The sequence below is a fragment of the Ranitomeya variabilis genome, chromosome 3 (assembly GCF_051348905.1).
Source record: "Ranitomeya variabilis isolate aRanVar5 chromosome 3, aRanVar5.hap1, whole genome shotgun sequence".
In the NCBI taxonomy this organism is placed as follows: Eukaryota; Metazoa; Chordata; class Amphibia; order Anura; family Dendrobatidae; genus Ranitomeya; species Ranitomeya variabilis.
Window position 1 is genome coordinate 115,544,954 of NC_135234.1, and position 144,179 is coordinate 115,689,132.

At 45.0% G+C, this 144,179-nt stretch overlaps 4 protein-coding genes and 1 long non-coding RNA gene across 8 annotated transcripts; 4 read left to right on the plus strand and 1 right to left on the minus strand.

Moving 5' to 3' along the window:
* Nucleotides 1–7,204: 7,204 nt before the first annotated feature.
* Nucleotides 7,205–27,311, plus strand: ABHD11 (abhydrolase domain containing 11). The gene is made up of 6 exons (XM_077294556.1): nt 7,205–7,448; nt 11,103–11,238; nt 16,930–17,103; nt 19,238–19,408; nt 25,637–25,818; nt 26,611–27,311. The coding sequence occupies exons 1-6, from the start codon at nt 7,333–7,335 to the stop codon at nt 26,747–26,749; spliced, it is 918 nt and encodes a 305-aa protein (XP_077150671.1). The 5' UTR covers nt 7,205–7,332; the 3' UTR covers nt 26,750–27,311.
* On the plus strand, nt 13,307–16,651 carry LOC143815407 (uncharacterized). 2 transcript variants are annotated; one of them, XM_077294559.1, is made up of 4 exons: nt 13,342–13,415; nt 13,619–13,844; nt 14,088–14,247; nt 14,326–16,651. In XM_077294559.1, the coding sequence occupies exons 2-4, from the start codon at nt 13,811–13,813 to the stop codon at nt 14,915–14,917; spliced, it is 786 nt and encodes a 261-aa protein (XP_077150674.1). In that variant the 5' UTR covers nt 13,342–13,415; nt 13,619–13,810; the 3' UTR covers nt 14,918–16,651. The 2 variants fall into 2 exon arrangements, with proteins under 2 accessions (XP_077150673.1, XP_077150674.1); XM_077294558.1 differs by having other exon boundaries at nt 13,307–13,844.
* Nucleotides 27,312–38,121: 10,810 nt separating the features above from the next.
* On the plus strand, nt 38,122–65,610 carry LOC143815410 (caspase-1-A-like). Of its 2 annotated transcripts, none has more exons than XM_077294563.1 (4): nt 38,122–38,236; nt 47,898–48,158; nt 59,637–59,690; nt 64,430–65,610. In XM_077294563.1, exons 1-3 carry the CDS (start codon nt 38,230–38,232, stop codon nt 59,657–59,659), a joined length of 291 nt encoding a protein of 96 aa, XP_077150678.1. In that variant the 5' UTR covers nt 38,122–38,229; the 3' UTR covers nt 59,660–59,690; nt 64,430–65,610. The 2 variants fall into 2 exon arrangements, with proteins under 2 accessions (XP_077150678.1, XP_077150677.1); XM_077294562.1 differs by lacking the exon at nt 64,430–65,610 and adding an exon at nt 60,153–60,861.
* A 4,833-nt stretch (nt 65,611–70,443) lies between these two features.
* LOC143815412 (uncharacterized) lies at nt 70,444–112,715 on the minus strand. 2 transcript variants are annotated; one of them, XR_013223744.1, is made up of 7 exons: nt 111,038–112,715; nt 110,364–110,382; nt 75,594–75,722; nt 74,735–74,767; nt 72,908–72,956; nt 71,546–72,242; nt 70,444–70,505 (listed from the first exon to the last, which is right to left on the minus strand). It is a non-coding gene; the product is annotated as an uncharacterized LOC143815412 (long non-coding RNA). The 2 variants fall into 2 exon arrangements; XR_013223745.1 differs by lacking the exon at nt 110,364–110,382.
* Nucleotides 105,274–114,428, plus strand: LOC143815409 (histone H2A-like). The gene is made up of 2 exons (XM_077294561.1): nt 105,274–105,404; nt 113,856–114,428. Exons 1-2 carry the CDS (start codon nt 105,389–105,391, stop codon nt 114,260–114,262), a joined length of 423 nt encoding a protein of 140 aa, XP_077150676.1. The 5' UTR covers nt 105,274–105,388; the 3' UTR covers nt 114,263–114,428.
* Nucleotides 114,429–144,179: the final 29,751 nt, after the last annotated feature.

The following is a 144,179-nucleotide window of genomic DNA, read 5'->3' on the forward strand; positions in this document are numbered from 1 at the left end:
GCCGATTTGGTTCGTGCCTTTCATTCGGCTCGTCCTGATCGGCCGGGGGGCTCTGGTGTGGGTTCGGTGACCCCTCCTCAAGGGGGGGGTACTGTTGTGAATTCCGTCTGGGCTCCCTCTGGTGGCCTTTAGCGATACTGCAGGTCTGTAGCAGGGCTCAGCTGCCTCATTTCCTGCTATGCTGGTCCCTATTTAATTCCACCTGGACCTTCACTTGTTGCCTGCTGTCGTTGTACTCAGTACTGGTTCTGACCTCTCCTGGATTTTCCTTGTGACCTGTCTACTGCTGGTGAAGCTAAGTCTTGCTAGTTCTTTTGCTCATTGTTTCCTTGAAAATGTTTCTCAGTATATGATGAGTTCAGTCCAGCTTGCTTATATGTGATTTTTCGCTTGCTGGTAGCTTTGGGGTGCAGAGTGCGCCCCTCACATCGTGAGTCGGTGTGGGGGTTCTTGCACTTTCTGCGTGGATTGTTTTGATAGTTTTTGTACCGACCGCACAGACTCCTTGCTATTTTCTGTCTATTTAGTGTTAGCGGGCCTCATTTGCTTAAACCTGTTTTTCATTCCTACGTTTGTATTTTCCCCTTAACTCACCATTATTATTTGTGGGGGGCTGTCTAAACTTTGGGGTCATTTCTCTGAGGCAAGTGAGGCTTTGCTTTCTCTCTAGGGGTAGTTAGTTTCTCAGGCTGTGAAGAGGCGTCTAGGTTTTTAGGTAACGCTCCACGGCTGCCTTTAGTGTGTGTGGATAGGATCAGGATTGCGGTCGGTATAGTTCCCACATCCCCGGAGCTTGTCCTAATATTCAGGTTTACCTATCAGGTCAGTTTGGTGATCCTACCACCGGATCATAACAGAGGCCTATGGATAGTGCATTAAACTGTATAGAGGCCTATGGGGAGTGCATTATACTATATGGAGGCCTATGGGGAGTGCATTATACTGTATAGAGGCCAATGGAGAGTGCATTTTACTATATGGAGACCTATGGGGAGTGCAATATACCATATTGAGGCCTATGAGGTTTGCATTATACTATATGGAGGCCTATATATGGAGTGCATTATATAATATTGAGGCCTATAGGAAGTGCATTATACTATATGGAGGCCTATGGGTAGTACATTATACTATATAGAGGCCTATGGATAGTGCATTAAACTATATAGAGGTCTATAGGGAGTGCATTACACTATATGGAGGCCTATTGGGAGTGCATTATACTATATGGAGGGCCTATGGGGAATGAATTATACTATATGGAGGACTACAGGATGCATACTATATGGAGGGGTATGGGGAGTGCATTATACTACATGTAAGCCTATGGGGAATGCATTATACTATATGGAGGACTATGATATGCATTATACTATATGGAGGCCTATGGGGAGTGCATTATACTATACAGAGGCCTATGATGAATAGCATGGAGATCTATGGGGTGCATCATACTATTTGGAGGTTATTTAGGGGGCCACCATACAGTGTGGGCATTACAGTGAGGGAGCAATCACACATAGTGGGAGCTAATGTGGGGTCTTTGTATAGTGTGGGGACTATCATACAGTGTTGGAGCCATCAAACAGTTTGGGGCTTACTAAGAGGTCAGTATACAGTGTGGAGGCATTACACTGTGTATAAGAGAGCATCATAATATTGTAGGGTTTCACTCACTGAGCTGTGGTTGAGGTAGGCACAGGAAGTGGTTTCATTAAAACATCCAGGCAGTTATTAAACCCGTATGTTGGCTAATAGACTTAATCAGTAGCTACCCCGGCTTATTAGTAGGGATCAGGTAGGCTTTGTCCATTTTCGCCAGGGAGGGGACAACACCAGAAGGGCAATAGATTTGATTGATGTGTCCAACAAAAATACAAGACAAAAGCTTATTTTAAGTTTAGACGCAGAGAAGGCATTTGATTGACTTAACTGGGTTTTTTTTTGTTTGAAACAGTGAAAACATTTGGTATGTAGGGAGCATTTTTACAGCATTACAGGCATTGTACAGTCACATTATCAAACACCCCTTTTAGGGTTAAGCCCCTGAGTTGAGCAGTCCTAAAGTTTCTCCCAGACACCTCGAACTCAGGGATGTTGCACTCCGGGGATGCTGCCTCATCCTCATTACCAAGAAGCACACAAAAGGGAAACCCATCAGCTGCAGCCTGCGACGAGGTTTGTTTAGGAGCGACCTGGCTGTTGTCTGGGCAAGCAAGCATCCTGTCTTTCCCTCACAAGTCCCAAAACAATGCAAAGTCCCACCCTATTATAACAGGATGCAAAAGGTCTTTGACTAAGCCCATCTCATGGGACTTGTTGCCACAGTTTGTGTCTATGACCACTCGGGCCACAGGGTAGTGCTTAGCGTCCCCATGGATACAGCAGATGCCCACCATCTTCCCAGGAATCAGCCGATGAGGAATTGTGGACCTTACTAATGTTACCAAACTACCCGAGTCCAACAGACCTGTCAATTGCACTCCGTTCACTGATACGGCACATGTCTGTGGTCCTGCTCCTAGTTGAGGGACAGCACTGCAGGCAGGATATGCAAAATACGAGCAGCACTGTCCTATGCTGCAGTCCATTGGCTCGGCAGACATGGGGCAACAGCAGTAAAATTTACGTTCCCAAAGTCAAATGGCCCCTTCTGAGCTCTACAGAGTGCCCAAACCACAGTTAATGACAACATGTGTGGCATTGCTGCTGAGGGAAAAATCCACTAAAAGGGTTTCTGGGTCGAATCATTGATGGAAGTGCTGGATATCACCTTTAACAATTTTTGGGTGCGCTTCTCCAAAAGTACTAGCTGGACACAATGCATCGGGCACTAAAATGACATATTTCCTAATTTTCATTTTTCAATATTCACTGCTCAATAGTATATGGAAAATGCCAGCGGGGTCAAAATAGTCACAACTATATATGACTTCCCTGAGTGTAATTTGCAACATGGGGGTCACTTTTTGGGGATTTCTGCTGTTTCGGCATCTCTTCTGAACCCTGCCGTGTACTCATACAAAAGTATATCAGCATTTATAGGGTATTGCCGCACTTGGGAGACGTAGAGTAGTAAATGACAGGGTACTTTTTGTCTTACCGCGGGAGCCCACATCAAAGCGGATTATACTGCCATCGGACGTACTATTCTGTCCAATGGCAGAAAGGGGTTAATACTTCATACAAAATGCCTTGTTGGTTATATGATGACAGCTTCTAGATGCCACTTGTATGGAGAAACTAGTAGCGTGCATTGCTCAGGTGTGATTTTGGCCCATTCTTCAACTCAAAACACTCTTCAAATCCTGAAGGTTCCGTGGGCTCCTATTATGAACTCTTGAGCTTAAGCTCCATCCATAAATTTCAGCTTCCCAAAAATATGATAAACCAGTTAATTTATGTTTTAAGTGGGGGGCAATCACTTTTTCACAGGATTTCTTTTTCCCCTAAATAATAAAAAAAATCTTCATTTATAAACTGCATTTTGTGTTTACTAGTGTTATCTTTGTATAATATTTTAAATTGTTTGGTGATCTGAAACATTTACATTTGAAAAACATGCAAAAGAACAGGAAATCAGGAAGGTGGTAAAAAATAATTTCACACAACTGCAGTTTTCTTTGAAGCAATTGTTCCTGCTGATTCCAGGTCTTTCTGTATGCCTCCACAGGTGGTTCTTGGCTCTTGGACAACTCTTCTAACAATTATTTTTATTCCTCTGCAAGAAATCTTGCGTGGAACACCTGACCGTGTCTGTTTTATGGATAAATTATGTTTTTTCCACTTCTGGATAATGACTCCAACAGCGCTAACTGAAACCTTCAGTAGTTTAGACATTCTTCTGTCAATGCCATCAGTATGTTTTGCAACATTAAGGCTGTGAAGGTGTTGAAACAGCTCACTGATTTTACCCATCATGAGATGTTTCTTGTGTAGAACCTTGGTAATGAGACAGCCTTTTATAGGCCATCAACTGATATTTTTTCCTAATCGGCAGGACTGCTTTATAATATGTGATAGATTTCAGCTGGTGTCATGACTTCTCATGGCTTTTTGCACCTCTCTTGCTCCATGTGTTAAATATTTTTTTCCCTGTGTTTTCTCATTGTTATACAACTTAATTTATGGACATCTATGGATTGATTTATTTCCTGTGTGGATTTGATGGGTTGTTGCTAACATCTGGTGAGTTCATGTCAAGAGCACCTTTAGAAATAAATTAACTTAGAAAATTGGTGATGTGCTCAAAACTTATTCCACCCGCTGTATGAGGTATGTGATTTTTAATTTCCACAATCAATGCCAGCCAAAAATTGCACTCCATAAGTCAAGAGGTGCTCCTTCCTTTTGAGCCTTTCCATGCGCCCAAACAGTAATTTTTGACCACATGTGAGCGATCGGTCTACGCAGGAAACTGCTTTACAAATTGTGCAATTTATTGTCTCTTGTTATCCTTGTGCAAAGGAAAAATGTAGCGCTTAAACAACTTTTTTGGAGAGAAACACAAGTTTTCATTTTCACATTCAAATGTTATAAACTTATGTGAAGCACCAGGAGGTCCAAAAAGGCCACTACACCCCTGGTTGAATTCCTTGAGGGGTGTAATTTCAAAAATGGGGTCAATGGTATATTGGCTATTTTGGAAAATGGAGCTGTCAGAAAGATGAAACTAGGCTTTGGTGGTAAGGGGTTAGAGCTAAAAGCCGTCTTTTAATTTTTTTTAAAGCTTTTTCTCCAGACAGCTCTGACTCCCTCATAATCATGCACGCTCATCTGAACATGTATGTCTGTGTTGATGACAAAAAGAGAAACAATCCTCTGCCAGACACCAATGAATGCCAGTCGTGTCTCATGGGGAAACCAAGGATTCAAAACGTCTGATCCTTCCTTCTCGCTATGTCCATTATCAGGGTTTCTGCTGGGCTGCCCACATACAGAGTTGGCCAGTCCCACCTATATGCATGTGCTCAACTTTCCTCATTTGATACATTTCTCACCCAGGGTTCTTGGGGTTTTTAAAGGGAACCTGTCACCAACTAAAAGAGCCACCTTGTGCAGCACTAATGCTGCATTCTGTCAAGGTGGCTCTTTTAGTTCGGGTCCCTGCAAACGCTGAAATAATCGCTTTTATAATGTGCCCCTCATACCTGAATTTGTCAGGGGGGCATGCCTTTTCTCCCCTGTCACAAACGCCTCCCAGCCGTCACTCAGGGCCTCCGGGTGCCACCTCCATTTCCTTCATGAACGTCCCCATCGCCTGCACTGTAAGTTCGAAGGGCAGTGCAAACTGCGCATGCCCAAAAAAAAACCTTACAGCGCAGGTGTCGGGGACGTTCAGGAAGGAAATGGAGGCGGCACCCGGAGGCCCTGAGTGACGGCTGGGAGGCGTTTGTGTCAGGGGAGAAAAGACATGCCCCCCTGACAAATTCAGGTATGAGGGGCACATTATAAAAGAGATTATTTCAGCGTTTGAGGAGACCTGAACTAAAAGAGCCACCTTGACAGAATGCAGCGTTAGTGCTGCACAAGGTGACTCTTTTAGTTAAAAACGCCTGGGGGGGGGTGACAGGTTCCCTTTAAGTGCTGGTCAAGACCTCTCACTTACGCAATAAGGAAGACACATTGATTTAAGTCTTCTCCAACAAAAAGCACATCTGAGCCAACTTACAAGAAGCCACAACAAGAATTAAGGACTTCTTTACCGAATCCCCCCTATACCAGGCGTCCTGGAGGCAGGATTGGTTTTAGGATTGGGAATCGCTGATCTCATGGTTTTGGCTATTATTGTGTTTCTAGTAAAACCCTATAAGGCGCTTCAGACGGCACATAAGGATAATGTTCGCTGGACGAGGTCAGATAGCTGCTAAAAAAGGTGATTGTGGTTCTTCTCCATGGCGGTTTTCTCCTCACTATTGAGAACGTTTGCGAATGCAGAGACAGTAGGACCAGCTGTATTGCAGGACAGGCAGAACCACCATAAAAGGCATCTATACAGCTATCTAGGACAGGTCCCGAACCTTGCCCGCTCCTCTCCTGGCATTCCCTTGGGCCCCTGCCAGTATCCAAGCTTCTTGAGCAGACAAGGAAGGGTATGTGAGGTCACAGGTCCATAAGACAAGAACAGGGCTTCCAAAGTCCGGCTCTGTCCATGCTATTCCTGCAGTAAGGACACGACCACTGCGGCCAATCAATGGTCGCAGCGGTGACACATCGGTCACAAACCTATCCTTCCCTAAAGAGCACGTTATGAAGCACAGTGAACCCTCAGTGCCAGGAGTGGTGGGCGTCAGCAGGAAGGTGTGCATGTGGTTACATGTTATGGGATGCCACGTCTTAGGGTATGTTTCCACGTTCAGGAAACGCTGCGTTTTTGATGCTGCGTTTTTCCGCAGCATCAAAAACGCAGCGTCCAGATGTTACAGCATAGTGGATGGGATTTCATGAAATCCCGACTCCACTATGTGTTTAAAAACGCATGCGTTTTTGCCGCGAAAACGCATGCGCGGTGCGTTTTTTCAAAACGCAGCATGTTGCTACAATGAGCAAAACACGCAGGCACACCGCAGGTGACCTGCCAGTGACCTCAGGTGCAGTTTTGGTCAGGATTTTACTTGCATTAAATCCTGACCAAAGCCTGAAGCAAACCTGACCGTGGACACATACCCTAAGGGTATGTGTCCACGTTCAGGATTGCGTCAGGATTTTTCATCAGTATATGTAAGCCAAAACCAGGAGTGGAACAATTAGAGGAAAAGTATAATAGAAACATATGCTCCACTTCTGCATTTATCACCCACTTCTGGTTTTGGCTTACAAATACTGATGTAAAATACTGACCAAATCCTGATGCAATCCTGAACGTGGACACATACCCTAAGAAAGAAAAAAAAGCACAAGACAATCCCTTTAAGATGGGCCCTCACTTTATCACGAATTGCCAGGACACTCCGTCATCCTGAGACCTAGGGAGCTGCTTCAGTGTCGGTTTAGCTACCGCCTGTCAGTAATAGTAGAATATGGTGTGTCATGTACTGTAGTCATGGAGAGAGCTGTGCTTAGCTCCTTTCTTTCCATGACACCATTGCGCTGCTGAGCTATGGATGGCTACTGCCCGGCTGCCGTGCCTTACATCCCTGCGCATGCGCTCAGTCCTACATCCCCTCGCACATGCGCTAAGTTGCCTCTGGTTTCGCCAGTAGTAAACATGGTTCGGTACTGGCAAGATCATGTGACACGGGCGAAGCCCCGCCTACTCCGTCTGTTACCGCTGTAGAGATTCCGTCTACCCTTTGGCGCCTGAGCTGTCACCGGCCGCAATAGACGCCCAGAATGCCGCCGCTGGTGTGTCACGTGTCCTTCAGGAGCTGCCGGACCTGGGGACTGCTAACAAGAATCGCACTGGGCGCCAGACCTTCTATCCCAACACACCGTAAAAGCCATGGCGGGTGAGTGCGTGATGACGTCATTACGTGGCGCCGGCGTACTGTAATCCCATGTCACTTGCATTTATGACAGAAAATGTTTTCACAGATGAGAATGTGGTTCCCATAGATGTGCGGACGTGTGGCGCCCCCTGGTGGCCTCAGGCGTGTGTCCGTGGCGTGTTCTGTAGTCTGGGCTGAGCAGTTATTAGTACAGGGACAGAGCTGAGAACACGTGTACAGTAGTGACCCCGGCAAGGGCGCAGACCCTGGCGGCCACCGCTGTGGTTGTGGGGCGTAGTGACCCCGGCAAGGGCGCAGACCCTGGCGGCCACCGCTGTGGTTGTGGGGCGTAGTGACCCCGGCAAGGGCGCAGACCCTGGCGGCCACCGCTGTGGTTGTGGGGCGTAGTGACCCCGGCAAGGGCGCAGACCCTGGCGGCCACCGCTGTGGTTATGAGGCGTAGTGACACCGGCAAGGGCGCAGACCCTGGCGGCCACCGCTGTGGTTATGAGGCGTAGTGACGCCGGCAAGGGCGCAGGCCCTGGCGGCCACCGCTGTGGTTGTGGGGCGTAGTGACCCCGGCAAGGGGCGCAGACCCTGGCGGCCACCGCTGTGGTTATGGGGCGTACTGACCCCGGCAAGGGCGCAGACCCTGGCGCCCACCGTTGTGGGGCGTAGTGACCCTGGCAAGGGCGCAGACCCTGGTGGCCACCGCTGTGGTTGTGGGGCGTAGTGACCCCGGCAAGGGCGCAGACCCTGGCGGCCACCGCTGTGGTTATGGGGCGTACTGACCCCGGCAAGGGCGCAGACCCTGGCGCCCACCGTTGTGGGGCGTAGTGACCCCGGCAAGGGCGCAGACCCTGGTGGCCACCGCTGTGGTTGTGGGGCGTAGTGACCCCGGCAAGGGCGCAGACCCTGGTGGCCACCGCTGTGGTTGTGGGGCGTAGTGACCCCGGCAAGGGCGCAGACCCTGGCGGCCACCGCTGTGGTTGTGGGGCGTAGTGACCCCGCCAAGGGCGCAGACCCTGGCATCCACCGCTGTGGTTGTGGGGCGTAGTGACCCCGGCAAGGGCGCAGACCCTGGCTGCCACCGCTGTGGTTATGGGGCGTAGTGACCCCGGCAAGGGTGCAGACCCTGGTGGCCACCTCTGTGGTTATGGGGCGCTGCGCCACCTTCATGTTTCTGAGCCTATGCTATATTACCATAGGAAACTGGGAGCAAACACAAGTGCAGTAGGGTCTTAACTGGTAAAACCAGTCAGAAACCAATGGGGTTTCACATAAGAAAGGAAGGGGTTTCAGTCCTGAAGAAGGGGTCCTGTGTGACCTTGAATGGCGTTGAATGTTAAACCTGTGCAGAATAAAGGATTTTAAAGAATGAAGCCGACGTCCTGGATCCTTCAGCAGCGCAGATTTGACACTTATTTTCCTCCACTTGTTGAATCTGATCTCATGATGGGAGAAAAGACCTGCACTATGAGCTGAAGAGAGCCCTGTGCACACTGCGCCGCTACCGTCAGTTATACACATATTAGCGCCCACGGATACGGATGTCACAGTATTGCAGAGCGCAGCAAGCAGTGCTATCACACAGCCAAAATGTCAGCAGCCCCATGTACATGCACAGCGCCCCCTTGTGTCACCTACAGTAGCGTCAGCGGCCCCATGTACATGCACAGTGCCCCCTTGTGTCACCTACAGGAGCATCAGCAGCCCCATGTACATGCACAGCGCCCCATGTACATGCACAGCGCCCCCTTGTGTCACCTACAGGAGCATCAGCAGCCCCATGTACATGCACAGCGCTCCATGTACATGCACAGCGCCCCCTTGTGTCACCTACAGGAGCGTCAGCAGCCCCATGTACATGCACAGCGCCCCCTTGTGTCACCTACAGGAGCGTCAGCAGCCCCATGTACATGCACAGCGCCCCCTTGTGTCACCTACAGGAGCGTCAGCAGCCCCATGTACATGCACAGCGCCCCCTTGTGTCACCTACAGGAGCGTCAGCAGCCCCATGTACATGCACAGCGCCCCCTTGTGTCATCTACAGGAGCGTCAGCAGCCCCATGTAGGAGCATCATCAGCCCCATGTACATGCTCAGCGCCCCCTTGTGTCATCTACAGGAGCGTCAGCAGCCCCATGTACATGCACAGCGCCCCCCTCATGTCACCTACAGCAGCTTTTCTCCCATCCCAGGCGTAAATACAGAAGTATCAAGACTCCGCAGATATCAAAGCTTCCACTCTTCTGGGAAGGATTTCTATAAAATTTTGGGGGTGTCTGTGGGAATTGCTTCACATATATCCATAGTATTTGTGAGATCAGACACTGATGTTGGAGGAGAGGGCTGGGTTCATAGTCTCCATTCTAGTTCATCCCAGAAGTGGTGGATGTGGTTGAGGTCAGGTTCTCCCACACCAAACTCCCAGAGAGTAGAGCTGGAGTGACAGAGGCTTCAGCTCTACCGACTCATTTACATATTCATTGAAATTCTGATTTCTCGGTAATGGAGGATCAGACTGGTCATGTAAAGGTATTACTAGACTTGTATTTAAAAGAGTTACATGCTTATAAATAGTTTGGGGGTGAAATCCTCCTTGCAGATTATGTGTAAACTGAGCCAAGGGAACTTGGCTGTGAATGGCTGGGGGTCAGGGCTGCCCCCTAGGGATCACATACTTCTATCATGTGGATAGCTGATATACTGTATGTTTATGGGACAACCCATTTAACATGTTATGTTAAATACTGTATGTAAAACAAAGTTGGAATTTCATTTTTTTTTATGCCCCAAAATTGTGCCAATAAAAACTACAACTCTGCTGCTCAAAAATAAGCCCTCCCAAAAAGGGAAAATACTTACTCAATCTTGTAGGGTCTGAAGGCCCAAGGTGAGTTGATCGTTTGGCTGGAAAAACCTCTCCTCGCAGCTCCATGACAGGAACCCTCTGCCGAGTTCTCATTTGTTCTTTACGGTTGTGCCTTATCTCAGGGGAGAGCAGAAGTATCAGCCATTGCAAATCCAACGTTTTGAGTTCTTCTTTCCCCTGACATAATCTATCGGAGGTGAGTCTGGAGGCCTCTGTGCATTAGAGTGTTGGCCAATGTAGGTTTGGCCAAGTATAGTCTAATGTGTTTGGGGCCTTATGAGGTAACATTATGTCTGATCAGCCTTTAACCTTTTTGATGTTTAACAGGGACTGTTTAATCTACAGATGAGCTAGTTCTGCTCCCATTGTGCCTCCAAGTGCCTAAACTGTAAATTGATAAGGTTTCTGACAATGTTCATGCTGCATGAACCTTGATGGAGGACATCTATCTAGAGCAGTGTTTCTCAACTCCAGTCCTCAAGACCCACCAACAGGTCATGTTTTCAGGATTTCCTTAATACTGCATAGGTGATGGAATTAATGCTTGAGCAGTTGATGACATTATCACCTGTTTAATACTAAGAAAATCCTGAAAACATGACCTGTTGGTGGGTCTTGAGGACTGGAGTTGAGAAACACTGATCTATTGGATCACAGTGCAGGTTGTCGTATACATTTGTGGTTTTGTGAGTTAACATTCAACCTTCTTTTCCAAAAGTTGAGTGCATTTTAGTGGCTTATACTTTGAAATATCTTCTCATGGAGCCACATTTAACAGTTTATTTTTTTTGTGCCTCACAGCATTGTCACTTTGTCCTATGACGTGTATGAGGGAACGGCACCTGGACCACCCCTTGTCTTGCTTCATGGATTGTTTGGTAGCAAATCAAACTTTCAGTCTATTGCTCGAGCTTTGGTGAGCCGGACAGGTAGAAAGGTAAGTGCTTGTCACGTTACCATCAAAGTCTCTAGAAAGCCGTTCTCATGTTTCAGGTCTGAAATATGAAATAGATCTCAAACCAGCAGCCCTTGTCAGATTACGCTCGCTAACAAGTTGACCATCATACTACTATGTTCAGAAACATAGGCAACACTGATAAAAAGGTCAAGCATCCAAAGTTATATGTTTTGGACTCTGTATAATTGAAGTCTATGGGAGCATGTATGAAATATGTTTTTCTTTGCTTCAGACGCAAGCCACCAACAGCCCAACATGGTCTGAACTGAGACGTAAAGAAAGCTTTGGTTGGGTTTGGGTCGTTTTTTTTGAGTCAAGGTTAATTGGCATAAATCAATTCTGTCCCATCTGTCACCTTCTAATAGTCAAAGCCAGACTCAAGATGTTTGTGTACCAATAGCTGACAATTTTAAGTATTTTGGTATTATTGTTTCTCAAAATGTAGAACAATTTTATTGCTTTAAACATTGATCCTCTAATAGCAGAGACAGGGAGGCAACACAAGTCCAAACAACATGTCTCTGACTCTTACTGGGCACATATATCTCTTTAAAATTATATATTTGCCCCATTTGGACATGATTTCACACAAAAACCCCAAAATGGGCCAGACAAAATTGTCACCTTTCCAAAATTGTGGGTAAACAACTTTGTTTCAAGCATATGATGCTTGTTCAAACTCACCTGTGGAAAGTAACAGGTGTAGGCAATATGAAATATGACTCAGTCTTTGCATTTTGTGTCTGTGTGTGCCACACTAAGGCTAGGTTCACATTGCGCTAGGTGAGTCCGTCTAACGGACACGTTTTTAAGTAGTGAAAACGCAATATAACGCACATACTAACGCGCCCATAGACTTGCATTGTCTGACGCCTCGTGACGCATGCCAAATTTGGCATGCGTTAGTCACATAACGTTTTTTTCTGACGGACCTTGGAACGCGGCTTGCAGCGTTTTTGGGTCCGGCCAAGCTAACGCAATACTAACGGAAGCGTTAATTCTGCCATTGATGTCTATTGCAAACGCAGCCAGACGCAAATCTTGATAAATTTCAAAAAAGAACCATACGTTTTAATAGCGTTTGAGGGATGTCCATGTGGTCATGTGACAGGAAACAGGATTTCGGCCATTACTGTCCCCAGCGCACATCCTGAGGCCTGCTGCACACCAGAGAAAAAGTGTCTTGCAAAAGATCACAGGAAATGTAAGTACATTTGTATATATATATATATATATATATATATATATATATATATATATATATATATATATACTAGATGGTGGCCCGATAATGCATTGGGTATTCTAGAATATGCATGTCCACGTAGTATATTGCCCAGCCATGTAGCATGTAGTATATTGCCCAGCTACGTAGTATATTGCCCAGTGACGTAGTATACATCACAGAGCCACGTAGTGTATTGCACAGTGAAGTAGTATACAGCACCCAGCGACGTAGTATACAGAACCCAGTCACGTAGTATATTGCACAGCGACGTTTGTCACAGTACCCTGTGTGAGCGGTGAGCAGAGGGGTGTATGCGGGCGCCGGGCAGTGAGTGCGGGGCGGCCCTTTTTTTTCTGACTGTGTGCGTCGCTGATTGGCCGCGGCAGCCATGACAGGCAGCTGCCGAGGCCAATCAGCGAATTAATACCGTGACAGAAGGACAGAAAGACGGAAGTTCCCTAGACAATTATATAGTAGATATCTCTGTATACATCATGGGAGTCTGTATTGTACGACGGATGTGTGTGTACTAAAAATGTATTGCTTTGTTGCAGATGTCGGATAGCGAGGGAAGCAGCAGCAGCAGCAGCGTGTCTGCGGTTTTTTCTTCTCAGTCGGTAGGCTTGCACTTTAAAAAACCACTAAAATTTGTGTGAAAATTCAGTGTATTAAGCTATATATATATGTATAATCATGTTTCTATTGCAAATAGGAGTCTTCGGAGCCCGAGGCTGCTAGGCCCCCCCAAAAAAAACAGGCAAAACCAACAAAGGTACATAGCAGACATTTTTAAGTTTTGCAAACATAAATTTATTGATCAAAGAAATGTAATTTTTTTTTCCATTTACATACTCAATAGGTTGTGGCACACGGAGGACACAAGAGGAAGAAGGTTCCTCGCCGTCTGTCGTCTCCACAACTGCCAGTGGTAAATATAAAACTAGAAATGTATCTACAATCTATCTATTCACTTTCTATCTGCTATATCTATAAACTATCTATCCACTATCTCTCTCTCTCTCTATCTTTCGCTGTATCTATCTATGTATCTATCTATCTATCTCTGTATCTATCTATCTCTGTATCTATCTATAATTGAACCTTTCAACATTACGCTTTGTGTTTACATAGTCCAAGTCAGCAAGCCAAAAAAAAAAAAGGATTGTGGTTGATGAAGAGCCGTTGACCATTCACAATGAGACACTGATCAACCTTGTGGAAGCCAACCCCTCAATATGGGACCAAAGCGACAGCTCCCACCATGACATAGTAAAGAACCGGAAGTTGTGGGATCAAATTATCTCTCACTTCGATCCCCGATACATGGAGAAGTCGTCAACCTCAAAGAAAAAAATTGGTAAATATTGGTGATGTTAAATTGTCTACTATCTATCTCTGAACTATCAACTACCTATACACTAAACTATATCTCTATCATCTATAATTACTATCTATCAACTATCTATCTACTAGCTATATATCAACTATCTTAACTAACTATACACAATTTTTAAACTATCAAAATAAGAACTGTCTACTAATATATATATATATATATATATATATATATATTTTTTTTACCTTTTTTTAAAAATTACAGCGGATGCGGTCCATACCCGTTGGAAATCAATAAGGGACCGCTTTGTCCGTGACTACCGGAATAGTCAAAATCCACCAAGTGGATCAGGTGCCAAACGGGTGACCCCGTATGTGCATTACGAGCAATTGCTCTTTCTTCAAAAAACAGTGTCTCAGCGCTCGTAAGTACAAATTAGTCTGCGTGCGAGACAAAATTGTTTAAAAATTAAAGCTAAATATATATTTTTTTTTGGTTCCAGCACGATATGCAGTACCGCCGCGCCTAGACAGGCAGAAGAACTGGAGCCATCTCCACTGGAACCAAGTCAGCAGACGGGCACTGAAGACGTCTCTGTCATCAGCGAGCCACGATCTGGGGAGAGAAGCACTGTGGCTTCAGGTGTGAGTGCCCGGTTGCAATCAGTGCGTGGACGCAAGCGAGCTTCACAAAAAGATGAAGCTGATGCCATTATTGTCGATGGACTTCAGCGGGTTGAGGACATGTGTCGGAGTGAACTGAAAGACCTGAGGCGGGAAATTACCGACTTACAATCTCGCGAGTCTGTATATTCTGCAAATGAGTGGAAGCTACTTTTTTTGTCCTATGTTCCCGTAGCACAAAATATCCCGGCACACAGAAACCTTTTGTTTCGGCAAAGACTGAATGACCTTCTTGAGGAATTTGTGGGACCCCAGGAGCCAGCTCCATCGAGAACCAGAAGCATAGACATGCCGGCCTACAACCCTCAATATAGAGCCCGGTGTGAAACGAGCATGGAACATCAGAGACAAAGTAGCAGTCCATCATACACCTGGGCAGACAATACGCCCGCACAATACCAGAGTCTATAGTACAGCTCAGTGTCCCCAGCCAGGTGCAAACTGTGTTTCACGTTCTTTGGTTTATTGTTTTTTTACCACCCAATTTCGTGTGTGTTTTTTTACATCCCTATGGGATATCATATGTAACAAGTTCACAACTGTTCTTTCATAAAAATTCAGAAACTTAAGTAAACTGTTTAAAATCTGATTCTTGTATGACTGTGAATACAACATAACAGTAATGTAACATTTTACAAGACATATTTTACAAGACATATGGGAAATAAAAAAAACCCAAAAAACAAAAAACACATCAGGACACAGCTTCAGACTTGAAATAAATTTTACACGTGTCTGTCTTGCCATGGAACATGCCCCTCATGTATGAAGTACTGTGCAAATTGGTCACGGATCCTCATTATTTGTGCTGCAGACCGAACAGCAGTAGATTCAATGCTCATGAGGTTCGACTCACATTCATCGGGGTCAACCACCTGGGGTTCATGTCTGGCCACAAAATTATGCAGACAGATGCATGCCTTCACAACACGGTCCACATTTTCTGGTTGCAGTTGCATGCACGTTAGTAGAATTCGCCATTTTAATGTCAAAATCCCAAAGGCGCACTCCACATAACGTCTTGCCCGGCTCAAGCGATAATTAAAAATGCGCTTGGTGGAGTTCAGACTGCGGCTTGAGTACGGTTTGAGGAGATTTTGCCCAAGTTGGAATGCCTCATCACCAACTAAAACAAAGGGCAAACTTGGGTCTTCGGTCCCCGGTAGAGGTCGTGATGAGGGCAAGTTAAAATTGTTGCTATACAAACATCTCCCCATGTTGGAGTCTCTGAAGACTCTTGAATCGTTAGTACGGCCATACGCACCAATATCCACAGCTACAAACCGGTATCTTGCATCCGCAATAGCCATCAAGATTATCGAGAAGTATTTTTTATAATTATAGTACAGGGACCCACTATGCGCTGGTTTCTGAATCCGTATGTGCTTGCCGTCCACGGCACCAATACAATTGGGGAAATTAGCCACATCCTCGAACTGTTGGGAAATCGCTAGCCACATTTCTGATGTTGGGGTTGGTAGCACAAGTGGTTGCAAGTTGTTCCAAATGGCATCACAAGTTTCCCGAACCAGTTGGCAAATTGTTGACTTCCCCAGTCTAAATTGGTAATGCAGTGACGCAAAAGATTCTCCGGTAGACAGATATCTGTCGGCATTGAAAAAGAAAAAAAAAAAAAATGTTTAGGATTTTTAAGGACAACTAAAAGGCTACATAAATAGAATATACAATTGCTAAATGACCATTATGCCCCACGATACCTAGATCTAGTCTTTGTCAATAGAATGAGAAAAAATTTCATAATTACCTCACAGTCACTACTAATCGTTCCTCCGCACAGATGCTTTCACGGAAAGTGCTGCGCTGATGATGTATCTCATCCTTCACATGTGAAAGCAGAACATCAAAGGTCTCAATGGACATCCGTAGATAGCGTTGGAATTTTGAAGGGTGATCCCGAAGCTGAAGATACAGGGTGTGAAAGGCACCATAAGTACTCCGCAAGAAATTCACTTCGTGGATCCAATATCTCCTTTGCGAACTACGCTTTCTCTGGCGAAGTCGCAACCGCATCAAGCGAAATCGAACCAGCTCAGACACAAACATCTTGCTAGCAGAAGTTCACTCAATGCTTTCAAAATGGAGAATGAGTCTGCACCTACACCCCGACGAGGACAAAAGGAGAAAAAAAAAAAAAAACTTTATTGACAGTGACAAACACAGACAAACTGATACATCGCGAACGGACATCAAAATGAGAAAAACGCTGTCAAAAGCGTTAACGCAAGCGTTAACGTGAAGCCGATTTTTCAACAAATTTGATCCTTTTCTGTACATGCGTTTAACGGATCCGTTTAACGCCATGTACTTGACGCAATGTGAACCTAGCCTTAGTGTGTATGTGTTTCTTGCAGAGGTACTTTTACAAAATAATACAAGTGTATCATTTGTTGTATTTTCTGCAGGTGCTGACGTTAGATGCCCGCAACCATGGCAGCAGTCCACATTGTGATCTCATCACGTACCCTGCGATGAGTGGCGATGTGCGTCACCTCTTGCAGCAGTTAGACATTTCCAGTTGTGTCTTAATTGGTCACAGCATGGGAGGCAAGACGGCCATGACCTTGGCACTGCAAGAAGTAAGGAGTAGAAATGCAAAGTTTGTCAATATATTTTAACATAGTTATATGCTGAGGTTGTAAACAGATGTGCATAAAAACGTCCCACTGCTGGATGATGAGAACTAGCTTTGATTAATCCCCAGGAGACTATTGTGATCCTAAATCAGTGCTGTGCCTAGTATTGCCTCTCATCCACATTGACATGAATATGGCTCAGCTGTGCTCCATCATGTCTCCTTCAGGGTGATGTCCATTTTGTTCTTGTGGTGCTGTATAATTAGCATTTTTACTAGACAAGGGAACACTCTGAGACGCTGTGTCAATATGGGACCAATCTTCCGGACAAGCTGTGCCTGATATATTCTCATTTCTGTCTACACATTATTTGTATTTAAACAAATGGAAAGGGAACCTATCCGGTCCAACAACGCTATTACCCAGCCTATATAGGGTTAATTTGCAAGTTAATCATGTTATGAGGGTGCCCGAACTCCGGCACGTGGGAGAAAATAAACTTTATTTCTCCCGGGAGCCGCCAACTTTGTTATGCAGGCATGCCCGGAGCAATTTTAGTGACTACTCGCAGCACTGTAAGTGGCTTTTCCTAGGAGACATAAAGTTAATTTTCTCCCACGTCACATGATCGGGGATCATCGATGCGTTGGCATAACAACCAGAGGACTCCTGAAGACATCTATGGTTGTTGATGCCAGATTGCTGTGAGTGCCACCCTGTGGTCGGCGCTCATAGCAATGCTGTAATTCTGCTACATAGGGGCGATCTGAGCATCGCTTCTATGTAGCAGAGCCGATCAGGCTATGCTGGCTTCTAGCCTTCCCTGGAGGCTATTGAAGCATGGCAAAAGTAAAAAAAAAAAAATGTTTTTAAAAATATGACAAAAATAGAAAAAATATAAAAGTTCAAATCACCCCACTTTCGCCCCATTCAAAATAAAACATATATATATATATATATACCTACACATATTTGGTATCGCTGCTTTCAAAAGCACCCGATCTATAAAAAAAAAAAAGCATTAACCTGATCGCTAAAGGGCATAGCGAGAAAAAATTTCAAACCGCCAGGACTACGTTTTTTTGGTCACCGCGATATTGCGTTAAAATGCAATAACAGGCAATCAAAAGAACGTATCTGCACCCAAATGGTATCATTAAAAACATCAGCTCGGCAGGCAAAAAATAAGCCCTCCCCAACCCAAGATCACGAAAAATGGAGACGATACAGGTCTTGAAAAATTGCGCAATTTTTTTTTTTTTTAAAAATTTTATGGCAAAGTTTGGAATTTTTTTTCACCACTTAGGCTACGTTCACATTAGCGTCTTTGGGCGCAGCGTCGTCGACGGATACCGACGCATGCGTCATGCGCCCCTATCTTTAACATGGGGGGCGGATGGACATGCGCCGGTATGCGTTGTCAAGCGTTGTACGACGCATGCGTCATTTGGGCGCAACAGACAGGGCGCGGCCGACGCTACATGTTGCATTTTTCCTGCGTCGAATTTCCGGGAAAAAACGCATGCAACACACTTGCGTTGTAAATGCGCCAAAAAAACACATACTGTCTATGTAAAACGCATAGGGCGCAGGTGCCTGCGTTGACCCGCGTTGTTCGACGCATGCGCCTTTTCAGTAAAAAGTAATGGGTTGGCCGCATGCGTCAAACAGAGCTGCGTTGTGTATGCGTTTTGCGTTGCGTCAACGACGCTGCGCCCAAAGACGATAATGTGAACGTAGCCTTAGATAAAAAAGAACCTAGACATGTTTGATGTCTATGAACTTGTAATGACCTGGAAGAATCATAATGGCAGGTCAGTTTTAGCATTTAGTGAACTTAGCAAAAAGGCCAAACAAAAAACAAGTGTGGGATTGCACTTTTTTTTTTCAATTTCACCACACTTGGAATTTTTTTTCCTGTTTTCTAGTACATGACATGGTAAAACCAATGGTGTTGTTAAAAAGTACAACTCGTCCCACAAACAATAAGCACTCACATGGCCATATTGACAGAAAAATAAAAAAGTTATGGCTCCGGGAAGGAGGGGGGCAAAAAATGTAAACGGAAATCCGAAAAAAGCTCCGGGGGTTAAAGGGGTTAATGTATTGAAGCAAAGTTGACTCTTCTTTTTCTCAGCCCCAAATGGTAGAGCAATTGGTTTCCGTAGACACGAGTCCTTCTCCAACAGCGCAGCAGACTGGTTTCCCTCAGTATATTAAAGTTATGCAGAATATACGTTTAGAAGGAAAGATGCCAAGATCTACAGCCAGAAGACTGGCAGAGGAGCAGCTGAGTACAGTTGTTAAGGTATGGACGGTGTAACTTTAATTTTCAATTACACCCTTTGAGATGACACAGAAGGTGGTAATAAAACATCCAGATAGAAGAGAGCATTTTCTCTTCATTCCATTAAATATATTTCCCCACCAAATAATCTGCCGCAAGTGCAGCCATACATCAGATACCGTTGCACCCACACAATACAAAGTAAATGGCATCTGTGTTATACAGCCAGCGCCTTCCTGTAACATATGCTAACAAACCTTCGATCTGCCAACCTAGGCAGCCGAAAAACTTGAAGAGATCCAGAGTACAATTAAAACAAGGCTTTATTAGTGGAAAACATATCCAGTGCCACAGTGCACAAGCACCTAAACAAGAGGTGGGGGACCACCACATATATCATGCTAAAAAGCATATCCTGCGATATGGAGCAGAATAATGCTGTATACACTTCAGGTACATAACACCAACTATTGCCTAAGCATATATATAGTGAAACTATTACAGTATAAGTACCAAATATAAAACAGCAATCACCATATCTACCTGTGGCTGGTCCAGCGTCCCACCTCACCCCAACGCGCGTTTCGCAATTAGCTTCTATACTGTAATAGTTTCACTATAGATATATGCTTAGGCAATAGTTGGTGTTATGTACCTGAAGTGTATACAGCATTATTCTGCTCCATATTGCAGGATATGCTTTTTAGCATGATATATGTGGTGGTCCCCCACCTCTTGTTTAGGTGCTTGTGCACTGTGGCACTGGATATGTTTTCCACTAATAAAGCCTTGTTTTAATTGTACTCTGGATCTCTTCAAGTTTTTCGGCTGCCTAGGTTGGCAGATCGAAGGTTTGTTAGCATATGTTTTGGAAGTGCCAGTTATATAGTGGGGACAGTTGTTTAAAGCCTTCCTGTAACAGCCTAACTCTGATCGCTGCTCTTCAAAGGGGTTCTCTGAGAATGTGTTAAAAATGTCTGCCATCACATATTTCAAGCTGCCACCCATCCTAGTTACGTGTCAGGAAGGATTGCAACCTGGAACAACACTACTCAAGACATATTATTATTATTATTATTTATTATTATAGCGCCATTTTTTCCATGGCGCTTTACATGTGAGGAGGGGTGTACATAATAAAAACAAGTACAATAATCTTAAACAATACAAGTCACAACTGGAACAGGAGGAGAGAGGACCCTGCCCGCGAGGGCTCACAATCTACAAGGGATGGGTGAGGATAGAATAGGTGAGGATACAATAGGTAAGGATAGAGCTGGTCGTGCAGCAGTTTGGTCGATTGGTGGTTATTGTAGGTTGTAGGCTTGTCGGAAGAGGTGGGTCTTCAGGTTCTTTTTGAAGGTTTCGATGGTAGGCGAGAGTCTGATATGTTGTGGTAGAGAGTTCCAGAGTAGGGGGGATGCACGAGAGAAATCTTGTATGCGATTGTGTGAAGAGGAGATAAGAGGGGAGTAGAGAAGGAGATCTTGTGAGGATCGGAGGTTGCGTGCAGGAAAGTACCGGGAGACGAGGTCACAGATGTATGGAGGAGACAGGTTGTGGATGGCTTTGTATGTCATGGTTAGGCTTTTGTACTGGAGTCGCTGGGTAATGGGGAGCCAGTGAAGGGATTGACAGAGGGGAGAGGCCGGGGAATACCGGGGGGACAGGTGGATTAGTCGGGCAGCAGAGTTTAGAATAGATTGGAGGGGTGCGAGAGTGTTAGAGGGGAGGCCACAGAGCAGGAGGTTACAGTAGTCAAGGCGGGAGATGATGAGGGCATGGACTAGGGTTTTTGCAGATTCTTGGTTTAGGAATGTACGGATCCGTGAAATATTTTTGAGTTGGAGGCGGCAGGAAGTGGAAAGGGTTTGGATATGTGGTTTGAAGGAGAGATCAGTGTCAAGGATTACCCCAAGACAGCGGGCTTGTGGGACTGGGGAGAGTGGGCAGCCGTTTACTGTAATGGATAGGTTTGTTGGGGAGGTCGTGTGAGATGGGGGAAAGACGATGAATTCTGTTTTGTCCATGTTAAGTTTTAGAAATCTAGCGGAGAAGAAGGATGAAATAGCGGATAGACATTGAGGGATTCTGGCTAGAAGGGTGGTGATATCTGGTCCAGAGATGTAGATCTGTGTGTCATCAGCATAGAGGTGATACTGAAAGCCGTGAGATTCTATGAGCTGTCCCAGGCCAAAGGTGTAAATGGAGAAGAGCAGGGGCCCTAGAACTGAACCTTGCGGGACTCCGACAGATAGGGGGCGAGGTGAGGAGGTGGTGTGTGAGTGGGAGACGGTGAATGTCCGGTCTGTTAGGTATGATGAGATCCAGGATAGGGCCAAGTCTGTGATGCCAAGGGATGAGAGGGTCTGCAGCAACAGGGAATGGTCCACTGTGTCAAAGGCAGAGGACAGGTCCAGGAGGAGGAGGATAGAGTAGTGCCGCTTGCTCTTGGCGGTTAATAGGTCATTGGTGACCTTAGTTAGGGCAGTTTCAGTGGAGTGGTGTGACCGGAAGCCAGATTGAAAGCGGTCGAAGAGGGAGCAGGAAGATAGATGGGAGGACAGTTCAAGATGGACGTGTTGTTCCAGTAGTTTTGAGGCATAGGGGAGAAGTGATATAGGGCGATAGCTAGATACAGAGGATGGGTCAAGAGAGGGCTTTTTGAGGATAGGTGTGATTGAGGCATGTTTAAAGCTTGAGGGGAAAACACCAGTTGTTAGTGATAGGTTGAAGAGATGGGTTAGGGTTGGGATGAAGACTGTGGCGAGGTTTGGGATGAAGTGGGATGGGATCGGATCAAGTGCACAGGTGGTGAGATGCGATCTTGAGAGTAGAGTGGAGAGTCTGTCTTCTGTAATGGTGGAGAAGTTGGTTTTGGGGGTGGAGGGCTGGGTAGTTGGGAGGAAGGGTTCTGGGGGTTGTCGACTGAAACTGTCTCTGATGTTCTCAATCTTCTGCTTGAAAAATGAGGCAAAGTCTTCAGCAGAGATGAGTGGGGAGGGAGGAGGCGCTGGGGGGCGGAGGAGAGAGTTGAAGGTGTTGAATAATTGTTTGGGGTTGTGGGACAGGGAGGAAATAAGAGATGAGAAGTAGGTTTGTTTAGCTGTGGCGAGTGTGGTCTTGAAGGTAGTGAGGGACTGTTTGAATGCAATGAAGTGCTCATTGGAGTGGGATCTTTTCCATCTCCGCTCTGCAGCCCTGGAAGCTCGCCTCAGTTCTTTGGTCAGGTGGGTGTGCCAAGGCTGTCTGTTGATTTTGTGAGCTTTGGTATGTGTGAGAGGGGCAACCGATTCCAAGGCTACAGCTATTGTGGTGTTGTAATGAGTGGCGGCGTCATCCGCATTGTGTAGGGAGCTTATGTCTGTGAGAGGGAGGAGGGATTCAGAAAGTGAGTGTAGATCGAGGTGTTTAAGATTTCTGCGAGGGTGTGCAAGTTTGTGGGGTGGGGATTGTAGACAGGGAGTGGAGAGGGAAGAGAATGTGAGCAGGTTGTGGTCAGAAAGAGGAAGAGGTGAGTTAGAGAGCTTAGATAGGGAGCAGAGGCGGGTGAAGATAAGATCCAGTGTGTGACCATCTTTGTGAGTGGCTGTAGAAGACCATTGAGCAAGGCCAAAGGAGGAAGTGAGAGATAGAAGTTTAGTGGCAGCAGAGAGGGAAGTGTCAATGGGGATGTGTCTCAACTGCCGGATGAGTAGCATCGTAAACAAACAATCCATACTCCGCTCCACAGCTGTAACAGGAGAAAAGAAAAAAATATATATCTTCGACTGACTAAGCACAAAGGTTTTTTTTTTTTCTAACTTCAGTACTGTTAGGCTCTGATTTGTAAACCTGTTCTGCTGTCAGTCTGACTGGTTTTCAGCAGGACATGGAGACTGACCATACAACAGAACTGAAGCTGAAGACAGAAAGTCTATTGCGCTCAGTTTTCCTTTAGTCTTGCTTCACAGCTGAGCGAGCAGATCAGTTATGTTCATTCCGAAACTCTACTCCCCTGACAGTTGACACACACATGTCCCAAGCAGAGTTTCTTCAGACTGCAAACCATCATGATGACCAAGATGGTTTGCAGCTTGAAATATGTGCCGGAGGCAATATTTATCACAAAGTCACAGACCACATTTTTTTTTTCTTTTTTCATTTCTGTACTTATTTCCATCGCTTACTTAAAAGAAAAGACTTTGCCAGTTTAATATCACCATAGTTGTACTAACCTGGAAAATCGTTTGTAAACATAAAAACCAAGTAATGGCAGAATTGTGGATTTTTTCACACTTGTTTTTTTTTCCCTTTTTCCAATTCGTTGTATCAAAAATTAATGTGTCAATCAAAGCTACCACTTGTCCTCCAAAAAAATAGAAATGTAAAAAAAGCTATAACTCTTTGGAGAAAGGGAAAAAACAAAGAAACTGAAATGAAAAATTGGCTGTGGCACTGAGGGGTTAATAAGTATGCACAGTGCTTCTTCTTTTAAACTTTTTGAAGTGACAGAAACAGCCCATGAATAGGTGACAAATGTACTTTTGTGATGAGTCTCTTACTGCTCCATAATACACAAGAATCCATCTTACATTGTTAATATAACTAGGCAATCAGCAAGAAGTAAACAAAGCAGTGAGAACGCAGCATACATCCCCAATTTGTTTCCTTGCTGCACATTCTTAGTTCCCCCCACACAGTAATACATCTATCACAGGTGTATCAAAGGCTGCAGACCGTCGCTCTGCATCTGACTTCAGAAGGTCTCAGCAGTTTGCTTTGCAGACTTCTTCCTGGTCCTTCTGACTCTAGGACCCAGTGGCAACCTTCCCCTGGCTCTAGTTGACACGCCTGAACTGGGGTGTTTATAAGTCCCAGCTTGCTGCTGGGAGTGGCTGGTGATATTTCCATTTCCCTGTTGAGGCTTGGAGCTATAGCAGTGGGGATTAACTAGTTTTTATCGCAGGGGTTAGGTATCCTGCTCAGCGATAGGTGCAGAACCCATATAGGGGCGCTTAGGGCAGAAAGGGTGATAGATCTGCCTAGGGGTCTCCACTCCCCCCTTCCCTAGTGTTGGATTCCCTTTTCCTTATCCCTTCGTGTGGCACTTAGTAGTTCCTACACTGTGCGTGACAACATCCCAGCTCAGAAGCAGGAAGTTTCACAATGCTATTAAAATAGTGAGACAGACGTGAACCCAATTTCTGCCAACTTCTAAAAGGTCAGTACTATAAATACTAAAGTAGACAGGATTTGTCTAGTTTTCCTATTGTATATATTAGAGGAGGTTATGTGATAAAACCTCTTTAGGGTATATGCACATGACGTCATTTTAACCCAGGCAAACCTGCTGTATCTTTCACGCAGGAGACATTTCAGAGCAATCGTTTTTTTTTTCCTGAAGCTTCTTTTGTGTCATTTTTTCAGTCATTTACGAAGCGATTTTTCGATGGTTATAGATGCTGCTGTTTTTTGGATTGTTTTTCCATAGTTTTTATTATGTCTTTTTTTATATCATTTTCTGGTTGTTTTTCTTTTTTCCCTAGCCAGTATCAAGGAAGGGGACCAAACAGATGATTAATCTCAAATTATAATGTATCCCCATGTGTAGCTAGGTTTATACAATGTTTGTCATGGAGACATCAAAAGTTCTACCATATGTAAACTGTAGCTGATGAAGAAGACCTTAGAGGAGATGCACACTGCAGACCAAGTGGGGAAATGTGCAGCAGTATATGCCGCAACGGACTCCACCATACCATCGTTATCCACAGCTAAAATACACGTGATCATATCCTCAGACTACATTTTCTGCTTTTCTGTGAGTCGTAGAATGTGCAGGATTGAAGCACAATTTCTGATAGAAGATCTCTAAAATGTAAAGTAGTTAAATGGGGTTTTCTGTCGCATACAGACCTTGTAAAAATAATAAACAGCACCTACTCACCATGTGATCCCACCTGTGCATCCTGAACCACTGCTTCTTCCCACTTCCTTCTCCTCTTGATGTGGCTGCAGTACTTATGCACCAACAATAAGTGACTACAGGGGTGACCAACACCGGAAGAAAAGAGACACACGGGGGGACCCGGCCAGCTGGATGGTGGAGCAGTGGAGGATCCACAAGTAAGATCGGCAGGTATGTGCTGTTTATTATTTTCACAGCACACTCAACCACTAAATGATATAAAAGAATGAGTTAGAAAACCCCTTTAATGCAGAATAATTACAACTGTTCTAATCTGTCTTTTGATGTTTTTTTTACAGAAAGCATCTGTTCGCCAGTTTTTGCTCTCTAACCTTGTGCAAGAAAATGGCCATTTTAAATGGAGAGTAAATCTTGATGCCATCTCAAACCATCTCCAAGATTTACTAGACTTTCCAGAGTTCCATTGCTCTTACCCCGGACCTACGCTCTTCTTGGGAGGAGCTAATTCTCCATACATCAGGTGAACTATCAGGCATTGTGTTAAATGACAGACATTCATTTTAAAGGCATATTCCAGGATAACAATATTGAAGGCCTATTTTTAGGCTATGCCATCAATATTAGGGCCTGCCAATCAGCAGTTAATTTCCTCGTTCCATCGACCTGTTTGCCAGTTAGAAGCAACTGGGCTTGGTAATGCTGTATGGTTCTAATAAAGTACAATTTCCAGAAAATCCATTGCTAAGTAGCTATCATACAGGTGTACAAAGCTGTGTAAGCTATCGTGAAGCTTCAGCGCTCACACTTTCAAGCACTGAAGCCCCCTTAAAGAGAACCTGTCAGCAAGATTGTGTACATTAACCTACACACAGTGTCAAGTCGGCGCCGTTATACTGATTACAATGATACCTTGGTTGATGAAATCTGTCTTGTGGTTGTTGTTTAATCTTTATTTTCAGTTTTGAGTTAATGATATGCTCATACTCTAATGAATATTATGTATACATACTGTAAAAAAAAAATAATCGCATGTGTAATGTGCATATAATTATTATGGTTGAGGTTATCCTCATATTTAAAAAAAAAAATCCATTTGAAAATGGCCATCTTGCTACAGAAGAAAAAACTTCCTCCTCCAAGATGGCCCCGCCGAGCCTGTGCAGTAGCCTCTATCAGCGATCGCCAATAGCTGTTATTGCGCAGGTGCCAACGACAACATCTTGCTAGAGAAGAAAAAAAAATTCAGTTTAATGGTTTAACATATTTTCTGTATAATATTTTTTTACATAATTTTATTTATTTTATTTTTCAGTTCCGAGAATTACCCTGACATAGAACGCCTCTTCCCATGTGCAAATGTGGAATACATTCAGGGTGCAGGACACTGGGTACACGCAGATCAGACACAGCTTTTCCTCGATGCCATCTGCCACTTTGTAGAGCCTACGTAACACAAGACAGACCTTTCTGTAGATCCAAACTGTGGAAAATGGTTCTACTTGTTAAGTGATTTGTCATAAAGACTGTGGAAAAACTGTATTGCAGCATTATTAGGTTTACAAATGAATGAAAAAAACATAAAACGTGGATACATCTGTAAATCAGAAAGTAGAGCAGTAGTCAGTCAATGTATGACTTTTCTAATTTCAAAGATATTGTCATGTTTCTGTTTTGGTTGGAAAGTAAGAACTGCAGCCATATTGGCTGACAATATTAAAGGGAACCTGTCACCCCCAAAATCGATGATGAGGTAAGCTCACAGTCATCAGGAGCTTATCTACAGCATTCTGTAATGCTGTAGATAAGCCGCCGATGTTACCTGAAAGAGGAGAAAAAGACGTTAGATTATACTCACCCAGGGGCGTCTCAGGTCCTGTACAGCGCCTCCCATCTTCAATCCATGACGTCCTCTTCTGGTCTTCACTCCGCGGCTCCGGCGTACTTTGCCTGCCCTGTTGAGGGCAGAGCAAAGTACTGCAGTGCGCAGGCGCCGTAAAGGTCAGAGAGGCCCAGCGCCTGCGCACTGCAGTACTTTGCTCTGCCCTCAACAGGGCAGACAAAGTACGCCGGAGCCGCAGCGTGAAGAGAAGAAGAGGATGTCATGGAATGAAGATAGGAGGCGCCGGAGCGGACCTGAGACGCCCATTTGACCGGACCGCAGCGGGACCGCCCCTGGGTGAGTATAATCTAACCTCTTTTTCTCCTCTTTCAGGTAACATCAGGGGCTTATCTACAGCATTACAGAATGCTGTAGATAAGCCCCTGATGACGGTGGGCTTACCTCACCATCAATTTTGGGGGCGACAGGTTCCCTTTAATATAAATTCCCATCACCATACTTAAAGGGAGTATGGCAGCCCTAAAATACATATTAAACTATCCACAGAGCTATGTAGGAGACTTGGCGCTTTTACAACTCAAACCTTTAATTTAGAAACCTGCCCCTCTGTTATGTGGAAAATGTGACTTTAATCCAATATGCTGATTTGGTGTGAATAAGTTGTTATGGCTGGCCTATAGAATAGCTGACAGCCCACTAGTCGTTCCCAACTCTTCCATACAGATGAAAATTTGGCTCAGCCGAACGTTCTTGTGTTCTCAAATGAGAGAGTGAGGTTTCTCATCTCTTGAAAAATAAGTGTCAAGATTCAAAGTACCCGACCCTTATTTCCCTTGACATCATCTGTCAGGGAAGAGTCAGGAGGTCCCATTCAGATTTGACTGTTGGCTGATCCTGCCATATTGGCCTGTTTGGCCGACGTTAGTCTAGTGTGTATAGTTTAATCAAAGATCTTGGAATAATAAATTCCACAATTGGCATGTGTTCAAAAATCGTTCCTGTGCTGAGATAATCTTATAAATGTGTCCCTGCTGTGTACTGTATAATTGTTTTGTCTGATCAAGCAGTAACATGGTCTGAACATGCTGCATCTCTTGGCTAGAAAAGGAAGCAAAAGAGTATACAAATAGGACAGCATGGGATCGTAGCTGTTTTTTTTTCTGTGGGCTACATTTCCCTACTTACTTTATTACAAGAGTGAGCATTTCTACCACATCGTCAGCACTCTAAGCTCATTATAAATCAAGTGTGAGACATATAAGCTCAGTGGCAGAGGGGCTCCTACCCCAATGAATTGATTTATGATGGGCTCAGAGTGCTGGAGACTTGTCAGAAACACTCACTCCTGTTATACCTCAGCCGGGCAATTGTTTTACCTCACAGAAAGCAGCAGCTGCAAGCCCTGATAGATCTTCTGTATAATCACTTATTTTATCTCCCCTAGCCAGGAGTTGTGATATCTACAGATCATGTTTTTGCACAGTCAGACACAGCCATTACACAGTATATAGAGCGTTTTCCAACCTACGAAGAATGGAGAGAATTTATCGTACACGTAAGGTACACTTCAACTGTGAGAGACAGAATCTAAAAATAACAAAGAAACAGAAAATCACATTGTGGGATTTTTGCATAATTACATTCAATGTTATTGCATGAAATAAGTATTTAATCACCTACCAACCAGCAAGAATTCTGATTCTTACAGACCTGCTATTTTTTCTGTAAGAAGCCCTGCTACTCTGCATTCATTACCTGTATTAATTGCAACTATTCACACAATCAATCATTCACATTTCAACCTCTCCACCACGGCCTAGATCAGAGAGCTGTCCAAGGATGCCAGAGACAAAATTGTAGCCCCGGATGGGCTACTGGACAATAGGCAAGCAGCTTGGTGAAAAGGCAGCAACTGTTGGCACAATTATTAGAAGATGGAAGAAACACAAAATGTCTGTCAATCTTCCTTGGTCTGGGTCTCCATGCAAGATATCACCTCGCGGGGTAAGGATGATTCTGAGAAAGATCAGGAAGTAGCCCAGAACTACATGGGAGGACCTGGTCAGTGACCTGAAGAACGCTCGGACCACAGTCTCAAAAATTACCGTTAGTAACACATTACGCCATCATGGTTAAAATCCTGCAGGGCACACAAGGTCCCCCTTCTCATGCCGGCTCATGTCCAGGCCCATTTGAAGTTTGCCAATGACCATCTGAATGATCCAGAGGAGACATGAGAGAAGGTCATGTAGTCAGATGAGACCAAAATAAAACCTTTGGTATCAACTCCACTCACCGTATTTGTAAGAAGAAGAAGGATGAGTTCCACACCATCTCAACCGTGAAGCATGGTGAGGGAAACAACAACATGGGGTGGTTTTCTGCAAAGGTGACAGGAACACTGCACTGTATTGAAGAAAGGATGGATGGGGGTCATGTATTGCAAGATTTTGGCCAACAACTTCCTTTCCTCTGTAAGAGCATTGAAGGTGGGTCTTGGATGGGTCTTCCAGCATGACAACACACAGCAAGGACATCTAGGCAACTAGGGAGTGGCTCCATAAGAAGCATTTCAAGGTCCTGGAATAGCCTAGCCAGTTTCCAGACCTGAACCCAATAGAAAATCTTTGGAGGGAGATGAAACTCGATATTGCCCAGCGACAGTCCCGAAACCTGAAAGATCTGGAGAAGATGGATTAGTGAGCCAAAATCCCTGCTGCAGTGTGTGCAAACTTGGTCAAGGACTACAGGAAACCTCTGACCTCTGTAAATTTAAAAAAGGTTTCTGTACCAAATATTAAGTTCTGTTTTTCTATTGTATCAAATACTTTCATGCAATAAAATTCAAATTAATTATGTAAAAGTTATACAATGTGATTTTCTGGATTTTTTTTCTTAAGATTCTGTCTCAGTTGAAATGTACCTACGATAAAAATTACAGACCTCTCCATTCTTTGTAAGTGGGAAAACTTGCAAAATCGGCAGTGTATCAAATACTTATTTTCCCCACTGTATCAGGTTATCTCAGTACGGGAACATTTTTTCTTAACACATCCGCTTGTGGACCTAATTTTTATTCGAAGTTTTATTAATTAAAATGTTAATTTGTTCATGAGACAACCCCTTTAATTGCACTGCTCCTCCCACCACCTTTGCAAGCTTTGCCCTCTCCCTCTACCCTGCTTTCAGATGAGATTTCACTGCACACATTGTTAGCTCCTTTTTGAAGTGAGCAATATCAATCAAGGAGTAGGAAGGCAGCAAGGCCTGTAAATGCGATGGGAGGAATGGTGCCGTTATAATGCCAAACGTGCACTGAGAAATTAGCCCATTGGATTACAGAGAATTTTCAGCACAATGGAGGAACAGATTACTAAACTAATGGCCTAATTTTTTAGCGGCCAAGTGCCTTACGTAGTTGTTTGGTTGTCACGGCGCCGCTCCCGCCGTCCCCCGCTCGCCGACATACTTACCCTCTCTGGCGTGCTCCTGCTCCAGCTTCCTGGTCTCCGTCGGGTGCGCATGCTCACTCCATCTCCCTCTGCGCGCGCGCATTTCCTCTTTGATATACTGGCGCACTGCTTCTTCTCTCTGTGGCCTGGAGGACCCTGACCCGGAAGTCCTCCTGCACACCATGTATTTAAGGTACACCCTTCCTCTGCTCCTTGCCTGATTGTCATGTGTGCTTCTTATGACCCAGGTCCTCTCTTGTGTCTGCTCTGTCTGTCCTGTGTCCTTGCTCAGTGCAGACTGTCCAATTTATTCGCCGTATTTAGTCTTCCCCGTCGCATCATCCAGTCCAGCCGGCCCTGTGTCCACCTCCGTACCTGTTCCACCACCTCTGTGCCTCCATCATTCCCAGCTTTTTTTGTGTCTCGCTTGTGTCCAGTCCGTACCTGTCCGTTCTGCGTCTTCTTCCATTCAGTCTAGTCCTACCCTCTCCCACTCCTATTCCCTGTCCCCAGGTGCCAGCTTCTGCGGCAATAGTCTCCCTCTGGCCTGCCCCTAACGTTCCCTGTATAGGGGGTGGTCTATCTGGCTAGCTCACCCTTGGGAGGTTCGTTGTCGTGGATCTGCGGGTTCACTCTAGGAGTTCCAAAAACTTCACGTTGGTTAATTAAACATGTGCTTTGGAGCTGACCGATTCCCTATAGATGTATCTCTCCCTGATCTGCATTGGTTATAATGTACATTGTGTACGCTTCTCTCATCTCATATTTATGTTACTTTTCTAAAATTCACATACAATAAAAATGCAACAGTGATTTCATGTACCTTCTCCATCAATATGACTGAAAATGACCAGATGCTTTGATCTAATGTATATGGGTAATGTTTGTGTCCTGAAGAACTATCTGGCATTGTATTGTTATTTTTATCAAACTTCAAAGAGTACTTCTTTTTCAGCAAATAAGTTTAATCGTTGTATGATGAAAACTTTTACAATTTTCTAATATACGCCGTATATTAATTTTTCTGACCGGTCAAGTGATGGACGTGGCTCTGATGACAGAATTGTACCTTTGAGTCCATCTCATGGATAACATAGATTTTCAGTCTCTAGAACTAGATATTGACAGCTCCCATTGAATTATAGCAAGATGCAAAATGTTAAAACTATGAGAAATTGTTACAGAATGTATACTAGAAAATTATGTAACAATGTAAAAGATTTTTTTTCTTGCAGAAATCATAACATCCTTACATCCCTTATAGAGTTGTCCCAAAATGGACTTTTCATCATTTTTATCCAAAAGACTAGATGATCAGTGTCTGATTGCGGGATCCCAAATAACTAGCCCCCCTACCAAATACTAAGATAAGGGTTCTAAGCCTTTTTACTGCAAAACCAAAGAAAGGAGGATTTTGCTGTAGTCAATGAGCATGCACGATGCCGCTCTATCCAAACTCTGACACTGACAGAGACAGCATTGTCAAAGGTCAAACACTAGGCAAATTTTGTAATGGAAGCAATTGACCTACTTGGGTTGTGAAACATATAAGGACCAATAAAGGGTTATTTGCATCCTGTCCAGATGTGATGAATGACAGATTACGCAGAATCCCACTGCTGCCACCACTTGTGAAGGATAACATCGGAGAGATAACGCAGATTCCCACCACTGTCACCACTTGTGATGAACCCGCACCTCGCCACCCCACCTGATGTCACTATTACATCCAAGAGATAACGTGGTACACTCACCTCACTTGCACAAATGTGACGCTCTGCACCCCCTGGGGACACATAAGATCAGCTTGGTACAATTTTCACAGACATCCCCTGTCCACACGGGCACAGGAAGGCACGGGGATTGAGAGGATGTGGCCCATGCAGTCACTGACGTGGCACCACACTCGCTCACAACCCTGAGAGGCCCCTTTCACTAGCACCAGTGAAACAAAGCCCGGTAGGACTGCCATCAGTTCCTTGTTAGATATAAAGTGAAGGGCAAAAGGGTAACAATGTTTGGAATTTTTGACTTTCAGGCTCCATAACTCGCCATCCACTTCAGCTTTGAACTTGAGACTGCCATCATTTTATAGACAATCATCTTGCATATCTCATTCTTAAATTTGACTTGAAATTATTTAGCATATGATTAGTTATGCAGATTCTTTTTGTGTCACTGCATTGTTACTGTTTTGCTCCTAAAGATCTAAATTTACATTTTTATTGTCAGTATTTTGTAAATCCACCTTTGGCTTTCAACACTGCCTGAATCCTTCTGGGCATGATCTCAATCAGATTCAAACATGTGTCGACCAAAATTTTATCTCAGGTCTCTTCTACACGTTCCCAAAGTTTGTGCATGCTGGTCGACTCACTTGGGTATGTATCCAGTTTTTTCTGCAATTCTAGCCACAAGTGTTTGACCGGATTGAGGTCTGGGGACTGTGGGAGCCATTCCAGCACCTCTACTTCATTGTCATTAAACCATTTATTCACCAATCTCGATGTATGCTTCATGTTGTCCTGTTGGAACAGTATGTCGTTCTTTTCATATCCATAGTACTTGAGTGTCCGAAGTAAATCATCTTGTAGGATACTCACATATTGCTCAGCATTGAGACCACCATCGATCCTAGTCAAGTATCCCATGCCTTTGGCTGTGAAGCAACCCCATATCATCAGGCTTCCACTGAACTTAGCATGTCCTTCAATTTCTCAGTTAGCCCTTTTTCCCTTGTTTCAGACCCATTTGGACCTATCAGAGCCCAGTCTATTGAGTTTCGTGTCATCGCTCGCTCTATATCACCTGATTCAAATTTTTAAATGTCCACGTTTCGTACTTGTTTGCAAACTCGAACCGACGCTTCTTATGACAATATTGAAATTGACGAATCGTCACCTTTTTTTGGGCCACCATTCCAGACTTGTGTAATGTGCGTTGCACGGTGCTTGCATCTCACTATTATGAAGCATGTAAGCCACCTCAACTGCCGTGTTTGTCGCGCCAGAACTCAAAGACCTTGTGATGAGCCGACTTGTTGACTCCATTATTTTTCCTGGATGTCCACCTTTTGGCTTCTGAATAGATGGATGGACTTCATTTCATATTCTTTTAACTGTCATGGTGATCACATGATGCAGTTTGGCAATTTTCTTGGCCAAGAGTCCTCTATTGATGAGCTGGCTGATGATGTTTCTCTTTTCTTGGGATATCGTCTGAAGACGATATTCCAAGAAAAGAGAAACATCATCAGCCAGCTCATGGCTGCTCCTCGATTCGAACCAGTAACCTTTCACTTGGGAATCAACCTAATAATACACTGAGCTATTAGGGAATGTGAGAACAGGTTGTATTTTGTAGTACTCAGGTAGAAAAATATTTTTCCACCACCAGGAGCAAAACAGTAAAAATGCAGTGACATGACAAGAATTTGCATAACTAATCATATGCTAAATATTTGCAAGTCAAATTTATGCATGAGATAGATGATTGTCTATAAAATGATGGTAGTCTCACAATCAAAGCACTATTGGATGGTGAGATATGGAGACTGAAAGTCAAAAGTTCAAAACTTTGTTACCCTTTGTTACCCTCTTCACTCTAAGCCCAGTCTGTTAACTGGATTATATCGAGCCAGGAACCAGCCCCGGTAGCATGGAAAGTTAAACCGAGAAATGGATGAGAAGATAAAGATAAAAGAACAGCCCAAAGTTAAATTATATATTTAATCACCTTTTGGGCATACTAGACATTACACTGTATACACAGTGGTCAGATATGCAAATACAGATAGTGGTAGGAGAAAAGATATAAGCATATGGATCATGTCAATTATCAGGTTGATGTTTGGCCATGTGTGTGCCGGGCCGCCGGAGCCATGTACTTGGTCCCTTCACAGCACGTTACTCGGCACGTCCCCCACTGTCGAAGTGAACCACATGCATAATAGAGAGACCACATGGCCTTACACTAGCCTTCATCCAAATTGGGTCACTCTTCTCCTCCCCTCTGGGTTAAACCTAAATCCCTTCCCCTTGCCTCTAGCAGTTAAAAACTCCAAAACCTAAGATGGGTCATAACTCCTTAATAGACGGTCCGAGGGAGGTGGTTTTGATGCCATCAGATTTGACCGGGCCCCTGCTACGTGTTAAGACTAAACACATCTTTGCCATCTGGTTCCTACTAGCCATTCTACGTATCTCCCCACCCTGAGGTGCTAGAACAGATCAAGACCCTGGAAGGCGTTCGGCCTGTTCCTGAAACACCCCCGGAAGAAGCAATCAGCGAAATGACACCTGTCAGGTGTGAGGGGAACGCAGCACTCTGCCTTGTCACTCTCTGGGTAGGTAAAAAAATTGATACTTTCCATTGTTTGAAAGCAGAAGGGAAGGTACCAGAAGTAAGTGATAGGTTGAAGATATGGGTTTGGGATAATGTGGTGAGGTTGGGGAGGAGATGGGATGGGGTCAAGAGTTCTATTTTAACCTCATCAGTCCACACAAATTGTTTCCAACATGCATAAGGCTTGTTTAGATGTTCTTCAGATGCTGAATTTTATGGTGAGGACACAGGAGAGGTTTTCTTCTGATGACTCTTCCATGAACGCCATATTTGTGCAGGTGTCTCTGTGGAGTAGAACAGTGTACCACAATTCCAAAGTCTGATAAATCTTTTTGAAGGTCTTTTACAGGGGTTCTGATTTGCCTTTGTAGCAATTCTATGAGCAGCTGTAACTGAAATTTTGCTTGGTGTACCAGATCTTATCTTCACCTCCACTGTTCTTGTTAACTGCATTTTCTTAATTATGTTTCAAACTGAGGAAAGGGCAACTTGAAAATGCTTTGCTATCTTCTTATGACCTTCTGCTTTGTGGGCCACGACCATTTTCATTTTCAGAGTGCTAGGCAGTTGTTTAGAAAAACCCACGGCTGCAGTTTTTCGCCACAAGGTTAAAGGAGACTGTATTTTATAAAGGTGGGAAATTTGCATCGCCTAGCCTTTCCTAAGGATGATAGTGAACAAGCCATAACCCTGATAGGCTAATTAAGGTCTGAAACCTTGGTCAACTTTATCTGAGCACACAAATCTCCAAGGGTGCCGAAACTTTTGCATCGGCCCATTTTCCTTTTTGTAATTTTTAAAATTCCAAAAGACATATATTCCAAAGACATACTGATAGGGAATTTAGATTGTGAGCCCCATTTGGGACAGTGATGATGATGTTTGCAAACTGTAAAGAGCTGCAGAATATGTTAGCGCTATATAAAAATAAAGATTATTATTATTATATATTTGTTTTGCGTAAAATACAAAGGAAATGTGTCATCTTTAACTTTAGCCCTTTTAGAGATCATTTCATCTTCAATTTGCTTAACTGTTCACAATAAAAGTAATTTTGACCAGGGTTGCCCAAACTTTTACATGCCACTGTACTTGAAAAATATGAATGATACTGGTTGTTGAAAAACTAATGTGTGATTGAGGCCTTACTCTTCTACCTAAAAGCTGTTTCTTCAGTTTGTCCTCCACCCTCCTACTGGAGTTATAATTGCAACTTCTTAAAAGGCACTATTAATGAATCTGGCTTACACCTGTTTGCAAGCTAACCACACTAAAAATTTCCCCACTAAAAATTTGTCGAGAGCAAAGTAAAATCACAAAAGGTTGCTCATTGTTGTATTCACAATTTTTTGTAGTGATTTGCTTTTGTGGTTTTTGCAAAACCATTCTCCTAAAATCGTAGCATCACCCTGGTAAAGGGGTTGTCTATTCAAAACCGATAAGTCTACAGTCACTCTGAGTGACTGCAGACTTATGAATCTCCCCAGAACACTCACTTTTTCAGACCAGGAAACTTAGGGTACGTATGATACTTCCAGCCAGTGGCCGCGGCCTCTCTCCATACACTTGTATTGAGCTGAGGCCGCGCCCCAAACAAAGACGTGGACGGCCAGTGGGTGTGGCCCACTAGAGGTCGCGGCCTCTCCATAAAAGTGTATATACATACATATAAGTGTATATAAATACATATGTGTATGGAGAGCGAGGTGGCGCCCACTGGCCGGGGGTATGTATAACTCATTCATACCCTCTGTTTCCTCGTCTGAAACTGGCAAATCCCCACAGTGCGTGTGCTGGGGAGATTCATAAGTCTGCAGTCACTCAAAGTGACTGCAGACTTATCGGTTTTGACTAGACAACCCCATTAACACAGGGAGATGCTACAATTTTAGGACAAAAAAATGGTTTAGCAAAACCCATACACCCGAATCACTACAAAAAAAGAAACGTGAATACAATATTGAGCAACCTTTTTTGTGATTTTACATTCCTCTCAACAAATTTTTAGTGGGGAAATGGGTGTGGTTAGCTGTGCAAACAGGTGTAAACTACTTTCATTAATAGTGCCTTTTAAGAAATTGCAAAAAAGTTGCAATTAACACTCCAATAGGAGGGTGGAGTAAAAACTGAATAGACAGCTTTAGGTAGAACAGTGAGAGTATGTGCCCACGATCAGGAACTGCTGTGGGTTTGATGCTGCATATTTATGCAGTTTAACCCGCAGCACACAGAAATCCCATGTCCACTATGTGTCCCTCAGACGCCCCTGGATCACCCGTGGAGACGGACATGTGGTGCATCTTTCTAGACTGCAGCATGTCAATTTCTCTCACGGAAACGCTAGTCTCAGCAAGAGAAATTACATCAATAGAATGTATTGAATGTGGTAATTCTGCACGGTTCAGTGAATAAATGCGGATTTACCTGCTTTCAATAGAAGGCAGCGCTTTGGATGCAGCAAACATACACTGTGTCAAAAGCGCTGCTAGTTCCGGATCATGGGCACCCGGCCTTAGGACTCATTCACACATCAGTTTTTCAACTACGAGTGTAATTCATGTTTTTCAAGTACAATGGCATGTAAAAGTTTGTGCACCCCTGGTCAAAATTACCGTTATTGTGAAAAGTTATATAGCAAATAGATCAATGGCTACACTCACGCACATTTCCTTGCTTTAGCACAGTAAATTTTGAGTGCAGCCATTGATCTATTTGCTATATGACTTTTTTTGGTTATGCACCAGTTCAGACTAGATTGCTGTTCAGTCAGTTTTCCTATATTTATTGTGAAAAGTTAAACAAGTTGACGATAAGCTGATCTCTAAAGGGGCTAAAGCTATGGAGGATGCATATAATTTGTATTTTAGGCAAAAAAAATGTATATTGTCATTTTTTACATTTTAAAAATTACAAAAACATCTCCCTGTTGTCCAGTCAAATTAAGATCACATGAGACCTGAGGAGTGAAAAGTTTTGAACTGAATTTACTTTCTTTTCTAATTCCTCTATGTTTGAGTCACACTGAGATGACATAGCGGAGCCTGCACCGCAGATCTGAGCAGAGCTGTGTATGGAGGCGATGACTAGTCTCCAGTAGTTCCATCTTACAGTGATAGAATTCTGCTCCTTCATTTTTCAGTCCATGTAAGGAAATCCTGTAAAAGTGAAACCTTTGTGTATGGTGACACCCTGTTCCACGTTCTTTATGTACAATGTATTTTCTGCTTCCTGGTCATTATACACACACGGCTCGGCTGTGCCCTGCAGATTGGACATTGCTGCTGCTCCTTTCTAAATGGAGGGTAACGTATCCTGTTTAGAAGTCCAAAGACTAACATAACATCAATAACTGTCAGCCAACAGATGTTCCTCCTGACCTCCCCATACACCTGGATACTAGGCTCAGGAGAGAAAGCATGTGTTCTATAAAGGGAATGGGGAGCTGCTGCCGCTTTCACATGGCAACATTTTGGTTAGTAGTGAGTCTAAAATACAGTGCTGTGCAAATTAATTGGGACAAAGCATTTTTTAAGTACAATCGTAAGTTGGTTACCAGTCAGTGATTCAAACCAGTTTTATTATATAATAAATAAATCTTGGTCAACTAGCGGGACGAAAAAGGTAATTTTCAGAATTAGTATGTAATAGTGCATTATAACATTCTATTTTCCAGGACGTCATCCTGACAGCACTATGGAGGACGTCCTCCTCCCCCTTGCTGGGACAGGAAACACACGAGAGTTCAAAAGGTCCGGTCCCACCCCCATTCCTCAGTGTTTTTCCTGTCCCTGCAAGGGACACATGAGAGAAAGCTGCGCTGCTTACCGGAGCTCAGGGGGATCGTGCGGCTCGGCCAGATCCTTCCCCCTGTCAAGAGGCTCAGGGCCGAAACCCTCCAGAGGGGGGTCCCTCGGTCCCAAAGACCAGCGGCCGCTCCTCCCGGTGGGGGGGCTCTCGGCTGCGGACGCGGTCCCCGAGGTCAGCAGCCTCCATGCGGCGTGAACGCCGGGCTCTGACTCTTCCAACGGAAGTTCCGGGGACCGCGTCACTTCCGGTTTGCGCCATTCGTTGCCGGCACTTCCGGTAACGCCGGAGATTACAGGGGAGGCGTGCGCTCCAGCCAACAGCTCAGGAACTACAGCGCCCAGACGCCGACAAGCCACAGGGAGCACCAGTACTCCGGAGCTATGGAAAGCATGCCACCTGAGGATGGGGTAAGTGCGCAGAGCGCAAACTCCCCCTGCACCCTGGTAGTGAGAGCCTCCCTGTTATCTTCCCTATCTTATATTGTTTAAGGATAAGGGAACTTCAGCGGTCCCCCCTGGTCAAGCTAAGAAATCTGGGAAGGCTTCAGCAAAGTCCAGTAGATGTCCGATATGCAGTACAAAGCTTCCGGACACTCATGGCAAAACCTTATGTGCAGACTGCACTTCTAAGGTTATGAGAGACGAGCAGCCCTCCCTATTGTCCGAGATGAGGTCCTTAATAAGAGAAGAGGTCCAAGCATCTCTGGCCACCTTGACGGAAAAGTCCAGCCCTATGCCCAGCAGGAAAAGGGCCAGACGGGTGGTGGATTATAGTTCGGATGACAGGTCCGATTCTGAAGAGCCTATCTCTGAGGAAGAGGGCGAGCTTCCATCTGGAAGCCAGGACCATCAGAGGAAGTACCTTTTCCAGGCGGAGGACACAAACGAGCTGGTGCAGGCTGTAAGGTGCACCATGCAAGTGGAGGAGGCATCTAAGCCGCAGTCCAGGCAGGACCTGATGTTTGGGGGACTTATGTCGCGTCGGCAGACCGTCTTCCCAGTTAGTGAACATATCAAGGCTATGGTGCTTGAAGAATGGAAGGAGGCAGAACGTCGGCTGACTCTGTCTAAAGAATTCAAAGCACGCCTACCCTTTGAGCCGGATGACGTGAAACTTTGGGACGAGATACCCAAGGTGGATGTCCCGGTGGCGAAGGTCGCAAAAAAGACCGCTATCCCTTTCGAGGACTCATCAAGCTTGCGCGATCCGATGGACAGAAAGGCGGATATATTGCTAAAAAGAGCCTGGGAGTCTTCTGCGGCTCTAATTAAGACCAACATCGCAGCTACCTCGGTTGCCAGGTCTATGCATCTCTGGATGGGTCAATTAGAGGAGCACCTCTCTAATAAGACCCCAAGATCAGAGATCCTAAACTCTCTCCCAATAATGAGATCGGCTACTGCCTTTCTATCTGACATGACTGCCGAGTCAGTAAGATTTTCAGCCAGAAATGGTTCATTGTCTAATGCGGCTAGAAGGGCAGTCTGGCTAAGGTCTTGGTCGGGTGATAATGCGTCCAAGACAAAATTGTGTTCAATCCCCTTCTCAGGCGCAAGGGTGTTTGGTCCTTCCCTCGACACTATATTAGAGTCGGCTTCGGACAAGAAAAAAGGGTTCCCAGAGGACAAACCTAAAAGGCCTCAGTCCTTTCGGAGGGGGTTTCCCTTTAGGAGACAGTCTGACTACAGGTCCGACTTCCGAGGGGGAAGGTCCAATAGAGGCTTTAATAGGGGTTCCCGTGGTCACAGCAGTAAGAACAGGAGTTTCTTCTTCAGCCCCTCCTCTAAGTCCAAATCACAATGACGCCACTCTTATAGGGGGAAGGCTTCGCCATTTCGCGGTAAACTGGAGCAGAGTCACGCAGAATCAATGGGTCCTCCGCACTGTATCAGAGGGCTACAGTATAGAGTTCTACTCCCCTCCTCCAGACAGGTACATCGTACCCACGGTGGTTATGCAGGACTCTCCCATGCTAAAAGACTTAATGGACATGCTGTCCTCAAGAGTCATAATACCAGTACCACCGCTAGAGCTAGGCCAGGGACACTACTCTTCCCTGTTCTCCATAACAAAACCGTCCGGCGACTCACGCACAATCGTAAACCTGAAGCCTCTAAATGCCTGGGTCAGGTACAAGAGGTTTCGTATGGAGTCCATCCGTTCTGCAATCCTCCTTATAGATCAGAACGCGGTAATGTGCACTCTCGATTTGAAGAGTGCCTATTATCAGGTTCCTGTCCACCATCTATCTCAGAGGCTTCTGAGGTTCGCGGTAGTCCTGCCGTCCGGGACCTGTCACTACCAGTTTCAGTGCCTGCCGTTTGGTCTTGCCTCAGCACCTCGTGTATTCACAAAGCTGGTGTCGGAGATTGTAGCGTTCCTAAGAAATCAGGGGATTGTTATAGTCCCGTATCTCGACGACTTTCTCCTGATAGCAAGAACACCAGATATCCTGTTGGACCACAGGAACCGAACCATCGCGGTATTGGAGCACTTGGGATGGATTATAAACTGGCAAAAATCAGACCTAATTCCGGAGCACAAGAAGGTCTTCCTGGGTGTCTGTCTAGATTCTGCAAACAGAATATCCTTACTACCCGAATCCAAGCTGGAGGCAATTCAGATTCAGATCAGACTCCTACTAGAACGCAGAGTCTCGATAAGGATGGCTATGAGAGTGCTTGGCCTAATGACGGCATGCATACCATGCGTAAGATGGGCGCAGTTCCACTCAAGATCTCTACAGAGCCTAATCCTCTCCAAGTGGGACCGTCGTCAGTCTTCTCTAGACAATACTTTACATCTACCAGATCCGGTACGAAGTTCCCTCCTGTGGTGGACAGACCCGGAGAAGCTAAGAACAGGAGTTCTATGGACTACCGACCCTTATGTAGTAGTTACTACAGACGCCAGCGCCTGGGGCTGGGGAGCTCACTTAGAAGGAAGGATCCTCCAGGGAAGGTGGCCTCCAGACGTCGCTCGCAACTCATCCAACTTCAGAGAGCTGTATGCCGTCTGGGAAGCCCTGAGAAGGAATCGTTGCATTCTGGAGAATCGTCATGTCAGAGTATTGTCCGACAACGTGACAACTGTCTCCTTCCTAAAACACCAAGGAGGCCCAAGACACCATCTTCTCCAAGAGCTGGCAGGGAGAATATTTCGCTGGGCAGAGAGGTCGATCCTTTCCATCTCGGCAATCCACCTAGAGGGCTCCCAGAACGTTGTAGCGGATTACCTGAGCAGAAGAAGAGTGTTTGCAACAGAGTGGGAACTCAACCAGGACATCTTTCAGGAGCTGTGCCGGCGTTGGGGCACTCCCAGTATAGACCTCTTCGCAAACAGGAGAAACTCGAAGGTCTCAAGGTTCTTCTCGCTGAACCCTCAAGATCTGCCGGAAGGGATAGATGGTCTAAGCCAGAGGTGGACGGAGCCCCTCTCGTATGCTTTCCCTCCTCTAGCTCTAATCCCGGCTGTTCTCAGGAAAATCAAGGAAGAACAGGCCCGAGTGATGTTGATAGTTCCATACTGGCCAAGAAGGAGTTGGTTCTCCCTGCTGGTAGACCTGGCGATAGAAAGTCCAGTGGAGCTCCCTCACAGACCAGATGTAATCCACCAGGGCCCAGTGTACCATCCGGACCCAGAGAAGCTACATCTCTCAGCCTGGATCCTGAAAGGAACATCTTGAGGGCAAGAGGCTTGTCTGACCAGGTCATATCCACTATCAAGGCTAGCAGGAAGCCAGTCACGTCAGCAATCTACCTGAAGATTTGGAGGCGTTTCTGTCTGGAGGGCGGCAGGTCCGAGGTTGCGGCAGGCACTCCCGACTTACCCAGAATTCTGGATTTTCTGCAAGCTGGGTTTGATAAAGGGCTTAGACCGAGTACATTGAAGGTGCAGATCTCAGCACTTAGCTCCTTTCTAGACTATCCCCTGGCAACACACCCTTGGATAGTTAGGTTTATCAGAGCCACCCAGAGGTTGCGTCCCACTATCAGACAATTATCTCCTCCTTGGGACCTTAACCTTGTCCTGAGATTCCTCTGCAAAAACAAATACGCCTCGGCAGATAACATGTCCATTTCAACCCTGACACGTAAAACGGCATTCCTAGTGGCGATCACCACGGCTAAGAGGGTGGGGGAAATTCAAGCCCTGTGCACTCGGGACCCGTACCTTCAAATTAGAGATGATAGTGTGGTCCTCAAACTAGATCCTTCATTTGTTCCAAAAGTGGGTACTCTAAAAAATAGGAATCAGGAGATAGTGCTTCCATCCTTTTGCTGTAGCCCTTCCAATTCTAAAGAGGAAGCTCTGCATTCCTTGGATGTCAGACAGGCGGTCATCGACTACCTGTCAGCCACCAACCCATGGCGCATCGATCCAAACCTGTTTATTTTGCTCGCCGGTAAAAATAAGGGAAAAAAGGCCTCTAAGGCCTCCATTGCTCGCTGGATCACTTCTGTGATCTCTGAGGCTTATCAGTCGGAGGGCATCCCTCCTCCAAAGGGTCTTCATGCGCACTCCACTAGAGGGATGGCTACTTCTTGGGCCGAGAGGGCGGGCGCCTCTCTAGAGCAGATTTGTAAGGCCGCTACATGGGCTAGTGCGAATACCTTTTGCAAGCATTATAAACTCGATGTTTTGTCCGGTCAACATACTGCATTCGGGAGAAAAGTTCTCCAAGCGGTAATCCCACCCTGAGGAGGTGCTTTGGTACTCTCCATAGTGCTGTCAGGATGACGTCCTGGAAAATAGGTATTAAGCTTACCGTTAATTATGTTTCCAGGAGTCCATCCTGACAGCACGGGTAATTCCCTCCCTGTTAATATAACTATGTTTGATAACATGAGCCTGACATGTCCGTAGTATGTTCCTAACATATGATGTAATATGTTCATAATATATGTGGTTATGTTCTTTACTATTAAAATATTATTTTTTGCATCTCCCTTGAGGCGGTTCTTGTTACAACACTGAGGAATGGGGGTGGGACCGGACCTTTTGAACTCTCGTGTGTTTCCTGTCCCAGCAAGGGGGAGGAGGACGTCCTCCATAGTGCTGTCAGGATGGACTCCTGGAAACATAATTAACGGTAAGCTTAATACCTATTTTTTTGCTTTGTCCGTATTAATTTGCACAGCACTGTATGGAGGAGGTGTAAATCTTGCCACTCTGTATTTTTCTTTTGCTGTTTCACTCGTTGTTTTGGTGTAAAATACTGCCATGTAAAAGAGGCCATACACAGATGTTGTCACAAGTCTCAGTACATTTCCTGTAACATCAGCATGAGTTACAGAAGGCTTTTGGTGCAGCCTTCACCCTATACATTGCATGCAATCTGTGTCAAATAGGCAGAAAAATGTACATGCTGGAATTAAAAAATCTACAGCATGCCCTCGCCCTCATGCTGTTTATTTTACTACATGTAGACATGTTTTTGTTTTTTAAGCTATTTAATTCTGATGTAAAATAGTTGGTGCATTATTCAGCTATTGACTTCCTTCAAATCTGGTGGCAAAACCAGTCTTCTCGCCTTAAGGCCGTGTCCCAGATGAAGACACATGCAGATAAAAAGAGAGGTTTGCCACCTCGATATCACCCTGGAGATAGGGTCTGGTTATCTTCTCGGAACATACGGCTGAAGGTGCCGTCATACAAGTTTGCTCCATTTTGGACTATAAGAAGATCGAGAAAGAAAGGTCTTGGGAACCCACTTGGAACATCCACACCCCTGTTATTCTCGAGGGGTTCCTCTTATGATTTGGCCAAAAAAGAGGGGGCATAAGGGGGGGATAGTGTCACGGCGGAAACTTGCATGCCGCCTCAGCAACGGCACCCTCACCATGTGATTTCTCCTAGGGGAAGGCCTTTCTGCTGTCTTTGCTTCCTCTTCTGCAGTACTACTAATGCATGCTGCTTTCGTTTTGCCTTAGAGGGGGCGTGGATGAGAAAGTCCTGCAGAGATTAGGTTCCCCAGCCTATCCGATGCCAGCAGGCTTCATATAAGGCAGCTCCTCCCACCATTCCTTGCTCGAACATTACATCTCTACCTGGTAATCAATGTTCATGCTCGTTTTTGTAATCTGCTTCCCGTTACCGACCCAGCTAGGTTTCCCATCCTGTCTGATCTCTCTGCTCCTGACCTGACCACTATGTCTTCAGATCTCATGTTGCCTCTCCTGACCTCAGACGGTCTGGCCACACTTTTACAAAAAGGAAAAAAAATAACCAGCTCACGTGCAGCAGCATGCAGCGTGTAGAAGCGCGGAACCCGTGTAGTCTCATGTGCGGTGATCAAAAAATAGGTGTTGTTCCAGCTTCTTATTAAATTCAATTTTATTTATCAAAATTAAAAAGGAAGATGATGATGGACATGATGTAACATGATAAATGGCTACGCGTTTCGAGCACAAAGTGTCCTTTCTCAAGCTTATTTTGATAAATAAAATTGAATGTTATAAGAAGCTGGAACAACACCTATTTTTTGACCATGCTTTTGTCTGTGCCATTCCTGTCCTGCACACCCTTGCCTCTGACCTTTTGACCAGCTGCTGCAGTCCTGCGGACTGCCCTAGAATAGTACCTGGCGACTACCTTGATTTATTCAGCATTGGATATGAGCACCACATGTAGAAATACACTTGTTTGTTGCTGGTCATTTATACACTTATTTAAATATTTAATATTTATTTTAAATATATTTCTAAAGGTGCTATTGACATGAATTCTCGCCAGATGTCGGAAACAAGCCATCCAGTTCATACAGGTGAAGAAATCAAAACATAGATGTCCATAAATTAAGTTATGTGCAATAATGATAAATGACACAGGGAAAAAGTATTGAACACATGAAGGAAGAATGGTGCAAAAGCCATGGAAAGTCAGAACATTAGCTGAAATCTATTAGAAAGCAATCCTGCCGCTTACTGAAGAATAATAGCTAGTTCAACTTGTGGCCTATAAAAAGGTGTCTCATTTCCAGAGTGACACACTAGAAACATATCATCATGGGTAAATCCAGCAAGCTGTCACTCTCAATACATTCACAACCTTATTGTTGCACAACATACTGATGGCATTGACAGAAAAATTTCTATACTACTGAAGGTTCCAGTGAGCACTGTTAGGCAATAATCCAGCAGTGGAAAGAACATAATTTTACCATAAACCAGCCACCACCAGATGCTCCCCGCAAGATTTCAGACAGAGGAGTGAAAAGAATTATCAGAAGAGTTGTCCAAGAGCCAAAGTCCACCTGTGGAGAGCTACCGAAAGACCTAAAATCAGTAAGTGCAATTGCTTCAAAGAAAACAATAAGTAATGTACTCAGCCTCCATGCACCCCGTTATGATTGTGTAACAACACAATAGGTAAAACACTAGAAACTGCAACTGACCCAGCTAATTCCTGTACAGACTAGAGATTCTGAACCAGTAGTCCCTAATGGTTCCTACGTGGACTGGTATATGCCCAAAAACAGACTAAACAATGGTAGCTCGGACATATGCTGCGTTAAAAGTTGTCAGGTGCTTCACGTTCCTCTTAAGGAACTGGAGTTCAGAGCAGAGTGCAATTTAGCTACAGAAGGAGAGATGTGCTGAGATAGAAAGAGATCACAGAGTGAGTTAAAATAAACTCTGAAATACAAAATGAAAAGATAAGGTACGTACTTCTACAGATTATGCCACCTACTTCCTAAACAAGAAGCCAGAGATAGGTGCAGGGTGAAAAGAATAATCAGCAGAGATATGAACCCTAGCTGGTGTTTCACTGGCATAAACAACGGCAGTATGGCTGGACATCCAAATGAAAATATCACCAGCTGGAAAAACCAGCAAGCGGAAGGTATATATAGCCAAACCCAAAAGGTGATAAGGTAGATAAATGATAGGGCGTCTCATGCGTCACCCAGAAGCATGACACACGCTCACCACACAAAACTCCTTTGCTGAACAAAAAGCATGTTCAAGTGTGTTTAAAGTTTGGTAAACAACATTTAAACCAGCCTGTGAAATACCGGGAGAATATAGTCTAGTCAGATGAGACCAAAATTGAACTCTTTGGATGCCACAGTATACACCATGTTAAAACATCATACCAACAGTGAAGTTTTGAGGTGGGCACATCATGGTGTGGGGCTGTTTTTCAGCATACGCAGAGGCGAAACTACAACAGGTGCAAGGGTTGCAATCGCACCCGGGCCTGGAGCCTAGGGGGCCCCTAAAAATCCCTTTGGCCTATAGAAAAAGACTATTGCTACATGATCACGGGTTATTGCCGCAAGGCATTTCTGGGAACGGAGCGTCGTGAGGAGCATCGCTAAAGGCCTCGGCTGGATCTGGGGCAGACGGAAGGTGAGTATATAACTATTTTTTATTTTAATTGTTTTTTTAACACCTAGAATACCCGATGCGTTAGAATCGGGCCACCATCTAGTATATGCTGTATATAATCAATGAGGTAATTAATGGCTGTCTGGGAGATGTTCTGCCTCCCTGAACATATGTTGGCAAATCATCAAGATCCTCTTCTGGCAGCTCCCTTTGCAACTGATGACCAATGATGTGCTCTCGATGGGAGACAAGTCAAGACGAGATGCAGGCCATGGCACAACTCTTTGGACAAACTGGCTGCTTACAGTAGCACAAACAACACGCACAGTGGCATTTTGTTGAAAAACATCTCTTGGGACACTTTGGAGAAATGACAGTCAACTGGTTCCATGACTAAATTTGTGTAATGCCAAGCTGTTAGTGTATCTGGAATGAAGACTAGAGGAGTCTGGCTACCGTACATTATGTCACTCCACGCCATGATCTCCGGTGTAGGATCGGAACGATATTCCATCTGGAATGCCTCTTCTGTGTTGCCCATGTGATCTTTATACCAATCTCATTGCTGAAAAGGGGAGACTTCCAATCCAGCCACCATTGCTATCTTGCTCTGTATTATGATATCCTTTGAGAGTGATGGCGTGAGGTCAGTGGAATACTTGTCGTCCAATATCATGCAAACGTCTTCTCATGGTTTGTGTAGACACTGTAAGCCATAATGCCTTAAGATATTCACGTGAAAGTTTTGATATACTATTACCAGTGTGGATAATGATGATCTATTTTCCTCTAACGTTCTTTCATTTTGAATTCTATTCTCCAGATAAACTCAGAAATATCCGTCCTCAGTTAGTAGAACGATGCAGTTCAGCACTTCTACAAGAGTTGCTAGATGACTTGCTTCATATAAAGGTACTAAGGGATGCAGAGGTGGAGCATATCCGGGAAGCTTTCCCGGAGCGCAGAGACAAATGTCGAACACTGATTGATATCGTGATAAAGAAAGGAGACCAGAGCTGTAAGATACTACTCCAAAAAATCAGAGAAAAGGATCTGCCACTTAGTGAAGCCTTGGGAATAACAGGTAAATATGTAATTGTAGCACATTGCATTATTATGGCAATGACAGCATAATGATGCTGTTGACTGATAATGACTCCATTAATCCACATTTAATATAATGGAGGTGTAATGCTGCCAGACAATCCCAAGCATCCTTGTGCAGGAAATACTACACTGCCATGCTGAATACCTCATGTTTGATCATCCAAGTTTTTTCTTCATCATTAAACTGAAGCGATCATCAGACAAATACCTATTGTTTAAATCAAGTTTTTGTTTTATATATATATATATATATATATATATATATATATATATATATATATATATATACACTCACCGGCCACTTTATTAGGTACACCATGCTAGTAACGGGTTGGACCCCCTTTTGCCTTCAGAACTGCCTCCCTCAATTCTTCGTGGCATAGATTCAACAAGGTGCTGGAAGCATTCCTCAGAGATTTTGGTCCATATTGACATGATGGCATCACACAGTTGCCGCAGATTTGTCGGCTGCACATCCCAAAGATGCTCCATACAAGGCAGGATGGATCCATGCTTTCATGTTGTTTACGCCAAATTCTGACCCTACCATCCGAATGTCGCAGCAGAAATCGAGACTCATCAGACCAAGCAACGTTTTTCCAATCTTCTACTGTCCAATTTCGATGAGCTTGTACAAATTGTAGCCTCAGTTTCCTGTTCTTAGCTGAAAGGAGTGGTACCCGGTGTGGTCTTCTGCTGCTGTAGCCCATCTGCCTCAAAGTTCGACGCACTGTGCGTTCAGAGATGCTCTTAGGCCTACCTTGGTTGTAACGGGTGGCGATTTGAGTCACTGTTGCCTTTCTATCAGCTCGAACCAGTCTGCCCATTCTCCTCTGACCTCTGGCATCAACAAGGCATTTCCGCCCACAGAACTGCCGCTCACTGGATTTTTTTTCTTTTTCGGACCATTCTCTGTAAACCCTAGAGATGGTTGTGCGTGAAAATCCCAGTAGATCAGCAGTTTCTGAAATACTCAGACCAGCCCTTCTGGCACCAACAACCATGCCACGTTCAAAGGCACTCAAATCACCTTTCTTCCCCATACTGATGCTCGGTTTGAACTGCAGGAGATTGTCTTGACCATGTCTACATGCCTAAATGCACTGAGTTGCCGCCATGTGATTGGCTGATTAGAAATTAAGTGTTAACAAGAAGTTGGACAGGTGTACCTAATAAAGTGGCCAGTGAGTGTGTATATATATATATATATATATATATATATATATATATATATATATATATATATATATAGCCATTTTTTAATTATGATCTGTATTTAAAAATAAAATTAGTAATCCTGCAATTTCACACTGGCCATTGGAGCATTTTTAGATTCATACTTCCTGTCCATTCATGAAGCGTTTACAGCAGGCTGCACAACATTTTTTCGGTTCAAGGACCACGTTGCCATATTAAATCAATATCAATGCTTGCTATCAAAAAAATTGAAAACGGTACTTACATGAATAAATCATCAGAACCAACATCAATACATCACCAAAACCAAGTTTTGAGTATTCGAGGTGGCTTTTGGAGATAATCTGCTCAGCTTCTGCTCAAAAAAAAATAAGTTTGCATACTCGCTAACTTAAAGTGAACCTGTCACCAGGTTTGGCAAATAAGAGATACGGCCATCACCTTTTAGGGCTGATATACAGCATTACAACTTTTATTATACTCACCTGTGGGGCGGTCTGGTCTGATGGGCAGCCGCTGGTCTTGGCATGGCACTTCCCATCTTCTTACGATCCCTGACCTCCTGCTTGCTTCATGTGGATGACGTCCCTTCATCATCTACACAGTCTCCTCAGGAAACAGCGTTCCTGCGCAGGCGTACTTCTCTGCCCTGTCAAAGTACTGCAGTGCGTATACCCCAGGGCTCTTTGATCTTTCCCGGCACCTGCGCACTGCAGTACTTTCAACAGGGCAGAGAATTATGCCTGCTCAGAAGCGCAGTACTGAGGAGAGAGACATGTCAGCCACACATAGCAAGCAGGAGGGAGGCACCAGACCAAGAATAGTGACGCCAATCAGACCGGACCGCCCCACAGGTGAATATAATAAAAGTTATTTTTCTTCTCTTGCAGGTCGGATTTGGGGCAGATATACAACATTATAGAATGCTGTATATCAGCCCTGAAGGGTGATGGCTGTATCTCTTATTGGCCAAACCTGATGACAGGTTCTCATTATACTGAGTTTTTGGAGCAGAAACTCCCCAAAACCTCCTCATAATTTCAAATGTCTAAGTTTTAACATAGCTCTGAAGAACATTATGATTTTCTATATGTGTACAAGATCAGAACCACCATCAGCACATGAGCACGGTGTCAGAACCACCATCTGTACATGAATGCAGCACCAGAACCACAGTCAGTACATTAATGCAGCATCAGCAACACCATCAAAACATGAATGCAGTGCCAAAGCCATCATTAGTACATAAATGCAGCACCTGAGCCACTGTCAATACATGAATTCAGTGCCAGAACCACTGTCAGTACATGAATGCAGTGCCAGAAACACCATCAGTACATGTATACAGCACCAAGCATAATACAGTGATAAACTGCAATGTCAGGTCAAGCCCATATACAATTGTATTGCATGAACCTACAACTAGCAGTGTGTCCTTAACAATGGTAAGGAGATGTTGGGAGCTGCTGTTACCATCAGTCATCAGACTGTGGACCATACAGAAACCACAGTACTGACAAGACGTAGTCAGAATTACAAATAAACATTTTCATGCAAGTACCTTATAGGTGACATCTTCTCTTATTAAATCATTTTCATCCCTTTTGTCTCCATGTATTAAAGACGCCATGATGAGATTTCATGCCCAAAGCTCATCTTTGCAGGCTTCCCCTTCTGCATCTTCAGCAGCGCATCCTAATTCGGTGCCCTTAATAATAAAAGTATCATTATACTGAACCATAAATATAAATATCTCTCATGTTTTGCCCATGAATAAATAGTTGCTCTTCACTGTGCTTCCTTCCAAAATATCCCCCACACTGCCCCTCACCATAATGCCCATCACATTGTCGTTCTGTATAATGTCCCCCCTACCCTGCCCCTCACCAATTTAACGCCCACACTGCCCCTCTCCATAATGTCCCCTATACATCCCCTTTTTAAAATTTCCCCTGCACCCTACTCCTTTCCAATATATCCTTTTCGCAGCCTGTCTGTATAACATGTCCTCCCACACTGCCTCTTTCCATTATGTTCCACCCACACAATGCCTTCTCCATACTATTCCCCACACAGCTCACCTCCATAAATATTTCCCCCTGCACTGCCCCTCTCCATAATATCCCCCCCCACACTGCCACTCTCCATAATATCTCCCCACACATCTCCTTTCTATAATATTCTCCCACACTGTACCTTTCCAAATTATCCCCCAAACTGCCCCTTTCCATAACTTCACCACACTGCCTTTCTACATAAAGTCCCCCACATGCCACTGCCTCTTGCTATATTATTCTCCCTTTCACAATCCCCCCATTGCCCCATAATGTGCCCTAACCCACCCCTCCCCTGGCCCCTTCTTAAATGATAGCACATTTAATCTTTAGTTTTTCCACAGAGCGCTTACCGGTGCCCACCAAGTCTGCTGCCTCTACAGCATCGGCACCAGCAGCAGTGTGATGAGGTCAGCAATGTGATGACCTCATCACGTGATATATACTGAGGTTGGGCTGACGATCGCTCCTGGTTCCTGGGGCCGCAACAAACCCTTGGACTGACTACATAAACCTGCGGACCATATGTTGTGCACATTTCCTGGTTTACTGTAAAGCTGCATATTAACATGGGCAGGATTACAATGACAGGTAAGGCTACTTTCACACTAGTCCGTAGGTACAGGCCGTCGCAAACCGTCGGCCCGATGTACCGACGGACAGTGTGTTAATGTAGCACAACATGGGCAGCGGATGCAGTTTTACAACGCATCTGCTGGCCATTGTGAGTTCCAGGGAGGAGGGGGCGGAGTTTTGGCCACACATGCGCGGTCGAAAATGGCGGACACGACGCGCAAAAAAAGTTACATGGAACTTTTTTGTGCCGACGGTTTGCCAAAACACGACGCATCCATCGCACGATGGATGCGACGTGTGGCAATCCGTCGCAATGCGTCGTTAATGCAAGTGTATGGAGAAAAAACGCATCCTGCAGGCAACTTTGCAGGATGCGTTTTTTCTCCAAAACAAAGCATTGCGACATACGTCACATGACGCTAATGTGAAAGTAGCCTTACACCTCATTATACGCAGCTGATAACACAGGATCCACCATCACAATAAGCGATGTCACAGCTGACCCTGCTCCTCCTCCTTTCACAATGGCCTTTGCACATGCTCAGTAGATCATTCAATACAAATATAGGGTCTGACCATTGCGGCTATGTACATGTGTTATTTCCTGAAACAAAAGGAATCTTAAAAAAAAAACAGTGGGCAGTGTGAAAATTTCAAGATTTCCATTTTTTGTTTTTAGTGCAGATAGTGATACTAAAAAAGGTCAAACAAAACATTAACCCCTTCCCGACATTTGACGTACTATCCCGTCGAGGTGGGGTGGGCCCGTATGACCACCGACGGGATAGTACGTCATATGCGATCCGCCGCGCTCACGGGGGCTCCGGAGCGCGGCCGATCGCGGCCGGGTGTCGGCTGCATATCGCATCTGACATCCGGCACTATGTGCCAGAAGCGGTCACGGACCGCCCCCGGCACATTAACCCCCGGCACACCGCGATCAAACATGATCGCGATGTGCCGGCGGTGCAGGGAAGCATCGCGCAGGGAGGGGGCTCCCTGTGGGCTTCCCTGAGACCCCCGGAGCAACGCGATGTGATCGCGTTGCTGCGAGGGTCTTACCTCCCTCCCTGCCTGGTCCAGACCCGGATCCAAGATGGCCGCGGATCCGGGTCCTGCAGGGAGGGAGGTGGCTTCACAGAAGCCTGCTCAGAGCAGGCACTGTGAAGCAGCCTGCACTTCTCTCAGATCGGTGATCTGTCAGAGTGCTATGCAAACTGGCAGATCACCGATCTGTATTGTCCCCCCCGGGGCAAAGTAAAAAAGTAAAAAAAAAAATTTCCAAATGTGTAAAATAAAAAATAAAAAAATATTCCAAAATAATGAAAAAAAAAATATATATATTATTCCCATAAATACATTTCTTTATCTAAATATAAAAAAACCCAATAAAAGTGCACATATTTAGTATCGCCGCGTCCGTAACGACCCGACCTATAAAACTGGCCCACTAGTTAACCCCTTCAGTAAACACCGTAAGAAAAAAAAAAAAGAGGCAAAAAACAACGCTTTATTATCATACCGCCGAACAAAAAGTGGAATAACACGCGATCAAAAAGACAGATATAAATAACCATGGTACCGCTGAAAGCGTCATCTTGTCCCGCAAATAACGAGCTGCCATACAGCATGATCAGCAAAAAAATAAAAAAGTTATAGTCCTGAGAATAAAGCGATGCAAAAATAATTATTTTTTCCATAAAATAGTTTTTATCGTATAAAAGCGCCAAAACATAAAAAAATGAGATAAATGAGGTATCGCTGTAATCGTACTGACCCAAAGAATAAAACTGCTTTATCAATTTTACCAAACGCGGAACGGTATAAACGCCTCCCTCAAAAGAAATTCATGAATAGCTGGTTTTTGGTCATTCTGCCTCACAAAAATCGGAATAAAAAGCGATCAAAAAATGTGACGTGCCCAAAAATGTTACCAATAAAAACGTCAACTCGTCCCGCAAAAAACAAGACCTCACATGACTCTGTGGACCAAAATATGGAAAATTTATAGCTCTCAAAATGTGGTAACGCAAAAAATATTTTTTGCTATAAAAAGCGTCTTTCAGTGTGTGACGGCTGCCAATCATAAAAATCCGCTAAAAAACCCGCTATAAAAGTAAATCAAACACCCCTTCATCACCCCCTTAGTTAGGGAAAAATAAAAAAAAAGTATTTATTTCCATTTTCCCATTAGGGCTAGGGTTGGGGCTAGGGTTAAGGCTACAATTAGGGTTGGGGCTAAAGTTAGGGTTAGGGTTGGGGCTAAAGTTACGGTTAGGGTTTGGATTACATTTACGGTTGGGAATAGGGTTGGGATTAGGGTTAGGGGTGTGTCAGGGTTAGAGGTGTGGTTAGGGTTACTGTTGGGATTAGGGTTAGGGGTGTGTTTGGATTAGGGTTTCAGTTATAATTGGGGGGTTTCCACTGTTTCGGCACATCAGGGGCTCTCCAAACGCGACATGGCGTCCGATCTCAATTCCAGCCAATTCTGCGTTGAAAAAGTAAAACAGTGCTCCTTCCCTTCCGAGCTCTCCCGTGTGCCCAAACAGGGGTTTACCCCAACATATGGGGTATCAGCGTACTCAGGACAAATAGGACAACAACCTTTGGGGTCCAATTTCTCCTGTTACCCCTGGGAAAATACAAAACTGGGGGCTAAAAAATAATTTTTGTGGGAAAAACAAAGATTTTTTATTTTCACGGCTCTGCGTTATAAACTGTAGTGAAACACTTGGGGGTTCAAAGTTCTTACAACACATCTAGATAAGTTCCTTGGGGGGTCTAGTTTCCAAAATGGGGTCATTTGTGTGGGGCTTCTACTGTTTAGGTACATTAGGGGCTCTGCAATTGCAATGTGATGCCTGCAGACCATTCCATCTAAGTCTGCATTCCAAATGGCGCTCCTTCCCTTCCGAGGCCTCCCATGCATCCAAACGGTGTTTCCCCCCACATATGGGGTATCAGCGCACTCAGGACAAATTGGACAACAACTTTTGGGGTCCAATTTCTCCTGTTACCCTCGGGAAAATACAAAACTGGGGGCTAAAAAATAATTTTTGTGGGAAAATTTTATTTTTTTATTTTTATGGCTCTGCATTATAAACTTCTGTGAAGCCCTTGGTGGGTCAAAGTGCTCACCACACATCTAGATAAGTTCCTTAGGGGGTCTACTTTCCAACATGGTGTCACTTGTGAGGGGTTTCTACTGTTTAGGTACATTAGGGGCTCTGCAAACGCAATGTGACGCCTGCAGACCATTCCATCTAAGTCTGCATTCCAAATGGCGCTCCTTCCTTTCCGAGCCCTCCCATGCGCCCAAACAGTGGTTCTCCCCACATATGGTGTATCATCGCACTCAGGACAACTTGGACAACAAATTTTGGGGTCCAATTTCTCCTGTTACCCTCGGGAAAATACAAAACTGGGGGCTAAAAAAATAATTTTTGTGGGAAAAAATTTTTGGTTTATTTTTACGGCTCTGCATTATTAACTTCTGTGAAGCCCTTGGTGGGTCAAAGCGCTCAAAACACATCTAGATAAGTTCCTTAGGGGGTCTACTTTCCAAAATGGTGTCACTTGTGGGGGGTTTCAATGTTTAGGCACATCAGTGGCTCTCCAAACGCAACATGGCGTCCCATCTCAATTCCTGTCAATTTTGCATTGAAAAGTCAAACGGTGCTACTTCCTTTCCGAGCTCTCCCATGCGCCCAAACAGTGGTTTACCCCCACATATGGGGTATCAGCGTACTCAGGACAAATTGTACAACAACTTTTGGGGTCCAATTTCTTCTGTTACACTTGGGAAAATAAAAAATTGGGGGTGAAAAGATAATTTTTGTGAAAAAATATGATTTTTTATTTTTACGGTTCTGCATTATAAACTTCTGTGAAGCACTTGGTGGGTCAAAGTGCTCACCACACCTCTAGATAAGTTCCTTAGGGGGTCTACTTTCCAAAATGGTGTCACTTGTGGGGGGGGTTCAATGTTTAGGCACATCAGTGGCTCTCCAAACGCAACATGACGTCCCATCTCAATTCCTGTCAATTTTGCATTGAAAAGTCAAACGGCGCTCCTTCCCTTCCGAGGTCTCCCATGTGCCCAAACAGTGGTTTATCCCCACATATGGGGTATCAGCGTACTCAGGACAAATTGTACAACAACTTTTGGGGTCCAATTTCTTCTCTTACCCTTGGTAAAATAAAACAAATTGGAGCTGAATTAAATTTTTTGTGAAAAAAAGTTAAATGTTCATTTTTATTTAAACATTCCAAAAATTCCTGTGAAGCACCAGAAGGGTTAATAAACTTCTTGAATATGGTTTTGAGCACCTTGAGGGGTGCAGTTTTTAGAATGGTGTCACACTTGGGTATTTTCTATCATATAGACCCCTCAAAATGACTTCAAATGAGATGTGGTCCCTAAAAAAAAAATGGTGTTGTAAAAATGAGAAATTGCTGGTCAACTTTTAACCCTTATAACTCCCTAACAAAAAAAAATTTTGGTTCCAAAATTGTGCTGATGTAAAGTAGACATGTGGGAAATGTTACTTATTAAGTATTTTGTGTGACATATCTCTGTGATTTAAGGGCATAAAAATTCAAAGTTGGAAAATTGCAAAATTTTCAAAATTTTCGCCAAATTTCCATTTTTTTTTGCAAATAAACGCAGGTAATATCAAAGAAATTTTACCACTATCATGAAGTACAATATGTCACGAGAAAACAATGTCAGAATCGCCAAGATCCGTTGAAGCGTTCCAGAGTTATAACCTCCTAAAGGGACAGTGGTCAGAATTGTAAAAATTGGCCCGGTCATTAACGTGCAAACCACCCTTGGGGGTGAAGGGGTTAATGTACAAAAACCTGATTTGATCCATAGGTTATTTGCTAATATTAATTCTTATTAATACACACCTTTGACTGCTCCAAACATTTGCAGTATAATAATGGTTGTTCAGCTGTGATGGCGATCTAGCTAGAACAGCTTTTTCATAGCGCTTTTTCTTAAAGGCAGCTGTCCTCCATTATATTATATACTGTATCTATATGCATGACCTACTACACTGAGGCTCTTTTAAGCTGAAAGTTGGGCTTTACACATTATTGGAGGTTGCTCACTGAGGAATCTCTATGGGATGAACTCAACAACGGTCAGAGCTGAGCTTGGTTGGGTTAAGCTTAGATCGCTGCTGTTAACCCCTTAAGTGCTGCTGTCTTTCTCTGACTGCAGCACTTAGGGTGTGTAGTCTCGGAGACACACCTTTTTGTGTACCCATTACCCCTCACCCCACCCAATAGTGGGTTAGCATGGCAGCCAGTGGCCTGATGGAATGGTAACCATGTTGATGAGGGTAAGGTAACATCACATTAGATAAGGCTTCTTGGGAGACTGTAATTGTTAGCATAACTATGCAGCAGCCCTGCTTTGAAAATTTTTTATTTTGCCCAACCTCTATTTTCCCTATTATAAAAAGACAATAACAAATAAATATATTCACTATTACTTTTTTGCAAAATTACAATCTATCATAGTATAAAATTATTTACAGTAGCATGTAAAAGTTTGGTCACCCCTGGTCAAAATTACTGTCATTGTGAACAGTTAAGCAACTTGAAGACAAAATTATCTCTAAAAGAGCTAAAGTTAAAGATGACGCATTTCCTTTGTATTTTAGGTACAGCAATATATATATTGTCATTATTTACATTTTATAATTTATAAAAAGGATAATCGGCTGATTTAAAAGTTTGGGCAACCTTAGAGATTTGTGTGCTCAGATAACTTTGACCAAAGTTTCCGACCTTACTTAGCCTGTTTGGGTTATGGCTTGTTCACTATCACCGTGAGAAAAGGCCAGGTAATGCAAATTTCCCAACTTTATGAAAACCTAGTCTCCTCTAATCTTGTTCCAAAAAAACAGCAGCCATGGGTTCTTCTTAGCAGCTGTCTAGCACTCTGAAAATGGTGGTGGCCCACAAAGCAGGAGAAGGCTATAAGAAGATAGAAAAGCGTTTTCAAGTTGCACTTTCCTCAGTTCGAAATTAATTAAGAAATGGCAGTTAGCAGGAAGAGTGGAGGTGGATGTCAAGCTAAGGTCTGTAACAGTGGAAGTCAAGCTAAGGTCTGTAAGACCAAGCAAAATTTCAGTGAGAGCTGCTCATATGATTACTAGAGAGGCAAATCAAAACCCCTGCTTAACTGCAGAAAAGCATCCTAAAGATTGAGCAGACTCTGGAGTTTTGGTACATTGTTCTATGCTTCTGCGACACCTGCACAAAAATGACCTTCATGGATGAGTCATCAGAAGAAAACCCAAAACACCATGCCATGATTAAGACTTTGGTCGAAACGCGTCGGAAAAACGCTGCTATACTTTGAAATTTGGCGTGACATGCTGTGAATTATTCATATGTTTCATATTTTGGAGTGGAGTACCATATTTTTATTGAAGAAATAAACAGAGACTGGTTTTAACTTCAATCTTGCTGGATTCAACTTACTTTCATCAGAAGAAAACCTCTCCTGTGTACTCACCAAAAAATCCAGCATCAGAAGTATGCAAAAGAATGTCTAAACAAGCTCGATACATTTTAGAAACAAGTCCTGTGAACCGATTAAGATAAAATAGAACTCTTTGGCCACAATGATTAAAGGTATATGTGGAGAAAAAAGGGTAGAGAATTTCAGGGAAAGAACATTTCGCCAACCATTACGCATGGGGGTGATCAATCATGCTTTGAGGTTGTGTTGCAGCCAATGGCATGGGGAACATTTCATGGGTAGAGGGAAGAATGGATTCAATGAAATTTCAACAAATTCTTGATGCAAACATAACACTATCTATGAAAAAGCTGAAGTTGAAAAGAGGATGGCTTCTACAAATGGCTAATGATCCTACACACATGTGAAAATCCACAATAGACTACCTCAAAAGTGCAAGCTGAAGGTTTTACAATGGCCCTCACAGTCCCCTGATCTGAACATCATTGAAAATCTGTGGCTAGACCTCAAAATAGCAGTGCATGAAAAATGATCCAGGAATCTCACAGAACTGGAAGGATTTTCCAGGAAAGAAAGGATGAAAATCGCTAGTAGTACTTTCAAAAGGGGGTGCTACTAGGTACTAAAATGCTGGGTGCGTAAACATTGACATCAGCCAATTTTCCTTTTTGTAATTTTTAAAATGTCAAAGATGAAATAATTTTTTGGGCCAAAATAGCAGTTGCGTAATTTTTAAGAGATCATTTCATCTTCAACTTGCTTAACTGTTCACAATAACAGTAATTTTGACCAGGGGTGCCCAAACTTTTACATGCCACTGTAACTTTTACAGTAAATGCTAAAAAGCAAGGGCAAAAATTAAGTTAAAATGCCAAAATTAAAAAAAAAACTTGGCTGTGGCAGGAAAGGATTAATGAATTAATGAAAATGAGTGAAGCTGATCTGGGTGAAACTGGCTAAATTCAGATGTTAAAATTCTCAGTTTAGAAGCCACGTCCTGTCCTTAGTACCGCTTTGTATTTGACAAGACATTAAAAATTGCCATTTTTCCTATCTGTAAGTGAATTCATATTTCCGACTAATAAGCCACCTGGAGAATAATCTCAAACCTTTCCTTTGTTTACAGCAATGCTTCCAATACAGGAATAAAACAGAAACTGAGCAGGACCCATCCAACCAGGTAATGCCACAGTCATCGGGTTATTGCATGGTGTGTACGTCCATGACAGCCAATGTCTTGTCTATCAAGAATTGGCAAAAGTAAATGCATAAATTTGGCCTTTATCATGTCCAAGATGCCCAAAGCTGATTGCATAAATAGAGATACCTGATGTGCCTTTTTCAAGACAGGTTTGATAATCAAATTCATAATTTCACAAAATTCTATTGAATAAATATTCCAGATTACACTCTAATGTGCAAAGTGAAGTCCTACTGCCCCCAATACAAGGAACTGCCCATTAACGTCTGCAGCAATAACATTCAGCTTTTTTGTAAGTCTCATTATTGCTGCAGTCCAAGTGATATCCAGCCTTAGATATCACCAATAGAAAGTGCCTTTATTAATAAATCCTTGATGTAAAAATACTTTTATACATATTTTCTATGTATTTTACTACTGAAATCTTTATTTTCTGTTTAGAGAATCGCCGACATACAACTCCTGTTTCCATGGGATATATTTCATTACGGGTGAAGGACGCTGGGTACATGCGGAGCAGACACAGGATTTCCTCTATGCCATCTGCAACTTTCTAATTGAAGCACACACAAATGAGGTTTTGGGAGTGAGGATGAAAAATAAGTTTAAATAATAATCATGAAATGATAAATTGGAAAAATGACACATATTTGTATGCCTGTCATTCACAGTGTTTCCCATCCTAGCGTCACACTGACTGCACACACATCATATTCCTTGGGGTTACTCGCATTCCTTTTTGTCAAGCACTTGTCTGCTTTAAAAAATGGAACCATGCCCAACTGTGGTCCAATTTGGGGACCATAATCTCCTATTCAAGTCAACGGAGATGACATGGAGATTCTTAGGAATTTTCCTCTTGGGTCTCCTACCATTTTTTAACACGGATGATAAAACCTAACAGACAAAAATCTAATGTTGTATTCACGTTTTTGTGAATGCAAAATTTTCACTAAGTATTCAGGAACCGATGGTGACTCATCAGTTGCAGAGAAGCTGGTTCTCTGATGATAACCATGAAAGTTCTATAGATTTCTATGGTCCTGATCTACATTGGTCATAATGTTAATTGTATACACTACTTTATATCATATTTCATTTTACCTTTATTCACATCCATTAAAAATGCAATAAATTACTTTTTACTGTATGTCCAGAATTTTTCTGATCTGCGGACTGCTTTACTTCTGCTCCCATATATTAGTGGTGCATGCAGCAACTACGTAGAATCAGCCTCCGTCACCGCTTCCGTCCTATATAAGATGCTTATAGGAAGCCATACACTATAGAGAGAAGCAATTTAATGGTTGAACAAACGTTTCGCCAACTAAGCCATATGCATTTTAGTCCATATTGGCAGTTCCGATGTTATAAACTGGCTGTACATGTTCAATGCCTGGATGAATGATCCCTTTGGGAACCTTCTTTTACGTAACGATTTTTCAGCTATCGGAATAAAAATGCAAACATGGCCGACTTTGGCCCAGATGATGTTGCAGTGTGATCAGTCGGGTAAAACGTGTTTGTTTTTAAATTTGTAGCGCCATTCCTGTGATGTCAGCTCTGCTATTCTGAAAGGGTGATAACACACTTGTGTCACGTGACCGCTGCAGCCAATTTACTGTTCCACAATATACTATACTAACTACAGTCAAGTGACACAACAATGTCAACATCGCCAGAACCGATTATTGTTATTTTATGTGGTGCACTGAAGCTGTTGTGTACCTACATGTATACCTGCTGGCTGGAATAGTTTAAATAATTTTATCCACACATTACATTTGTATGGACCAACATTGCACCTTGATATTTTATTTAAGGGAGCCTCTGACATTGATCATGGCACTTGTACCAGAGGCAGCAACCAAATTAGACATGCCTTGGTTAACATGCCCCCAGTTACCTTTTAAGTATTAGTTTGAGGGAGAAAATGTAATTATAGGCTAGAGCCATCTAATATGCACTATCGGGGGAAATATCGATCTGGACTGCTGATCATATTGTCTTCCAGAGATATGTTGGGCGATGGCTGTCTCATTGAGAACATAGGAGCACATGACCAAACAAGCAATGCTATGTATGTGAGTTTGTCCAATAGCCATCTACTATAAATAGTGGGCTTAAAGGGGTCCACTAGTAGGACAACCCCTTCTCAATCTGAATGTTTGCCATCGTTAAAATAATATATTTATACTCATTGTTCGTGCGGAGTCGGCATTCACGTTCCTTGGGCTCACCTGAGGCTGTTACGTCATGTGAGCTCTGCGCCCAATCAACGCGTGCTGACACACTGCTGAAATGGCGCTGGCACAGGAGGTGAGTATAAGTGTTTTCATTCTAACATGGACAAACATTCAGATTGAGCACCACTACTAGGACAACCCATGTAAGTTCCAATGAAGTGTATTGGCAGTGGAGGTCCCACAATGTTACCTGTAGTCGTATTTACCTCTGCGGATATCATTGCGAAAAAGGTGAAAGAAAGTTACATATTTCACTCTTGGCTAAGCAAAGGGAGAAAGTCACACGTACATCTTCAGTGTAAGTTGACATGCTGTGGATCTTAAACCCACAGCTTCTGTCAATGCATGCTGCAAGTGCATGAGATTTCTAAAAAAATCTCATACACTTCTCTGGCACTATACTGTAGAATACAGCAGATGATCCACTGTATGTACACACGATGGAAGATTAACACTAGAGAAGACAGATAATTCAGAAGGATGTAGATAAGCTTGAACAATGGGCAGCAACTAATATAATGGTATTTGACAGGGAGAAATACAAGATTCTACATCTGGAAAAGAAAAATTAAAATTATACAAAAAAAAATTTGTACAGAATGGGAGTAATAGAACTAATCAACAGCACGTGTGATAAAGACTTGGGTATACCAATCACAGACTGCACATGCATCAACAGTGTGATGCAGCAATAAAAAAGGCAAACACAGTTCTAGGATGTATTAAGAGAAGCATAGAGTCTAGATCACGTGAAGTAATTATCCCCCTCTACTCTCCCTTGGTCAGGCATCATCTGGAATACTGTGTCCAGTTCTGGGCACCACATTTAAAAACATAGAAAAACTGGAGCAAGTTCAGAGAAGAGCTCAGTGACACTTTATTCCTCCTCTGACTACGATCATTAAATATTAAGTATTTCACATTAAAAAACACTTCTTTAAATTATATTCTAATAATAATTATTGTACAGCAATTTGTCCTTTATTTGTGCAGCGCCCCAGAGTCCTGGTCGTTGCAGTACTAAAGCTCTGCCGCTAAGGGGAGCTATGGTACGTCTGATGGCACTGAAGGAGTTCATCTGACCAGGTATCACATACACCAATACATTTCACAGTCTGGCCTCCAGGGGGAGCTAAGGGTGCTATTTATTAGGCCACTCCTCACCTGGTGGGTAAAACTGAGGGTCAGGCAGGAAGTTAGAAAGAAAGCTGACTGGGTTGGAACCAGGCAACACCTTGTGGCAGAGGGTGTTGTGGGGGAAGATTCGGTAGGGTCCCTGTCAGGGGTGGGATCCTGACAGAGGCCTGGCAACGAGGAAGAATGTCACGGGACCATGCCTGCTCAGCATAGCGGCGGTGCCCTAGGAAAGGATAAGAAGCGAGATATATTGTGCTGAGTGAGAAACGAGATCAAAGCAAGAAGGAGAATACCAGTAGGAGTCGTGCTGTAAGACTGAGGCAACATCCTACTGAGGCGCACAGCCGGCGGCCGGAACGCCGAGGAAGTATTTATATATCTAGCTCTAAGCAATACTTCAAACCAACGGCAGGACAGTCAGTCACAGGCGGGCTGTCTCACCTAAATCACCTAAGACATAGGGGGCAACCTGTGGAGAGGGGCGACTCTAGGGTCCCGGAAGAGCTCCGAGCCTACCTGTCATACGGGTGCGTCCCAACCATAACACCGGGAGGGACGGATTAGCAGAACATCATCTAATCGAGTTGTGAGGGAACACGAGAAACAGACACAACAGTTGTGGGGACTTTCCGTAAGCACAGCAGGGGAGGACCACAACACATAGCGCTAGCAGGAAGGCACAGATTTCCACCTGCAAAGAGAACTCTGGAGGTGCCATTGGACCGGCCGGACTTGCGCAGCCTGGTTGACCGTATTCCGGACTGAGGACCCAGAGATCTTCAGTAAAGAGGTAAAGAGACTGCAACCTGGTGTCCTCGTTATTTACTGCGACCGGCACTTCACAACTACACTACCATTCACCACCCTTTCACCGGACGCCCCCCCTGGCAGGCAGGGCCACGGACCGGGTCTGGCCACCGTGACGACCCCAGAACAAGAGACTCAGAGGCCCGGTACCGGGTACCCCTCGGCCCTGCGGCAGTGGGGGCGCCGCATTTGCCCGACTTTATATTATAGAGTCCTAAGAGCTAAATTACACCGCAGAGAGCAGAGTACCGAGTTGTTAAGGGTCATACACTTGTTATCCCAGGAGCGGAAACAAACAGAAGATGGCCCCTGTGCAAAAACAATATAAGGGCCCTTTGTAGTCCAACAGCTCATCATAATGCACAATTCCACCTGTTTTGGAAGTGGTAGTGGCCCCCTTACCTCTTGGGACCCTATGTGTCTGCACAAGTTTCATCAATGATATGTTTGGCCTTGGGTTACGCCATAGAAAATTCATCTGTCAACAAAAACAGAAGATTTACTCTCTTCTTCCTGCACCAATCACAGAGATCAGCGGCAGAAAGAGGAAGCCTTGTGTGTCCGACTATATCGGATGGATAAAGAGAAGCTCAGTGGGTAGCACTGCAGCCTTGCGTTGCTGGAGTACTGGGTTCAAATCCCATCAAGGACAACATCTGCAAGGAGTTTGTATGTTCTCCCCGTGTTTGCGTGGGTTTCCTCCGGGTGCTCCGGTTTCCTCCCACATTCCAAAGACATACTGATGGGGAATTTAGATTGTGAGCCTCATCGGGGACAGCAATGATAGTATGTTAGCAATATATAAAAATAAAGATTATTATTAAAAGCTTCATGTCAGCATAGAAAAATTGCAGAATGTGGTATATGTACCTGATTATATAAGCTTCTCCTGATGGTAAAGCCATATTGTCTTCGTAAATAAGGTGGATGACTATTTCTTACGATGGGAAGGGGACCTCTTCTACCTCAAGGATGCTTCCTCCTCAAGATTTAATAGGGGATTTTTTTCCACCAAGTTAAGGTGAATGACTCTGTGTCTAGACTGTAATGTTCACTGTTTCAAGATGGATGTAGCTTCTCACCTCTAAACATAAGATGGTGACTGCTCCTTAAGGTGGTTATGGCGCCTCCTTTGCCTTAAGATGATTGGGTGCACTTTCAGAAAGTGAGTGTGCTTCCTCTGATTCTTTATGGTAAAGGTGCCTCCTCATCCAGACTCAATATTATGGGAGTCTTTTCCTCCAATTCCTAATGTTGAAGAGGACCTCCTCCTTCTCCTGTGAGACAAATGACTCCTCCAGATGATAATGGCACCTACTTTGTCTAAAGATTTTCTGGCGTCACCTACAGACTCCATATGTTATGGAAGACTTTGCCACCACTGATGGTGCTGTAAGACCTAAATAGGAGGTATACCGATATTTTAGCAAACTATTACAATGGCAACTGTCCTAGAAATGTAAGTAAATCATAATTTACAAGCTCCATATCAAAATAAAAATAGGAAAACCGTGATCCCTGGCATCCCTTCATTACTATCACAGAATATACAGGTCTTGCTTGTTGTTCAAGTGCTCCTTTATTTAGATTATGTAAATGGTTTATCACTTAGATAGACCAACGCTACCACTTGTGTTCTGAGAAGGATTCTGGGTACTTACTCTAAAGTGATGGTTTATGTTTATTCTGATTCTAGTTCCATCCTTGCAGCATTTGCGGCGCCCCCACCGCCGCAGGGCCGAGGGGTACCCGGTACCGGGCCTCTGAGTCTCTGTTCTGGGATTGTCACGGTGGCTAGACCCGGTCCGTGGCCCTGCCGAGGGGCGTCCAGTGAGAGAGTGGTAGATGGTGGTGCTGTTGTGGTGCAGGTCGCAGTAAATAACAAGGACACCAGTTTGCAGTCTCTTTACCTCTTTACTGAAGGTTTCAGGATCCTCAGTCTGGAATACGGTTAACCGAGCTGCGCAAGCCCAGCCGGTCCGATGGCACCTCCAGAGTTCCATTTGCAGGTGGAAATCGATGCCTACCTTCTAGCGCTTGTGTGTTGCGGTCCTCCCCTGCTGTGCTTACGGGATAGTCCCCACAACTGTTGTGTCTGTTTCTCGTGTTCCCTCACAACTCGATTATGATGTTCTTCTTCGTCCCCCAGATGCTATGGCTAGGACGCACCCGTATGACGGGTAGGCCCGGAGCTCTTCCGGGACCCTAGTGTCGCCCCTCTCCAAATGTTGCCCCCTATGTTTTCTTAGGTGATTTGAGTGAGAAAGCCCGCCTATAACTGACTGTCCTGCCGTAGGTTTGAAGTATTGCCTGGAGCCTAATACTTCCTCGGCGTTCCGGCCACCGGTTACGCGCCTCAGTAGGATGTTGCCTCGTCTCACAGCACGACTCCTACTGGTGTTTTTCCTTGTTGCGTTGATCTCGTTTCTCACTCAGCACAATAAACCTCGCTTCTTGTCCTTTCTTGGGGTACCGCCGCGATGAAGTGCAGGCGCGGTCCCGTAACGTTCTCTCTGTTCGCTAGGCCTCTGTCAGGATCCCACCCCTGACAGGGACCCCCCTGAGTCTCTCCCCGCAACACCCTCTGCCATAGGGTGTTGCCTGTTCGATTCCCAGTCAGCTTCTGATCTAACTTCCTATCCTACCCCCAGTTTTACCAGACTGTGAGGAGTGGCCTAATACATAGCGCCCTTAGCTCCCCCTGGAGGCCAGACTGTGAAATGTATTGGTGTCTGTGATACCTGGTCAGGTGAACTCCTTCAGTGCCATCAGACATACCATAGCCCCCCTTAGTGGCGGAGCAACAGTACTGCAACGACCAGGACTCTGGGGCGCTGCACACCCCCCGGTTAAATCCAGTACTCCTGGACTGGGAAGAAAACAACAATACATGTCAGCAAAAAGACATACAATTTTGAAATGCAATAACAATAAGCAAATTTGAACAGAGCTTCCCTTTATGGGAGGTGAGGACACTTGAACGTTACAAACATGGTTAAATATTTAAAATAACATACTATAAATAACTTCTCTTACCCAACCGGGTATTCTACTTAGTGCAACTTCTGAACAATAATTTAACATTGTCTTTAAGGACGTACACGCTAAATCCACTAAAGACCTTCTTATAAAACATTATAAGGCTAATCAACTTTTTCTTCATTCTCCATCTTTACATCTGCAGGACAGCCTGTCTATCTGCCCCAGGCCTACTGCCTCTCGTTCTGTTGCAGGACCGCCCCTTTCCGCCCGGGCCTTCTGCCTTTCTGCTACTATACACAGTATAGGACGTATCATCCATCTCTCAGTTCAAGATCACTGAGCCATCTCTGTATGGCTCCTAGGAGGACTCACTGACTAACACCGTACGGTTTCACTTTCTGCCCTCATTCTGCTAGCAACATCATTAAACAATTCTTACAATTAACTAGTTAGCTACATTTAAATTCTACATATTAGCATTATTACTTCTTCTTTCTAGACATCATTGCCACTTAACTGTCTTAAGGCAACACTATTCGTAAGTGCAACATGTGAACATTCCCTTTAAGAGGGAACCAAGTCTCTATGAGGTAGTGCAACTTCTCAAGCTGCAAGTCTGTTTGCAGTAAGGACTCCGGTGCTGTGTCCAGGAACAGTTTCTTCGCAAAGAGTCCTTTCGTTTATAAAACCAGTAGAGAGCACCTTTAAGAAGGTGCAAACTATGTACAAAAAGTTTGTAATCATGCATTGTTCATGATTCAGCAGTTCTTGATAACTTGTGCAAAAGGGTAGGAAACAAACAAAAAGCAATAGGGATCCCGGGTAAACTAAGGGATCCCTTTAAGAGTTAACCCTAGACGGGTTTTTGCAGCAAAAAGCAGAAAAACAAACAGACAGTTAACTATTTACATTCCATAAGGCATCTAGAGCTTCATAGCAAATTACAAGACATCAGCCGATAGTGGGCACCTCCTGCCCGTTCAGGCCTCGGCCCCTGATCCCCGGCGGATGCGGTGGCAGTGTCAATGGTGGGTCTCTCGGGTGCAATCAGGTTACCCGGTATTTGGATTTGAAGGCTAACCCTAGCTGCCAGCTCAGTAGCTGCAACAAGGCGTACGGTGGCGATAGTAGCAAGATCTGTCAAGTCTGGTTCAATCATGGTCGAGGCATCAGGTGACACCCCCTCAGGCCCACATCGTTGGATGTTCTGAGCACACCATCCTTGTGTACTCCGGTGGCGGGTGTAGGTCACCTGATCCCCCCTCTGCAATAGTGGGTCACCATATCGGTTGCGGAAAGGAGTCTTCACATCGTGACTAGTAATAAAGATGTCAGTCGGTAGTCCCGGTTCCTGTATGGAGCCCCAACCCCTCTTTGGGTGGAAGGCCAGCACAGTTCCCCGCTTTACCACGTCTTTCCTGCCGCGCGCAGGCTTCGGGTGTTGTACTGTTGGCGTATCGGTCTGTTCGGTCTCTTTTCGGTTTTTCCAATGCAGGATCAGGCATCGTTTATATTGTTCCCAAGTGAGCACAGCAAGAGTGAGGCCTTCCTCCCGAGTTCCATCTGGCCCAATCCGGGGAGTGTCCCACTGAAAGATCACCCCCTCTGAGCTCACATCTAGGGGTTTCCCTATCTTGATCGGTAGCGGAGGCACCAGCTTCCCCATCGTGTCGGGGGTTAGCACCACCAGCTCCGCTGAGAGGAATGGGTCATTGCTGGGGTGAGGAGCGGTCGCGGGAGCGGGATCGGTCAGGGGAGCAGAATCGGCCGGGGGAGTAGGGGCGCTTTCCATACCTGCGCCTGAGGTGATTCCACCGGTGTCGATCCGCTCCGCTGACAAGGACACTGGAATCGGCTGCAGCCCGGACCGCGGCTCCTCCAAGGCGGCCTCCCGATGTGGCTTTGCTCTCCATGGCTCCGGGTTCGGGATAGGTGGACTCAGCTCCAAGGAGTTCAGATCCTTCCGCTGCGGCGGATGCGGGTCCGCCTCTGGTGGGTGAGGGCAAACCGGGATCACTTCGCCGTCGTTCGGGCACTTGCTGATCATCATCGCTGTCCGGCATTCGGCGGCAACGCATGCACCTGGTTCCGCCATTTCTCCAAGGTCGAGCTCCCTCTTCACCTCGTTCCCGCCGTTGCAAATCAGGGGGCAATTCCTCTCTGTTTCTGGGCAGGTCGTCTCCTCGCAGCAGGAGTCGCAGGGGATAGTCACCACTGTTGGCGCCGTTTTGACGGTCTCCGCCCATGGCACGCCCTCCTTCTTCTTCGACACAGCAATGGCGGCGGATTTTGGCGGGAATTTTTTGGCGGCAAGTGGTAATGCACAATCTTTGCAATAAGTCGCAGTCCAAGTACAATAAATCACAGTTCCAAGGCACACATGACCTGATTCTTCAGGCTTAAGTAGATCCTGTTCGTGACGCCAAGTTCTGCGGCGCCCCCACCGCCGCAGGGCCGAGGGGTACCCGGTACTGAGCCTCTGAGTCTCTGTTCTGGGATTGTCATGGTGGCTAGACCCGGTCCGTGGCCCTGCCGAGGGGCGTCCAGTGAGAGAGTGGTAGATGGTGGTGCTGTTGTGGTGCGGTGCAGGTCGCAGTAAATAACAAGGACACCAGTTTGCAGTCTCTTTACCTCTTTACTGAAGGTTTCAGGATCCTCAGTCCGGAATACGGTTAACCGAGCTGCGCAAGCCCAGCCGGTCCGATGGCACCTCCAGAGTTCCCTTTGTAGGTGGAAATCGGTGCCTACCTTCTAGCGCTTGTGTGTTGCGGTCCTCCCCTGCTGTGCTTACGGGATAGTCCCCACAACTGTTGTGTCTGTTTCTCGTGTTCCCTCACAACTCGATTATGATGTTCTTCTTCGTCCCCCAGATGCTATGGCTAGGACGCACCCGTATGATGGGTAGGCTCGGAGCTCTTCCGGGACCCTAGTGTCGCCCCTCTCCAAATGTTGCCCCCTATGTCTTCTTAGGTGATTTGAGTGAGACAGCCCGCCTATAACTGACTGTCCTGCCGTAGGTTTGAAGTATTGCCTGGAGCCTAATACTTCCTCGGCGTTCCGGCCACCGGTTACGCGCCTCAGTAGGATGTTGCCTCGTCTCATAGCACGACTCCTACTGGTGTTTCTCCTTGTTGCGTTGATCTCGTTTCTCACTCAGCACAATAAACCTCGCTTCTTGTCCTTTCTTGGGGTACCGCCGCGATGAAGTGCAGGCGCGGTCCCGTAACGTTCTCTCTGTTCGCTAGGCCTCTGTCAGGATCCCACCCCTGACAGGGACCCCCCTGAGTCTCTCCCCGCAACACCCTCTGCCACAGGGTGTTGCCTGTTCAATTCCCAGTCAGCTTCTGATCTAACTTCCTATCCTACCCCCAGTTTTACCAGACTGTGAGGAGTGGCCTAATACATAGCGCCCTTAGCTCCCCCTGGAGGCCAGACTGTGAAATGTATTGGTGTCTGTGATACCTGGTCAGGTGAACTCCTTCAGTGCCGTCAGACGTACCATAGCCCCCCTTAGTGGCGGAGCAACAGTACTGCAACGACCAGGACTCTGGGGCGCTGCACATTTATTCCCAGCGCTGATCTCTCCTGCAGTAGCAGAGTGTTTACTGTGTCACCAGCAGATCTGCAGGAATGATCAATGTCATTTATAACATTTATACAGAATAGAAGTTGAGACAAAAACTCTATAGCCCTGATTGTTGGTGTTTTATTATTCCTTAATATGGCAAGAGCAGTTCTGCTTCAGAGCCAGTCTTAAAATGGAGATAGAACCGACCTTATATTGTGAAGTCCTAAAAGCTGGAATATATCCTGGTCCTTCTCTATGGTTAACAATTGGAAAAGAGAGAATCTGACCCCACAGAGCAGCGTACTTGGTTGTTAAGGTGTTCTCAAGTCCATAAATTGCTTTAAATACTTAGACTGCATGGAAATAAGCAAGTTTGCAATTGACTTGCTTTTTCTAACTGCTGTTATTTTCCTGTTGTGAATACTGTTATCTTTTATAATGTACAGCTTGTTTCCATAAATCCTGGCCTATAGTGCCTGGCTGAGAGTGCACAGTAGATGTTAAGAGGGTTAACTCTTAACATCCCATTCAGCTCTCTCCAGTTCATTGATTTCTATACAGCAGTTACCAGCTCACCTTCCTCCTCTCCCTCTCATCTTCTGAAGATATGTGGTTATAAATCACCGGCCCAGCATATATTAGAGCACGTTTGCTAATCTTGGCTCTCTGTTGTCTTGATATGTGTGCTTGTTCAAATTGCCTTATTATCTCTCAGTATATGTATAGTAATAACAATGTGGCTGAATGTGTTATAGCAGAACTTGTGCTGAGCTTATAGCTCTAATAATAGTACAGCTCTGTTCACCAGAGCCGTCACTCAAAGAGGTGAACCTGACCTTCCAGAAACCAGGAAGTAAGGAAACTGTAAGGAGACTGCATTGCTATGAACTGCTCAAGAGACAACTTGAGAATACATCTTAAAGCAGAAGAGCAGACAATGGTTATCTCATAGAAATTTGAGCGTTAAACAAACCACAGGACCTTTACCGTCTTCACAGGGATCAGTGACAGAGAGTGAGCTTCATGTGTCCACATATCAGAGGAATGTATTGAAAATTCATGTCAGTAAGTAGTGCAGAGTCTGCACTACGTACCTGAATGTATAGGCTCCTCCTTGTAATTATAGGCATGTCTGCTCCTCTTGATAGTAGAGGAATATTGTCTTCATAGATAAGGTAGATGACTATTTCTCAGGATGATAGCCTCAATTCTGCCTCAAGGATTCTTCCTCCGGAAGATTCAATATGGGCAATTTTTTTCCACCAAGTTAATGTGAATGACTTCCTGCCTAGATTGTAAGGCTCCACTGCCTCAAGATAGTTGTGGCCTCTCCCTTTTAAAGATCAGATGGTGACTGGTGGTCAAGGTGGTTATGGTGCCTCCACTGCCTTTAAATGCCTTGGGAGTACTTCCAGAAACTAAGCTTCCTCTGATTCTTGATGGTAAAGGGGCCTACTCCTTTGGACTTGATATTAAGGGAGTATTTTCCTCCAATTCTTGATGGTGAAGGGGGCCTTCTTCTCCCTGTGAAACAAATGACTCCTTCAGATGGTAATGGTGCCTCATTTGGCTCAAGATGTTCTGAGCGCCAACTCCAATTCCAGACTCCAGATAATATGAGTCTTTTCCTCCAATTCATGATGGTAAAGGGGTCATTACGCCTTGTGACAAAACGGTCTTCTCTATATGGTAAAGGCGCCTCATTTGTCTCAAGTTGTTCTGGGCGCCACCTCCGCCTACAGACTCCTGATGTGATGTGAGTCTTCTCCTCCACTGATGGTACTGTTTGACCTTGATTGAAGAGAAAACAATTTTTAAAACTATTACCACAAGATCTTTATAAAGTGTAAGTAAATCATTAATAAAGGCTCCATATCAAAATTAAAAAAACAGGAAAACTGATCCCCAGCACCCACCAATTGCTAATACAGAATATATAGGTCTGGTTTTTTGTCTGTGTATTTTTGTATGGAGTATAAAAATGGTTTATTTCTTGGATAGATCGACACTTAGGCTATATGGACATGTTCAGGAATGTCTGCAGAATTTCCCTGAACAAAAACGGACTTTTTCTGCAGGAAATCTGCATGCATTTTTTGCCCTTTTTTTGCGGATTTTTCGCTTTTTTTCCCCGGAGCTTCCCAATGCAATAATATAGAGGCAAAAATGCAAAAAATCCGCAAAATTAATGAACATGCTGCGTTTTTTACCTCGTTGCGTTTTTTACGTGGAAAAAATGCAGCATGTGCACAAAAATTGCGGAATGCATTAAAAATGATGGGATGCTTATGTATGGTTTTTTTAGCATTTTTTCCACAGAAAACGGCAGAAAAAACGTGAAAAAACAGCGAAAAATCCTAAATGTGTGCACATAGCCTAACAGTAGAGTAAAACTTTTCATTAATCTTGAGAAAAAGAATGGCCTGTTGTGTTCTTAAAGAACTTTAGGTACTCACATTTTAGCGATGGTTTCTGCCCCGGCAGCTGAAGAACAGAAATCTTATGCTAAAAAACAAAACAAAAGAAAACAAACAGCATGGATCCGATTCATCAAAGCTTTTATACCAGTACTAGATGGTGGCCAGATTCTAACTCATCTAGAATATGTATAGTAGTATATAGCACAGCCACGCAGTATATAAGGCAGGCCACATAGTACTGTATATAACACAGCCCATGTAGTATATAACACAGCCCACGTAGTATATAACACAGCCACGTAGTGTATAGCACAGCCCACGTAGTATATAACACAGCCACGTAGTATATAATACAGCCACTCAGTATATTGCCCAGCCACATAATATATTGCACAGCCACGTAGTATATTGCACAGCCACATAGTATATTGCACAGCCACATAGTATATTGCACAGCCACATAATATATTGCACAGCCACGTAATTTATTGCACAGCCACGTAATATATTGCACAGCCACGTAATATATTGCACAGCCCCGTAGTATATTGCACAGCCCCGTAGTATATTGCACAGCCCCGTAGTATATTGCACAGCCCCGTAGTATATAGCACATCCACGTAGTATATAACACATCCACGTAGTATATAACACATCCACGCAGTATATATTGCAGCCACGTAGTATATTGCCCAGCCATGTAGTATATAACACAGCCACGCGTAGTATAATGCACAGCCACGTAGTATATAACACAGCCACGTAGTATATAACACCGCCACGTAGTATATAACACAGCCACGTAGTATATAGTACGTAGTATATTGCACAGCCACGTAGTATATAACACAGCCCACGTAGTACATAACAGCCAAGTAGTATATAGCACAGCCACGTAGTATATTGCACAGCCACGTAGTATATTGCACAGCCCATGTAGTATATAGCACAGAGACGTAGTATATAACAGCCCACGTAGTATATAGCACGTAGTATATTGCACAGCCACGTAGTATATAACACAGCCCACGTAGTACATAACAGCCAAGTAGTATATAGCACAGCCACGTAGTATATTGCACAGCCACGTAGTATATTGCACAGCCCATGTAGTATATAGCACAGAGACGTAGTATATAACACAGCCCACGTAGTATGTAACACAGCCAATGTAGTATCTAACACAGCCCACGTAGTATATAGCAATGTGGGCACCATATCCCTGTTAAAAAAAAGAATTAAAATAAAAAATAGTTATATACTCACCTTCCGGCGGCCCCCGGATCCAGCCCAGACGTTTAGCGATGCTCCTTGCGACGCTCCGGTCCCAAGAATGCATTGCGGCAATAACACGTGATGATGTAGCGGTCTCGCAAGACCGCTATGTCATCTCCGGTCATTGCCGCAATGGATTCTTGGGACCGGAACGTGGCGAGGAGCGGGAAAGGCATCGGAAGGTGAGAATATAATGATTTTTTTTTTTTTTTTTAAATTATTTTTAACATTAGATCTTTTTACTATTGATGCTGCATAGGCAGCATCAATAGTAAAACGTTGGTCACACAGGCTTAATAGCAGCGTTAACGGAGTGCGTTACACCGCGTTATGCCGCGTTGTAACGCAATCCGTTTAACGGACTGCTAAACCGCAATGGGAGCACTGACTGGAGAGGAGTAGGGAGGGGGCACTGACTGGGGCGGAGTAGGGAAGGGCGACCAATCAGCGACGCGGGATTTCCGTGACAGACAAACAGGCGGAAATGACCTTTAGACGATTATATAGATAGATTCTAGGGCAACAACTGGCAGCTCAGATAAAATTATGCGACTGGCGTTCTAATGTAATAACTGCACCTGCATTTACCTGGATAGGAAGCTGATGTTCCTGCTGTTCTTCCTGAAGACAAAAAAAAAATAAATGATTACATAACATGGAAAGAAAACATACTGTATTCCAGTAGTCAGGTCATCAGTGCCTGGAGATACATTTTATATTATGTTCATTCTGATTCTACTTCCATCCGTGCAGCATTAATTGCCAGCGCTGATCTTTCCTTCCGTAACATAGTATCCACTGTATAACCAGCATGACTTATAGAACATCATTTATGTCCAATAGGAGGGGAGAGAAAATCTCTAGGGCCCCAGACTTGATTAAGGGTGCATAGGCGTAAGATGCTCCATATTCATTAAAAGGGTCTTGCCTCTTACTGAATTTGGAGCTTGTTTCAGCTAATGTGCGCTGCCACAAGAATTGTTACTCCATTTGGGGACTAAAGTACATATTTGTCTTAAATTCTATGCCACTTTTTTTGGTGTTAGCAATGAAGAATTTATCAGCTCTGCCTAATAATACCCCCTATAGGCTAAGATGTCAAAAAGTTATTATAGCTGACCGGGCCTGGGGTAAAAATGCCAAAAGTTGAGCAGATACGAGTTGCTCAAAAATGTTTAAACTGGCATGAACTGCTGGATGAATCAGGAGATTCGGGACCACAGTTTTCTGGTAATAATAAATTATTATATTACACAGACAGTGTTTTTCATTATTTTCGATAGGATATTGTAATAGTAAGATAAGAAATGACGTAGAATGAGGTAAAGGTGTTGACCCTGAATTATCATAAGTGTGATCTGGACAACCCATTTAGACTACATTTTTGTTTTAAAATATCTTATTACTAAGATGTTGGGATGCAAAAACATCAAGAAAAATCTCTAACTATTACGCCTCCTGTCCCATCTTCTCACTATTCTTCTCCATGCAAGATGCATTCACAAACTTGTAGGTTTTGACTCCTCATCTGGGGATCACCATGGGTTCTTCCTCATCCTCCTCTATAGCGACCTCCCTGCATAAGAACACAATACAACTCATATATGAATAGGAACTTATTGTAGCAGCCCATGGAAATATACAAAGAAAGGGAAACTGCAGAGCCAAAAACAAGGCAGGTCACAGTGATTATATATATATATATACACAGCTCTTGCAAAAATTAAGAGACCATTGCAAAATGTTCAGTTTGTCTGATTTTTCTCTTTAGGACGGCGTCACACTGACGTTTTAACCAGCCGAGTGCAATGCGATAAAAAAAAAATCGCATTGCACTCGGACCAATGTTCAGCTATGGGGCAGCTCCCACCAGCCGACTTTTTGTCGGCCGTTTTCCTCAGTCCGAGACAATCGCAGTATGCTGCGATTGTCTTGGACCGAGGAAAACTCTCAGCTCACTCGCACCCATATAAGCCAATGGGTGCGAATGAGACAACGCACATCACTTGGATATCATCCGAGTGCTGTGCGTTATAAGCGGACCCCAGCAATGGAGGAGATGGAGAAATTCATTTCTCCGCCTCCTCCGCAGCTGTGCTCCGATCCTCCCTCGAATCGGAGCACAGACGCATGACACTCGGCTCCTGCTCTGCTGCGAACAGGAGCCGAGTGTCATTAGCATATCGCATCCGATGATCTCGCATCGGATGTAATACGCCAGTGTGACGCCGGCCTTATAGGTATGTTTTTGAGTAAGTCGGAAATTGCTATTTTATTCTATAAACTACTGACAACGTGTCTCCGAAATTCCAAGTAATACATTAATAAATTTTGTATTTATTTTCTGAAAATGAGAAATGGGCAAAATAACAAAAAAATGCATTGCTTGCATACCTCAAATAATGCAAAAAAAAAACAAGTTCATAATCATTTAGAAACAATACTAATGTTTTAACTCAGGAAGAGTTCAGAAATCAATGATTTTTAATCACAGCTTTCATGTGGCTTTGCATGCTTTCCACCAGTCTTTCACACTGCTTTTGGGTGACCTTATGCCACTGCTGTAACAAAAATTTAAGCAGTTCTTCTTAGTTGATGGCTTGTGACTATCCATCTTCCTCTTGATTACATTCCAGAGGTTTTCAATAGGGTTCAGGTCTGGAGATTGGGCTGCCCATGACAGGGATTTGATGTGGTGGTCTCTCTTCCACACCTTGATTGACCTAGCTGTGTGGCATGGCGCATTGTCCTGTTGGAAAAAACAGTCCTCAGAGTTGGGGAACATTGCCTGAGCAGAAGGAATCAACTGTTTTTCCAGGATATCCTTGTATGCGGCTTGAGTTATACGTCCATCGCAAAGATTAACCTGCCCAATTCCAGCCTTGCAGAAGCATCCCCAGATCATCACTGATCCTCCACCAAATATCACAGTGGGTGAAAGACACTGTGGCTTGTACGCCTCTCCAGGTCTCTGTCTAACCAATAGACGACAAGGGGCTGGGCAAAGCTGAAAATTAGACTCATCAGAGAAGATTACCTTACTCCAGTCTTCTATGGTCCAATCCTTATGGTCTTTGGCAAACTTCAGCCTGGCTCTCCTTTGCTTCTCATTGATGAAAGGCTTTTTTCTAGCTTTATATGACTCCTGAGTTATTTGAGTCCTGCCTTGAGTCAGTCTCTTACAAACTGTTCTTGCCGAGCACTTCACCCCAGCTGCCATTTGCCATTCTTCCCAGGTATATATAATTGTAGATATAGACTGTATGGGCTGCTGTCAGTTATATATTATTGGAGCGCTCGCTGGGGCCTAGGGTACCTTTAAGAACTTGGTACCGGGCCTGTTCTTAAAGGGATGTGACACGGTGGCAATGACCCGGTCCATGGCCCAGGGCATCCAATAAAAGGGGAATAAGTCCATGGAATAAAGTCTATGGTAGTAGTGTTCATGACGCCACCTGTGGTATTTGGTCAGAGATGACCAACGCTGCTTAAAGGGGTCCTCTGGGGATGATGGTACTGCAGCAGGGATGGTATGACTTCCCACAGGTGAAGCTTAGTCCCCAGGGCTCCTGGTGTAGTGAATACAGATTACTAAAACTGACCTGCCATTATGATTCTCCAGGTCATTACGAGTTCATAGACACCAAACATGTCTAGGTTCTCTTTTATCTAAGTGGTAAAAAAAATTCCAAAATTTGCTAAAAAAAATAATAATATTTTTTTGCAGTTTTCTGATACTGGTAGCATCTCTATTTTTTGTGATCTGGGGCTGAGTGAGGGCTTATTTTTTGCGTGCCGAGCTGACGTTTCAAATTATAGCACATTTAGTGATCAGGTTAATCCTTTTTTTTATTAATAGATAGATTTTTTTTTAATTGTTTTATTTTGGTTGGGGCGAAAGGGGGGTGATTTAAACTTTTATATATATTTTTTTTCTTTTTAAACACTTTGTTTTACATTTAGGCATGCTTTAATAGCCTCCATAGGAGGCTAGAAGCATCCACTACTCAGTCGCCTCTGCTACATAGAGGTGATGCACAGATGATGACAGATCACCTCTATATAGCTGAATTACAGCATTGCTATGAGCGCCGACCACAGGGTGGCGCTCATAGCAATCCGTCATCAACAACCAAAGAGGTCTTCAGGAGACCTCTGATTGTGATGGCAACGCAGTGCTTGTTACATGTCACTGTCAGTTTGACAGCGGCATTTAACTAGTTAATGGGCGCGGGCGGATCGCGATTTCGCTTGCACCCATTGCGGGCACTTGTCAGTTGTCAGCTGTTGAAAACAGCTGACATGTCGCAGCTTTGAGGTGGGCTCACCGCCGGAGCCGACCTCAAAGTGGGGGATACTGCCAGCTGATGTACTATTCCGTCAGCTGGCAGAAAGGGGTTAAATTGTATAAAGTCTCTTTCTAGTTGAGATAGACAGTCTCTGAGGGTCTGGGGTGAGGTGTGTGAAGCATTGGGGACAGTGGCGTGACGTCTATGAAGGTCTCTGTAGTGCTGCGGACATCAGAGGTGGTTGTAGGGTTGCTGCCATCAGAGCGGCTGGAGTTTAATATGAGGGAATCTGTCTTCAATATATATATACTAGAAATAGGCCCAATGCTATTGCATCGGGAGTGCGGTGAAATTAACATCTGTGTATCCTTAGTGGTGCTAACAGGAGCAGTGGACATGTGTCACACCATTTGCGCTTTCCAGCATACCTGTTCAATGTCATCCTTCCGCATTTGTGTATTGTATTTGCATCATTTGGCTTCTTTCACACCTGTGCACTGTCTCTTCCTTGTTGAGCCAATGAGCCAGGGGCGCTCAGCCAATGAGCGGTGCCGCGCGGCTTTGAGCGGCACGGGATTAAGGCTATGTGCACATGTTGAGATGCTTACCTGTCTAAATGGGCCTCAATACAATTGCACAAGCAGGGCGCAGCGGACCCAAGTAAAATGGCAACTGCACAGGTGCAATACCTAATGAAACAGCCAGCCTTCAATCAGGGATTGGCCGTGTGGCACACCAATGCAAAAAAATATACTCTGTATGTGGCGTGTTCACGCAAGGAATGCAGAACATCTGGTTCTCAGCCTATTAATGACGCGCTATGGCGGGCTGCCCAGTGCTATGATGCATCCTGTGTGAACAGAGGCCACAGTTTACAGTGCACCCTGAAAAAAATATAACGTTCAAAAAAACATATCAATATATGTAAGGTATTGGTTGATATTCTGGCCATAATATGTAAGCTGGCAACCCACGTCAAGGGTCCTTATGTTTGCCAGTCCTACTCTAACATGAAAATCACAAAAACAGGAAACTTTTTCTTGAATATTGGAGGATTTTTTCCTCTTTTTGTGATTTTTATGTGCACATGTTGCAGATTTGCCTGCGGATTTATCCGCACTGAATCCGCATCTCTTGACAGAAAACGCAGGTGCGTTTTTTATGCGGTTTTGATGCGTTTTTTGATGCGGATTTGTATGCGTTTTTGAATGCTTAATAAAGAACTATTATTGAACAAAAAAAAAAGATTTGTGATGTAATTCCTTGTCCAACCTCCTCTTTTACATTTGTCTCCAACTGAGAACAGATATGAGATAGATAGATAGATAGATAGATAGATAGATAGATGATAGAAGGAATGAGAGATGGATAGAAGGAATGAGATAGATACTATAGATAGATAGATAGATAGATAGATAGATAGATAGATAGATAGATCTATAGACAGTGGCGCAGTGGTTAGCACAGCAGCCTTGCAGCTGGAGTCCAGGGTTCAAACCCCACCAAGAACAACATCTGCAAAGAGTTTGTATGTTCTCTCCGTGTTTGCGTGGGTTTCCTCCGGGTACTCTGGTTATATGTTAGCGCTAAATAAAAATAAAGATTATTATTATTAGATAGATAATATCTATCGATCTATGTATAGATCTATCTATCATCTATCTCATTCCTTCTATCTATCTCATTCCTTCTATCTATCTGTCCATCTATATAATTCCTTCTATCTATCTATCTATCTATCTATCTATCTCATTCCTTCTGTCTATCTATCTATCTATCTCATTCCTTCTATCTATATCTATCTATCCCATATCTAAATATCTATCTATCTATCTATAGATAGAAGGAATGAGATAGATAGATAATAGATAGATAAATAGATAAAAGATCGATGATAGATAGATAGATAGATAGATAGATAGATAGATAGATAGATAGATAGATAGATAGAGTACAGACCAAAAGTTTGGACACACCTTCTCATTTAAAGATTTTTCTGTATTTTCATGACTATGAAAATTGCACATTCACACTGAAGGCATCAAAACTATGAACTAACACATGTGGAATTATATACTTAACAAAAAAGTTTGAAACAACTGAAATTATGTCTTATATTCTAGGTTCTTCAAAGTAGCCACCTTTTGTTTTGATGACTGCTTTGCACACTCTTGGCATTCTCTTGGTGAGCTTCAAGAGGTAGTCACTGGGAATGGTCTTCCAACAATCTTGAAGGAGTTCCCAGAGATGCTTAGCACTTGTTGGCCCTTTTGCCTTCACTCTGCGGTCCAGCTCACCCCAAACCATCTCGATTGGGTTCAGGTCTGGTGACTGTGGAGGCCAGGTCATCTGGCGTAGCACCCCATCACTCTCTTTCTTGGTCAAATAGCCCGTGCACAGCCTGGGTGTGTGTTTGGGGTCATTGTCCTGTTGAAAAATAAATGATGGTCCAACTAAACGCAAACCGGATGGCATAGCATGCCGCTGCAAGATGCTGTGGTAGCTGTTATGACCTGGTGGTTAAGAAGCCACACTGATATGACCTGGTGGCTAAAAGGCAACATAGGATGAACTCTGAGGAGGTGGGAACTATATAGACCGCAGTTCCTGATCCTAGCACCAACACTAGCAGTAGCCGTGGGATGTTCCTGTCACTACCTAGACACCTCGTCACAGCCGGAGATCTAGCTACCCCTGAAGGTAGAAAAGGAAAGCTAACTTGCCTCAGAGAATTTCCCCAAAGGAAAGACAGCCCCCCACATTTATTGACTGTGAGTGGAGAGGGAAATGACATACACAGAAATGAAATCGGAATTTAGCAAAGGAGGCCACGACTAACTAAATAGACAGAACAGAAAAGGGTACTGTGCGGTCAGTATTAAAAGCTAAAAAGCCACGCAGAGATTGCAAAAACTCCACACCGGACTAACGGTGTGGAGGGCAAATCTGCTTCCCCAGAGCTTCCAGCCAAACTGAATAATTCATACTGATAAGCTGGACAAAAACAAGCACAAAATGAACTGAACGATTATGTCCACAACTAGTGGTGGACAAAACGAACAAACATGGACTTAGCTTTGCAGAAATGGACCGACTAACAGAGAAATCCAAGGAGAGATCTGACTCCAACCAAGTAACATTGACAGCTGGCATGAACTAAAGACCAGAGCCAGGTTAAATAGCAAGGCCAGGGGAGACGATAAGTGAAAGCAGCTGCTACAGCCAAACTCAAGGAGCAGCAGTTCCACTCGAAACCACCAGAGGGAGCCCAAGGGCAGAACTCACAAAAGTACCATTAACAACCACAGGAAGGAGCCCCAGAACGGAATTCACAACAGTACCCCCCCCTTGAGGAGGGGTCACCGAACCCTCACCAGAGCCCCCAGGCCGATCAGGACGAGCCAAGTGAAAAGCACAAACCAAATCGGCAGCATGGACATCGGAGGCAACAACCCAAGAATTATCCTCCTGGCCATAACCCTTCCACTTAACCAGATACTGAAGCTTCCGCCTCGAAAAACGAGAATCCAAAATCTTCTCCACCACATATTCCAATTCCCCCTCAACCAAGCCCGGAGCAGGAGGGTCAACGGAGGGAACCATAGGTACCACATATCTCCGCAACAAAGATCTATGGAACACATTATGAATGGAAAAAGAAGCTGGAAGGGCCAATCGAAAAGACACCGGATTGATAATTTCAGAAATCTTATAAGGACCAATAAAGCGAGGCTTGAACTTAGGGGAAGAAACCTTCATAGGAACATGACGAGAAGACAACCAGACCAAATCCCCAACATGAAGCCGGGGACCAACACACCGACGACGGTTAGCAAAACGTTGAGCCTTTTCCTGAGACAACGTTAAATTGTCCACCACATGAGTCCAAATTTGCTGCAACCTGTCCACCACAGAATCCACACTAGGACAGTCAGAAGGCTCAACCTGCCCCGAAGAAAAACGAGGATGAAAACCAAAGTTACAAAAGAAAGGCGAAACCAAGATAGCCGAACTAGCCCGATTATTAAGGGCAAACTCGGCCAACGGCAAGAAGGTCACCCAATCATCCTGATCAGCAGACACGAAGCATCTCAAATAGGTTTCCAAGGTCTGATTGGCCATTTGTCTGAGGATGAAATGCTGAAGAAAAAGACAAATCAATGCCCATTCTAGCACAAAAAGACCGCCAAAACCTAGAAACAAACTGGGAACCTCTGTCAGACACAATATTCTCCGGAATACCATGCAAACGAACCACATGCTGAAAAAATAATGGAACCAAATCAGAGGAGGAAGGCAACTTAGGCAAAGGTACCAAATGGACCATCTTAGAAAACCGGTCACAAACCACCCAGATGACAGACATCTTCTGAGAAACAGGAAGATCAGAAATAAAATCCATGGAAATATGCGTCCAGGGCCTCTCAGGGATAGGCAAAGGCAAAAGCAACCCACTAGCACGGGAGCAGCAAGACTTGGCCCGAGCACAAGTCCCACAGGACTGCACAAAAGAACGCACATCCCGCGACAAGGAAGGCCACCAAAAGGACCTAGCAACCAAATCTCTGGTACCAAAAATCCCAGGATGACCAGCCAACACTGAACAATGAACCTCAGAAATTACCTTGCTAGTCCATCTATCAGGAACAAACAGTTTCCCCACTGGACAGCGGTCAGGTTTATCAGCCTGAAACTCCTGAAGTACCCGCCGCAAATCAGGGGAGATGGCAGAAAGAATCACCCCCTCCTTGAAAATACCAGCCGGCTCAAGGACTCCCAGAGAATCAGGCAAAAAACTCCTAGAAAGGGCATCAGCCTTCACATTCTTAGATCCCGGAATATACGAGACCACAAAATCAAAACGGGAGAAAAACAGAGACCATCGAGCTTGTCTAGGATCCAACCGCTTAGCAGACTCGAGGTAAATCAGATTCTTATGATCAGTCAAGACCACAACGCGATGCTTGGCTCCCTCAAACCAATGTCGCCACTCCTCAAATGCCCACTTCATAGCCAACAACTCCCGATTGCCGACATCATAATTATGCTCAGCAGGCAAAAACTTTCTGGAGAAGAAAGCACACGGTTTCATCAAAGAGCCATCAGAACTTCTCTGAGACAAAACGGCCCCTGCCCCAATCTCAGAAGCGTCAACCTCAACCTGAAAAGGGAGAGAAACATCTGGCTGACGCAACACAGGGGCAGAAGTAAAACGACGTTTAAGCTCCTGAAAGGCCTCAACAGCCGCAGAGGACCAATCCATCACATCAGCGCCTTTCTTCGTCAAATCGGTCAGAGGCTTCACCACACTGGAAAAATTAGCAATAAAGCGGCGATAAAAATTAGCAAAGCCCAAAAATTTCTGAAGGCTCTTTACAGATGTGGATTGAGTCCAATCATGAATGGCCTGGACTTTAACAGGGTCCATTTCAATAGCCGAGGGAGAAAAAATGAAACCCAAAAAAAGAAACCTTCTGAACTCCAAAGAGGCACTTAGACCCCTTCACAAATAACGCATTAGCACGAAGGACCTGAAATACCATCCTGACCTGCTTCACATGAGACTCCCAATCATCGGAAAAAAACAAAATATCATCCAAATATACAATCATGAATTTATCCAGATAATCCCGGAAGATATCATGCATAAAGGACTGAAACACAGATGGAGCATTAGAGAGCCCGAAAGGCATCACAAGGTATTCAAAATGGCCTTCGGGCGTATTAAATGCTGTTTTCCATTCATCACCCTGTTTAATACGAACAAGATAATACGCCCCTCGAAGGTCGATCTTAGTAAACCAACTAGCCCCCTTAATCCGAGCAAACAAGTCAGAAAGCAAAGGTAGAGGGTACTGGAATTTGACCGTGATCTTATTGAGAAGGCGATAACACAGGTCAACAAAAAAAATTTTTTTTTCTGGTGTCCAAAATATTTTAATGAATTTGGGGTATTTTTGGGGTGCTGATTCTGAATATGCTATCAGTTTTGCCAGATTGGCTCAAGTTTTTGACATTTTTGGTATCTTATTTATAGCACTTGTTGGTAAATGCGACGCATCATCTCATTAATTTCTTTGGATTAGTACTTGAACTGAGCAGTTCTCAATATAGTTTTGTGTTAATTAGTGTTCTAAAAGTTTGTTCATAGCTTGATTTTTGCACTAACTTTATGTTGTTGTCTGTTTTCCAGTGAAAAGCATGAACTCATCAAGAAGAAGTTGTCTTAACGATCCAGACTCATTCTGTTACATTTGTGGTGAATACACACTGCCAAAACATAGAAGAAACATAACAGACTTCGTAAAAAAAGTGTATTTTGCCTATTTTGGGGTTATGCTTGGGGACCAAGACAAGTTTTGGGCACCACACATAGTGTGCAAAGCATGTATCGAATTATTACGAAAATGGAGCAAAGGACAAAGAAAAAGCTTCAAATTTGGTGTTCCAATGGTGTGGAGAGAGCCAAAAAATCATCATGATGACTGTTATTTCTGTGCAGTGCAAGTGCAAGGATTCAATAAGCATAAGAAACGAAAATGGGAGTAACATGGAATCTGCAAGAAGGCCTGTCCCTTATTGTGAAGATGTGCCTGTACCTGTGTTTACCATAAATAACAGTCATCATGATGATTTTTTGGCTCTCTCCACACCATTGGAACACCAAATTTGAAGCTTTTTCTTTGTCCTTTGCTCCATTTTCGTAATAATTCGATACATGCTTTGCACACTATGTGTGGTGCCCAAAACTTGTCTTGGTCCCCAAGCATAACCCCAAAATAGGCAAAATACACTTTTTTTACGAAGTCTGTTATGTTTCTTCTATGTTTTGGCAGTGTGTATTCACCACAAATGTAACAGAATGAGTCTGGATCGTTAAGACAACTTCTTCTTGATGAGTTCATGCTTTTCACTGGAAAACAGACAACAACATAAAGTTAGTGCAAAAATCAAGCTATGAACAAACTTTTAGAACACTAATTAACACAAAACTATATTGAGAACTGCTCAGTTCAAGTACTAATCCAAAGAAATTAATGAGATGATGCGTCGCATTTACCAACAAGTGCTATAAATAAGATACCAAACATCTCAAAAACTTGAGCCAATCTGGCAAAACTGATGACATATTCAGAATCAGCACCCCAAAAATACCCTAAATTCGATGAAATATCTTTGGCACCAAAAATGCTGTTGACCAGTGTAATCTATACAAGGCCGCAAGGAGCCATCCTTTTTGGCAACAAAAAAGAACCCCTCTCCCAACGGTGACGAAGACGGGCGAATATGCCCCTTCTCCAAGGACTCCTTTACATAACTCCGCATAGCAGCATGCTCTGGCACAGACAGATTGAAAAGTCGGCCCTTAGGGAACTTACTGCCAGGAATCAAATTAATAGCGCAATCACAGTCCCTATGAGGGGGTAGGGAACTGGACTTGGGCTCATCAAATATATCCTGGAAATCCGACAAAAACTCAGGAACTTCAGAAGAAGGGGACAAGGAAATTGACATCAAAGGAATATCACTATGTATCCCTTGACAACCGCAACTAGTCACAGACATAGATTTCCAATCCAGCACTGGATTATGTACCTGTAACCATGGAAAACCCAGCACAACAACATCATGCAAATTATGCAACACCAAAAAGCGAATATTTTCCTGATGTGCTGGAGCCATGTACATGGTTAATCGTGTCCAGTACTGAGGTTTATTCTTGGCCAATGGCGTAGCATCAATCCCCCTTAAGGGAATAGGGCTCTGCAAAGGCTCCAAGGAAAAACCACAGCGTTTGGCAAATTCTAAATCCATTAAGTTCAGGGCAGCGCCAGAATCCACAAATGCCATAACAGAAAAGGACGACAATGAGCAAATCAGGGTAACAGACAAGAGAAATTTAGGCTGTACAGTACTAATGGTAACAGACCTAGCGACCCTCTTAGTACGCTTCGGACAATCAGAAATAGCATGAGTAGAGTCACCACAGTAAAAGCACAGCCCATTCTGACGTCTGAATTTCTGCCGTTCTGCTCTAGTCAAAATCCTATCACATTGCATAGACTCAGGACTCTGCTCGGAAGACACCGCTATATGGTGCACCATCTTGCGCTCGCGCAGGCGCCGATCAATCTGAATGGCCAAAGACATTGATTCGTTCAAACCAGCAGGCGTGGGGAACCCCACCATAACATCTTTAAGGGCTTCAGAAAGACCCTTTCTGAAAATCGCTGCCAGGGCATACTCATTCCATTTTGTGAGCACAGAGCACTTTCTAAATTTCTGGCAGTATACTTCTGCTGCTTCCTGACCTTGACACAGAGCCAGCAAGGTTTTTTCTGCCTGATCCACAGAATTAGGCTCGTCATACAGCAATCCGAGCGCTTGAAAAAATGCGTCTATATTGAGCAATGCAGGATTTCCTGGCTCAAGGGAGAATGCCCAGTCCTGCGGGTCGCCACGCAGCAGAGAAATAACAATCTTCACCTGCTGAATGGGGTCACCAGAGGAACGGGGTCTCAGAGCAAAAAACAATCTGCAGTTATTTTTAAAGTTTAAAAATTTAGATCTATCCCCAGAAAACAAATCAGGAATAGGAATTCTAGGCTCCAAAACCGGAGTCTGGACAACATAATCTTGGATACTCTGTACCCTTGCAGCGAGTTGATCCACATGCAAGGACAGACCCTGAACCTCCATATCAGCACCAGAATCCTGAACCACCCAGAGATTAAGGGGAAAAAAAAGACAAAACAGGCTGCAAAGGAAAAAAAATGACTCAGAACTTTCTTTTCCCTCTTTTGAGATGCATTTAACACATTGTGGGCCAGCTGTACTGTTATGACCTGGTGGTTAAGAAGCCACACTGATATGACCTGGTGGCTAAAAGGCAACATAGGACGAGCTCTGAGGAGGTGGGAACTATATAGACCGCAGTTCCTGATCATAGCACCAACACTAGCAGTAGCCGTGGGATGTTCCTGTCACTACCTAGACACCTTGTCACAGCCGGAGATCTAGCTACCCCTGAAGGTAGAAAAGGAAAGCTAACTTGCCTCAGAGAATTTCCCCAAAGGAAAGACAGCCCCCCACATTTATTGACTGTGAGTGGAGAGGGAAATGACATACACAGAAATGAAATCAGAATTTAGCAAAGGAGGCCACGACTAACTAAATAGACAGAACAGAAAAGGGTACTGTGCGGTCAGTATTAAAAGCTAAAAAGCCACGCAGAGATTGCAAAAACTCCACACCGGACTAACGGTGTGGAGGGCAAATCTGCTTCCCCAGAGCTTCCAGCTAAACTGAATAATTCATACTGATAAGCTGGACAAAAACAAGCACAAAATGAACTGAACGATTATGTCCACAACTAGTGGACAAAAAGAACAAACATGGACTTAGCTTTGCAGAAATGGACCGACTATCAGAGAAATCCAAGGAGAGATCTGACTCCAACCAAGTAACATTGACAGCTGGCATGAACTAAAGACCAGAGCCAGGTTAAATAGCAAGGCCAGGGGAGACGATAAGTGAAAGCAGCTGCTACAGCCAAACTCAAGGAGCAGCAGTTCCACTCGAAACCACCAGAGGGAGCCCAAGGGCAGAGCTCACAAAAGTACCATTAACAACCACAGGAGGGAGCCCCAGAACGGAATTCACAACAGGTAGCCATGCTGGTTCAGTATGCCTCCAATTTTGAATAAATCCCCAACAGTGTCACCAGCAAAGCACCCCCACACCATCACACCTCCTCCTACATGCTTCACGGTGGGAACCAGGCATGTAGAGTCCATCCGTTCACCTTTTCTGCGTCGCACAAAGACACGGTGGTTGGAATCAAAAATCTCAAATTTGGACTCATCAGACCAAAGCACAGATTTCCACTGGTCTAATGTCCATTCCTTGTGTTCTGTAGCCCAAACAAGTCTCTTCTGCTTGTTGCCTGTCCTTAGCAGTGGTTTCCTAGCAGCTATTTTACCATGAAGGCCTGCTGCACAAAGTCTCCTCTTAACAGTTGTTGTAGAGATGTGTCTGCTGCTAGAACTGTGTGTGGCATTGACTTGGTCTCTAATCTGAGCTGCTGTTAACCTGTGATTTCTGAGGCTGGTGACTCAGATAAACTTATCTTCAAAAGCAGAGGTGACTCTAGGTCTTCCTTTCGTGGGGCGTTCCTCATGTGAGCCAGTTTCTTTGTAGCGCTTGATGGTTTTTGCAGCTGCACTTGGGGACACTTTTAAAGGTTTTCCAATTTTTCGGACTGACTGACCTTCATTTCTTAAAGTAATGATGGCCGCTCGTTTTTCTTTACTTAGAATTTGTATTATGGTAAGAAAAAAGCAGCTAACAGTCTATTCAGTAGGACTATCAGCTGTGTATCCACCAGACTTCTGCACAACACAACTGATGATCCCAACCCCATTTATAAGGCAATAAATCCCACTTATTAAACCTGACAGGGCACACCTGTGAAATGAAAACCATTCCTGGTGACTACCTCTTGAAGCTCATCAAGAGAATGCCAAGAGTATGCAAAGCAGTCATCACAGCAAAAGGTGGCTACTTTGAAGAACATAGAATATAAGACATAATTTCAGTGGTTTCACACTTTTTCGTTAAATATATAATTACACATGTGTTAATTCATAGTTTTGATGCCTTCAGTGTGAATGTACAATTTTCATAGTCATGAAAATACAGAAAAATCTTTAAATGAGAAGGTGCCTCCAAACTTTTGGTCTGTACTGTAGAAGGAATGAGATAGAAGGAATGAGATAGATAGATACATTATATGGATAGATGTAGATAGATATATGGATAGATATATGGATAGATGTAGATCGATATATTGATTGATGTATCTATGTATCTATAGATATATCTATGTATCTATAGATATATATATATATCTATCCATATATCTATCTATCTGAAGCATTACAATGAAACCCTGCAAAGTGCCCTGGATGAAGCTGCACCTCCTATACATAGAACAACTCAGCACAGACGGCGACAACCGTGGCACTTGATGCAAACACGTTTCCTGCAGTGGTGCTCCAGGTGTGCCGAACGTCTGTGGAGAAAATCTAATCTACCCAAAGATTTCATCCATTATAAGTTCATGCTTAAAACATACAACTCTGCCCTTCACCTCTCCAAACAAACCTATTTCAACACCCTCATCAGAGTCATCACCTCACTGTCCAACAACCCTAAACGTCTCTTTGACACTTTTCATTCCCTACTCAACCCAAGAGTGCAGGCCCCAACAACGGATCTCTGCATTGACGATCTGGCCAATTACTTCAAAGAAAAAATTGACCACATCCGACAGGAAATTATCTCCCAGTCCCTTAATACCATGCACTGTCCTCCCTCCTCCATTGCATCTAGTTCACTCTCTGACTTTGAACCAGTTACAGAAGAAGAAGTAATCAGGCTCCTTGCATCTTCTCGCTCAACCGCTTGAACCAGTGATCCCATTCCGTCACTTCTCCTCCAGTCCCTTTCCCCTGCTGTCACCTCTCACCTAAAAAAAATATTCAACCTTTCTCTCTCTTCCAGTATCTTTCCCTCCTCATTTAAGCATGGCATCATACATCCATTACTTAAAAAACCATCCCTCGACCAAAACTGTGCCGCTAATTATAGACCTGTCTATAATCTTCCCTTCATCTCTAAACTCCTCGAACGCCTGGTCCACTCCCGTCTTATCCGCTATCTCTCAGATAACTCTCTTCTCGACCCTCTTCAATCTGGTTTCCGCTCTTTACACTCTACTGAAACTGCCCTCACTAAAGTCTCTAATGATTTACTAACAGCTAAATCTAATGGTCACTATTCCATGCTAATTCTCTTGGATCTCTCCGCAACATTCGATAGTGTGGATCATCAGCTCCTCCTCACTATGCTACACTCCATCAGCCTCAAGGACACCGTTCTCTCCAGGTTCTCCTCCTATCTCTCTGACCGCTCTTTCACTCTTTCACTGTATCTTTTGCTGGTTCCTCCTCCTCTCATCTTCCCCTTACTGTTGGGGTTCCCCAAGGATCAGTCCTAGGCCCCCTCCTCTTCTCTTTGTATACTGCCCCTATTGGACAAACAATCAGTAGATTTGGTTTCCAGTACCATCTTTATGCTGATGACACCCAATTATACACTTCTGCTCCTGATATCAAGCCTGCCTTTCTAGAAAACACCAGTGATTGTCTTACCGCTGTCTCTAACATCATGTCCTCCCTCTATCTGAAACTGAACCTGTCAAAAACTGAACTCCTCGTGTTCTCTCCCTCTACTAACCTACCTTTGCCTGACATTACCATTTCCGTGTGTGGTTCCACCATTACTCCCAAGCAACTTGCCCACTGCCTTGGGGTCATACTTGATTCCGAGCTTTCATTCACCCCCCACATCCGATCACTGTCTCGCTCTTGTTATCTGCATCTCAAAAACATTTCTAGAATCCGCCCTTTTCTTACTTTCGACTCTGCAAAAATTCTTTTTATTCTTATTCATTCTCGTCTGGTCTATTGTAATTCTCTACTAATTGGCCTCCCTCTTACCAAACTCTCCCCTCTCAAATCTGTCCTGAATGCTGCAGCCAGGATCATATTACTCACCAATAGTTATACCGGTGCCTCTACCTTGTGCCAGTCTTTACACTGGTTACCCATCCGCTCCAGAATCCAGTACGAAACTATTACCCTCATTCACAAAGCACTCCATGGCTCAGCACCACCCTACATCTCCTCCCTGGTCTCAGTCTACCACCCTACCTGTGCTCTCCGTTCTGCTAATGACCTGAGGTTAGCTTCCTCAATAATCAGAACCTCTCACTCCCGTCTCCAAGCCTTTTCACGTGCCGTGCCAATTCTTTGGAATGCACTACCCAGGTTAATACGATTAATCCCCAATCCCCACAGTTTTAAGTGTGCCCTAAAAATGCATTTGTTCAGACTGGCCTACCGCCCCAACGCATTAACCTAACTATCCCTGTGTGGCCCATTCAAAAAAATTAAACCATAATCAGGTTCCTCGCATCATGTTCTCATACACTTTATGCAGTTAAATAGCCCTCGGTGTCTGTATTGTTGTAATAGCATGCAGGTACTGAGTATGTCCAACAGTTGAGGGGTTTAATAACAGGAATCAGGTTCTCCTCGCAGGGAGGAAGCAGAGGAATATAACTAGCAATAAACAGTGCAAAAATATGGGAGTCAAACAGTGTAACAGAATTAAGCAGAATTTCTTGAGGAAAAAAACACTTATCAGACTGATGAGGACTTGCTTGAAGGGTCGTCTTTAGTGTTGAGCATTCCGATACCGCAAGTATCGGGTATCGGCCGATACTTGCCGGTATCGGAATTCCGATACCGAGATTCGATACTTTCGTGGTATCGGGAATCGGAATCGGAAGTTTTTAGTGTATGGTTCCCAGGGTCTGAAGGAGAGGAAACTCTCCTTCAGGCCCTGGGATCCATATAAATGTGTAAAATAAAGAATTAAAATAAAAAATATTGCTATACTCACCTCTCCGACGCAGCCTGCAGCTTACCGAGGGAACCGGGAGCCTTCTTTGCTTAAAATGCGCGCGTTTAATGGTTTCCGTGACGTCACAGCTTCTGATTGGTCGCGTGCCGCCCATGTGACCGCGACGCGACCAATCACAACAAGCCGTGATGTAATTTTCAGGTCCTGATGCCTAATTCTAGGCATTCAGGATTTGAAAATTACGTCACAGCTTGTGATTGGTCGCGTCGCGGTCACATGGGCGGCACGCGACCAATCAGAAGCCGTGACGTAATTTTAAAATGCGCGCTTTTACTGCCTCCCGTGACGTCACGGCTTGTGATTGGTCGCGTCGCCCATGTGACCGCGACGCGACCAATCACAAGCCGTGACGTAATTTTCAAATCCTGAATGCCTGAAAGGACCTGAAAATTACGTCACGGCTTGTTGTGATTGGTCGCGTCGCGGTCACATGGGCGGCACGCGACCAATCAGAAGCCGTGACGTCACGGAAACCATTAAACGCGCGCATTTTAAGCAAAGAAGGCTCCCGGTTCCCTCGGTAAGCTGCAGGCTGCGTCGGAGAGGTGAGTATAGCAATATTTTATATTTTAATTCTTTGTTTTACACATTGATATGGTTCCCAGGGCCTGAAGGAGAGTTTACTCTCCTTCAGACCCTGGGAACCATCAGGGATACCGTCCGATACTTGAGTCCCATTGACTTGTATTGGTATCGGGTATCGGTATCGGATTAGATCCGATACTTTGCCGGTATCGGCCGATACTTTCCGATACCGATACTTTCAAGTATCGGACGGTATCGCTCAACACTAGTCGTCTTCTCCAACGTAGGCGCCGAGAAACAGCGGCACTTGTCGTCCCCCTGTTGTCCGTGGGCTGAATAGTCTCTAAGAGCCCGCTGCCTGGGGTTTCGGGAGTTAATGTGTTATGCACAGGCTCTGAGTCTTTAGCTTTTACAGCACAGCCTATCCTGGGGAAACGATGGTCAGTCTATTATTAAGTCTCTCACCAGGAATCAAGGGCTCTGCACGGATACCGTGGGTACCAGGGGTCACAGTCTCTGCACTGATACCGTGGGTACCAGGGGGTCACAGTCTCTACATGGGCCAATGTCTCTGCATGGGTGCAAAGGCACCCCTCTCCAGTCACAGCAGAGTCCGCTTTCATGTACTCACAAGCTGCAATCTTTCTGGGCAGTCTCCCTGTATTTGTCCTCTGACCGGGAGCTCTCTCTCTCGGTGCGCAGCTGCGCCCGGCTCTGACCGCTGCTCACGCTGCTCTGTCCCTTGCACGCGCGCCTTTCCTGCTCTCTGCCCGACTTTTTTCCTGTCCGAGTCTCTATGTCTGCCCCCTGGAGAACCTGTAGCACAGCTCAATGGTTCCAGGCACAGAGCCGAGAAGGTAACCGCCCCCGGACTCTTCTTGTGCTTCACCTCCTTACATTGTTACATATTTAGGCTGTTAACCAGTTTATGCAGCTTTACATGAACACCCGATTCTTACACTATGGCTGGTCCGAACAACGAAAGCAATTGTTACCATCCACCTCTCGTGTCTCCCCTTTTTCCTCATAGTTTGTAAGCTTGCGAGCAGGGCCCTCACTCCTCTTGGTATCTGTTTTGATCTGTGTTTATTGTTATGCTGTAATGTCTATTGTCTGTACAAATCCCCTCTATAATGTAAAGAACTGCAGAATAAGTTGGCACTATATAAATATTATTATTATTATTATCTATCTAACTATACATATATCTATCTACATCTATCCATAAGAAGATACCAAAAAGAAACCCTCATACTGAGCCAAAAAATAATAGAAATGTATAAACTTTATTAACACACACATAAAACAGTACATAAAATGCAATGCATAAAAATTGGGGCAGTAACCACTAGTGCAGCAGCAACAGTGGGACCCACACAGGAAACAACCTCTATATAAAGATGTAAACCGCAGTAACAAGAAATATAAGGATAATGTCCGGCTCAATATTACATGGGTGTAGATAGGGTGCAAATAAATAGTAACATATAGATGTATATACAAATATCCACCACACACCCATAAGAGAGATAAAGTCAGTTAAACAGCCTAACACAGACCATGTAAATACTGCATAAATATAAAGTATAAGTATAGATACCAGGAGGAAGGACCCGGGGACCCACCACACTCGACGCGCGTTTCACACTGAAATGCTTCGTCCAGGGGTGGTTGGATACTGACCAGAAAGGGGGTATTGTTATGATCTGGTGGCCTAGGAGCAGCATGGACGAGCTCTGGAGAAGGTGGCACCTATACTGACCGCAGACCCTGAGCTTAACACCGCAACTAGAAGTAGCCGTGGGATGTTCCTGTCACTCCCTAGACACCTCGTCACAGCCGGAGGACTAATTACCCCTAAAGAAGGAAACGAGAAAACTATCTTGCCTCAGAGAAAATCCCCAAAGGATAGACAGCCCCCCACAAATATTGACCGTGAGAGGAGAGGGAAATTACATACGCAGACTGAAAACAGAATTTAGCAAAGGAGGCCACGCTAGCTAAAAAGAAAGGACAGGACAGAGTAATGTGCGGTCAGCAATAAAATACTACAAAATATCCACCACAGAGAATACAAAAATCTCCACACCTAACTAAAGGCATGGAGGGTAACTCTGCACCTCAAGAGCTTCCAGCTTGGCTGAATAAATCCTTACACAGACAAAGCTGGACAAGAAAAAACATAGAAATGCACTGAGCAATAAGGTCCACAGCATGTGGACTGCAAAAACAAAGCCAGGACTTATCTTTGATGATTTGGACAGTATAGCAGGAGAAGCCAAGCAGAGATGTGAATCCTCCAAAAAACAATGGACAACTGGCACTGACTAAAGGATCTAGCCAGATTAAATAGCCCAGTCAGAATTGGTAGTAAGTGAAAGCACCTGATGACTGCTGAGATCCAAAGGAGCAGCAGTACCACTTACAACCACCGGAGGGAGCCCAAGAGCAGAATTCACAACAGGTTATATATCGGTCATGACCAATGGCAAAGAAGTGGAGTTAAACAGAAAGTACCGGCACCTGCGAAAGAACGCTGTGATAGGACAACATACCTCTGTGATGGTAAACACCGAGCGCCGTGCATATAGAAGGATACAGAGAAAACCCGGAAGTAGATGAGTGTCATACTTAGTTCGCAGCGCAAGCGCAGAATAAAGCAACAACCGTTGCTACAACAATAGCGAAGCAGCGCTGGGATCAAAACCGGAAGTGAAACCGCGCCCTACCTAAGTACGGTACATAGCGCAAGCGCACAGTAAGGACACTACAGTTGCTATAGCACTAGCGCAGCGGGGCCGGGACAAAATGTCCAGATAGAGAGAAGCAGCGGCGGCTTGTAATGATCAGAGCGCATGCGTACAGCTACAGTATGGCCTTGCAGGTTAGTAAGTGTGCATAGTAGCGGCCAGAGCACAAACAGCGCATACACCAACATGTAGATACATTAAGCTGGTGTAGTAAACGCTGACACAAAATGAGTGATGGCCAATCTAAAAACACAAAAAAACAACACAAGCGCAGGGTAAAGCAACAAACATAGCTGCGATACTGAGTTAACAGCACAAGCGCACCATAGAGCAAGTGGTTCTTAGTGTCATTCCTTTTCTGTCGGCTCCTGTTTCCTGATGCAATGCTAATTTCGTGTTTCCAGCCACGGTTTTTATTCTACAAGATGTCAAGAAGATCACATCCTTGCTTTGCACTATTTAGTGTCGCTATTATGGTTTTCGTAGGGGTGTTCAGTTTTTGTCTATATTACCTACATGTCATTTATGAATATTTAAACTTGTCTGTTTTTAGCATTTACACTTATGTACTATCCTTGTCGTCACCTTTTCATCATTCACCTTATTTATTATGCTCAGATGTAGGTGTGTATTCAATGCGTTTTATTGCTGTTCACTTTTTTTTTTTTGCATAATTTTTTTTATATCTCACTTCATGTTTGTCACACTTAGGCCGGCCTCACACTCAGCTTATGTAAATACGGTCCGTTTATTACGGCCGTAATACGCAGAAAAGTCCCAAAAATAGTGATCCGTATGTCATCCGTAGGCACGGTGTGTCAGCGTATTTTGCGCATGGCATCCTCCGTATGGCATCCGTACTGCGATATTTTCTCGCAGGCTTGCAAAACTGACATTTAATGGATTTATGTGATCAAATGTTCGTTAAAACATATATACAGTATATATATATATATATATATATATATATATATATATATATATATATATATATATGTCATTGAGACACATATATATATATAGTCTGTATTTATATTTACTTCAGCGCGATATATGTGAAAAGCCGGTAATTCAATTGCCAAATCCAACAGAGGGGGCTTACCGCAACTCAATGTAAGTACAGATCACTCAGCTTTCCTTTCAGCACCCGGGGTTTATAGGCACGAGCGAGTGCATTAGCACAGCTCCTGGCTGTAAAATGATTTAACCCCTTCAGATGGATTTACTTCGTGGGACGTGACTGCTCATCTGAAGGTATGTATATTGCTGGTTTATTATTTTTCAGAGCGAGGGTCTTCAGGTGGATTGAGAGAGCAATAAAATATTAAAACAACCTGTGTGTTTATTTCATTAAAATACTTTTTAATAACGTGTGTGTGTTTTTTTAACCCTTATATACAATTGGATTAATAATGGATAGGTGTCATAATTAACGCATCTCCATTATTAATCTGGCTTAATGTCACCTTACAATAGCAAGGTGACATTAACCCTTCATTACCCCATATCCCACTGCTACACGGGAGTGGGAAGAGAGTGGCCAAGTGCCAGAATAGGCGCATCTTCCAGATGTGCCTTTTCTGGGGTGGCTGGGGGCAGATGTTTTTAGCCAGGGGGGTCCTATAACCATGGACCCTCTCTAGGCTATTAATATCTGCCCTCAGTCACTGGCTTTACCACTCTGGCGGAGAAAATTGCACGGGAGCCCACGCCAATTTTTTCAGCGATTTAACCCTTTATTTTAGCAGCTACAGCGCTGAAATTTTGCACATACACACTACTAACATTAGTAGTGTGGAATATGCAAAAAAAAAGGGGATATGAGATGGTTTACTGTATGTAAACAATGTCTCATATCATGTCGGGTTTGTGAAGGAGAAATGAAAAGCTGGCAATTGAATTACCGGCTTTTCTCTCTAACACCGCTGCGTATTTCTCGCAAGTTACACTGCTGGTCCGTGTGGAATCCGTATTTTTCTCACCCCCATAGACTTTCATTGGCGATTTTTTTGCGCAATACGGTGACAAACGCAGCATGCTGCGATTTTCTACGGCCGTACAAGACCGTATAATACGGATCAGTAAAATACGGCTGATAGGAGCTGGGACATAGGGAATCATTGGGCCGTGTGTTATGCGTATTTTACGGGTGTATTTTCTGCGCTCATACGTCCGTAAAACTCGCCAGTGTGAGGCCGGCCTTATGTCGTTTACATCACACTCTTACTACTTTTATTGTTGGATAATATATTCTCTCCAGGTGGCTAAACTTGTTTTATCTGCCCTTTGCCGGTTGCCAGTTACTGTGTCACATTTTTTTTTTTCATTTGACTTTGCATGGGCACATGCATTATGTAGGTTTTTGGCCACTATGGCCTGTATACACTGTGTTCCAAATTATTATGCAAATTGGATTTAAGTGTCATAAAGATTTAATTGTTTTGTTTTTCAAATAAACTCGTGGATGGTTTTGTGTCTCGGGGCTCAACGCATCACTGAATTCAATCTTAAACGCATGTGATAATTGGTTTTCCAGGTGATTCTAATTAAAGGAAAACTACTTAAAAATGATGTTCCACATTATTAAGCAGGTCACAGATTTCAAGTAACATGGGAAAGAAAAAGGATCTCTCTGCTGCTGAAAAGCATCAAATAGTGCAATGCCTTGGTGAAGGGATGAAAACATTAGAAATTTTCCAAAAACATAAGCGTGATCATCATACTGTTAAGAGATTTATGGCTGTATCTGAGCACAAATGTGTTTGTGCTGATAAAGGCATAATGAGGAAGATTTCTGCCAGGCAAGTTCATTGGATTAAGAGAGCAGCTGCTAAAAAGCCATTACAAAGCAGCAAACAGATATTTGAAGCTGCTGGTGCCTCTGGAGTCCCTCAAACCTCAAGGTGTAGGATCCTTCAAAGGCTTGCTGTGGTGCATAAACCTACTATTCGGCCACCCTTAAACAGTGTTCACAAGCAGAAATGGTTGTATTGGGCCCACACATACATGAAGACTAATTTCCAAACAGTCTTTTTTACTGATAAGTGTTGAGCAACCCTGGATGGTCCAGATGGATGGAGTAGTGGATGGCCACCATGTCACAACAAGGCTGCAACGTCATCGAGGAGGTGTAGGAGTCATGTTTTGGGCTGGAATCATGGGAAACAGCTGGTAAGGCCCTTTAAGGTTCCCGAAGGTGTAAAAATGACCTCTGCAAAGTATATAGAGTTTCTGACTGACAACTTTCTTCCATGGTATAAAAATCAGAAATGTGCCTTCAGGAGCAAAATCATCTTCATGCTGACAATGCCCCATCTCATGCTGCAAAGAATACCTCTGAGTCATTGGCTGCTATGGGCATAAAAGGAGATAAACTCATGGCGTGGCCACCATCTTCCCCTGACCTCAACCCTATAGAGAACCTTTAGAGGATCATCAAGCAAAGAGATCTATGAGGGTGGGAGGCAGTTCACATCCAAACAGCAGCTCTGGGAAGCTATTCCAACTTCATGCAAAGAAATACAAGCAGAAACTCTCCAAAAACTCACAAGTTCAATGGATGCAAGAATTGTGAAGGTGACATCAAAGAAGGGTCCTATGTTAACATGTAACTTGGCCTGTTGGGATGTTTTGGCGTTAAATAGCTTTTTTGTTCAGTGAATGTGACCTCCTAATGCTGCAAATTCCACAAATGAGCATTTTCAGTTCTTTAAAACATATCAAATGTTTAGAAATTCTACTGTGCATAATAATTTGGAACAGTGCATTTTGAGTTTTTATTCATTTTGGATATTATACTGTTATCATTGGGAGGTTTCTTAAATAAAATTCGATGTATAATCTAACGGGTGATGACTTTTATTAGACTGACTGTCATTTGGACTGACCATTTAGGAAAATCTGATAAAAATGTAATTTGCATAATAATTTGGAACATAGTGTATACCTACCTGAATTTTACACTATTTAGTTGCATGGGATTAATCATTCTTTGGCAGCTATGCATCTGCGATTTGTTTATTTTTTATTATGATATTTTGTTTTCAGCGGTTTCATGTTACTTTGCAGCTATATTTGTCGCTTTACTTTACGTCCACCTTGTGTCATAGATTGGCCATCATTTATTTTTTGTCAGAGTTGATTTCACCTGCCTAATGGACCTACACTTTGGTACATGCGCTGCTTGTGCTATTGCCGCTATTATGCACACTTACTAACTCGCATAACCGCTCTGTAGTTGTATGCCTGCGCTCTTATTTTCACTAGCCGCTGGTGCACTTTCTATCTGGATATTTTGTCCCGGCCCCGCTGTGCTAGTGTTGTAGCAACTGTTGTGTCTTTAATGTGCACTTACGCTATGTATTTAGATGGGGCACATATTCACTTCCGGTTTTGTTCCCAGTGTTGCTGCGGTATTGTTGTAGCAACGGTTCCTGCTCTATGGTGCGCTTGCGCTGTTAACTCAGTATCGCAGCTATGTTTGTTGCTTTACCCTGCGCTTGTGTTGTTTTTTTTGTTGGTGTACGCGCTGTTTGTGCTCTGGCCGCTACTATGCACACTTACTAACCTGCAAGGCCGTACTGTAGCTGTACGCATGTGCTCTGATCATTACAAGCCGCCGCTGCTCTTTCTATCTGGACATTTTGTCCCGGCCCCGCTGCGCTAGTGCTATAGCAACTGTAGTCTCCTTACTGCGTGCTTATGATTGTACCTTCATGGCCCTGTTAGGGATATTATTCGGTGTTTTCTACATCTATCCATAGATATATAATAGCAAGGCCAATGTTTATTAATGAACAGTGATGAGTAGTGTTGAGCGATACCTTCCGATACTCAAAGGTATCGGTATCGGATGGTATCGGCCGATATCCAAAAAGTATCGGATATCGCCGATACCGATACCCGATACCAATGCAAGTCAATGGGACACAAGTATCGGCAGGTATCCAGGATGGTTCCTAGGGTCTGAAGGAGAGGAAACTCTCCTTCAGGCCCTGGGATCCATATTCATGTATAAAATAAAGAATTAAAATAAAAAATATGGATATACTCACCCCTCCGGCGGCCTCTGGACCTTACCGATGTAACCGGGAGCCTCCGTTCCTAAGAATGAGCGCGTGAAGGGCCTTCGATGACGTCGCGGCTTCTGATTGGTCGCGTGACCGCTCACGCGACCAATCACAAGCCGCGACGTCATCGCAGGTCCTTCACGCGCTCATGAATATGGATCCGATTCCGATTTCCAATATCACAAAAGTATCGGAACTCGGTATCGGAATTCCGATACCACAAGTATCGGCCGATACCCGATACTTGCGGTATCGGAATGCTCAATACTAGTGATGAGCGAATATACTTGTTACTCGAGATTTCTCGACCATGATTTCTCGAGATTTCATCGAGCAAGTATTTTTTAGTGCTTGGAGTTTTAGTTTTTCTTGCTGGAGCTGAATGATTTACATCTGTTAGCCAGCTTGATTACATGTGGGGATTCTCTAGCAACCAGGCAATCCCCACATGTACTTATGCTGGCTAACAGATGTAAATCATTCAGCTGCGGCAAGAAAAACGAAAACTCCGAGCACTAAAAAATACTCGGAGGACCCCCGAGCGTGCTCGAGAAATCTTGAGTAACGAGTATATTCGCTCATCACTATTAATGAATAATATATATATATATATATATATATATATATATATATATATATATATATATATATTTTTATTTTTTTTTTAAACGGCAAAAAAAATGGCGTGGTCTCCTGCACAATTTTCTGCACCAGGCGGAGGAAGCCGACGGCCGGGGGCCAATATTTGTAGCCTGGGAAGGGGGTAGTACCCATGGCCCCTTTCCAGGCTATGAATATCAGCCCTCAGCTGTCTGAATAGCCTTAACTGGCTATTAAAATAGGGGGACCTAAAAAAAAATTTACATGGGGTTCCCCTATAATTTATAGCCAGAAAAGCTACGCAGACAGCTGCGGGCTGATATTCATAGCCTACAAAGGGGCCATGGATATTTGCCCCCCCGGCTACAAATACCAGCCCGCAGCCACCCCAGAAATGGCGCATCTCTAATATGCGCCAATTCTGGCACTTAGCCCCTCTCTTCCCACTTCGGTATAGCGGTGGGATATGGGGTAATAAGTGGTTAATATCAGCTTGCTATTGTAAGGTGACATTAAGCCCGGTTAGTAATGGAGAGGCATCAATAAGATGCCTATCCACTACTAATCCTATAGTAGTGAAAGAGTAAAAAAAAAAAAAAGACAGCCAGAATAAAGTGTTTTACTATTCCTAATTTCACCATACTTACAAAAACGCCCAATTCGTGCGACGCCCTCGATCGCCTGCAAAAAATTAAAAATAATAAACCAACCCTATACTCCCTTTCCGCCTTAGTCCAATTAATAACGAAAGTCCCACAACGATCTCCCCTATAGAACAGTGATATCGGGTGATGTCACTGCTCTATAGGGCCTCCAGTGACACACTGACAGGAGACAATGGCTCCTGCAGTGCATCACTGATGAGGTTACCTGAGTTCAGGCTCTCACTTTATGGCAATGCTGCGTGGGAATTTTCCCACCCAGCAGTGCCGCAAGTAAGAGTATGAACTATACTCACAGCGGCGGAGGGATACAGTGTGGAAGGATACCTTCTGTCATTGTATCGCGGGAGCCACTGGAGAGCGGTCGCATCAGCTGATGTGGCAGCTCTCCACGGGAGATCGTCGTGGGACACTCATATTAATTGGATTTCTGCGGATCAGGGAGTATATTGTTGGTTTATTATTTTAATATTTTTTACAGGTGATCGATGGCTTCGGGATCAAGGTGATTGGTATGTACTCTATGTTGTATGCACTGTATGTACTGTATGTTGTATGTACTGTATGTTGTATGTACTGTCTGTACTGTATATGTGGGTATGTTTGTTTTGTTTTTTACATTCAACACATTAGCCGGATGATGGGACTACTACTTGTCCATCATTGGCTAATGTGTCAATCACTGTCACTGTAGCAGGCATAGCTGGATGGGACTTGTAGTCCCATCGGACGATGACTGCACACACACACACACACATAAACTGCCACGGCAGACCCCCGACAGCCCAAGCAGACATCCGACAGCCCTGGCAGACACCCGACAGCCCTCGCAGACACCAGTCAGACCCCCGACAGCCCCAGCAGACACCCGACAGCCCGGCAGACCCCCGGACAGCCCTGACAGACCCCGACAACCCCGGCAGACCCCCGGACAGCCCTGGCAGCCAATGAGCGGCGCAGCTTTGGCGGGTGATTCAAATCCCACGCGGCACCGCTTATTGGCTCAGCCAGCGGGGCGGGAGATTTGAATCCCAAGCCGCTCATTGGTTCAGCCGGCAGGCGGCTCAGCCAATGAGCGGTGCCGCGTGGCTTTGGCGGGGGATTTGAATCCCGCGCTGCTCATTGGCTCAGCCAGCGGCATCTCAGCCACTGAACGGTACCATGTGGCTTTGAGCGGTGTGGGATTCAAATCCCCCACCAAAGCTGCGCGGCATGGCTCACTGGCTGAGTGCCCATGGCTGAGACCATTGTGCCAATCTCTTTGAACCACCTTAATTCTAGGCAGTTCAATTAAGGTGGTTCAAAGAGATTGGCGCAATGGTGATTACATTAAACAGATGTCCAGGGAGGAAACACGCTATATCTTTGAGCTGGACACTAAAGGATTAATAATGAAGTCGAACTGTTTGCATTTGACTGATACAAGTGGAGCCATGGGTATATAAGCCCTTTAACACAGGGGGAGCCAACCCTGATGAAGGAATCCGGTGTTATTCTGAAACACGTTGGTTGTATTTTGGCTCTAAGGGTATGTTTCCACGTTCAGGAAACGCTGCTTGTTTGACGCTGCGCAGCGCTGCAGCGTCAAACAAGCAGCGTCCAGATGTTCCTGCATAGTGGAGGGGATTTGATGAAATCCTGTCTCCACTATGCGTGGAAACCCGCACGCGGCGGCCCTGCGACTACGGACATGCTGCGCGTCTTTTCAGATCGCAGCATGTCCGTACACCTTGCGGGGACGCAGCGTCCCCGCAAGGCATATCACAGGGCCCTATAGGAGAGAGCGATCATCCCGGATGTGAAGAGTTAACACATCCGGCATGATCGCGTCCCATTAAGGGGGCGGGGCTTAGCGCCGAGCGGCTTTGCCGCTGCGGCGATACTGCCGCCCATCCGTACCGTGGTGACATACCCTTACAGTGTTCCGTACTACTTACAGGGGCACCACGTGACCCGAACGCTACGCAGGTCCTGCCAGCTGCAGTGAAACCTAGCATCGCGCACCGTTCTCATCACTTCCTACCACTCGAGCGACTGTCACCGGCCGCGACAGTGCACGCAGAACGCAAACACCAGTCTTCTGCCCAGGAAGTGAAGATAAGTATATGAAAGCCTTCTTCTCCAGCAAGGTTGTTTTTATATTTATTGGATCAAGCTACACTTGTGCCTGGACACAGGTACTGAACTTTTATATATTAGTCTGCATGTTTAGCCACCATATTGCTCCATTGCACGTGTCTATATATATATATATATATATATATATATATATATATATATATATATATACACTCACCGGCCACTTTATTAGGTACACCATGCTAGTAACGGGTTGGACCCCCTTTTGCCTTCAGAACTGCCTCAATTCTTCGTGGCATAGATTCAACAAGGTGCTGGAAGCATTCCTCAGAGATTTTGGTCCATATTGACATGATGGCATCACACAGTTGCCGCAGATTTGTCGGCTGCACATCCCAAAGATGCTCCATACAAGGCAGGATGGATCCATGCTTTCATGTTGTTTACGCCAAATTCTGACCCTACCATCCGAATGTCGCAGCAGAAATCGAGACTCATCAGACCAAGCAACGTTTTTCCAATCTTCTACTGTCCAATTTCGATGAGCTTGTACAAATTGTAGCCTCAGTTTCCTGTTCTTAGCTGAAAGGAGTGGTACCCGGTGTGGTCTTCTGCTGCTGTAGCCCATCTGCCTCAAAGTTCGACGCACTGTGCGTTCAGAGATGCTCTTAGGCCTACCTTGGTTGTAACGGGTGGCGATTTGAGTCACTGTTGCCTTTCTATCAGCTCGAACCAGTCTGCCCATTCTCCTCTGACCTCTGGCATCAACAAGGCATTTCCGCCCACAGAACTGCCGCTCACTGGATTTTTTTTCTTTTTCGGACCATTCTCTGTAAACCCTAGAGATGGTTGTGCGTGAAAATCCCAGTAGATCAGCAGTTTCTGAAATACTCAGACCAGCCCTTCTGGCACCAACAACCATGCCACGTTCAAAGGCCCTCAAATCACCTTTCTTCCCCATACTGATGCTCGGTTTGAACTGCAGGAGATTGTCTTGACCATGTCTACATGCCTAAATGCACTGAGTTGCCGCCATGTGATTGGCTGATTAGAAATTAAGTGTTAACAAGAAGTTGGACAGGTGTACCTAATAAAGTGGCCGGTGAGTGTATATATATATATATATATATTAAATAGGGGAACACGTCCTACATACTATGCTATATACAGCAGTATATCTTCTAGTTAGTTTTCATTTATTTGAAATGTTAAGTCCTTTTTTTCTACTTTTTTAGACTCCAGTTCAGATGGACATATTTCTAGCCATACCTATTTAGCACCAAAATCCCATAAAGCTGACTCCTATCTTACAGGTAACCACATTACATTGGTGTTTAATCTATGCATTTTGCGCAATTACAACATTTTTTTCTTCTTGTAGTATTTTCACGAATATACCGTATACCTAGAAGGGGCCCATACAGTCCAGCCTTAGTAGTGAGCCGGCTACACTGTATGGGCTGCAGTCAGGACCAGGAAGGAACCTCAAACATCGCAGAATTGCGGCTCCTGCCTTTGCTAAGTCAGAACACGCCCCCCGTATTACACGCCCCCCGTATTACACGCCCCCCGTATTACACGCCCCCCGTATTACACGCCCCCGGAAATGACGTTACACCTGGAAGGAGCCCAAACACAGTCTGTATACTGAGTCTAGCATTTTACCGAGCAGAGAGAGAGAGCAGCGTGTGGTGTGCCAGGTGGGGGCGGACGGCGGATGACCGACGAGCAGGGTGAGTCTCTCCGGTGATCACGTCTGCTGAGCTGTGTATCTAATCCCAGCCTGTGTGTTACTGTTAGCTGAGCTGGGTATCTAATCCTCTCCTGCAATACTGTCTGCTGACCTGTGTATCTCATTCTCCCCTGTGTGATCCCGTCTGCTGGGCACTGTGGTATAACCCCTTCTTGCTGTTTCAGGTTGGGTGGTCTTGAGGTCGTCGCTTCTGCCTTTCTCTTTTTCTGACTGGGGGCGGACGAGCAGGAGGAGGGCAGACCGGACAATCAGGCGGAGGCGGGGAGCGAGCAGGGTGAGTCTCTCCGGTGAGAAGAGGCTTCAGGTAGCTCACCGTGGCTGCGTCTGGACTGGTATCATGTGGCTGATGAGAGAAGGCGAATGGTGACTGGGGGCCGCATCCAGCAGGGCCCAGGGGGAGGCTAATGGGGACTGGGGGCCTGCTTCCAACTGGGTCCTGGGAAGGCTAGTGGTGACTGGGGGCCACATCCAACAGGGCCCAGGGGGAGGCTAATGGGGACTGGGGGCCTGCTTCCAACTGGGTCCTGGGAAGGCTAGTGGTGACTGGGGGCCACATCCAACAGGGCCCAGGGGGAGGCTAATGGGGACTAGGGTGAAAAACCAGAAAAAACGTACTATCCTTAAAACGATATTTTATTAAATTGTCTAAAATCCCAATATATAAGACTCAAATGTATGCAATCAACATCAGCCAACTGGGTTGGGTAAGCTAGAAAAATAGGGAGAAAATAGCAGATAAGCCTGACACAGTCCCTGTAGGTGGCCCTAAAGTGTCTTAAACCTACCTACCAGCGGAGGTTGGCACCCTAGATTTCGATATGGCGCCCCCGCTCACCGTCGACTGTCCCTTCTTACCCTAGTAGGGTCCTACTTGCTACCCACACCCAGGTACCCACAGACATACACACACAAATTGACCAATAGGTCACACTAACCAAAAAACGTGAAAAAGTGAAAAAAGTGAACGAAAAATTCTAAAAACACTGCAGACATAGCTGCATAAATGCACTAAATAGCATGTACCCCACAGTTACCTCAAAAAAATTTTTTTGAAAAAATATATAAATAGTGCAGAGCTATGGGGTACAGCAGGGCACAGTTGGAGTGTGCTCAGTTAAATATTCGGAGGTCATGAGTAGTGAAGCTTCTAATAGATGTAACAATAGGTCACTGTCTTTGTTAGTGATTGATGACCCAAAAATCATAGACAGACCAATAAAGCTAATGTACAGAGTGGATCCCTAGGCAAGATAGCACCCCTCCGAAAAGGTTAGCAGATATATGAGTACACTCATTGGATGTAAGTATGTTGTTGGGTGATATAGATATTACACCCTAAGTTGTCCAAAAATAAACAAAACAAAATATTCAACAAAAACCAAAAAACAAAATAAACCCAAATGAAAAAATTATCTGCCTTATAGGGTATCACATATAGTGTTTCTTATTTAGTTTGAGGGCTAATGCACATCAGTATACAGAAAGGACTGAGAACCATCCCTCATTACTCTCTCTATATTAGATAATCTGGTAAACTTTTATTGCTGAGTAGCATATTAGTCTGCACTCTAGATGCCATCCGAGTTCCGCATCTTATACCATAGAAAAAATCAGCAAAAATATAAAACAAAATCAGAAAAAAGAAAGAAACACAAAACAAATTGGTATCACATATAGTGTCTCTCAATTGCGTTAAATTAGTGCATCTACAAGCCCAAAATATCTGAGGCCAATCCCTTATAGGGTATCACATATAGTATTTCTCATTTGGTTTAAGGGCTAAAGCACATCAGAGTACAGAAACAGCTGAGAGCCATCCCTCATTACCCTCTCTATAATGGATAATCTGATACACTTTTATTGCTGTCAGTAGCACATTAGTCTGCACTCTAGATGCAATACGAGTTCCGCATCTCATACCAAAGAAAATTAGCAAAATATTAAACAAAAATCAGAAGAAAGAAAGAAACACAAAATAAATTGGTATCACATAAAGTGTCTCTCAATAGCGTTAGATTAGTGCATCTATAAGCCCAAAATGTCTGAGGCCAATCCCTCATTGCTGTCCTATAAGCAAGTACTATACTTGGTCTGTCTTGACAGAGAAACATAAAGAAAAAAACTTATCTGAGTAGGTGACATATTCAGTCCCATCTCGCCATCCCTACGCGTTTCACCCCTTCCCAGTTTAGGGGCTCATCAGGGGATAAATTCGGGTATAGCAGCAATGGCTTCAGAAGTCTAGCCATTGTTGCTAGACTTCTGAAGCCATTGCTGCTATACCCGAATTTATCCCCTGATGAGCCCCTAAACTGGGAAGGGGTGAAACGCGTAGGGATGGCGAGATGGGACTGAATATGTCACCTACTCAGATAAGTTTTTTTCTTTATGTTTCTCTGTCAAGACAGACCAAGTATAGTACTTGCTTATAGGACAGCAATGAGGGATTGGCCTCAGACATTTTGGGCTTATAGATGCACTAATCTAACGCTATTGAGAGACACTTTATGTGATACCAATTTATTTTGTGTTTCTTTCTTTCTTCTGATTTTTGTTTAATATTTTGCTAATTTTCTTTGGTATGAGATGCGGAACTCGTATTGCATCTAGAGTGCAGACTAATGTGCTACTGACAGCAATAAAAGTGTATCAGATTATCCATTATAGAGAGGGTAATGAGGGATGGCTCTCAGCTGTTTCTGTACTCTGATGTGCTTTAGCCCTTAAACCAAATGAGAAATACTATATGTGATACCCTATAAGGGATTGGCCTCAGATATTTTGGGCTTGTAGATGCACTAATTTAACGCAATTGAGAGACACTATATGTGATACCAATTTGTTTTGTGTTTCTTTCTTTTTTCTGATTTTGTTTTATATTTTTGCTGATTTTTTCTATGGTATAAGATGCGGAACTCGGATGGCATCTAGAGTGCAGACTAATATGCTACTCATAGCAATAAAAGTTTACCAGATTATCTAATATAGAGAGAGTAATGAAGGATGGTTCTCAGTCCTTTCTGTATACTGATGTGCATTAGCCCTCAAACTAAATAAGAAACACTATATGTGATACCCTATAAGGCAGATAATTTTTTCATTTGGGTTTATTTAGTTTTTTGGTTTTTGTTGAATATTTTGTTTTGTTTATTTTTGGACAACTTAGGGTGTAATATCTATATCACCCAACAACATACTTACATCCAATGAGTGTACTCATATATCTGCTAACCTTTTCGGAGGGGTGCTATCTTGCCTAGGGATCCACTCTGTACATTAGCTTTATTGGTCTGTCTATGATTTTTGGGTCATCAATCACTAACAAAGACAGTGACCTATTGTTACATCTATTAGAAGCTTCACTACTCATGACCTCCGAATATTTAACTGAGCACACTCCAACTGTGCCCTGCTGTACCCCATAGCTCTGCACTATTTATATATTTTTTCAAAAAAATTTTTTTGAGGTAACTGTGGGGTACATGCTATTTAGTGCATTTATGCAGCTATGTCTGCAGTGTTTTTAGAATTTTTCGTTCACTTTTTTCACTTTTTCACGTTTTTTGGTTAGTGTGACCTATTGGTCAATTTGTGTGTGTATGTCTGTGGGTACCTGGGTGTGGGTAGCAAGTAGGACCCTACTAGGGTAAGAAGGGACAGTCGACGGTGAGCGGGGGCGCCATATCGAAATCTAGGGTGCCAACCTCCGCTGGTAGGTAGGTTTAAGACACTTTAGGGCCACCTACAGGGACTGTGTCAGGCTTATCTGCTATTTTCTCCCTATTTTTCTAGCTTACCCAACCCAGTTGGCTGATGTTGATTGCATACATTTGAGTCTTATATATTGGGATTTTAGACAATTTAATAAAATATCGTTTTAAGGATAGTACGTTTTTTCTGGTTTTTCAATTTAATATATCCTTTCAATATTCTAGTCGGTTTTCTATATAATGGGGACTAGGGGCCTGCTTCCAACTGGGTCCTGGGGAGGCTAGTGGGAACTGGGGGCCACATCCAACTGGGTCCTGGGGAGGCTAATGGGGACTGGGGGCCTGCTTCCAACTGGGTCCTGGGAAGGCTAGTGGTGACTGGGGGCCACATCCAACAGGGCCCAGGGGGAGGCTAATGGGGACTAGGGGCCTGCTTCCAACTGGGTCCTGGGGAGGCTAGTGGGGACTGGGGGCCGCATCCAACTGGGTCATGGGGAGGCTAGTGGGGACTGGGGGCCGCATCCAACAGGGCCCAGGGGGAGGCTAATGGGGACTAGGGGCCTGCTTCCAACTGGGTCCTGGGGAGGCTAGTGGGGACTGGGGGCCGCATCCAACTGGGTCCTGGGGAGGCTAGTGGGGACTGGGGGCCGCATCCAACAGGGCCCAGGGGGAGGCTAATGGGGACTAGGGGCCTGCTTCCAACTGGGTCCTGGGGAGGCTAGTGGGGACTGGGGGCCACATCCAACTGGGTCCTGGGGAGGCTAGTGGGGACTGGGGGCCGCATCCAACAGGGCCCAGGGGGAGGCTAATATCTTGCATTGATATACTTACATCAGGTCTTCGTCGGCATAAGTCCTGTTAGTCACAGAATAGAGATGAGTGAGAAGCCGACACAGTAGACATTCATACCTACTATTGGGATATACTGGATTGTTGTGTACATCCATCAAGGAAAATCCAATTTATTTATTAATCTCTTTCCAGCAATTATACAGTCTGTCATCATTTGTGCCTGAGGCTACATTCACACCACGTTCAGGGTTTGTCTGGCAGGACAATCTAATATGATCATAGGATCTCAATGGATCCTGACCAAATATATTCCAAAAGTGCAGTGTTTTGGCATATGTTTACCATTTATAGGGCTATGGGCAAGAAGGCACATACACCGACAATGGTGGTTATCCAGCCTCACACAGAGTTCACATTTACAATAAATATTTACTCACGTGATTTCTGGTCCCTTATCTGAAAATAGAAATATTTCAGATTAAAATTAGATTTTTAATATTAATTATATGAAAATAGGAATAAAACTAAAAGTCCATTCTCATGTTGGATGACATAATGTAACCAAACACAATATCAGTGCCCAGTGATCACTGAGCTCCCTATCATATGATTATAATGTGGCTCCATTTCATCATTGATATTATAGAGATTGGACCATCGGGCAGCATATTACGCTCGTGTTCTCTACTAGACACTTTATTTAGTGTCACTTCTCAACATGGAGCCATTTAGATCCAGGAGTAGCGGGTGTTCATGTGTCTCCATACATGATCTATATAGGTAGCTCCATCTGCAGGAGTCCTATGCACTTGTGATCTTGGAAAATGATGAATATTCCTGCATGAGAAAATGCAATGCTAAACTAGGGATTTGATTAGCACAACTTTAATATGCATATTTCTCTTTGGATAAAAAAAAAATGGAGGCGATGAAGCAAATATGACAAGGGAAATGTGTCAGTAGAATATGTGAAACTTGGCAACTATGGAGCTCAGATATTATATAATGGCAGAACTCACCCTGTACGCCGGTCACTGCGGCCTGTAATAATAACAGTCAGTAGAGAATATAATGTATCTTGTGGCATATTAATATAGAAAAGTCCGGTTACCTTGATGTTACATGGCGTCTGCAGCTCCTTTATGTACTTGGATGCTGGAATCTGTACATGTAAGAAAAACCATGTCCTCTCCAGACCAAGAATGTCCATCTATATCCATCTGATCTATTGGACGTGTGTGATAATGTAGGGGGTAAGAAGAGCACTGGTGGTCACAGACAGAAGAGGCCCCTGCCCAAGAACAATATATGGGCCATTTGCAGTCCAATAGCTCAGCATAATTTCAGACTTCCACCTGCTTTGGATGTGGTGGTGGCCCTCGGTACCTCCTGGACCCCTGGTTCCACCAATGATATGTCCGCCCCTGGGGTAGAAGTAAAATGCCCTCATGTTTGTTAGATCCGCACATTATATAAAAAGGCCTGATTGTTCATGAGTCACGTATCACAAAGAGGAGAAATGAAGCCTAAAGGTTTATTACATCCACTATCACATGGAGTTTGGATTATTAGGACGTCGGGATGCCAGTATTTACTCTGGAGTCACACATGCAGGAGATCCACAAGTGAGAAGTGTAAGGCCGGGTTCAGACAGTCGTGTCAACAAATGGGCCAGTCAGGTCTCAAATGTGGCCTTGATTGGCTCCATGTCTAGCTCCGTGTGCTCCTCCGTGCTGTGCTGCCATCTTGCATACACTATTCTATATAGCCAGAAAAGTGTGTGATGGGATCCGTCGTACATACAAACAGTACACCAAGAAACTATAACACTTGTCTGACCGAACACTACGTTTTTCATTCATGCATTTTTTCCCTCTAAGCTAAATTTACACACACTATAAAATGTTAATTATGGAACTGCTGTTAAAATCAGGGATTCAATTTGGCCAATCAAACTTAACCAGTCGGCTGCTATTTTGCTGTTTTTTTTTTTTCTTGAAGCTTGGGTAGGTGATAAAATAAACCAATGCTCACTTTTCTTCCCCTGTTCTTATTCCGTGTCTGCTGCCACCTCAGATCCCCAGTCCTCCATAGCAGTCATGTATTCTTCCAGGGCAGGCAATAGGGGCCGCGGAAGAACAGGTGATGAAAAGTGAGAATAACGTTATTTTATTCATTTATATCGCTCCATTAATTCCACGGCCCTTTACACACATCATCATCACTGTCCCCATTGGGGCTCACAAACTAGATTCCCTATCATTCTGTCTTTTTGGTGTGTAGGAAGAAACCGGAGATTGGAGAACACAGAGGAAACCTATACAAACTCCTGGCAGATATTGTCCTTGGTGGGATTTGAACCCAGGGCCTTAGCGCTGCAAAGAACCCAATAATGTATACACTGTAATAAATAATGTATGTTAGGTTTTTAACATTAGAAGTTATATACTCTGAACCAGTCCTACAATTCTCTGTAAGTTGGGAAAGGTCTTGAGTCAGGACCAGGTTCAAGTACAAAGTCAGGGCGAGGTTCATGCTTTGTGTGTTCAGTGTGCTTTCCCTTTATATCTCCCCCATAGAGCACACATCAACCGCAGTGTGTGAGTGCAGCAGTAGAGCACACACTGACCACACATCATTGGTCAGGTGCACCGCCATGCTTCAACTAAGCCCCGCCCACTTAATGGAAGATGTGAAAATGACAGTTGGAAATAACTGACGTAAAACGTCCCTATAGATCCCGTCCTACAGATTTCATCCCTCGGCTGTGATCCCTTGTACTGTGCTCTGTACCAGTAAGGAATTACCTGGGTTATATTCTGTGCAGTACATGATGGTTTATTACATTATCCTGTTACCCCCGCCTTCTTATTCTCCCTAATTCTATATTTCAAGGTAAATGCTGACATACCCAATTCTGAAAAAAAAAGTGGATAGTCCATGTCCAAATTTTGGACCGTCAGTATCCACTTGTCGCTCTCCTCTTACTCCTCAAACACAGGTACAAATCAAATATCACAGAAAAAAAAACACCTAGAAATAAGAGGACAGGAAACATTACATGGAGGAAAGATATCAAGTAGATGGGAAGAAACAAAATATGACGGGGCACTTACAATCCGAGCCAAATAGTTAATATTTAAAGCGATAGTGTCCATATAATTAAATATCACTGAAATAAACTTTTTTTTTTACTTATTTGGGTTCCTACATGTTGGTCATTGTTAATGTCGACCTGTATATATGGTAGGGTGGGGTGGATGTAGTATACAGAGAGGTGTAATAAGTAGTATAAAGATATATAATAGAATAAATTGCACAGCACACACCGTAATGACATATTTTAAGTATTTTTTTTATTGTTATCAATGTGACTAAAATATGGTTTTAATTTAGAAGTTTATGGTTAAAATTATATCTAGAAACAAAGTCTTAGGCCTAAGACGGAATTACTTAATAAAACTATTCGCATGAATTGTGCAGCTTCTGTATTTTTTTCTACTAGTATTGGATATAATTATTTATTCCAAACCCAAATGACTTAGGTCTTAAAAATCAATTAAAAATTATCTATGCTCTCATATTTTTATGCTTTTTAATAAGGTATATGTTGAAATATGTGTATAGCTCGCCCTATAAAAGTTAGAGCCCTTTCCTGTAAGTTTCCCCCATAGAACGTGATTTTTGTTTTTAGCATGTAGGGTATTAAGATGCATATTCCTTTCTAACACAGTTAATGACCCCTTCGTTACAAAATGCCTAAAATGAAGGCGGTTTTCCTCAAGTTTAATATTGTTGGTTTAAGTGCTGCTGTCCCCTGTATTGGCTGAATTGTTGAGGTTCCATCAGGTACAAGTGTATGCTTCCTTCACCAATGTTGGCTACATGGTAATTAAATGTATTTCTTTTCTTGCTCCCTTCCCCTACAGTTCTTCTGATCATGTATGGTCGTGGCAAGAAGCTCCAGAAACCTGCAGCTGGAAAGGTCTCCAGATCGGCCAAGGTAGGGCTCCAGTTCCCAGTGGGCCGTATCCACAGGCTCCTGAGGATTGGGAACTATGCTGAGAAGATTGAAGGCGACGCCAGCGTCTATCTAACGGCCATCCTGGAATACCTGTGTGTTGAGGTCCTGAAGCTGTCAGTAAATGCAGCCAAGGAGGACGAGAAAACCAAGATCCTGGTTCCACACATCCAACTGGTTGTCAGGAATGATGAGGGACTGAGCAAACTGTTTGGTGGGGTCCCCACTGCACCCCAAGCGGTCCTAGTGCCCGAGAAGACTGAAAAGGGCTCGTCCTCACAGGAACCTGAAGCCGCAGAGTCTGAGGAGTTCTGATCCTATTTACATAGAATTTGGACTTTGCGATAAAGTGCCTGTTTGTATTTCCTATATTTTTATGTTCCTTGCAGTATTTTATGTTTCTTGATTAAAAAAAATAAATCTTTTTTTACATCTACTCCTCACTGGTAAGCCATTAAATGCTGCCTTATTTTATGAAAAATGTATTTACTTGGTCAAATGTTCAGTAGGAGTGTGTATGGAAGAAGAGTCCTGCCTTATCTCCCAACCGTCCCGGATCCAGCGGGACAGTCCCGATTTTGAGACTCTGTCTGCGCTCCCGGCCTGGATCTTACTTTTCCCGTACTGCACTGGTGATATAAAGTCACATGCTGTGTACAGAAAATCCAGTTTTGCCTGTGGGCTGTGTGGTGCATTATGGGAATTGTAGTTTTTATTCCAGTTCCACTTATAATTGCGCTATGTCAATGAAGCTACAACTCCCAGGAAACATTGAGCAGGAAAAGGATTTATCACGTGATACTGATTGTCCTATCAGGAAAGAGTACGTGTGGAAGTAGTATCACGTGCGTTCCACCACACTCTAGGTATTGGTGGATTTTGGGTCTGCTACAGTCGTGGTGGCTCGGGGAAATATCAGACAAGGCTTTGTGGGTGTAAGTACGGAGTGGGAACCGGAAAGGGGAAAGTGGGGGCGTGCAGGAGCATGGTAGCTGCCTATACCTGATTGTATATGGGTAATGTCTGTATTTGGGGGAAATATTGGTCATGCCACAACATTTGTCATTTACCTCTTATTAGAAATCCGCTTGATTCTCAATAACGGAAGGATTTTTTAATTCTATCATTCACTGCTGGTTGCCAAAGTCACCGTCCACCTCGGCTGTGCATCAGCAGTGGTCGAGCTCGTAGCACGCTTGCTATTTCTGAGCGATCTGTCTACAATTTGCTTAGGTGCAGTTGTGTTAAAGGGGTTGTCTATATGACTGCAGACTTGTGAATCCTCACAGCATACACAGTTCTCACTGTCAGGATTCGCTGGCATCGGGAACCCCAAGCCTGGAAAACACCTTTAGGCTATGTGCACACGTTGCGGATTAGGCTTAGGAATTTTTGGTGCGGATTCTGCATCTCTTGGCAGAAAACGCAGGTGCGGATTTGATGCATTTTTTGTCCGGATTTGCTGCGGATTTTGTGCAGATTTACTGCGTTTTTTACCCCTGTGGATTTCTATAATGGAATGGGTACAAAAACGCTGCAGATCCGCAAAAAAGAAGTGACATGCTACTTCTTTTAATCCGCAGCATTTCCGCACAGAATTTTCTGCACCATTAGCACAGCATTTTCTTTTCCTATTGATTTACATTGTACTGTAAATCACTTGCGGATCTGCAGCGTTTCTGCACCACAAAAAAAGCTGCGGATCCGCAGGAAATCCGCAACGTGTGCACATACCCTTGAGGTAAAGTTTTGGCACCATTTGCCTTTTACAGATCTCGATGTTGTGCTGTTTATAGCTGGCTGAAGAATGAGTTAACTGAGAACCCATCAGTGAGCTGGTTCTGCCTGGAGAGTTTGTTACTCATTTCTCTGTCTTTTTCTGAGCCCTTTGCTGCTTTATGACTACTGGCCACATATGCAGGGAAGCAAAGTCTGTACTAGCTAAAGGGTACAACATTTTTCATGAAACCTAATTGCAAAAATTACCATATATTTAGTCCAAAAGACGTAAAAGAAATAATATATTAAAAAAGTACGTAAAAAAAATTGTCCCAAGAGGTGAATGGTCCCATATTACTGACCGAAAAATATTTTGCTCCTTTTTCATAATCTTTGGGGTTTCAGCACCTGGACTCGACATGTCATAACTTCTGACGTGTAGGACAGGGGTATGATATTGATAACCTATCCTCCTCAATATCAGACACTGAATAGTGGCTGTTCTGAAGCACCCAGGATGCCGGAGCTAATAGCTGATTGTTGGGGATGCCAGGTGTCTGGCCCTCACAGATTTGGATAGGATGTCAATATCCCATGCCCAGAGAACCCTTTTAAAGATCAGTTACAATAAATTAGTTTCTGTTGCCAAATATCAGACTTGTAAATTCCTATTGATAAATGTGAGGTACCTGTTTAAAATTTGCAGCTGTTTATTTCAGTTCTTGTATTTAAAGCCTTTGTCATGTGGAAAATAAATCTGTATAATGCTACGATCTTTCATTTTTCCACGTCGGTGGCCCTGTTGGAGCTTCTGTATGAAGTCCTGAAAAAAGGTTTTAGGGTCATATTCCTCACCAACCGTTACACCGATGCCTCTACCTTGTGCCAGTCATTACACTGGCTACCCATCCACTCCAGAATCCAGTACAAAACTACTACCCTCATCCACAAAGCACTCCATGGCTCAGCACCACCCTACATCTCCTCTCTGGTCTCAGTCTACCACCCTACCCGTGCCCTCCGCTCCGCTAATGACCACAGGTTAGCATCCTGAATAATCAGAACCTCCCTTTCCTGTCTCCAAGACTTTTCACGTGCTTCGCCGATTCTTTGGAATGCACTACCTAGGTTAATACGATTAATCCCCAATCCCCACAGTTTTAAGCGTGCCCTAAAAACTCATTTGTTCAGACTGGCCTACCGCCTCAACGCATTAACCTAACGATCCCTGTGTGGCCTATCATAAAAAACAAAAACATAATCAGGTTCCTCGCATCATGTTCTCATACACTTTATACAGTTAATAGCCCTCTGTGTCTGTACTGCTACATACTTAGGCTGTTAACTGGTTCATGCAGCTTTACATGAACACCCGAGCCTTACACTATGGCTGGTCCGAATAACTAAAGCAATTGTTACCATCCTCCTCTCGTGTCTCCCTTTTTCCTATAGATTGTAAGCTTGCGAGCAGGGCCCTCATTCCTCCTGGTATCTGTTTTGAACTGTGATTTCTGTTATGCTGTAATGTCTATTGTCTGTACAAATCCCCTCTATAAGTTGTAAAGCACTGCGGAATATGTTGGTGCTATATAAAAAAAATTATTATTATTGCCTTTAATGAGGCAGACTGTCACTTTGTGCTCTGTCTGACCTCCCATTTGGCGGTATTGACATTTCTGAGGTGGGCACAAAAGTACAGTCAACCATGCTTTTGTGCATGCCTCAGAAAGGTGGACACTGGCAAAAATGAGGTCAGACAAAGCACAAAGTGACTGCCTAAGGCCGGGGTCACACATGCGTGTTTTACGTACGTAAGAGCGCATAAACTACGTCCGTAAAACTCGCATTACATACGGCACAATGATTCTCAATGGGTCTAGTCCTATCAGGCGTATATTACGGATCCGTAATATACGGCTTTGTACGGGCGCAGAAAATCGCAGCATGCTGCGTTTGTCAGCGTATCGCGCAAAAAATACGCCAATGCAAGTCTATGGGAGAGCGTATAATACGGAATGCTTACGGACCATGCGTGTGCCTTGCGAGAAATACGGAACTTACTGGCAGATGTCCTGAAACGTCCAAAGGCCTCAATCAGGCAGGTGAGACATGCTAATTAGCTGAAAAAGCCAGACAGTGAACCCGGAAGTCTGCTGCACGCCTCCACGGAGTGATATTTAGCATGGCAAACATTATCAATGCGGACATGCTCATTATTTTGGTCCAAGAGAGGCCTGTCCTCTGGGACCAAAGAGACCCAAATTATGCCAACAGGGCACAAAAAGAGGCAGCATGGAGGAGCGTGTGTGTGGCCCTCTTCCCACATTATGACCAGCAGCCACGTCAGGCACAGCGACAGATAAGTAAGTACACCCATGTTTGAAATGTAATGTTCTTGTGAATTATCAGGCCCTTACTACTTTGAATTTCTCTTCACGAATTTAGTAAATAGTCATGAAGGAACTAGAAAGCCCACCAGTAGATACATGGTGTTGTACATGATAAACGGATTTCATTAATGTTTAGAATAGGTGTCCCTTTTACTTACTAACAGTGTTTCCCATTATTTGTCCTTTCTGTGATAGAGGTTAGTGGACTCTGTCCTTGTGGCCTTGCTTGCTAATTGTTGTTTTTTGGTATATTTAAGATTAAATCTTCTCCCAAAAGGCCTATTTGGATGCTACACTTAAATCTGTGTAGTCATTTACACCTTTTGTGAGCTCACTGATTAATGGTCTAAAGAATGTGTGTATTTTTTGTTGTTTCAGTGGGTGATGTTACAACAAGGTGGCGGAGTATCCGTGACCAATATAGGAGGGAGAGGCAGCAGCGGGAGAGAAGTGGAGCCGGGGCACCTCCCAAAAAAAAAAAGTACATATACTTTGACCGGCTCAACTTTCTGAATCCCAGCATGGACCTCAGGCCGTAAGTACCAATCTCAATAATTTTGTTTGTGGGTTTTTGTATTATTTGTGTTCATAAAGCATTTTTTTTTTTTTTCAGAACTCAGTCTAACCTCACTGACTGGGAGACAGGGTCTGACTCGGAACTTGTCATTGACCCAGTTGGGGAAGTTGAAGAGGTGGCTGGTCCATCTGCTGCTCCCTCTGGCTCCATCCCTCCTGGATCCTCCTCATCTGGTCAGGCAGCTCCATCTGCCTCCATACCACACCCTGCGGACCCACATTTTGCCTCTTCTGCAGCAGCCTCATCAGCAGCACCACCACCTAGCCAGGATGACCCTGGAAATAGCAGCCCAACTGTTGCCCTGGCTCCATCCCCACAGGCTGCCGTCAGACCACAGCGTGCACGCCGCAGAAGAGAATTGAACCAAAGCCGCCAAAACGTGGATGCTGGGGTCCTGAGCTACTTGGCACGTGTTCGAGACGATGATGGGGAGGAGGGATTTACCAGGAGCATGGCCCATTACTTAAGGTCCATAGAGCGGGAGTTAAGGCTTCGTGTGAGAGGGTGTTTTCAGATCCTTGTTGACGCATGCACCCCCCCCAAATAACCCATACAATCTCATGCTGATGATTGAACAGTGGCAGATGTCACCTGAAAATGTTCTGCGGCCTCAGAGATTACAAGGCCTGGCAGCTCAACAAGGATCTGAAGCACCCCCTCCATGTCAGCCAACACCTCAGCCCCAACCCCCATCAAACACACAATGGCCACCTCAGCAACATATGGCGGGATATCTTCAACCATCCCAATATGGCCACTTGTCCACACCCAGTGCTGGAGGCTGGTCCCAACCTGGGTATGGACAATATGGTCATTTTGGGTTGGGTTATGATTCCCGGCCATATGGTTATCACCAGCAGGGGTATCTCCCAAATCCTCGCCCCACTCTTCCAAGTTCCCAGCATCATAGCTGGGCAAATGTCCCTCAGGCCACTACAACATCTGCACAGGGTGCTGGACAATTGGGCCTACAAATGCCACCTGATGCAGACACTGAGCAAGCTGCTTCTCCTGCCCCAACCTACCAGGACTTGTAAAAAAAAATTTTTAATTTTTGTTTGTTTTTTATGTTTCTTTAAACCTTTTTTTTTGTTTTTTATATGATTTGTATACAATCTTTCTGCTTGTATTCTCACTACAGAGCATGGTTGCTTGTGGTTGTTGTTGCAATTTTTGGCTAAACAGCAAAATAGCCCTTTATAAGGGCAAAAAAAGGTTATGACTAAATAATAACCTAGACAGTTAAAAAAGTTACCCAGTAAGTAAAACGTTTTATTACTACCAATCACCGTCTGGCTCCGCTGTATTCATTCTTCTATCACACACACATGATATGCTGATAACCATATGTGAAATAAGAAAATACAAAACACAGAGTTGGAAACTTGGTTAACACATACTTTATAGAGCTAATTAATTACACATGCAAAAAGGCATAGTCTTGCCAGGGAATAGCACCTTGAGGAGTCAAAAAATAATTGGTAAAGATATCACGAACTTTCAGACCAGAAAGTGGACGACGCGGAGGAGGGACATATGGGGTAGGCCTACGAACATTGATCATGAGGTTATCTTCCACATTTGGTGAGGAACAATCATGTATTCTTGTGAAATTATGTAGAATGACACAGGCTTTTATCACTTCGTTGATTGTAGCCTCACTCAGCTGGATGGCAGACTGAAGAACACGCCATTTGGCCACAAGAATCCCAAAGGCGCACTTAACCAGTCTCCGTGCCCTGGCAAGTCTCAAATTAAACACCTTCCACCGGTGGTCAAGGTTGCGCCTGGGGTAAGGCCTCATGACGTGCCTCGACAGTTGGAAGGCCTCATCTCCAACCAAAACAAAAGGCACTGCTTCCGCATTGGAGCCTGGGAGTTGTTGTGGTGGTGGGAGGTTCAACTGGTTGTCACGTAGCCGCCGACCCATTATGGACGAATTGAAGACCCTAGAGTCTCCAGTTCGCCCATAGGCCCCAATGTCTACAATTACAAACCTGTAGTTACTGTCAGCAACTGCTAACAGAACTACAGAGAAAAACTGCTTGTAATTGTAGAATTGGGAACCAGAGTTCGGCGGCTTACGCACCCTGATATGTTTCCCATCCACAGCTCCAATGCAATTAGGGAAGTCACAATTATTTCTGAAACCTGTGGCGATTTTAATCCAATCGTCCTGTTTTGGCTCAGGCAACACAGCTTCATGTAGTTTCTGCCAGATTTGGGAACAGGCTGTCCTAACAATGCCTGAAATGGTCGACCGCCCAATCAGAAACTCCAGGTGTAGACCCGCATAGGACAATCCTGTGGACAGGAAGCTGCAATACAACAAAAAGGGAAAAGAAAAAAACATGAGCACAAAGAACAAAGGAATAAGCCCAAGTGTATATTTCATTGACTATTACATTATTTACAGTATACAAATTTTCAGTTGAAAAAATAAATAGACTAGAATATTGCCAACATTCTTTGATATGTGCTTGTGGCTTCATGTCCAAGTGAAGTTAATGAAACCTAGTAGGACACCACACATTTGTAAAGAAAAGCAAAAAACCAAACAGTATTTGCAAATGTGGAATACATACCGTAAGGTTAGGAGCAGATGCTCCTCAGCAGAGATGGCTTTTCTCATCCAGGTGTCCTGAAAGGTGAGCCCAGGACGTAAGATCTCCAACAACATGTCAAAAGTCCGGATGGACATGCGAGTATACTGGTAAAACTTCTCTGGATGTGCCCTCAAAGCTGAATATAGTCTCTGGAAATGGCCTTTACTCTGGCGTTGGGTCAATAGAGGATGTACCCACAATCTTCGTCTCCTCCTTCGCGGATCCACATTGACCGGATATGGCTGGCCAAAGCGACGAGACAACACCCAGTGAAGCAACACCCGCTGAGTTGTGCTTAAATACACAGGGCCAGACATGTTTGTAATCTCCAAGCAACACAGCCTAAATATGCTAGAGAACATATAGGGCAGATGGGAGGGCTCCACCTGTTGTAGAGGGCTTAAATAGTGTGGTTAATGATGGTTTAAATGATTTGCAGGCCTGAAAACCGTTAAATGTCCATTTTGTGATGGTGCGTGCTAAATACGCCATACGGATCACATACGGATTACACACGCACAAGCACATGCGCAAAATACGCGACCACACCTCAGCAACGCAGGAACTACGGAAGTCGCTTACGGAGACATTTTGGCGTATTCAACGCGTAGTACGGACGTATAATACGTGGCGTATTGTCTTACGCCAAGTGTGACTCCAGCCTTAATAAGCCCCTTCACAGGGTGTGATAAAATCCTATTTTTTAGGGCTTCAGACAGAAGGTCCTGATGGAGCAACTGACGGTTGCTGAAAACAATGTGAATAGAGCCTAAGGGCAGGTTCACATTGCGTTGCTGCTGTCCATTACAACAGAAAAGTTAACGGTTTTCTTTGTAAGTGACACCAAAAGTGGCATTTTAAGCCCTTTTTGACGCATACATTTTTGTTGGCTCAAAAATGTATGCGCTACATGGAGATAGATGATAGGATAGTACAGGGGCGGACATACCACATGTGCAGCCAGAGCGGCTGCAGTGAGGCTGTGGGGGGCCCCTGCCTGGCAGCTAATAATGAGGGTAATCTGTTTATCCGGCTTCGGGGGGTCCTGGTCAGATTGCCCTCATGTGCGGCGGGCAGGGAGAGATCCCTGCAGCTCTGCTGCCTACAAGAGAAAATGGCAGCAGAGCTGCAGTGATCTGTCCTGCTTCCTGTCTCACACAGCAGTCAGTGGCGCGGCTGGATGACATCATTCGGCGCTGCGGCCACTGTGCTAGTGAGAGGAAGCTGACGGTGATGCTGTGGCTGCGGGAGAGCGTACAGAGAGGTGCTGTGTGTGTGTGTGTAGAGTTGAGTGGTGGTGTGTGTAGCGCTGCGGGGGAACGTGCAGAGAGGTGATTGGTGCTGTGTGTAGGTGGAGGAGAGGTCAATGATGGGGTGCTGGAAAGGGAAAGGGGGGTGATGGAGAAGGAAATGATGAAGGTGGTGGAATGGGTGATGGTGATGGGGAGAAGGCAATGATGGAGGTGGTGAATAGGACAATGATGTTGGTGGGCGAAAGGGCAATAATGGGGTGGTGGGAAGGAGGAAAGGGTGGAGGTGGTGGAATGGGCAATGATGGGGTGGTGGCCCCTCTCTAGGCTATGAATATCAGCCCGCAGCTGTCTGCATAGCCTTTCTGGCTATAAAATATAGGGGGACCCCACGTCATATTTTTTCGGGGGTCCCTCTATTTTAATAGCCAGTAAGGGCTATTCAAACAGCTGCAGGCTTATATTCATAGCCTGGGAAAGGGCCATGGGTATTACCCCATTCCCAGGCTACAAATATAAGGCCCCCGGCCATCTGCTTTCCCCCTCTGGTGCATGGGTGCCCATGGCATTTTCTTTCCGTTTTTTTTTTTTTTTTTTTATTAAAATATTGTTCATTAATAAACATAGCCCTTGCTATTATATATCTATGGATAGATGTAGCTAGATATATGGATAGTTAGATATATAGATATATCTATCTCATTCCTTCTATCTATCCATCTATAGATAGAAGGAATGAGATAGATATGAGACAGAGTGAATGAGATAGATAGTCTTAGTTACTCACCGGTTAACGGTGTTTTTCGGAGTCCATGACAGCACTACGGAGAGAGGGGATCCGCCCTTCAGGAACAGGAAACCTACAGATACATAAGGGCGGCACCTCTCCCACGCATCAGTTGGTTTACAGAGCACAAGAGGACCACCAAGGTTAATAGCATACATAATAAACAATGATACAATAACTAACTATTCACTACCCGTGAATTATATAAATAAAGGAAGAGGTGTACACCCAGAACTTAAGAAGACGGGAGGGTATGTACAGGTGCTGTCATGGACTCCGAAAAACACCGTTAACCGGTGAGTAACTAAGACTTTATCGGTCGTCCATGACAGCACTACGGAGAGAATTACAGAGAGTAACTAACTAGGGAGGGACTACAGCTTGCAGCACCCTTACACGAAAAGAGAGATCAGAAGAGGCACCCAAGTTCAATCTATAGTGGTTATAGAATGTGTTTGGGGAAGACCAAGTAGCAGCCTTATAAATTTGGTCGATCGACACCTCCAATCTTTCCGCCCACGAAGCCGCCATAGCTGTAGTGGAATGCGCTTTCAGACCTTCAGGCGCCGGCTTGCCCTTTGAGATGTATGCCAGCGAGATAGCCTCCCTGATCCATCTAGCTAAAGTAGATTTCGATGCTCTATGACCCTTCCTACTACCCTGATAAGACACGAATAGGGCGTTATCTATCTTCCAGGGATCAGTTACGGCTAGATATTCCAGGATACATCTTTTTACATCTAAAGTGTGTAGCTTCCTTTCCTTATCGTTAGTAGGATTGGGGAGGAAGGATGGAAGAACTATTTCCTGTGTTCTGTGGAACCTGGACACTACTTTAGGAAGATATGCTGTATCAGGGGATAGTATCACTCTATCATCCCTAAGCTGCATGTAAGGGGGAACCCTGGATAATGCTTGGATGTCGCCTATCCTACGCGCCGATGTTAGGGCCACCAGGAAGGCTACTTTAAGGGATACATTTTTAATAGAGGCTGATGCAATTGGCTCAAATGGGGCCTCTGTCATGGCTGAGAGAACTAAACTAGATTCAGGTCCCATGGCATGACCCTATTCACCATTGGCAGGGGCGTAACTACCGCGGTCGCAGGGGTCGCAATTGCGACGGGGCCCGCAGTGCTTAGGGGCCCCTAAGAACTCTGAGCTACAAAATGGGCCGCCGGCCCTTTATAAACCTTCTTTACAGGCCCTGGTGCGCGTGCACTCTCTCAGTGCATGCGCGATCACGGGTGGGACTGCACTTGTCACGGCAGCAGAGCCCCTCCACCGCAGAGAGCCGCACACCACAACTATGGCTGCAGCTGCTCTGTGCGCACAGGACCTAGGATGAGGTCACAGGAGGGGAGGAGTCGGAGTCACATGATCAAGGGCTTCCGTGTAGTGCAGGACAGTAGTGCAGTGCTGGTTGTCATCATGCTGGAGGAGGGTAAGCTTTTGTGTGAGGTCAGGAGGGGTTTGTGTGGATGTAGCAGAGCAGTGTGTGTATGAGGTGTACAGAGCGGAGCCGTGTGTGTATGAGGTGTACGGAGCGGAGCTGTGTGTGTATGAGGTGTACAGAGCGGAGCCGTGTGTGTATGAGGTGTACGGAGCGGAGCTGTGTGTGTATGAGGTGTACAGAGCGGAGCCGTGTGTGTATGAGGTGTACGGAGCGGAGCTGTGTGTGTATGAGGTGTACGGAGCGGAGCCGTGTGTGTATGAGGTGTACAAGGCGGAGCCGGGTGTGTATGAGGTGTGCGGAGCCGTGTGTGTATGAGGTGTACGGAGCGGAGCAGTGTGTGTATGAGGTGTACAGAGCGGAGCCGTGTGTGTATGAGGTGTACGGAGCGGAGTCGTGTGTGTACGAGGTGTACGGAGCGGAGCCGTGTGTGTACGAGGTGTACGGAGCGGAGCCGTGTGTGTACGAGGTGTACGGAGCGGAGCCGTGTGTGTACGAGGTGTACGGAGCGGAGCCGTGTGTATGAGGTATACGGAGCGGAGCCGTGTGTGTACGAGGTGTACGGAGCGTAGCCGTGTGTGTACGAGGTGTACGGATCGGAGCCATGTGTGTACGAGGTATACGGAGCGGAGCCGTGTGTGCAAGGTGTACGGAGCGGAGCCGGGTGTGTACGAGGTGTACGGAGGGGAGCCGCATGTGCAATGTGTACGGAGCTCAGCCGCGTGTGTAGGAGTAACTATGTGTGGCCATTATACTGTAGGCAATATCATGTGTGGCCAATTGTACAGTATGGAGCATCATGTGTGGCCATTGTACAGTATAGAGCACTATGTGTGGCCATTGTACAGTATGGACAGGGGCGTAACTACCGCGGTTGCAGCGGTCGCCACTGCGACCGGGCCCGGCAGGTCAGGGACCCGGGGCCGGCAGGTCAGAGCAGGGCCGGACTGGCCATCGGGCACTTCTGGCAAATGCCAGAAGAGCCGGTGCCAGTCATGGGCTGCTCGATCCGCCTCCCCCCGCCACCGACTCACCCCCCCCCGCCGTCGCATTCAACTATACCGGCGTCTATGACGCCGGTACAGTTAAATGCAATGACGGAGGAGAGAGCGTCTACAGACGCTCCCTCTCCCATCATTCCCCGCTCTGCCTCTGACACTGCAGGTGCGCGATGACGTCATATCATCGCGCACCTGCTGTGTCCCGGGCAGACTGCAGCCGAGCCTGAGATCGGAGCAGGAAGCAACGCTGGCAAGAGGAAAGGTAAGGAGAGTGTTTTTTTACTGGACTGTGGGGGCATTCTCGGGGGGGGGGGCGAGAGATGCGGGCTGTGCTGGATAGACCACTGTGCGGGCTGTGCTGGATAGACCACTGTGCGGGCTGTGCTGGATAGACCACTGTGCGGGCTGTGCTGGATAGACCACTGTGCGGGCTGTGCTGGATAGACCACTGTGCGGGCTGTGCTGGATAGACCACTGTGCGGGCTGTGCTGGCACCCAACACCATATTGCAGTGCAGGGGATTCCTCCTGCACAGCAACAGTCCGAGGCGTATCTAGGGGAAGGGGGCAGCCGGGGCACGTGAGAGACAGGAAGCAGCTCCAGTCATCACGATGAGACAGCTTCTCAATCTGTTTTTTCCCCCTCATACATCTCATGTACCTCTGAATGAGATCGTATTTAAGAGAAAGCCAAAATAACCCCGGGACAGAAGGCGAGAGCAGGGGGGAGGTGCGGGACAGAGCCGCTTTAGTCAGGAGAAGCTGAGGAGCTGCAGCCGGTTTACATCAGCCACCCCTGTACCAGAGAGGAGATTGTGAGTTGTGTATATGAGCTGGTATCTCTGGTGTGTGTGTGTGTGTGTGTGTGTGTATGTGTGTGTGTGTGATATCTGTAGTATGTGTGTGTGTGATATCTGTAGTGTGTGTGTGATAACTGTAGTATGTCTGTGTGTGTGTGTGATATCTGTAGTGTGTGTGTGATATCTGTAGTATGTCTGTGTGTGTGTGTGTGTGTGTGTGTGTGATATCTGTAGTGTGTGTGTGATAACTAGTATGTGTGTGATATCTGTAATATGATGTGTGTGTGTGTGATATCTATAGTGTGTGTATGTGTGATATCTGTAGTGTGTGTGTGATAACTGATGTGTGTGTGTGTGTGTGATATCTGTAGTATGATGTGTGTGTGTGTGTGTGTGTGTGTGATATCTGTAGTGTGTGTGTGATATCTGTAGTATGTGTGTGTGTGAGGCAGCGGCGTAACTACCACGGTCACAGCTGCAAGCGGCTCTGGCAGGTCAGGGGGCCGTGTGTCCCCTTGAGCCTGTCTCCCTTATGCTTGTGTCCCCATGTGCCAGTCTCCCTTGCCCATTAGTCCCTGTGTGTCCCCATGTGCCTGTCTCCTATGTCCCCTTGTGCTTGTGTCAGTCTCCTTTGTCCCCTTGTGCTTGTGTCAGTCTCCTTCGCCCACTAGTCCCTGTGTGTCAGTCTCCCTTTCCCACTTGTCCCTGTGTGTCCCCTTGTGCTTGTATCCCTTGTGTCAGTCTCTTGCCCACTAGTCCCTGTGTGTCCCCTTGTGCCTGTCTCCCTTGTCCCCTTGTGCTTGTCCCTTGTCCCCGTGTGTCCCCGTGTGCCAGTCTCCCTTGTCCACTAGTCCCCATGTGCCCTTTGTGTCAGTCTCCCTTGCCCACTTGTCCCCATGTGCCCCTTGTGTCAGTCTCCATTGTCCCCTTGTGTCAGTCTCCCTTGCCCACTAGTCCCCTTGTAACCTTCTCCCCTGCCTCCTAGCCCCCATGTGTCCCCTTGTGCCTGTCTTCCTTGCCCACTTGTGCCCTCTCCCCTGCCCCCTAGTCACCATTTGCTCGTGTCTTTCTCACTGCCCCGTATGGAGGGGCTGCATTATACTATGAGGGGGGCTGCATTGTATTCTATGGGGGTTACATTGAATTTTATGGCGGGGGGGGGGCCCCATTTGGAAGTTCGCACCGGGGCCCATAACTTTGTAGTTACGCCACTGACCATTGGCCTAGACCGTTTTGTCGCTCTGATGAATCTGCTGACCCAGCGATTCTCAGCACTTTAAGTGTATTTGGGGATAACCCCATATCTAACCCCTTCTGTAAGAATTCTAAAATCTGGTCTATTGGTATTGACTGACCAGCTATTACCCCCGAGTTTTGAAGGAACCTCTTCAAGATCCTGACATAAATCTTTGTGGTGATTATTTTTCTGCTCTTCAGCAGAGTGTTAATGAGGCCCGGAGAGAACCCCCTATCCTTTAACAGCGCCCTTCTCTGGGGTTGAGCGAGCAGAATTGTGCCACTTTCCTGTTTTCTTTTGTGGCAAACAGGTCTACCTCTGGTTGACCCCATCTTTCCATGATGAGGTTGAAGATGGAGCCGTTCAGGGACCACTCTCCCTGCCTCAATGTGTTGCGGCTTAAGAAATCCGCCGTAGTGTTTTCTGCCCCTCTTATGTGAAGAGCCGTCAATGAGAGAAGATGTTGCTCTGCTAGATGGAATAGACGATCGGCTACGCACATTAGGGATTTGGAACGAGTCCCGCCTTGGTGATTTATGTATGCCACGGCGACCCGATTGTCCGAGAATACCCGCACGTGGTGGCCCTGTAGATAGACAAGGAGTGATTTAACTGCCTGTTCCACAGCCGTTAACTCCTTTAGGTTGGAAGACAATTCTATCTGATCCCGTTCCCAAAGCCCCTGGACCAATGTATCCCCCATGTGAGCCCCCCACCCAGAAGGGCTAGCGTCCGAGGTGACTATACGAGTTACATTATATTCCCAGGGGACCCCTGTGGACAGGTTCTTTTGGTCTAGCCACCATCCGAGGGATACAATAGCGTTTTGGGATAGGGTCAGCCGGCTCTCCAGACATCCCCCCAACCTTTTTTGTTGTAACAGCACCAAGCCCTGAAGTATCCTCGTATGATACTGGGCCCATCGGACCGCTGGAATACAGGACGAGAGAGAGAGCCTAACAGAGACATGGCTCTTCTAAGGGACATGGTGGGGTTTTTAGAGGCATTCAGCACCTGAAGGTGCAGGCGATCAATTTTCTCTTGAGGCAAACGGCATTCCTGAACCTGGGAATCCAGGGTCAGGCCTAAAAATCGCTGCACCGTCATGGGCTGTAAGCATGATTTTTTACATTTAGCAACCACCCCAGACGCTCCAGAGCCGACATCACTTTATGTAACTGTTCCAGACAGTGATCCACCGTTTTACCCACGATAAGGAGATCGTCCAGGTAGGGGATTATTAGAATGTTGGACTCATGCAGGTGTGCCATAACTTCCGCCATAACTTTGGTAAACACTCGTGGGGCGACCGATATACCAAAGGGAAGGGCCCTGTACTGGAAGTGTCTGATTACCCCATCCAACCTTACCGCCACCCTCAGGTAACGTTGGTGACCTGCATAGATAGGGATATAGGTAATAAAGCAGTTTTTAAACAGCAGCTTTATTGCGGTGTTAATAGTTTCCATTTTAAATGATTGAACGGTCAGGAAATTATTAAGAGCCCTAAGGTTAATAATTGTCCTGAAGGAGCCGTCAGGTTTACTTATTAGGAATAGAGGAGAGTAGAATCCTCTACCCTGTTCTCCTTCCGGAACCTCTGACAGGACATTTTTATTGAGCAGGTCGTGAACTTCCGTTTCCAGGGCCACCTGTTCTGCTGGAGAGGACCTGAGTGGGGTAATTCTGAAGAAGTTCTGAGGGATAGAAGAGAACTCCAGCCGCAGACCTGTAGCTATTAACCCCAAAATCCAATCACCACTGGAGATTTTGGACCAGGCCGGGTAGAAGGCAGATAGTCTACCTCCCACCGGGGCGACTAGTCATTGGGGTGGTTTTTTGACCTCACGGGATGGCTCCTGACGTCCTCCACCTCCAAACATAAATCCAGTACCTTTTTTCTTTTTCTCATCCCATCTGCTCTGGTCTCTGGCTGGTCTCCTTCGAAAGAATCTCTTCCCTGCGAATGGATGCCTGTAAGAGGTAGTTGGTAGATTGGGAAACTTCTTCTTCTCGTCTCCGGCTTTCTCCAGCAGTTCGTCTAGGACTGGACCAAACAGGTATTCCCCTTCGCATGGGATAGAGCACAGACGGGATCTGGATTGAAGGTCACCCGGCCAACATTTCAGCCATAGGGCCCTGCGTGCTGCGTTTGATAGTCCGGCCGCCCTAGCCGCCATTCTTGCAGAATCCGCAGATGCGTCCGCAAGAAAGGCAGCGGCATTCTGAATTGTTGGCAGGAATTTCAACATAGAATCCCTGGAAACACCCCCTTCCAACTTAGACCCTAGCTGATCCAGCCAGACCATCATCGATCTGGCTGCACATGTCGCAGCTACAGCAGGTCTCAGGGCACCCGCCGACATCTCCCATGTCCCTTTAAGGAATGAGTCAGCCTTCTTATCGAGAGGGTCCTTTAGGGAAGCCATGTCATCGAAGGGGATAGATGATTTTTTAGACACCGCTGCGTCCAATTTCGGCGCCTTATCCCATGTGTTCACCATGGGGTCCTCAAAGGGATATCTGCATTTAGAGGGAGGTGGAAAAGAGCCTTTTTTCTCTGTTTTTTTCCATTCCCTTTTGATGAGGTTCTGGACCTTGTCATTGAGCGGAAAAGACCTTCGCTTTTTAGGGTCTAGACCGCCAAACATTAGGTCCTGTGCTGAGAGTTCTGGCCTTTCGTCAGCCACCCCCATGGTGGATCTGACTGATTTAATTAGTTTGTCCATTTGGTCCAATGGGAAACAGAACCGGTTAGACTCCTCTTCCGAAGAGGACGCTGAGGAGACAGAGGCGTCTGACTCATTCTCCCTACTAGGGCCAGCGGACGAATCCGAATCTGAGGCACTAGGCTCCCTTCTTCTTTTGGAAGACTCCCCCTGGGACAGGGATTTCAGGGAATCTTTCACCTCCTTCCTGATAATCTCCCTAAGGGTTGATGTGAAATCAGGAGACTTATCCGCCACCTATGGGAGCGGAGAAAAAGGCTATGTAATTTATCTGGCGCTACCGCTATCAGTGTTCCCATCAATTTATTTCCTACCGTCTGCCGTACACACGACTGACAAAGTCTCTTAGGGTAGGCGTCTGGCAAAGGGCAAGCGCATAGCGCGCACTCCTTGTTTTTTGCCTTACCAGCGCATTTTCTCCCCTACGGAAATAAACATAGGAAAAGACTGCATCAGGGTACATTCACGAAGATCTCTTACCCAGGCAGTAGCGGTAGGTACCGGATTACTGGGGGGTCGGTCCAGATCCTTCTGTTTAGATCTGCGACTGGTCTGGTTACTGCGTCCGCGGGTCTTCAGCTGGGGGTTCGTATGGGACTTCTCCGAGGATCTGTCCTGCTCCTGCTCCAGCAGACCGACGGCAGCTTCCGGCTCATCCATAGCTGCAGATGGGCTCACAAGCAGCGCTGCAGCATTCTGTTTGGCTATAAATAGCCCTTCCCCCGGATCCGGAATCAGTGCAGGTGTGTGGCCAAATCCACCCCCCCGACTTGCAGGTCACTGCTCCACCCCCCCCCCCCTGCACCCAGGGACAGGAACAGGAAACCAACTGATGCGTGGGAGAGGTGCCGCCCTTATGTATCTGTAGGTTTCCTGTTCCTGAAGGGCGGATCCCCTCTCTCCGTAGTGCTGTCATGGACGACCGATAAAGAAGGAATGAGATAGATAAATAGATGATAGATCTATAGATATATAGAAGGAAAGAGATAGATCTATAGATAGTTCTATACATAGATCGATAGATATTATCTATCTATAGATCTATCTATCCATCTCATTTCTTCTATTATCTATCATCTGTCTGTCTATCTGTGTAATGGAGTGTGGGTTGGAGAAATGTAAAAGAGGAGGTAGGACAAGAAAACACATAAGAAATCTTTTTTTTTTGTTCCATAATAGATCTTTATTTAGATTTCAAAAACACATACAGAAACGCACCTGCGTTTTCTGCCAAGAGATGCGGATTCAGTGCAGAAAAATCCGCAGGCAAATCTGCAACGTGTGCACATACCCTCATGCTGCAAAGAATACCTCGGAGTCATTGGCTGATATGGGCATAAAAGGAGATAAACTCATGGTGTGGCCTCCATCTTCCCCTGACCTCAACCCTATAGAGAACCTTTGGAGTATCATCAAGCAAAAGATCTATGAAGGTGGGAGGCAGTTCACATCAAAACAGCAGCTCTGGGAGGCTATTCTGACTTCATGCCAAGAAATACAAGCTGAAACTCTCCAAAAACTCACAAGTTCAATGGATGCAAGAATTGTGAAGGTGATATCAAAGAAGGGTTCCTATGTTAACACGTAACTTGGCCTGTTAGGATGTTTTGGAGTTAAATAGCTTTACTGTTCAGTGAATGTGACCTCCTAATGCTGCGAATTCCACAAATGAGCATTTTCAGTTCTTTAAAACATATCAAATGTTTAGGAATTCTACTGTGCCTAATAATTTGGAACAGTGCATTTTGAGTTTTTATTCATTTGGGAGATTATACTGTTATCATTGGGAGGTTTCTTCAATAAAATTCGATGTATACTCTAACGGGTGATGACTTTTATTAGACTGACTGTCATTTGCACTGACCATTTAGGAAAATTTGAGAAAAATATCATTTGCATAATAATTTGGAACATGGTGTATACGGTAATAAAAAAACAGGGCTGTATATAATACAATATGTAAGGGACAGTGCTCCACATAGCAAGAGAGGACACTGTATAACGGACAGCAATATACATAATAAAGGAGACTATGTAATATACACTGTTCAAAAAAATAAAGGGAACACTAAAATCCTACATCCTAGAAATCACTGAATGAAATATTCCAGTTGTAAATCTTTATTCATAGTGCAGCACCCCAGAGTCCTGGTTGCTGCAGTAATGTTATTCTTCCACCAGGGGGAGTGATATTACGTCTGATGGTACTAAAGGAGTTCATCTTTCCAGGTATCACAAAACAGAAAAGAAAAGAATGTCCAGCTTCACCGAATCCGTAAAAAAGAGTTTTCTTTATTCACATATTATTGAGCATAGAGGATACAGACTTCAGCACAAACCATATGGGTAAGAATCTCAACACGTTTCTGGAGACTAAGCTTCCTTAATCATGACCATGTATCCTCTATGCTCAATAATATGTGAATAAAGAAAACTTTTTTTTACGGATTCAGTGAAGCTGGACATTCTTTTCTTTTTGGACTCCATACGCCTGAACACAGCGGGTCCGTGCTCCCGAAGATTGGTTTATGCATCACGTGTGAGCTGGTTTATATTCCTTATCACTAGTGTTGAGCGATACCGTCCGATACTTGAAAGTATCGGTATCGGAAAGTATCGGCCGATACCGGCAAAGTATCGGATCCAATCCGATACCGATACCCGATACCAATACAAGTCAATGGGACTCAAGTATCGGACGGTATTCCTGATGGTTCCCAGGGTCTGAAGGAGAGGAAACTCTCCTTCAGGCCCTGGGAACCATATAAATGTGTAAAAGAAAGAATTAAAATAAAAAATATCGCTATACTTTACCTCTCCGACGCAGCCGGGACCTCAGCGCAGGAACCGGCAGCGTTGTTTGTTTAAAATTCCCGCTTTTACATGGTTACGCGAACTCCCGGCTTGTGATTGGTCAGGGCGCCCATGTTGCCGGGCCGCGGACCAATCACAGCAAGCCGTGACGAAAATACGTCACGGCTTGCTGTGATTGGTCCGCGTCCCGGCAACATGGCCGCCATTAACCAATCACAAGCCGTGACGTCACGGGAGGCTGGACTTGCGCGCTTTTGAAAAAGCGCGCGTGTCCAGCCTCCAGTGACGTCCCGGCTTATGATTGGTCACGGCGCCATGTTGCCGGGACGCGGACCAATCACAGCAAGCCGTGACGAAAATACGTCACGGCTTGCTGTGATTGGTCCGCGGCCCGGCAACATGGCCGCCATTAACCAATCACAAGCCGTGACGTCACGGGAGGCAGGACAAGCGCGCATTTTAAAATTGCGCGCGTGTCCAGCCTCCCGGCTTGTGATTGGTTGATCGCGGCGCAACCAATCATAAGCCGGGACGTCACTGGAGGCTGGACACGCGCGCTTTTTCAAAAGCGCGCAAGTCCAGCCTCCCGTGACGTCACGGCTTGTGATTGGTTAATGGCGGCCATGTTGCCGGGACGCGGACCAATCACAGCAAGCCGTGACGTATTTTCGTCACGGCTTGCTGTGATTGGTCCGCGGCCCGGCAACATGGGCGCCCTGACCAATCACAAGCCGGGAGTTCGCGTAACCATGTAAAAGCGGGAATTTTAAACAAACAACGCTGCCGGTTCCTGCGCTGAGGTCCCGGCTGCGTCGGACAGGTGAGTATAGCGATATTTTTTATTTTAATTCTCTCTTTTACACATTTTAACAATGTTAAAATGTGTAAAAGAGAGAATTAAAATAAAATGTTGTTCCGATACCCGATACCCGATACCACAAGAGTATCGGAATCCCGGTATCGGAATTCCGATACAGCAAGTATCGGCCGATACCCGATACTTGCAGCATCGGAATGCTCAACACTACTTATCACAAAACAGACACCACACTTCACACTCCAGACCACCAGGGGGAGCCATGCTCCTATCTAGTAGGGCACTCCTCACAGAAGGGTAAAACTGGTGGTTTGGATAGAAAGTTAGAGAGAAGCTGCCTGGGCTTTGCCCAGGCAACACCTGTCAGGCACAGGGGGAAAGGAGGAACATCTGAGCTGCAGACAGAGGGCCCTTGTCAGGGGTAGGATCCTGACAGAGGCCTAGCACGAGACAGAAGGACACGGAGCTGCGCCTGCCCCACGTGCGGCAGCATCCTAAGGAAGGACATGAAAGGAATTGTGTTGCAGGGAGTGAGAAACGAAGTCACAGCACAAGGAGACAACACCAGAAGGAGTTCTGTCCTGTAAGAGGCTGCCTCCTTCTGAGGCGCGTAGCCGGTGGCCGGAAGACCGAGGGAGTAATTGACTCTACGCATTACTTCATAGACCGGCAGGACAGTCAATTCCAAGTTGGCTGCCCGACCTTAAAACCTAAGAAGACACAGTGGCAAATTGTGGGGGTCAGGGCGTCTCTAGGGTCCCTATAAACAAGCCTCAGGCCATCAGTCATACGAGTATGTCCTATCCATACCATCTGGGGGACAGAGAGGAAGAGATAACATCTAGAACATCTACGAAGGTTGTGAGGACTATCCCGTGGTGCTCAGCAGGGAGGTACTACAACACACAGGCGCTAGTAGGAAGGCTACTGATTTCCACCTCGATAAGAGAACTCTGGATTTGCCTTCAGACCGGTCGGACTCCGCCTGCCCTGTGAACGGTACTCTGGACTGTGGATGCTGAAGTCTTCAGTAAAAGGTAAAGAGACTGCAACCTTTGTGTCCTCGTTATTCACTGCGCCTTACATCGTCCACCATCACCATCTACACTTCTGGGAAGCCCTGGGGACATACTTCACCTGTGGGAAGGTATACCATCTAGCTGCCATTCCATCACCCCAGCGGACCCCTAAGCAGCGTCGGTCACCCTGACCGAGTACCACAGGTGGTGTCACGAACACTAGACAAACTTCACCTTTAATTGGATGCCCCTCAAAAGGGCCACGGACAAGGGTCAGGCCACCGTGACATCCCCCGAACCGAAGGACCCGGTACCGAGTACCCCACTGCCCGTAACGTGGGGGCGATCCAATTACATAGTGGAATGTGTTGAGAACAATAAAACCTAAAAATGATCAACGTAAATCACAACTAATATCCCATGGAGGTCTGGAGTTGGAATGATGCTCAACATCAAAGTGGAAAATAAAGTTAAAGGCTGATTCAACTTCAGTGGAAATGCCTCAAGACAAGGCAATGATGCTCAGTAGTGTGTGTGGCCTTCTCATGCCTGTATGATCTCCCTGGGCATGTTCCTGATGAGGCGGCAGATGGTCTCCTGAGGGATCTCCTCCCAGACCTGGACTAAAGCATCCACCAACTCCTGGACAGTCCGTGGTGCAACGTGACGTTGGTGGATGGTGCGAGACATGATGCCCCAGATGTGTTCAATCAGATTCAGGTCTGAGGAACGGGTGGGCAAGTCCATAGATTCAATGCCTTCATCTTGCAGGAACTGCTGAAGAATCCAGGGCCAACTGCACCAGCATATGGTCTCACAAGGGGTCTGAGGATCTCATCTCGGTACCTAATGGCAGTCAGTCTACCTCAGGCGAGCACATGGAGGGTTCTGCGGCCCTCCAAAGAAATGCCACCCCACACCATTACTGACCCACTGCCAAACCGGTCATGCTAAAGGATGTTGCAGGCAGCAGATCGCTCTCCATGGTGTCTCCAGACTCTCACGTCTGTCACATGTGCTCAGTGTGAACCTGCTTTCAACTGTGAAGAGCACAGGGCACCAGTGGTGAATTTGCCAATCCTGGTGTTCTGTGGCAAATGCCAAGCGTCCTGTGGACGTCGGGCACTCAGACCATCCTCATGGAGTTGGTTTCTAACCATTTGTGCAGACATATGCACATTTGTGGCCTGCTGGAGGTCATTTTGCAGGGCTCTGGCAGTGCTCCTCCTGTTCCTCCTTGCACAAAGGCTGAAGTAGCGGTCCTGCTGCTGGGTTGTTGCCCTCCTATGGCCCCCTCCATATCTTCTTGTGTACTGGCCTGTCTCCTAGTAGCGCCTCCAGCCTCTGGACACTACGCTGACAGACACAGCAAACTTTCTTGCCACAGCTCGCATTGATGTGCCATCCTGGATGAGCTGCACTACCTGAGCCACTTGTGTGGGTTGTAGAGTCGTGTTGTGCTACCACGAGTATGAAAGAACAACCAACATTCAAAAGTGACCAAAACATCAGCCAGAATGCATTGGTACTGAGATGTGGTCTGTGGTTCCCACCTGCAGAACCACTCCTTTATTGAGTGTGTCTTGATAATTGCCAATAATTTCCATCTGTTGTCTATTCCATTTGCACAACAGCATGTGAAATTGATTGTCAAATAGTGTTGCTTCCTAAGTGGACAGTTTGATTTCACAGAAGATTGATTTACTTGGAGTTATATTCTGTTGTTTAAGTGTTCCCTTTATTTTTTTGAGCAGTGTATATACATATATGTGTGTAAGGAGAAACATAATCTCTTTATCTCCATAAAAGGAGGGGGCTCAAACACATTTCTTGCACAGGGGCCCCAAGCTATCAGTGTCTGCTTCTGGACAGATAGATAGCTAGATCTATAGATAGATGATAGAATAGCTTCATCGATCTTACCAGTGTCCCCGCTCTCTCTCTGCTGTTTCTGGTTTGTTAGGTGAATGTTCATGAGCTTAATGAGCGGCAGTTGAAGCAGTAGAGAGCGGGGACACTGGTAATGCAATTCTCGCTTCTATCTAACTTTCTATCCTATCTGTACAAATCTGTAGCATGACGTTATATTGCGTTTGTTTGCTAAGCGGACATAAAAACACTGCAGTCAGCGTTTGCCTGTGCATTTCAACAAACGCATACTGCTTCATTTGACCTCACTATTGAGAGAGGTGAGGGTAATGCTTCTCATGATTTCAGCAGATATGCAGAACAATAAGTCAACTATTCTCTAATTCCTCCCATTAACCAAAAGCACAATATTGCTAAAGATATTTTACCTAATAGAGTGGATCGGTTATGTATTGTGCAGCTTTTACATTCTAATTTAAAAGAAATATTATTACCAAGTTTGCATTAATACTTTAATTCATTGCTTGTAAATAAATTTATTTTTTTCTGTTTACAGTTATTGCTTATGAAACAGTGTGATCAGCAATGCTAAATAGGTGTGGTTGGGGCGTGGATATAGGTGTGACTAGTTGTGAAATGGGCGTGGTCAGGGGCAGGGCCTAAAATTTGCCGTTGGGCGCACCGCTAACTTTGTCCCTCTTGCCCTTCTTCAAAAGTTGGGAGGTATGAATCCAGCAGCGGCGGCTGTACCAGGGCCGGACTTGCCATTGGGCACTTCTGGCAAATGCCAGAAGGGCTGGTCCCTCTAATGGGCCACTCAGTCACCTCTCTCTTCAGCGTGCACGTCAGGCAGCATTAGCTTGCCGTGCACACAGAATTATGCTGCACTGATGAAACCAGCAGGACCAGGGGGACGGCTCTGTGCTGTGCTGTGCCGCCCCCTCCCTTGGCCTTGCTGATTTCAATTCTGCTGCGTGATCATGTACACAAGCAAGGGGCGCTGTACAGGTCCCTGTGCAGAAGTTGTAGGCCTCCCGGCACTGTACTGTACCATAGAGTTGTACAAGTGCCGGCCGGCCGGCCATCCCAGGATTGCAGACACACATGATGGGAGGGTGGACGTCACCTGCGATCCGCCGGGATCAGAGGAGCTTCTGTGATGAGGTCAGCCAGCAGAGCAGGGGGCTCTGGCTGGAGGTCGCTGGCAGGGTCGGATCTTGCCTTGTGGTATCTGCAGTCGATCTGAGGCAGGTGAGATTTATTGCGCAGCTTGAAGCTTGACACAGATCTGGTTGCGCTGTTAGTGGAGTCATCAGCTCCAGCGTGGCTGGATCTGTGTGTAAGAACAAGCTGCAGCAATAACTCACAGCAGACAGCTGTTTTCAGGATCATAGGCTGATCAGTCCTGAGCCTGGCTGCAGGACATCATACACTGCATATATATATATATATATATAGAGCCACCATATATTATATCATGTGTGTCCTGTAGCCCGGTCCAGGAGCGATCAGTCAGTGCATATATCTTAGTATACACAGTGTATAGGAGAATATGTCACTGACATATCCTATACTGTGTGCACATACATCTGATCTTATATACAGGATAATCTGTGATGATATAAGACCTGATGTCTATATACATAGTGTAATATATAACACTAGCTGAAGAGCCCGGCGTTGCCCGGGCATAGTAAGTAACTGCCGTCCCGCTCTCTCCCTCTGCAGCCCCGCTCTCCACTCGCCGTCCCGCTTTGTCCCTCCAAAGCCCAGCTCTCCACCCACCGTCCCGCTTTCTCCGGCAGCAGCTCCTCAGCCCCGCTGTCTCCCTCCGCAGCCCAGCTGTCCATCCACTGTCACGCTCTCTCCTTCTGCAGCCACACTCTACAATAACCGTCCCACATTCTCCCTCCACAGATCCGCTCTCCCCCTCAGCAGCCCCGCTCTCCACTGGCCGTCCCGCTGTCTCCCTCTGCAGCCCCGCTCTCCAATTGTCGTCCGGTGCTCTCCATCCACAGCCCCGCTCCACTTGCCGTCCCTCTCTGCACTCGCCATCCCGCTCTCCACCCACTGTCCCGCTCTCCATTCGCCATCCACATGAGGTCTGACATTGTCCTGCATTAGGAGGAACCCAGGGCCAACCGCACCAGCATATGGTCTCACAAGAGGTCTGAGGATCTCATCTCGGTACTTAATGGCAGTCAGGCTACCTCTGGCGAGCACATGGAGGGCTGTGCGGCCCTCCAAAGAAATGCCACCCCACACCATTACTAACCCACTGCCAAACCGGTCATGCTGAAGGATGATGCAGGTAGCAGATTGCTCTCCACAGCATCTCCAGACTCTGTCATGTCTGTCACATGTGCTCAGTGTGAACCTGCTTTCATCTATGAAAAGCACAGGGCGCCAGTGGCGAATTTGCCAATCCTGGTGTTCAGTGGCAAATTCCAAGCGTCCTGCACGGTGTTGGACTGTGAGCACAACCCCCATCTGTGGACGTCGGGCACTCAGGCCATCCTCATGGAGTCGGTTTCTAACTGTTTGTGCAGAAACATTCACATTTGTGGCCTGCTGGTGGTCATTTTGCAGGGCTCTGGCAGTGCTCCTCCTGTTCCTCCTTGCACAAAAGCTGAGGTAGCGGTTCTTCTGCTGGGTTGTTGCCCTCCTATGGCCCCCTCCATGTCTCCTGGTGTACTGGCCTGTCTCCTGGTAGCGCCTCCAGCCTCTGGACACTACGCTGACAGACACAGCAAACCTTCTTGCCACAGCTTGCATTGATGTGCCATCCTGGATGAGCTTCACTACCTGAGCCACTTGTGTGGGTTGTAGAGTCGGTCTCATGCTACCACGAGTGTGAAAGCACAACGAGCATTCAAAAGTGATGAAAACATCAGCCAGAAAGCATTGGTACTGAGATGTGGTCTGTGGTCTCCACCTGTAGAACCACTCCTTTATTGAGTGTGTCTTGATAATTGCCAATAATTTCCATCTGTTGTCTATTCCATTTGCACAACAGCATGTGAAATTGATTGTCAAACAGTGTTGCTTCCTAAGTGGACAGTTTGATTTCACAGAAGTTTGATTTACTTGGAGTTATATTCTGTTTAAGTGTTCCCTTTATTTTTTTAGAGCAGTGTATATAACTGTACTGTGATCTCTTATATGTTCTGCAGAGCTGATATCTACCAGTAAATGGTCACGATATGGCGGTAACACCGATCTTGGTCTCTGTAGAGATTTTTTGGTGGCTTAGTGGTTAGCACAACAGTGCTCAGCACTTGGGGTCCTGAGTTCAAATCCCACCAAGGACAACATCTGCAAGGAGTTTGTATGTTCTCCCCGTGTTTGTGTGGGTTTTTTCCCACACTCCAATGACTCATAGGGAATGTAGATTGTGAGCCCCAATGGGGACAGTAAAGATAACATCTGTAAAGTGCTCTGGAATTAATGGCGCTATATCAGTGAGTAAAACAAATAGATAAATATTAGCTCAGTGGGTATATGACTCTTTGCATCACTGTCCATCAGCTATATGAAGATGCCGCAGCAGCACTATGTAGAGCGCAGCATCATCTTCATTATCTATGAGACCCAGCTCTGTGTGTAAAATAGCAGCTTTGCCCGGTTCTGCACCTAGGAGCAGTAAAAAGGACTGAGCTGTAATACTGGGCACAGCTCTATGTTATATAGTCGTGTTACACTCCCCTCACTTCTTCTGACCTACAGGTACACAAAGATATTACGGTACATATTCACCATGTGACAAGCGGGCCTGTGTACCTTCAAATGCCAGGGCTGAATTTTAGTCCCACTCCGGCCCTGCTTTGTACCATGTTAGCCAGTAGATAGAAAAATATTTAGAATTGAGAGTCCTCAGTGGTTGATACCATCTTTTCAGTTAGCCATTAAAAGGTAACAAATTGCAGGCTTTGGAGACTACTCAGGCCTCTTCATCAGGGAAAGACTAATACAACATCTGATGAAGAATCGCCTATTTATACACAACACAGCACAGAACTGTCACTATGGGAGAGTGATAAACAGTAGTGTCCATAAATATTGGAACAATTCCTTACATCAATTAAGGAATTTGCACTTCAGACCTTCTGTGGCATCATAACAGAACCAGACCCCAATCAGAGGACACCAAAACAATCACTCCTTATCTAGGAATTGTTCCAATATTTATTTACAAGTTTAAACAGTAGCAACTTGTAACAAGCTATAACAAAGAAAAAAGAGTTGAGTCATACAATGCAGACAAGTGATCAGGCATAAATCAAACATATAGAGTCTTGAGAGTTGGTATAGATTAAGGATTTTATTGCAATCAACTATTTACATTTTCATTTTGCTCAGTCTTTTCTCTGAAGACGTCGGTATCTTGTGTTGCAGCTGATCATTGGCACCGCAGTTTTCTTTCTTTGTAGGAGGAAAAGGATCCAGACACAACCAGAAAATGGCTTCTCCAACAGCTGCCGGTGTCTAGACAGATTCAGTGCCTGTTCTGTTGTACGTCGCAGACTTACTTGTTTCTCTGAGACCCTCGCCATTGGGGTCATAACAGTTTGCCAGGCCAGTATTAAATGTTAAATGCATTGCAGAAGCGGGATTATAAGAAAGAAAGTTCTGAGTTTTTTTTTCTCTCTCTCATTTTTTTTTCTTTTCCCCTTTACCTCTGAGTGGCTTGTGATTGCTGCAGACATGAATGTCCAGACCTTGATTACAAGTGTGGACCAGCTTGCTGCTCGTGTGCAGGGCATACAAGATTATGTTATCAGAAGTCCTATGTCAGAACCTAAGATACCGATTCCTGAACCGTTTTCCGGAGACCGATTTAAATTTAGAAATTTCAGGAATAATTGTAAATTGTTTTTGTCCCTGAAACCCTGTTCATATGGAGACTCCGCTCAGCAAGTAAAAATTGTTATTTCTTTTTTACGGGGCGACCCTCAGGATTGGGCCTTCTCGCTGGCGCCAGGAGATCCGGCATTGGCTGACATTGATCGGTTTGCTTTATGAGGAACCCAATCTTGAGATTCAGGCAGAAAAAGCCTTGCTGGCGATGTCTCAGGGCCAGGACGAGGCTGAAGTATATTGCCAAAAATTTCGGAAATGGTCCGTGCTGACCCAGTGGAACGAGTGTGCATTGGCTGCTAATTTTAGAAATGGCCTTTCTGAAGCCATTAAGAATGTGATGGTGGGTTTTCCCATTCCCACAGGTCTGAATGATTCTATGGCCCTGGCTATTCAAATCGACCGGCGGTTGCGGGAGCGCAAAACCGCAAATTCCCTCATGGTGTTGTCTGAACAGGCACCTGATTTAATGCAATGTGATAGAATCCTGACTAGAAATGAGCGGAAAATTCATAGACGCCAGAATGGCTTGTGTTACTACTGTGGTGATTCTACACATGTTATCTAAGCATGCTCTAAACGTCTTACTAAGGTTGTTAGTCCGGTCGCCATTGGTAATTTGCAACCTAAATTTATTCTATCTGTAACTTTGATTTGCTCACTGTCATCGTATCCTGTCATGGCGTTTGTGGACTCGGGTGCTGCCCTGAGCCTTATGGATCTGTCATTTGCCAAGCGCTGCGGATTTGTTCTTGAGCCATTGGAAAATCCTATCCCTCTTAGGGGTATTGATTCTACGCCATTGGCAAAAAATAAACCGCAGTTTTGGACACAGGTTACCATGTGCATGACTCCCGAACATCGGGAGGTAATACGTTTTCTTGTTCTGCATAAAATGCATGATTTGGTTGTTTTGGGTTTGCCATGGTTACAGACCCATAATCCAGTCTTGGACTGGAAGGCTATGTCAGTGTCAAGTTGGGGCTGCCATGGAATTCATGGAGATTCCCGGCCCTTGTCTATTGCTTCTTCTACGCCTTCGGAAGTTCCGGCGTATTTGTCTGATTATCAGGATGTCTTCAGCGAGTCTAAGTCCAGTGCACTGCCTCCTCATAGGGAATGTGACTGTGCAATAGATTTGATAGATAGATTCCAGCTGGCAGTAAGTTTCCTAAGGGGAGACTGTTTAATCTGTCGGTACCTGAACATACCGCGATGCGTTCATATATCAAGGAGTCTCTTGAGAAGGGGCATATCCGTCCTTCTTCTTCCCCTCTTGGTGCGGGATTCTTTTTTGTGGCCAAAAAGGACGGATCTTTGAGGCCTTGTATTGACTATCGGCTTTTAAATAAGATCACTGTCAAATTTCAGTATCCTTTGCCGCTGTTGTCAGATTTGTTTGCCCGGATTAAAGGTGCCAAGTGGTTCACCAAGATAGACCTTCGTGGTGCGTACAACCTTGTGCGCATTAGGCAGGGCGATGAATGGAAAACCGCATTCAATACGCCCGAAGGTCATTTTGAGTACTTGGTGATGCCATTTGGGCTCTCTAATGCACCTTCAGTTTTTCAGTCCTTCATGCATGACATTTTCGGGAAGTATCTGGATAAATTTTTGATTGTTTATCTGGATGATATTCTGTTTTTTTCTGATGATTGGGACTCGCATGTGGAGCAGGTCAGGATGGTTTTTGAGATTCTGCGTGAAAATTCTTTGTTTGTAAAAGGCTCAAAGTGTCTCTTTGGTGTACAGAAGGTTCCCTTTTTGGGGTTCATTTTTTCCCCTTCTGCTGTGGAGATGGATCCAGTCAAGGTCCGAGCTATTCATGATTGGACTCAACCCTCGTCAGTTAAGAGTCTTCAGAAGTTCTTGGGATTTGCTAACTTCTACCGTCGTTTTATCGCAAATTTCTCTAGCGCTGTTGAACCGCTGACGGATATGACCAAGAAAGGCTCTGATGTAGCTAACTGGGCTCCTGCTGCCGTGGAGGCTTTCCAGGAGTTGAAACGCCGGTTTACTTCGGCGCCTGTTTTGTGCCAGCCTGACGTCTCACTTCCCTTTCAGGTTGAGGTGGATGCTTCGGAGATTGGGGCAGGGGCCGTTTTGTCGCAGAGAGGCCCTGGTTGCTCTACTATGAGACCTTGTGCCTTTTTCTCTAGGAAGTTTTCGCCGGCAGAGCGAAATTATGATGTGGGCAATCGGGAGTTGTTGGCCATGAAGTGGGCATTTGAGGAGTGGCGTCATTGGCTCGAGGGTGCTAAGCATCGTGTGGTGGTCTTGACTGATCACAAAAATCTGATGTATCTCG

What these genes read in the sequence shown, in the direction of transcription:
- ABHD11 (XM_077294556.1), top strand. Translation starts at nt 7,333, where the DNA reads ATGCCGCCGCTGGTGTGTCACGTGTCCTTCAGGAGCTGCCGGACCTGG. An exon ending in TGAGCCGGACAGGTAGAAAG is followed by an intron (nt 11,239 to 16,929) that starts GTAAGTGCTTGT and finishes TATTTTCTGCAG; the next exon opens with GTGCTGACGTTAGATGCCCG. An exon ending in TGACCTTGGCACTGCAAGAA is followed by an intron (nt 17,104 to 19,237) that starts GTAAGGAGTAGA and finishes TCTTTTTCTCAG; the next exon opens with CCCCAAATGGTAGAGCAATT.
- LOC143815407 (XM_077294558.1), top strand. Translation starts at nt 13,811, where the DNA reads ATGGAGAAGTCGTCAACCTCAAAGAAAAAAATTG. An exon ending in AACCTCAAAGAAAAAAATTG is followed by an intron (nt 13,845 to 14,087) that starts GTAAATATTGGT and finishes TAAAAATTACAG; the next exon opens with CGGATGCGGTCCATACCCGT. An exon ending in AAAACAGTGTCTCAGCGCTC is followed by an intron (nt 14,248 to 14,325) that starts GTAAGTACAAAT and finishes TTTTGGTTCCAG; the next exon opens with CACGATATGCAGTACCGCCG.
- LOC143815410 (XM_077294563.1), top strand. An exon ending in TGAAGCCTTGGGAATAACAG is followed by an intron (nt 48,159 to 59,636) that starts GTAAATATGTAA and finishes CTTTGTTTACAG; the next exon opens with CAATGCTTCCAATACAGGAA.